We start from the raw sequence: 142,852 nt of genomic DNA on the forward strand, positions 1-142,852 counted from the left end.
GGGAAGAAGGGGAGAAGAAGCTCAAGGACATAAGGGTGATTATCAACTACAACTTCCTTACTGGAGTAGAGGATTATGTGTTAGAACTTTACAATTAGCAAGGACCCTAAATCATAATCCACATACATGTATCTGAACAAGAGTTTGGTTATCATTTCAACTTAAATGCATTTGATAGAAATAAATAAATAACTTCTCACCTTTGGCTGTTGTATGTCTGATAAAGCCGTGGTGAAAAAGGAAGAATCTTCTACTCAATGGGGACCTTATGTTCTATAGAATAGGGCTAGTTTCTATATAGAACCTTTTCCTCTTGAGCAGGGATCGTTCCATATATAGATGCTGAGACTGCAGTTGGTAACTGAAAGCACTACTCAATCCTTATAGACGTAGGGCTTTCCCTCACTTCAACACGTTTTCCTTAAGGTCATACTTTAAAGGAAGGAAGTTAACATAATAATTAACTCTAACTGATTATAATTATAATGTGACAATTAATCCTTATCATGATTCGTAGAGTCCAAATAAGATTCCAACATTCTCCCACTTTGGACTTTACTAATCATGTTTATTCATCAACATTACAACAAGAATCAGTTCCTTAGTGATCACTTAAGTTAATTAACCATTCCTCAAACATCTGTCATGGCTAATTTAAAATGGCCATACTTCTTCTACAAAAATGATATTAACAATCCGCGAAATGCTCCAGAAAATAGACATCCGTAGCTTTCTAGGCATATAAGGCTCATTCTCTAATTCATTCTGAGCTGTTCGCAACTTGCTTCCAAAGTCAGCTGACCTGCACAGGCAGTTTTGACGAATTTGTTACTTAATATCCAACTTGTGCTATTTTTCTTTCATTTGCTTGACAAATCCTAGAAAACACAAAAACAAAGTAAATAACTCAAAAATATAAGGAACTAACTGAGAAAAGACAAGTGAATTTGATGTAAAGTATATATAAATATGAGCTTATCAATAACAACTCATACTTATAAGCCTATACTCATCAAAATGACGAGTACAACATTGAAAGGAAATCTGGGAACTAGTGTTGGTTGGAATGTCCTAAGGTTGGGAAAGGGATTTGCTAACAACCTACTTTAGAATGAACTTTAACGTAAGTTGATCTTCTTCCTGAAGATCCGGAATGATCACTAGTGCGTTTGAAAAGATTAATGCTATCGGGGACCAAAAATGGTTGTCCCCCAGATGTTCTTCCGTCGAATGCTAACATTTTACCACCAAGTTGTCACTCAAGACATTTTTGGAATCTCGACGCAAGTAAAACTTTGTAGGAATTCTAATAGGTGATATTCTAATGAGTACTACCAAGGAATCGAAACTATTTATCTCAAAAGAGTTGGGTAATGATGGCGTAAGAATAATGATGGGATTGATTGGTAAATCTCTAGCGATGCACAACTATTGATACATTAGCCCTGTGTAAGGGTCATCAACTCATTCCAAAACAAAATTTTCCTTTTCATGGAGGTTCTTTGTTTACAGTCTAGAGGCGGTCGCCAAAATATTCTTGTAGAAGGTCAATAAGTCATTTAAGTAGCCCATCACTTAGGAAAAGCTAACACATTTTTCGTATTCGACGAGGTGGCAGGATTCAAAAATTAGGCTCAAGAACCGAGAATGCTTACATCACACCTGTGATGAATGCAATATTGCCCAAACTTATGCTCTGATACCAAACTTACACAGCCTGACCCGAAATGTCCACCTGGAATCTGAATCAAGCTATGCTGGCCGACGTTAGGAGGGTGACGAAGCTGCAAGTGTAGTGATGTGTAAAATGTCAGTAAATTTAAACCTAAAAGTGCCTAAATGTAAGAATGTGCTTGTGAATGGGAATGAACCCATTTCACATGTGATGTTAGAGCATAAGTAAAATAGGATGAGAATTATACCATCAAATTACCTATACCAAAACTTGCCAAGAATCCTCGTCGGTACGAAAGCTCAGCTACTAAAACCTGGAGGGGCGAAAAACAAGGGTCAGTAGGCCTGAAAATAAAGTTTTATAAATACCTTTTTGAAAACATTATAACCCCTTGCCGTAAAACAAGTATAGTTTCTAAAATATACGTACTACGTATAGTATGAAAATACTTGCCGTAACTTGGAATATCTTAAGAATTCATTACGTCACCAAATTCGTAAATAGGCATATAACTTCTAGTAATCACAATATGTCGCAGAAAAAGAACATATCAAGAGACGCGCCAAGGCAGAGACTGACATGGCCCCACCCACATGGACATGTCAACCACTTGCGCCAGAAAGCCAACGGCTAGATTTGCAACCGAAGGCTGAGATCAACTACATCTAACAATAAAAAAAAATCTAACGGCCCAAATTTAAATCCAAAGGTTAAAATAATTAAAAAAAATTATTTAACTCAAAATTCACCCAAAAACTCTATAAATACCTATGTATTTGTTCAAACATCCACAAAAAAAACTCATTTTTCTCCTACAACTCTTCCAATTTTTCTTTCTACCATTTCTTCCCATTTCCAAATTTTTCAAGATGGTAAAAGAGCATATTAGAGGTCGTAATTGGACCTTTGAGGAAGATGTTGCTTTATGCTTAGCATGGGTTTCTATTAGTGAAGATGGTGTCATTGGCATGAATAAAAAAAAAGGTTTTGTGGGATAAAATCATTGATAAGTTCAATGAAAACTCCAACGCTGGCCGAAAGGAAGGTGGTGGTGTTTACGATCGGTGGAAGGTTATCAACAAAGCGTGCACTTTATGGAAGGAAATCTTGGAGAGAGTCGTGGTTGACATGGCTATTGGAAGGAGCGCTGCAGAAGTTGTGAGTTTCTTTGTTGTTATTTTATTTGTCATATACATAATATTATTTTGCAACTAATTGTTTTTATGTATTTCTTGCATAGGGTGACAAAGCAATGACAATTTACAAGACAAGAACTACACAAAAAATCAAGCTCTTAAGTTGCATCATGCTTGGAACGTCTTCAAGGATTGTCCGAGGTGGGGAACTAATGTTGACCAACAATGGGGAAGATTATTTCATAGTGAAGCTGCACAGATAAATGATGTCAATGAAGGTGTGGATTCGTTGACCCCAACTTCTTTTTTTGCAAGGCCCTCGAGAAAAGATTAGCAAAAGGAAGCAATGAGAAAAGTGAAGTCCCAAGATCCGATTAGCGCACAAATTACTACCAGATTTGCAAGATTGACCGAAAGCCATTGTTCTCGAGAGGAAGAAGCGGCCCAAATACGTTTGGCCATTACGCACAAAGGGGATAGGGAGCAAGAATGGTTCGAATGTAATTTCATGAGGGAGAACCTCGACAAATACACTCCAGAAAGAAAGAAATTCTTACGTGATAAGGATAAGGAAATTTTGTGAAAGCATGCCGCAAGGAGTATATTTCAAGATGATGATTCATCTCAAGGCTATATCCCAAGTCCACCACCAAGTCAAGATGGTGGATATCATTATTAAGATTATGTAGTTTATGAATTATCGATTGTATTAAGTTTATGTGGTTTATTAATTATCGTTTGTATTAAGTTTCATGTATCAATTTAATGATTTTTCAATATTTATCGGAATTTAAATATTTTTAGGTTAAAATGTTCATAAAATTAATTTAGGACAGTCTACATAATATTTTTAAGTTTAATTAAAAAAAGCCTAAATTCATTCTTTAATAATCTTGGGCTAACATTTTAGGTCAAAAGGGTTGGAGTAGAAAAGTTGTTTCTAGGTTAAAACCTAAATTTTCTAGGCTCAAAATTTGAGGTTTTACGCCAAGGGTTTGAGATGATCTTACTCTGGGCAAAATACATTATAGGATGATACTCTATATATAAAGACAACACAAAAGGTTAATAGTGTTTTTGGTGTCACCAAGCTTCAACCCAAATATTTGGACTAAAATGCCCCCAAGACAAAAAAACTTCAAAGCATCCCAATTAATGCATCAAATAAGGTAGGGGCATTTTCATCATTTTAACAAAGTGTCACAGCCCGTCCCAAAGTTTTACACTCGTGATGGTGAATTGACGGAAATGTCCCTAATACGTGACTAAGGTATAATTTTCACGTTCGTTATATCTAAGCTCCTAAAATTTGGTAATTAGAGTGGAGACTTAGACTTAAATTTTATGATGGAATTTTGTGATTTGGGGTTGGGTAGGACCACACACCTCAAATCCCTCCCTCTTTCCCGTACCCTGTCTCTCTCTCTCCTCCCTCACAATCTCTCATTCTCTGTCTCTCTCCTTCGAACTCACACGGACAAGCTCCAAAACCACCCTAAACTTCTACCAACGACGGAGTTAAGACCACCATCGAACTCCTGGAACCTTCATGATCATGTAGGTATCAATTTGAGGTGAGTTTTATTTCGGAAAACATAGTTTTCAATGTCCCCGTGAATGTGCACTGTTCATGCACACGTAAATCCTTATGTTTTTGGGATTTTGAAGCTTTTAGGAAGCTTAGTGAGGTCCTAAGGAAGCTCGGAGTGCTTCGTTTGAAGGAATTGGACGTCAGGATCACCTAGTTCGAAGGTAGGCCGAATTTTCATATTTTTGAAAAGTTTGATCTCGTTGTTTTTTAAGCTTAAAATTAGTCCAACGTGATAGGAAATGATTAGGGCTTCATTTTGGTATAAAGTACGAGAAAAATGGATGAAAAACGAGTGAGAATAGTGAGTTGGAGAAATTTCCCAGTTTTCCGGTGACTGGAGTCCGGCGAGGGAAGACCGGAGAAGAAACAGGAATATTTCGTTAGTTTTAACGGAATATTCCTAACGGCAGAACGGTATAGGGTTAAGTTTAACGGAATATTCGGGGTTTTTCACGGAATATTCCTGACGGCGTTAACTGACGCCGTCAGCATGCAATGCACGTGGCCGCGCGTGGGGGCGCGTAGACCCGTGCCTATTTCGCCGCGTGGGGGCGCGTGAGGCCTCGAAAAATTATTTTAAAAATATGGTGATGATCCTGAGGTTGTGTAGGTCACCGTGGTATATTCATATACCCAAATTGAGCAATATATGAGGAGTTATTAGCTAAGAGTTGGGTTATGCGTTAAATAACGTTAATTTGGTTACTTCTCGTATAGGCGAGGATTATACGGACGTTGGGCATGGCTAAGGGAGGCTCAGGGACCTACGAGACATCGATGTATACTATGAGTGGGCAGTTTTGTTTTCCGTATATATATATACTTGACGTTTTCCCAGAAATTGAAATTGAATGAAAGTATGCTTTAAATGCTATGTATAAAATTATATGAAAAGTATGCTTTCAAATGCCATGCGTAGATTCATATGAAAAATGTGATTTGAAATGCCATGCATAGAAATGATATGAAAAGTATATAGAAATGTGAATCGAATTGCCATGCATGAAATGATATGAAAAGTATGAATTGAGATATGATGCATATGTATGAATTAGTGTTGTGGACGCACATGTGAGTATCAGGTGAGTATTATTACTGTTATGATGATGTTGAGATATATTGAGCTCATAACCTGCACCTTGGTATTAGTGCTTATTATTATTCACCGCATCGCACGCTCGCCTTGGATCCAAGTAGATGCTAGTCGTACAGGCCACTAGAGGTGGTTCCGACATGCCAGTCGTACAGACCATTAGAGGGGTTCCGACTGGTAGGTGACCTTAGATTATGTGCACAGATGATTGATGAGAGAAGCACTAGAGCGTAATATTAACCATTAAGTCGTACAGACTACATTAGGTAGTTCCGACTTATGTGCAGTGTAGTGCCGTACAGGTCATACTAGGTGACTCCGGTTTGATGAGATTTTGAGCTCTAGATTCAGCCGTACAGGACCATTGTAGGGTCTCCGGTTGATTATTTTCTTCCACTTGATCTATGTTGATGCATTCATACTATACTGTTGAATTTAGACATGGCATGGCATATTTGTAATGAAAAATGTTGAGATAGTGAATTGAAGTTTTGAGAATATATATATATATTGATATTTTACATTTCTGGGAAAGTATACAAGTTTTACGGAGAGGGGTTACAACGTTTTGAGAAATGTTTGGATTTGGAAAAGAATTGTTTTACTGACCCACTCAATTTGGTTTTGCGCCCTCCAGGTTCAAGATTGCTGAGGTGTGGTGACTACGAGGAATTCAACGGTGTTCTGACAGAATGGACAAAATTAGGACTCACCTTCGGGTGTATCATCTTAGGAGTTGTAAATTTAAAGCTTCCGTACTGTGTAAATGGTTACGTCACTCCCACGTGACGGCCAGCATGCCCTCCTTCGGGACGGGGTGTGTCACAAAGCTTCTTATTCATACTATTCAAAATAGATGCATTATTGAAGGCAATTATTGAAGATATTCGTTAGCTTTTTGTATTGTCCACATATTTCAGGGAATCATATTTATAGAGAAGACAAATATTCTAGCAGATGTTATTACTAGTAATTAATAATTAGGATCCTTTTTAAGAAGTCTTGTGTATTTGGTTGATGGAAGTTGTGAATAATGCTTTGAACTTATAAATTTGATAAAGTATTAAAGTTAATCTTTTGCATCTGCAAATCACGGTTAAATTTTTTGTTTATGTTGAGAAATTTTTAGTGTGAGGGTCACATTGTTACATGAATGCTATTGGTATTTTAACGTGTGTCTACTTCACTTAGTTTTGTGGTATGATGATATTCTTCTCCACTTGTACTTAAGAGACTTTAGCTAATGGGAGACATCCCGAACCACAACATGAATCGAAAAGCAAACTCTAACAGACTTCCCCTCTTTGGAAGACTTTTTTCCAAATAGCATAATTGTCCTATTTTTTCCTCAATCTTTTCTTCTTGTCTTTTAGTTTACATATCTTACGTATTCATCTTTTATTATTTTTTATTCATAATATTTCTATTTTTTGAAATTTTTTAAACCTCGTAAATGAAAAGGCGAGTTTGATTTCAATTTATTCCTGTCAATTCCTTAGTGTAAACATATCGGCATATAAAAAATGTGATAATAAATGGACTTAAATCTCAAAAATTTAAATCCATTGAACAAAACAGATACGGTAGTGAACAAAAATATCCCATGTTTAAAACTGGCACGAACACTTCCTTTTTATCCTCTTGCATTTGCCATTTTGTTTTTAAGTGCAGGATTGAACAAATCGATGAATGATGAACCACACCAAAAAGAAGTGCACCACACAAACACACATGAGCAATCCAAGTGAACAAGTCAACCTCCAATTGGACACTTCGTTGTGGAAAGCACCTTCTATCACCGTCCCTCAATAAGAATTAAAAACTCATCCTTTTCCTTTGGTGCCACTCTCTGTTTCTGCTTTTTGAAGGATGCCGCCATCGTCATTTCTCCTGCTACTTCCACTACTTTTCTTTCCGACCAGTTACAAAATAAACAGTTTAAGTCAACAGTCTGATAAGATAGTGTGTTTAATGATTAATTGGATAAGATGACGTAATCAAACAGCACGAACATAACGAACACGAGACAATCGTCATGTTTAATATCATTTGAAAGCGCACAGTACAGACACAAACGCACATGAGCAACCCAAGTCAACGAGTCAACCTCCAATTGGAACACTTCGTTGTGGAAAGCACTTTCTATCACCGTCTTTCGATAAGAATTAAAACCTCATCCTTTTCCTTTGGTGCCACTTTCTGTTTCTGCTTTTGGAAGGATGCCCCCATCGTCATTTCTCCTGCTACTTCCACTTGTAAGATATTTCTAAAGTCATAAGAATAACAACCGGATATTAGGATTACGGATTTGATAAACCAAAATTACAATAAATCAATTACAATTTACTTATTTTTGGAATACGGATGACATGGCTCTTGCGAATGACAAAGGAGTCTTCTACTTTCAACAAGGGAAAGTGTTCCAGCAATAATAGAGTTTGCTCAGAATGGAACGTGTGTTTTGTGAAAGATGAGACACCCTTAATATAGTGATTAGGGTTCCCCTAATTCCACCTATTATAGTGATTTGAGGAATACACCAAATCACCATTTATTCTTAATGTTGTCCCACCAAGGCATGTACAATATGTCTTACTTAATTAGGGTTTCAATTAGTCAACTAAATATATCTTGGTTCCATTATTCTTGCTAACCAATATTGAATCACGTTAAAGGCCAAATATCTTGAAGATCAAGTTATTTGTCTTTCAAGTAATTCGATTCATAATAATTGACAACTCAACATGAGTCTTACATTCTCCCACTTTGAGTATCAATACCAACAGTTTGATTGCAACAAGAATCACAGTGATCACTTGATGCGAAATATATAAGCACACAAATTAAACCCTCTTTTTATCAATTGTAGCAAAGTATGTAAGTAGGGATTGTTCTAGGCCGGAGATTAGGAGGGATTGCCAAATCACTTGAAAACTGACTCAAAACGTAAAAACAAAGTTTAAAACACTAATCTAGACTCAAAGAAGGCAAAACTAAACTATAAAACACCAAAACAAACCAAAAGACTCAAAACAGCAAATAAACACTCAAAACTGCCTTAAAAACACTTTCTGTGTAGTTTTGAACACCTAACACTAAATTGGACGAAATTGGGTTATAACTTGACTCAAGACCCTTAAAAACACAAACTAAATTAATTTCTACTTAATCTAACACTTTAAAATAAATGGGGAATTGGTTTTGACGAAAATTGAAAACAAAAACAAAACTTATAAATTGAACAGATTCTAAAACGAATTTGATAAAAGTGAATGGATGGAAAGCTAGATAAGGGGTTCTTCTCCACACATGTCACACTTGCATACAAAACGATTTCCAATTGCTTCTCAATAAACCATGAACTCCCAACACCCCAAGTTAATTAGATACGCTTAAATTAACTTTCAGATTTCCCTTAAGTCAATGAATTGGATGGAAAAAGTGCATCGCAACCAAATTATTCCTCAAAAGTTCCCTACATGAAAGCGCATAATAGAGATACAATTAAAGATCATTATGTTCAATGGAAATCATAAGTATTGACAAGGCATTCGTAACTATGAAAGCGCATGATACTTATGCCAAGAATTTACTTAACATGATTGTGATCAACAACCTTTACTACTTGTGAATATAAGTTCATAACGATTAGGTGAAAATCCCTTATATCCTAGCATTAGATTTATGCATGAAAATTAAGCGTGCACTCTCAACCAACACACACAAATCAGTTTAATTCGAATAGATAAGCAAATTGAATCCACAACTTATGAAACGCAATTAGAAGTAATCAAATCATATAGTAAGCATAAACATGGTTTCGAATCCCCCCTAGCCAAGGGGGGTTTAGTTCCTCATACTCGCAAAGCAAAGATACATAAATTTAGACATTAAAATCCAAAGAAAGAGAACACCTAAAACGCTCCAACTTCGCAGCAGGTGCATCCACGATTCCTCCTTCCTCCTTGCTGCGGCACAAAGACTTTGGACAGGTTCTTTGGGTTATTAAATGGTGTAGAAGGGATGGGGATGTATGGTGGTGTTTAGGATGGATGGATGGTGCGGCAAGGGTTGATTTTTGGCAGAAATTTGGGAGAATGGTGGTGGAAGGCTGCGGCAAAGGTAAGGGATGAGTTTCTGACGTGAATAGTTGTGTATGAAAGGTGGTCACGAATTTAGGCTTTAAAACATCTATTTATAGGCTAGGGTTTCCACAAAATCTGATGGGAAGAGGTTAGGGTTTTGGAGATAAAAGGCTTGGCCCATCCAAGGGAGAAAAGAATTAGGGTTTTATGCAGATTTTTAGGCTTCTAGAACACTAGGTGCGGCACAACCCTAGGGTGGATGGATTAGGGTTTAAACTTAGCAGAAAATAAAGGATTAGGGCCCTAGGGTGCGGCATGGGCTTAGAACAAAGCTGAAAAAGGATTAGGAAACTTCCAATTCAAGAGTAGAAACTTTCAAGAATGGAAACCTCCAAGAATAGCAACTTCCAACTTTAGAAACTTTGGTTTCCAATTCTGAACTCTTTGTTCTTCATGTTCATTTCTTCATTTCTTGCCTCCTTTGATCTTCAATTTCGTCCATCCATTTGACTCCAAGCGTGTGGTATCCATTTTATGCTCAAAACTGCTTCAAAAGGCTCCAATTTGCATCATTTTGTATAATATGCCCTTAAAACCTGAAAACACATAAAACTAGCTTAAAAGACTACTAACGAAAATGCATAAGAACTAGCTAACTAAGGCGCATAAATATGCTCCTATCATCACTGAACCAAAGATACAACAGTTATCCCTCAAAAGACAACTATTACTTAAACTGAATCTAGAACTATAGAAATCAAAATGCATATCCTTCGGCATTTGTGCTCTGTAATCACATGCACATTCAATCCAAGCATACAATTGTAGACTATGCCATGGTGTCTGGAACTGATGAACCAAATATCAATTTCACTAAACAAAATGAACTCTAGAATGAGTTCTTTGCACGAATTTCTGTCAATTTAAACAATCTGATATAATAACGAGATTAGGATTTCTCATTAAAATTTATGAACAAAATTTAAACAGAATTTACTCTTAAAGTATCAGGTACTAACACTTCAAATTTTTAACACAAAAGGTAATCTCCTACTCCCACCGATTAGATAAACAAATTATTACTCCCATTGATTAAGAGAGTAAAAAAAAACTTTATAAATGCCTATAAAATAAAATAGATACCTTTCAAATACTACCACTAGCAAAACATTAGTCAGGGAATATAAAACATAAAATTTGTGAGCTCAACAACTTTATTCTAGATTATTCTAGATATATGTAGGGAAGTGATTCTTGTGACTGAAAAACTATACAAAATTATTTGGTCAGTTTTGTTCATCTAACAATTGACAGAAATAGAAAACTTTAACTGAATGTTTTCTTATTGCATCAAAAGCATATAATTCCAGAATCATCTTTGGATAGAAACTAATTATATTAGGTTTGCATAGCTAAAGCATAAAATACAAGGGCAAATGTATACAGCTTCAACACTTTTGAGCAAATGAAGTATATGCAATCTTGTCAATTTCTGTGTTCACTATACATTGATTTATAGTTGTACTGAATAAGAAAACACTTTTGAGCAGATTAATTATTCATCAATAACATATAAAATCACAAGTCCAATTTCTTGACAGCACAACAGAATTAATAAGTAAAACACCTTTTGAGTAGAATGTACCCATTAATCCTTCATGAATATGAATCTGGTCGTATTGTATTTATCAATTCAATATTGATAAATAACAATAGTGATTCAAAGTAAAATTTCCTGCAAGGTTAGTTACATTTAACAAATAAAATAAAACCAAATATCATGATTTACATCTTATCTTCGGATGCAAAAATCGATGAGTGTGAAGCCCATAATATATTATTGCTCCCACTTGGGCAAACACTCCTCAAAATGCAAGGTTCATAATAAAACTTAAATAATAATCACGATTTTTCTATGTGAATATTGAAAAAATTAGGTCACAAATTAACATGAAACCCTATAAGAGAATCCAAACTCAAATTTATGTTTTAATTCTAAAACAAAGTCGATTAAAATAAACATTTAGATATCTTAGTAACATCAATTTTTCAACAATAATTTTAATCCAATTTAGAACTCTGGAAAAATTAAGGCAAAAGATTGGTAAATTTACCTACTCATTCTCAATTCTGCAAGATTCATCATGGAAGTAGTCAAGTTGTGGAGGATCGAACCAACTGCAAATTGCATGATTGTTACACCTTTGGGCATAAACTAATCATTCAAAGAAAATACATGCCTAGCTAGCCAAAACATAAAATACAAAAAATACGTATAACTTCAACAGCTTTGGCCAGATGAAAATATGTTGGAAGTACTTTATGATTTGCTATAATACTAGTTTATAATTTGTGAGTGATTTCTTGAAATTACCTTTGGGACAAAAGTATTCACCATAATAAATTGATCTATTTTCAAAATAATCCTTTAGAACAGTAGAATAGATAGCTGTTTTTTTGGATATTCAATGATTCTCAAAATATTCAATTAGACACAAAAGTACGTCATTGTTGACATTGAACAATAGAGTTCTCGAAAGAGGATACATGGTTATTCAGTTATTCGATAGGGACCAAAATGATCAATTAGTAAACTAATGCCACTTTTCCAATTTTCTCTCAAAAGACAATTATCATCATAATCAGAATTGATGCCCAAACCAAACGAATAATCTTTAAATCAAAATTTAATCAGTGTTGTCTATAAAAGTCGTTGGTATTGAGAATTTGCATAAAATGAGGACATATTGGAACCATAAACTTGTACAATAATCGGTAACAATAGATGTGACACATCAGTGAAACATTAATATCACAAACAAAACTAGTTTTGAAGTACCAAAATCAGCAGTACTACTTTAGTTTGCAAATTCACTAAAAACTTAATTCTATTAGATGTCATGAAAATTTTTAGGTATGAACTAGACATATATGCTCACGATTTCGTAAAATTTCATAATTTTTAAATTTTTACAAGTGAGTAATAACTTAATTCCAAAAGAAATGTGCTGCAGAAACGGCAGAAATTCTGTAGTACATACCCGAAACTAAAGAATTTACCAAATATTCGTTTTTACTCCAAAGTGCATGAAAATTTCCATAAATGAAGTAGACATATAAATTTATTCTTACCTAAAATTTCATAATTTTTGAGAATTTGAAAATGGGCCAAAAAGAAAAGCGAAATGGAATATCCTGCAGAAACGGCAAAAATTCTGCAATACATTCTCGAGAATAAATAATTCACCAATAACACATTTTTCATCCAATTCTGGTGAAAATGTACAGATTTAAAATAAACATATCATGTGTATCATACTTAAATTTCATGAATTTAGGAGTTGCGTAGGTATATCAAAATAATATCACAAACAGATTATGCTGCAAAAAATCCAGCAGCATATCACACTTAAAAATTTACCATAAATGCATTTCTTGTACAAAATGGATGGAAAATTTTCTGTGTAAACAATCCATTATAACATGGCAACTTTTCACAAAGATTGGAATTAGGAAATTGTCACACCCCAGACCCGGAGTCGGTAATAAACTCGAACCCGAATCTGAAACGTGAGTTAAAAGCTCAATAAATAAATAAAATTTGACACGGGTTGGAAATAACTCCTCTTATTAAAAATAATTCATGATTATCAAACAAATCAAGAATTCTTTACAACCTACAATAAAGAGATGAATAAAATTTTTATTCTTCCAATCTAATCCGATCTCATCTTGCCTATTCACTTGAACGTCTAGCTCATAAACCTGCATAATAATAAAGGGATGAGCTTTAACAGCTCAGTAGAGACATAACCTTATCACAGTAAATTGACAATATTAAATCAAGTATCATGAAATCATATAGCCAAATCTCAAAACAGCAATTATAACGATGCATGAATGCCATGCAACCTCTTCAGTTACCCCCGTTAATTTATAACATAAAACACGCGAACCTGCACGTCCCATACCATGCATTTTACCCCTGCAGAGGTGGTTCGAATGTTTTATTATAGAAACTAATCCCCATATGATATCCCAAGTTCATAAACCCCTTTTGCTAGTCATCTTATCTAATTCATTGATCTCCAGCCCAAATCACCCACATCGACAATTCTCGTCGATATCCTATTCTACTGTGCACATCGGGCTCGTCTGGAACTGGTTTCACAATGAATAGATTCAACTACACAAAAGATCCTTTCCAACTACCCTCATTTCCATACTTCCAATATGAATACTGAAATTCCCACCACATCAACATGAAGGACACAAATAATATCAATTCATCTTCCATATGTATCATAGTATATTCTTAACGAATAACATTTCAACAATAATTCCATAACCAATCACAAGTAAACACTTAACGAAAGCAATTAGTCAATAACTATTCAACCACATTAATCAACCAAAAAGATTAAGAATATTATCACTTCACGAAATTTAATAAAATCAATTTCCGTAAAGGTTTGCCTTATTTCCCCTACCTGGATTCCAAAGCTAAAATGAAGATCCACATCACTACCAAAAATAACTAACAGTCCACGTACTTATCCACGTCACCACGAAATAGTTAAGCTCCACGTACTTGAATAAAGTCCTTGATCACTCCGAACGCCATATATTTCTTCCTCTCTCTCTCTCTCTCTCTCTCTCTCTCTCTCTCTCTCTCTCTATATATATATATATATATATATATATATATATATATATATATATATATATATGCTCTCTCTCTCTCTCTCTCTCTCTCTCTCTATCTATATATATATATATATATATATATATATATATATATATGCGCGTAGGTATGCATACAAGTATATGCAAACATATATGTCATATAATATGCGTACGACCATATCGATATAAATATATAGACATAATACACGCACACATGAGCTACGGAGCCTGCATTGCGTGCTAGCTCTCCTTCGAAAACATATGGAGATGATCTCCTATTTATAGCAATAGGAGGCGGCTACAAACTCAATGCCAATTAGATAAAGGCTTGGGCATTAAGCAAGTCACCTGCTGGATATTTTTATCTCCACTTTGGATAATAGTTTCTCTGATACAAACACGTCCTACTAATAAAACCATGAGTCGCTTGCATCTCCTTTGTATGCATGTAAACTTACTTCCACCTGTAGTTTGTAGAAAGTTTGATTAACTTTTAGACTTCCACGTGTAAAGAAAGGCCACCTCCTGCTTAATATTGGTGTAGTAATTTGACTACCTCATCTAATCACTTTCCACCTAGCATGCTATTAACATGACAAATGTCTGTGCTGGCATGTTGGTTGATCCCATGTGGCAAACTTAGCCACTCAATTGCTGCCATGTGTCATCAATTCATTGGTCCAGCTGTAAATTCTATATTCATATGAACTTCGAAATGTATTTCAAAAATTCCACGAGCTCATAATAATTCCTACTATCTTCATATAGTGACCTTTTCGATAAATAGTTTCCAAATAATTTTCTTCTTTGGTAATAAATTCTTGGGATCTCACAATCCACCCTCCTTGAAATAAATCTCGTCCTCGAGATTTACTTTAAACCCTCAATTACTTGACAAGTCCAAAGTTTTCACCTGTGATCGAACTTTGATTTCCAAGTGAATCCATAGTTGCATGTACCGCAACGATTCATCTAATTCTCCAAGTCAAATTCGAAATCTTAAGCAACTGGTTACTCATGTTCATATCTAGTACTTAGTCGAACACACATAAACCTCCAGAAAATTGAGGGTACCTTTGCACAATTTTCTTAGCATGCTATATGTTATATTTCTTATTCCATAAATCAACGGACATTCCACTATAGAGTATCAAAGATCCGGTGGCCAATCGGTCCCTTAACTCGAGCGAATGACAATGATTACATGAATAAGAAAAGAAACAACTAGCTAATACTTTCCAGTCTTTATACTGCATGTGCATTCCACTGAATAGTGAACTACTCAACAAATGTAGATGGGTATCTAAATGTCGGATTCTCATCCCCAAATTGTTTCCTCGGCTTCATAGCTTATTGAACTCGTACACTAACCTTGATGCGAATGGTCAACTTCATATTTCTCATGTCGTTTTCTAGTAGTACCTTACCTTTAAGGTAATAAGAAGATCCAATCTTCCATCATTTTGTAAAGATTCTTAATCTCTAATTTTGTCCTCAAATTTTACCCAACACATTAAACTTGTGCAAATATTTCCTTCTCATGTCGGAGTCTAGTTCCCATGTGGTTTCTTCAGTTCCATGGTATTGCCATATAACCTTCACAAGAGGTACTTACCAATTCCTAAGCATTTTCCGTTCAACTATTCAAATCAATACTTCTTCATAGGTACATTATGTATATAGGATCATTCTGACTGCACCTCCAATCTCAAAAGCTTAATTTGCCACAACTCCAGTTGCCTCTAATTACAATCTCATAAAAGTACTTGTAACTAACAAGGGCATTTAACCAAACCCTAACTATAGTTTCCAAATGGAATCATAGCTACATGTGGTATTTCTGATGCCTCAATGGTTTACATCATTCGGTACCCATCACTTAGTTCACTACATTGATTCTCTTATTCTTACCACATGTTATTCATGATTTCATCTTATTCATCTTACAATCCAATGTTGTGTAGTAACAAAGTTCAAATATCCATTGCACAACAAATCTCCGATCTTATTTTCACAATCAAAATATGTGTACCTAACAAACTAAACTTCAACACTACACTTGTGTGTTTGATCTCCACACTTTGGTCATGGATTGAAACCCCAAAACATATGTATACTCCAAGTACTTCTCTTAAAGTAAAATATCATCTGCTCATACTACTTAATGGCCAAATGTTGCTGTACGAATTCATCTTATAACAATCAAGTCTAACATCAAAGTATTTCTCTCCAGTAAGTCGAATTTGATATTTCAGTTTCCCAGTCCTTAATCGCTCACTCTTCCGCCCTTAAGATTTAGAAACCTTTCAATGTCATCCACTTTAGAAAATTCACCCCTTTCACTTCCCCAACATCACGATTTTCCTTGTATATCTTGTAATAATCCTGAAATTAATTTTCAATAATATTGCAATCCTTATATTTATATCCCTTCAGTAACATAACACTAGTAGAAAAACATGTTTGCGCGACGGAAACTTGCGCGACGTAGCAAATTTCGTCGCGCAAAGTATGTTTGCGCGACGCCAAACACAAAACGTCGCGCAAAGATATTTTGCGCGACGACACTTTGCGCGACGAAGGAATGTGTCGCGCAAAGCTGTTTTGCGCGACGAAGGTACATCTACGTTGCGCAAAATAGCTTTGCGCGACGTTGGCTGCGTCGCACAAGATTTTGAAGCAAAACCAAGCTTTTTTCCCTACTTTGCGCGACGTAGGTGGCGTCGCGCAAAGTCGACGACTTTTTCCTCTAAAATAACCACACACAGGGGCCTTTTTCTTCACACTCAACCTCTCTCTTTCACTCTCTTTCAGACTCTCTATCTCTCTCAACCCTCACCATCTTCACCTTCAGGTTTGTATTTATTTGATTAATTAATTAACTATTTATTGATTACATTTATGTTTGGATTTTTTTATTTTTTGTGTATTTATGTTTTTCTTTAATTATCTTTGTCAATGCTTATTTTTAACAAGTTGAGTTTTGGTTTTGAACAATTGAATTAGTAGAATGAATAACTAGAAGTATGAAGGATTTTGATAGGTTTAGGGAAACAAAAGCTAAGAAACTGAAAACTGCTCAGTTAACTTGATCTAATTTAGGGATAGATTGATGTGTGCTAAAAAATGGATAGATTTCATTTCTCACCAAATTGGGAGGAGGAAACTAGAATGTTAGAGATTTAGAGCAGAAGCCAGTTTACAGCTCTAAATATTAGATTTTGTGATATCCACTTGTGTAAATATTTTAAATTGACGATCAAATCATTTCGTTGTATTCATATAGGGTCAAATCATCAAAATCGGAGTTAAAACTACCGTTAAATCGTGCTTTTTCGTTTATAACCGTCGAAAAGTTTTGTCCCGTTACTTGATCTCTGAATGTTTGTTTTTTTGATATTTTTGGCATATGTGATCTCAAAGTATGTACAAACAAGTTTGACGATTTGATCGTTGAAACTAATTTCGTACAATACATTTCCCATCAAGTTCAATGGTATATATATTTAGTAAGTAGATTTTTATTTATTTATTTTGTAGTTATAAGCAAAAGGACAACAACAACAAAAAAAAGCACTTTGCGCGACGTAGGTGCAACGACGTCGCGCAAAGCTGTTTTGCGCGACGCAGGTGCACCTACGTCACGCAAAGTTCTTTTTTTTTTTTTCTTCCTCCCTTTGCTTTTTCTTGTGGTATCTACTTGTGTAAATGTTTTAAATTGACGATCAAATTGGTTCATTGTATTCATATAGGGTTAAAGAGTGTAGCTCTAAAAAATCAACAAAATCGAAGTTAAAACTATCGTTAAATTGTGCTTTTTCGTTTATAACCGTCGAAAAGTTTTGTCTCGTTACTTGATCTCTGAATGTTTGTTTTTTGCCATTTTTGGCGTACGCGATCTCGTAGCATATACAAACAAGTTTGACGGTTGGATCGTTGAAACTAGTTTCGTACAATGCGTTTCCCGTCAAAATGATACATTCACTAACACTTAGAGTTTATTTAATACTTTCATCAAGTATACCATAATATTTTGTGGTATCCACTAGTGTAAATATTTAAATTGAAGATTGAATTAGTTCATTGTATTCATATAGGGTCAAGGAGTGTAGCTCTAAAAAATCATCAAAATCAGAGTTAAAACTACCGTTAAATCGTGACTTTTCGTTTATAATCGTCGAAAAGTTTTGTCTCGTTACTTGATTTCTGAATGTTTGTTTTTTGCCATTTTTGGCGTACGCGATCTCGTAGCATATACAAACAAGTTTGACGGTTGGATCGTTGAAACTAGTTTCGTACAATGCGTTTCCCATCAAAATGATACATTCACTAACACTTAGAGTTTATTTAATACTTTCATCAAGTATACCATAAGATTTTGTGGTATCCACTAGTGTAAATATTTTAAATTGAAGATCGAATTAGTTCATTGTATTTATATAGGGTCAAGGAGTGTAGCTCTAAAAAATCATCAAAATCGGAGTTAAAACTACCGTTAAATCGTGATTTTTCGTTTATAACCATCGAAAAGTTTTGTCTCGTTACTTAGTCTTTGAATGTTTGTGTTTTGCCATTTTTGGCGTACGCGATCTCGAAGCATATACAAACAAGTTTGACGGTTGGATCGTTGAAACTAGTTTCGTACAATGCGTTTCCCATCAAAATGATACATTCACTAACACTTAGAGTTTATTTAATACTTTCATCAAGTATACCATAAGATTTTGTGGTATCCACTAGTGTAAATATTTAAATTGAAGATCGAATTGGTTCATTGTATTCATATAGGGTCAAGGAGTGTAGCTCTAAAAAATCATCAAAATCAGAGTTAAAACTACCGTTAAATCGTGATTTTTCGTTTATAATCGTCGAAAAGTTTTGTCTCGTTACTTGATCTCTGAATGTTTGTTTTTTGATATTTTTGGCGTATGTGATCTCGTAGCATATACAAACAAGTTTGACGGTTGGATTGTTGAAACTAGTTTCGTACAATGCGTTTCCCATCAAAATGATACATTCACTAACACTTAGAGTTTATTTAATACTTTCATCAAGTATACCATAAGATTTTGTGGTATCCACTAGTGTAAATATTTAAATTGAAGATCGAATTAGTTCATTGTATTTATATAGGGTCAAGGAGTGTAGCTCTAAAAAATCATCAAAATCGGAGTTAAAACTACCGTTAAATCGTGATTTTTCGTTTATAACCGTCAAAAAGTTTTGTCTCGTTACTTGGTCTCTGAATGTTTGTTTTTTGATATTTTTGGCGTATGTGATCTCACAGTATATACAAACAAGTTTGATGGTTTGATCGTTGAAACTAATTTCGTACAATACATTTCCCATCAAGTTCAATGGTATATATATTTAGTAAGTAGATTTTAATTTATTTATTTTGTACTTATAAGCAAAAGGGCAAAAAAAAAGCAAAAGGAAAAAAAAAAAAAAAAAAAAACACTTTGCGTGACGTAGGTGCACCTGCGTCGCGCAAAGCTGTTTTGCGCGACGTCATAATCGAAACCTCCGTCGCGCAAAGTGTTAAAATTTTGGCGGTACAATTGTTAATAATAGGCGCTATTTTTAAATTTTCCCAAATAATTTTTTTTCCTCCTAACAAATTTCCCTCTCGAGTCTCGCCCATCTGCAAACAAATTTCCCTTTTGCTCTTATTCCACTCAGTCTCTTGCTCTTCCCTCTCGCCCATCTGCAAACAAATTTCCCTTTCCCCCTTTTTTCCTCCTAGAAATTGATCCGAATAATCGCAATTAGGGTTTTGGATTTGGAATCTGTGTGTTTGTAGAGATTTGATACTAGGTTTGCTGGAGAAGTCAGCTTCTTCGCAGGCGCAGAGAGAGTCCAGACTCCAATCGGACCGTTTGGGACACGTAACAAATCTCTCAAAGCTTTATTTGCTTAATCTCAGTTTGGTTGGTAATTATTTGCTACATTTCGCTTATTGCATCTCCTTCTCTTTAATTTATGTTGCTCTGCTCTGTTTCTTGTTTTCATATGAATGCTTGTTCTAGATCTTTGATTTTTGGAGTTTATATGGTGATTTTATGGATTTAGGTTTTTGTTAACTGATTAGCTTTTTTTTTTTTTTCACGATTTGGAATAATTTTATTTATATTTATGTATTTTGGTTGACTTTGTAGCTGCATTTGTTGTTCCCTGCTTGTTTGGTTGGCTTTGTATCAAGTTCTAAATCTTCCTTGTTACGAGCTTCAAAATTTATAATTACCTTGACCTGCTTAATGATTTTGTGATTGATTATAACTTTGCACTTGGAAGCACATGAAGACTAAAGGAATAGCTAATGGTATGGATAATAACTTAATGGTTTTAGTTATATATATTGATTGTGCGTAGAAGAAAATGGCTAAAAGTAATTGAATAGCCATTGAGCATTTGGGTTTCGTTATGTATTAAAAACATATTGATTTTTATTTTAACATAGGGGACCTGAAGCTCCAGGGCAGCTGCATTCACCTCATTTGGCATTTGAAAGAGCTCGTCCTGCTGCAAGTCATTCTTACCCATCTGCAGGAGTCCATAGGTACGACAACCCTTGTAATTGTACATTCAGTATTTTGTGTTTAAGATGATTTGAGAAAACCAATTACATTTATGGCTGTGTTTGCTACACCGCATTGCTTTGCTGGATTGAGCTAGTATGAGTTAGTCTAAGTTGTATCAAACAGGGTGCTATTTAGCAATCTCACTAAGTGGGACTACTGCCTCACTAGTCTCCTTATTTTAACCTTGTTAAATGAGGGCTTGAACTAGAACTAACCCAAGCGAACACGCCCTGTAGGTTTTTTAAATAAAATAGAGCTTACTGTTTAATTCAATAACTTGAAATGTAAGGTAAGTTATGATTCATTGGCTGCCAATGTAAAAGTAATGTTGTTACCATTTTTATTCATTGGTCAAAGAGAAGAAGATTTGGGTTAGGTCTTCATGTCTTAGTGGCTTTAATTTGGTTTATTGCCATCGCTCAGGGTATTGGGCTTCAAATGCAAAACTTTGGTCAAAGCTATCTCCAACTCCGAATAAACTCTCAGCAAAACTTTGGTCAAAGCTATCTCCATCTCCAACTCCGTCCAACTCCGTCTATCTCTGCATCTAGATAATAGATATCAAAGTTTGAATTTCCATTTCTTATTCTGTTTTAATTTTTATAATAGTTTGATTAGTTTAACTATATCAGTAATTTAAGTTATGCTTTTTAAATGGATTAATGGGCTTCCTACTTTGCTTGATATCAAAGTTCTTAACTACATAACTAGATCACCGAAAATAAGACTTGAATTTGATTACTTATAATAGTTTGATTAGACTTAACTATATCAAAGTTCTTATTATTGCAACCATACTATAGAAGATTCACTAAAGCAATTGATTACTTAGATTTTTTCTCTTCAATTAACTGATACCTACCACATATTGTTTCCGTCAGATCATTGAATCAATTGATTACTTAGATGTTTCCGTCAGATCACTGCAGAGGTCGATTCATTGAATGAGGAAGTGACAACCCTAAAGGGTCATCATGAGGTCCAGGGCGAGTAGATGAGGGAACAGATAAGGGCCCAGGGCGAGCAACTGCAGGCCTATGCCGGGCATATGAGAGGTCTAGTACGAGCCATATAGATGACCGGCCTCCAAATCTCGCTACCAGTACCTGATCTTGCTACTACACCTTCGACCTCCGAGCTACTTCATCATGCCGATACCCAGTAGCCACTTCACCTAGAAGACTATTTGTAGTTTTTTGTTTTTTTATTCGGACATCTTGTATGTACATTTTCATATATTTTATAATTAAATATTTTTCTTTGGTTAATTAATTATTGTTTAGAATTTAATTACAATATTATTAAAAAAATAATATTTTTGACCAAAACCAAAAAAAGTGATCTAATTCACTTTGCGCGACGAAGAGGTTACATGCGTCGCGCAAAGTGGCTTTGCGCGACGTAGGTTGCGTCGCTCAAAGTCCCTTTGCGAGATGTAAGATGCGTCGCGCAAAGCCACTTTGCGCGACGCAGGGGTTACATGCGTCGCGCAAAGCCACTTTGCGCGACGTAGGCTGCGTCGCGCAAAGTGGCTTTGCGCGACGCATGTAACCCCTTCGTCGTGCAAAGCCTTCTGTCACTGCCTTGCCGCGACGGTTTTTGCGCGACGAAGGTTCGTTGGGCAAAGTTTTACGCGACGTTTTTTGACTTTGCGCGACGAATGACCTGCGTCGCGCAAAGTGTTTTTTGTACTAGTGTAATCAACTCTATATAAGTCTAATATTCAATGGCTGGCCCATATTAAACTTTCCGATGCTAGTTACCAGCTATGAGACACTCTAACAATAATTTGAAATATCACTTGTAATATAAGTCCACAATTTGTTATTGTTATTTCCTTTTTGTTAAACAATAAGCCTAAGCTTCACTTTACCTTGAACCCATTTCTTTTTCTTCTATTCCAATTCTAACCACAAGACAACTTCAACACAATTCTCATTCCAGTAACTCGATTCCAATCAAGTGGTAGTCCACGTCCAAATTTAATAGTCCAAACTCCTATTAAATCCTAAATTCCAAGTCACCAATTTATGGCACTCCCACTTTCCCTTTCTCTACTGTCTTTCACTTTTTCTTTATACTTATATCACCAAGAGTGTATGCTTGTGGTTTTCATTCCCTCTAGGTCCTTTGCTCTTATTTTCACCACCATGCATCTTCAAAAAGAAGCTTTTATTTCTTCCAGTGATACACCACCCTTCATAATACACATCCAATGTATCCAATCCAATGTATCCAATTCAATCCTATGTATACAAATGCGCAATAAAAAACGAAACTTTTCTATCAAATTGATATACAGAATAAGCAAGCTGGAGGAGAGGCAGTACCAAAAACACAACCAAAAGAATCTCTGGTGCTTCTCTAAGCCAGAATGCTGAATTTCATCACCTGGGTTCAGTCGAGCATCATCGATTCATCATTCCTCATAGCTTTTATCTTCACAGCCCTCCTTCTCAACCCGTATAATGATTCGGAAAACGAAGCATCTGCAGAAGAAAACAAACAGAACCCAGAAAACAAAATCAAATTCCTGAACAAAGTACCGACAGAACAGAAGAGAACAACCACTGATCGATAGAAGAGTCGGAATTCCGAAAACGTGCCTGTAGTTCGTAAGCTATGAGTTTCGAGAACGAGCACGAGCAAGGAGAAGAACTGGTCCTCGTAGTCGAGAACCCTGTAGTTCGTAAGCTGTGGAGGAAGGGGATACAAAAAGGGAGGGTTCAAGATCTGGATCTACGGGGAAAATTGAAAAAAGAGCTTGAAGGTTCTTGGGAAATTGAAAAACAAAGCGCCCATTTTTCACTATTGGACCGCCAATTTTATCGCAACTCGCGCGACGTAGTTATACAATTTGACGTCGCGCAAAATGGTTTTGCGCGACGTACATATAAAGGGGTCACGCAAAGTATTTTTTCAAAAAACAAAAATATTATAAAAATTACTGAAAATGTGATTTTCCTCCTTTCAAAACTTTTTTTTTTTAAATAAACCCCACAAAAATATATTTTGCTAACAAAAACCCACAATAATTTTTTCTATATATATCATTCAATATCTTAAGTGTTATAAGTACAAAATAAATAAATTAAAATATACTTTATATATACCATTGAACTTGATGGGATACGCATTGTACGAAACTAGTTTCAACGATCAAACCGTCAAACTTGTTTGTATATGCTTCGAGATCGTATACGCCAAAAATCGTAAAAAAAAAACATTCAGAGATCAAGTAACGGGACAAAATATTTCGACGGCTATAAACGAAAAATCATGATTTAACGGTTAATTTAACTCCGATTTTGATGATTTTTTACAAATACGCTTTTTAACCCTATATGAATACAATCAACCATTCTGATCGTCAATTTAAAACATTGACACAAGTGGATACCACAAATCTTATGTTATACTTGATGAAAGTATAAATAAACTTCAAGTGTTAGTGAATCTAATGTTTTGATGGGATACGCATTGTACGAAACTAATTTCAACGATCCAGCCGTCAAACTTGTTTGTATATGCTTGGAGATCGCATACACCAAAAATCGTAAAAAAAAAACATTCAGAGATCAAGTAATGGGACAAAACATTTCAACGGATATAAACGAAAAATCACGATTTAACGGTTATTTTAACTCCGATCTTGATGATTTTTTACAGCTACGCTCTTTACCCCTATATGAATACAATCAACCAATCCGATCATCAATTTGAAACATTGACACAAGTGGATACCACAAAATCTTATGTTATACTTAATGAAAGTATAAATAAACTTCAAGTGTCAGTGAATCTAATGTTTTGATGGGATATGCATTGTACGAAACTAGTTTCAACGATCAAACCGTCAAACTTGTTTGTATATGCTTCGAGATCGCATACGCCAAAAATCGTAAAAAAAAAACATTCAGAGATCAAGTAACGGGAAAAAATATTTCGACGGCTATAAACGAAAAATCATGATTTAACGGTTAATTTAACTCCGATTTTGATGATTTTTTACAAATACGCTTTTTAACCCTATATGAATACAATCAACCATTCTGATCGTCAATTTAAAACATTGACACAAGTGGATACCACAAATCTTATGTTATACTTGATGAAAGTATAAATAAACTTCAAGTGTTAGTGAATCTAATGTTTTGATGGGATACGCATTGTACGAAACTAGTTTCAACGATCCAACCGTCAAACTTGTTTGTATATGCTTGGAGATCGTATACACCAAAAATTGTAAAAAAAAAAGCATTCAGAGATCAAGTAATGGGACAAAACATTTCAACGGATATAAACGAAAAATCACGATTTAACGGTTATTTTAACTCCGATCTTGATGATTTTTTATAGTTACGCTCTTTAACCCTATATGAATACAATCAACCAATCCGATCGTCAATTTCAAATATTTACATAAGTGGATACCACAAAAGAAAAAGGCAATGCAAGAACCCCAAAAGAAAAGCAAAAGAGAACAAAAAAAATTAAAAAACAAAAAGAAGACTTTGCGCGACGTAGGTATTTGTCGCGCAAAACAACTTTGCGCGACGTACGTACGCGTGCGTCGCGCAAAGTTGGTAAAAAAAGGGGGAAACTTTCTTTTTTTTGGCGCCAAGATCTTGCGCGACGCACCAAACGGCGCGCAAAGGTAGTTTGCGCGACAGACAAATTTATGAGTCGCGCAAAACAATTTGCGCAACGTTATGGTTCGTCGCGCAAAGTACAGTCGTGCAAACATCCTTTGCGCGACGTTTAGTGTTTAGGGTCGTGCAAACATACTTTGCGCGACGAAATTTGTTGCGTCGCGCAAGATTCCGTCACGCAAACATGTTTTTCTACTAGCTGTCATTTGCTAATTTTTTTGGTCAATCTTTTTTCTAGGGATTCTGTGATCGTGACCTTTTATCGTACATCATAAAGTTAAAAATTATTTTAAAATTAAAAATTAAAAATTAAATATAAATAGTACCTAACAAAAACTGACCGTACAATGTACGATGAACGGTCACGATCACAAGATCTCTAGGATCCTAGAAAAAGGATCCGGCGTGGATCCTTTCCCAGCTAGTACATGCAGTTGTCTGCAGTTGAGATCTAGGAGTTGGAAACCAATAGAAATTAAGAAGAGAAGAAGAAAAGTGAGTCATAATTTATTGCTAGTTGTAAGTAAAAGACTGTTAGAAAGGCCGTAGAAAAATCACACATAAAATGAGCGTAGAAAAATCACACATAAAATGTCGTGCATAAAGAGTAGAATTAGTTGTGACCATTTGTTTCTTTGAATACCACACAATTACACAAGACTTATCTGTATATATATATATATATATATATATGAAGTATTTGTGCATCATATGTTTAATTCAGTTGTATATGGTGATTGAGTGGCATATCGATGGATTACAAGTTTACAACAAACACCATGTACAACTGAAGAATGTAAATTTATCTGCTCAAATAAATTGATCCAGACACTTTTAAAGCGTCACAGTGATAGTTTCACAGTGTTAGTACATGTCTATTAAGTAGTTGGCAATGCTCAACAGTTGTTTTTTTTTTTGTAATGAGGAGTTGGTCATCTCAGGCTTCCATTATAGCTAAAAAAAGTCTACGTGAAAATGATGTCAAGGTGAATTTTTAGGCATGCATGTTGTATGACTTTGTTTTGGCAGTATTAGGCGCACATACCAGCTGATCGCAGTTATTTGTTGACAAATATGTTAGCAAGTCAGATTTTCAAAGAACAGAAAATATCACCATTAGATCTTAAGATTTAATACGTAAATTATGTTAATAGAAAATTTACAATACAAACGTTGCAAATTACAATATGAAAAATAAACGAGTAAAATATAAAACCCACCCACTAAATTAAATTTGATTAATAAAACGTTCCAATGAAGAGTAAGAAGAGCCACCTTCCACCAAGGTTTTCTTGCTCTTTTCACTCATCTCCTTCACTCTTTTCCGTACATCACCGTCGCGCTCCATCACTTGCCTTATCCCTCTTTCTATATCTTCTGCACTCACCAACACGTCACTGTCTTTCCTATAATCCAACTTAATCTCCACTGCCAATCCCAATTCCTTAACCAGTTGAAAGGCATTCAGGTTTTGCTCCGCGTACATTGGCCACGTGGCAATCGGCACCCCGTTCCATAAACTTTCCAACGTGGAATTCCACCCGCAATGTGATACAAACCCTCCGATCGCCGGATGGGCCAGGATGGCCGCTTGCGGGGCCCAACCTATCACCTTCCCAATCGGAGCTGTCCGATTAAGAAACCCTTCGGGCAAGACTGCGTTTAGATCCGCATAGTCGCTTGGCATAGCTATCTTGCCTTTAGGTGGGGGCCGGCGTAGGGACCACAAAAACCGCTGCCCGCTATGCTCCAGCGCACAAGCTATCTCTTTCACCTGGGCCTCACTGAAACTTCCCATGCTCCCAAAACATAGGAACACCACCGACAAAGAGGGCTGATCATCGAGCCACCTGAGGATATCCGAGCCCTTATTTTCATCACATCTTTTGAGGTTCAATAAGGGCCCCACTGGATACACGGGTGGGATTTTATCATCAAAATCAAGATAATGCAGAGCATGCAAATCCAGCTCCAAGAATGTATTTACCAAAATACCCTTGATTTGTCTATACCTGCTGGTATAGTTGAGGATTGATTCGGTGATCTCTTTGTCCGCAAACGTACCGGGCAAGACTGCGGCAGGGCAAGGGTTGATGAAACTCGGGACGGCCAACTCAGCGCTCGAGCGCGTAAACTCAGTTATATCTATGCCGCCCTCGTCGCGAAGCAATTGAAAATGGAACAAAAGTGCGAGCAGCGAAGCGTTGGAGGTGAAGAACGCGTAGGAGGGAACCATGAATTCGTCAGCCACGTCAACTAGGGTTGCGCATAAAAAGTCGATCACGAAGCCGGCAAGCCGAGGCTTCGACATCGACTCAGACTGATCTGACTCAGAGAGTAGGTTGACAACGGCGTCTCTGATGTGAGTTTTGTGATTTTCGACGAGGATTTTGATCAAGGACCCGTGTTTGGGGATGGCTTCTTGTTTGTCCGGTTGGGCTTCGGGGAGGTTGACGAAGTTGATGCGGTGAGAGATTGAAGAGTCAGCGATGGTGAATGGTTGGTCGTAGGGAAGCTTCATGACGAGGACTGTGATAAACAATTGGTCGTCCCGAGCAACGAGTTGCTCTGCAATCTCGATCGCTGATACGATGTGGCCAATAACCGGGCCGGGAACGAAAACTAGTTGTGCTGGTCTCTTCATCTTTTCGGAAATGGCAATGAAAAGCTCAGCTGTTTTATTTAGAAAAAATGTTTCATATTATAGTAGAGTGGTGTGATGTCATGCCTTCGCTCACAGTTTCTGAATTACTGGCCAAGTCAAGATCTTAATTAGTTTTAATATTGGAAAGACGGAAATCAAGCCAGAGGATTACTTTAGTCTAAAGAAGGCTTTTCAATTGCACTGTACAAATGAACAGTGTTTGGAGCCGAATTTCACTTTATTTACAAAATTGCCACCGCCCCTTTACTGATGTTCAGATTGAAATTTCTATTTATTTACGAAATTGCCACCGCACAGTGTGCAATACTTTTCCGTCTGTTCCATCCTCTCTTTCATGCCCTCTTTCTCTCCCGACTCTCTCTGTAAACATCCATCAAATCCCCCCATCCCTCCCTTTTCTCACTCTGTAACTTCCCTCAGATCCCTCACCGATTCTCTCTCTCGCCATTCTCAGTCTCGCCAGCCTCGAACTCCTTGACAGCTCGCCATTCTCACTCTGTATGTTCGGCTGAGAGCAGTGGCGAAGCCAGGATTTCTCGAGGGGAGGGGCGAACTTAAAAGAGTGCAAGGTTAAAGAAAAATGGCAACAACTAAATCTTTTTATATAGTAATGTCTTCCATAATTAATCAATACAAACAAATTACAATTGTTGCCGGCGAGGTTTCATGTCATGAAAACGTCGCATAATAGGCTCATTATCAATAAAAGCAAATACATCTTTCTCAATGTAAACAAGCATGCTATCACTCAACCATTGATCTCCCATTTTGTTACGCAATGGTGTTTTCACAATCTTCATAGCAGAAAAAGCTCTCTCCACCGAAGCGGTTGCAACCGGTAACACCAAAGCCAATGTAAGAAGTTTATACACTAACATATAACTTTCAGACCTCCCGGTCTTCACTAACTCTTGTGCAAGATCATTAATTCCTCTCAATGATGAAAACTCACTATGCATCTTCATATCATGAATGTAATTGTCAAGTTGAATTGGAAGATTCATGAGGTCCATACGATCAAAATCTTGAGAATAAAGTTTGGCTAAACGAACAATTTTTGCTTTGTCAAAAGATGCAAAATTATTCACCGGACTCAAACAAGCCATACAAAGAAGTAACTCGGTGTTTACCTCATTGAAGCGATCATTCAACTCCTTTAGTTGCATATCAAGGACTTGAAAATAGAGGTTCACACGATAGTAATGGAAGTTTGTGATTTTTGGAGCTTTACGCCTTGATTTTCCAGGTACGAAATGCAAATCCTCCATGTTAGGAACGATAATATCATGCTCCTCACAAAACTTTTCTACATCATGAAGCAAGTCCCCAAAGTCATCATCTCTCAAGGATTGTAGTCTTTGCTTGCATACTTCCACTAACGCCATTGCATTCACAATATCTTGATCTTTCTTTTTCAATGCTTGTGATAACTCATTTGTAATTCCCAATATAAGTCTCATCAAGAAAAGGTGAAATGCAAAATCAAAAGTTTGTATGTCTTTGAATAACCTAGTTGCTTCACCGAGATTATCTTGGTTGCGATCACTTTTAATCCATTCAACCACCTCCACCACGGCTTCAAACATAACAATAATACTAACTATAGTATCATAATGCGAGTTCCACCGTGTATCACATGGACGCATGAGACTCATTTCTTGATTTAACCCTTTACCCGTTTCAAGATTACCAAGATCAAGAGCTTTCTGAATTTGTTCTTGTTGTTTCTCTCTAAATGCATCACGACGCTTACACAATGATCCAATAAGATTCACCAAACTACTAGCATTAATGAAGAAATTGGCAACATCCTCATTTTCCTTTGCCACGAATACAAGAGCTAGTTGAAGTTGGTGTGCAAAACAATGAATATAAAATGCTTGAGGGTATTTGTTCAAAATCTTTGTTTTAAGACCATTCAACTCACCTTTCATATTGCTAGCTCCATCATAGCCTTGTCCTCGTAACTTAGACATACTCAAATTTGTTGTAGCAAACAATCTCTCAATGGCATCTTCAAGCGAGCTACTAGTTGTAGAGGAGACATGTTGAACACCCAAAAACTTTTCAATTGCTTCTCCTTTTTTATTCACATAACGCAATACCACCGCCATTTGCTCTTTAGTTGAAGAATCACGTGCTCCATCAACCAAAAGAGAAAAAAATGCACCTTCCATATCTTTAGTGATTGCACCTACAGTTTCAATGGCACAAGCACGGACAAGATCTTTTTGAATATCGGAAGAAGTATACTTAAGATTCTTGGGAGCATTCTCAAACACAACCTTCCTAACTTGTTCATTATGCGTGGAAAGAAATTGCATAAGCTCTAAATAATTGCCCCTATTGCTTGATTTCAACGATTCATCATGGCCACGAAAAGGTAAACCTTGTCCCAACAACCATCTTGTGCACTCAAGTGAGGCACTCAATAAAGTACGATAATTAATGTGAGCTTCATCGGTTTGCTTAATCACAAATGTTTCAATGTGTTGTTTTTGTGTCATCAAATCTCTAGCTTGTTGTATAGCTTTATTATGAAGACTTCCAACACCTCCCTCATGGACTCGAAGATTTTTGGGTCCTTTCTTCCAATTTGTAAACCCTATCTCAGTGAAGACATCACTTCCAGTGCTACCCATTTGATCAAAATCACATTTGAAAAGATAACAATAACGGCAAAATGCAGCATTTTTTGATATACTATACTCCAACCACTTAAACTTATCAAACCAACCAATGATAAAACATCGATTGTCACTAACCTTTCTTGGCATGATGTGGTCTCTAGGTTGACAAGGATCATTTTGGAGATAGTGTCTACGAATTGCTTCACGATAATTAGGTGGATAATCAAGCATTCGACGTCTATGTGCAGGGTCTGCAGGAAGATTAGCCAATATTTCATCCAACTCAGTGGCCTCACTTTGTTGTGACCTACTTGGAATATTTGAAGGAGGACTTCTTGGAATATTTGAAGGAGGAGGAGGACTACTTGGAATATTTGAAGGAGGAGGACTACCCAAAATGTTTGAAGGAGGATTTAAACATTGTTTCTTATAGTATCGTTCCATTACGTAACTGTAAAATGAAAAGAAATAAAAATTCTTAGACTCTATGAATACAACTAAGCAATTCAACTAATCATATTCATATGAATACAACTAAGTAATTTAACTAATCATATTCATATGAATACAACTAAGCAATTCAACTAATCATCCATCAAGATTCAAAGAATTCAAATTTTAATTTTCATCCTAAAAAATAATTTTATAATTTCATTCAAAATGTGGCTTATTACCAACAATTCGTATCAATAATTTATCTATATGTACAATTTATACATACACATGATTCTTCTAATTCCCAACAATTTATCTATATGTACAATTACATGTACAATTATACATACACATGATTCTTCTAATTCCCAACAATTCGTATCAATAATTTCACCCTAAAAAATAATTTCACCCTAAAAAATAATTTCATAATTTGTATTAAATAACCATGACATGAATAATCAATAACTTATAACCATATCATTTTATTCACATAATTAAGGTAGGGATTATGCATTTAAGAATTAAAAAATTTACCTTTAAATAGTGATTGGAGCCGGCTCAATCTCAGAGGAGATGAGAGTGGCTCACTGGCTTGTGGAACAGAAATTAAAGAGGACTTTGTGGCTTTGGCTTGGCTGCTGGAGTTTGAGGAGCAAATTTGGCTGAGATGGATATGGTGGCCCGCTGTGTGTGTTGATAATTGATGAAGAAGAAGACAGAAGAAAAGGATAGAAAAGAGTAAAGGCAGTGTGGATGGGGTGTGTGTGTGGGGCGGGGGGGGGGGGTACAGACAGAAAAATTAAATCTAGGGTTTCATTGGGGTGACACGCGGAAGCGGTCCCCCACCCCATTATAATATATTTTTTTTAAATTCAACATCAAAACGGTGCCGTTTTGATTTAGTTTTTTAAATTTTTTTATACCAGGTCCAAAACAGCATCGTTTTGGCCTGGTTTTAAAAAAAAATAAATTATAATGCAATCTGCAGTGCAGATTGCCCAGAAAACCCAGAAAAACAGAGGACTCTGCCTCTGCTGCGTGAACCATTCTTTTCCGGCGAGGCGCGCGAGGGGAGTGGCGAAGACCCGGGGTCCAGTGGTATTTCCCGACGAGGGGAGTGGCGGCCGCCACTCCTCGCTCCCACGTGGCTTCGCCACTGGCTGAGAGAACTCATTCAACCGTAGAAACGAGGTGTGAAGGTGCGGACTTTACCAATTCTGAGCTTTCTTTTCCAATTAATGTCTGAAAATTGACAATTTAAAAATTTTTGTTTTATCAGAAACGATCGGAGGAAGTGGGAAATGGCGAGCGCAGTGGACCCAATTTCATGGCAGGTTGGTTTAAAGCAGTTCCAAAATTTGGGATCGTTTTAGATATTTTTAGGTTTTTCTGATTTTTGAAAAAACCATGGTTAAGAGTAAATTCATTATAATTTAATTTTTATTGAATTCAGGTAACCATCTTCAGTTTTTCGGTTTGATTTAAAGGGATTTTTTAGGTAGAAAAGCTAGGGTTTTCCGGTGAGTTCTTCGGGTTGTACATCCGGGTGGCTTTAATTTGTTTAAATTTGGGGCTTTTGTGATTTGGGACTTATAAATGATTTGAAATTTACGTTTTTCTAATTTCAGTTCCCACTCAGAAGTTTGTACTGCCTCATCATTAGAACTGTTTCCTTTTGCTCTTCTTCTCGTCACAGATCCACAGGCCATCAAGGTATGTCATTTAATTATATATTTTATATGTATGTATTGTATTATGCATGTGTGTGAATGCGTTTTTCTCTGTTAATCTGTATTGGTTTTCTTCTGATTTAGTTAATGGACTTTGTTTTTATTTCAGATAATTTGGTTCATGCTAAAGTTATTGAAAGTACGATGGAACCAGTGATCTTTCAATAAGGTTGGTTCTTCTATATTTGTATCCTTTTGGTCGTTTTGAATGGACTTCCTATATTCTTAATGAAGCTAAATTGAATAGCTGTTTTTCGTATACTGTATTTGCTTTGTTAAATTAGTTCTTTTTTTGTTGAAAAATGTTATTTGGTTTTGCAGATCAAAGTTTTTCAGCAAGAAAATTATCTGTCAAATTATATTTATTGTTATAATTCTATATGTTCTTGGTTTGCATTTATTTTACTTGATTGTATTAGTGGTTGCTTTTGTTTTCATCCAGCTACCAAAACTTTGCCTACACTGTCCATCTCTGTTCTCCGCCGTCCATCACTGTAAGTCCTTTTTCTTTTTTCCAGATTTTTCAATCATTTTATGTTTCATTTTTTGAAATCTTCATGTTTGTGCATATATATATATATATATATATATATATATATATATATATATATGTGTGTGTGTGTGTGTATATTGTTAGATATGGGACTGTAAGCAGTAGTGGATTAGTGTCAAATTGCACTTATTTAGTGGTTGGGGCGTAAGTAATGTGCTTATGCGTATGTGTTTGTTAGTTTTAATTTAAGTTTTCTGCATTTAAAGAGTGGTTAAAGAAAAGTTGTATGTAATTGATTTTCTGCTATAATGTTTTGAATTCCTTATTTATATAGTTCTACATGTTCTTGGTTTGCATTTATTTTACTTGATTGTATTAGTGGTTGCTTTTGTTTTCACCCAGCTACGAAAACTTTGCCTACACTGTCCTACACTGTCCATCTCTGTTCTCCGTTGTCCGTCACTGTAAGTCCTTTTTCTTTTTCGAGAATTTTCAATCCTTTTATGTTTCATTTTCTGAAATCTTCATTTTCAATGCATATGCAAATCTGTGCTGAAATTCCTCTCTAGGGATTTTCGTTTGTAGTAGGATTGAATCGTTTAAATTCATCATCATCATTGTATGAGAGTGGCCATTTTTATGTTGTTGTCATCTTTCTTGATATCCTAATTGATTTGACTGGATTAATATGCTCTTAGTAATGCATTCTGGCAGCAGTATGCATGTTAATTCAACCGAAGAGTTAAGGTTCTATCACACAACAGGAAACTGGATTGATACCTACTACCTGGCTATCAGTAAATGCTTAATAACAAATTTATACAGATTATAAAGGTTCATGCATTCACAATCTCATTTTAAACTTGAAGGTAGTTGAGCTGAATATACTGAAAGATAGAGATGCGCGCACCGCTTTCATCATTTCAGTTATGAGAAAAATGTTTGAAAATAAAATATATTAATTTTTGGTTCGGATTATTTAATCCACATGAGAGCTATTGCCTTAAGGTCATGAGTTTTTTGTTGTAATTGGCTTTTCTTACGGGTCAACACAACACAAGCTTTACTACAGCACTAGCTAATACTTTACTAGACTAAAGTAGAATGATTGTGTTTTCCAATTTGTCTGATTGTAATCAATCAATAATTTATTAAGCCAGTAGACTAAAGTAGAATGATTGTGTCTTCCAATTTACTAGAGCACTAGCAAACAATCAACTTTCTGAATCCCAATTTGTTTGCAGCGTGTCAGCAATGAATTAAAATGGGAAGTTGGGCTGAGTTGGCACTTGATTGGGCTTTAGACTGAGAGAGTAATCTGGTACAATAGAGCCGATACTAACATCTGGTTCTGTCTAGACTCTAAATCACATCTTTAGTCGTCACATTTGAAACTTTGAATTCTTGAGTTTATACAAATTTTAATTCTCATTAGTTAATGCTTAACATTTGGCATTTTGTTTAGAATAAAATCATTCCAATTTTTTGGTGTGTTTTTAGGCGGGATTTGGGATATGGTTTACGTTTGGCCTATGTGAGTTATCCCTGCTACAGGAATGACCTCTGTTAAATTTGTTTTTCCTAAGCATTTTCTTTTGTTTAATGTCAAAACTATTTATAAAACATATTTATAAGCAAGTGTTTATATTAGGAGGTGGTATGTTGACTAAGCTTTTAAATTAGAAGGTGGAGGTGTCTTTAAGGTTTAATGCAATAGATAAGTGGGTTAGATTTCTCAACTTTTAAATTGAATGTACCACTGATGTGGGTTTTCGACCTTCTATTGGATTTATCACTGGGTTAAAAATTCTAAAGAAATGCATGAACTTGGTGGTTATAATGATGTGTTCTGCTGTTAGGGTTGGGTATTGGCAATGTGGGTGAGATCCCATTTTCTGTGACACTGCAGGTTTCCGCCTTTGGGATTTGTGAAACAGGAAAAACGAATTTTGGGTGTCTGAGTCCAAGGCCATAAAAACCAAATCTTTCAACAGATTTATAGACCTTTGCAGAGTTATGATTAACAGAGATTTCGTGGAACGCAGTATTTGAGTCTGTTTTTGGCTAAATGTGAACATTGTAATACATTGTTAAGGAGATACCTTGAATTTTCCCTTATCTGGACAGTACTGAAATCAGTAATGTGAAACCTCCTTAGTTTACGTTCCATTGTTGGAGGAAACTCTATACAACTTTTGATTTGCCAAATAATCTGCATGCTGTGTATGTGCTTTATAGTGCATGTAATCATATCAATATTTCTTGGGGATGGATGGAGGGTTGTGTGGGTATGCTAGGCTGATAGCATACTTTTTTGCTTCAAAACTGAGTTGCTATGGTGCTTCTTGGATTTCAGAACATTGACTATGTTCTATGGTACACCAGCCTATACAATGTTATACAGAATAGGACCAAAATATTTGCTTTTTGAAAGCGCTAATGAGCAAGAAAATGGAAATCTGTATTGAAATGGAAGCATGTTCAATTTAATGTTTGTTAAATGACCTTTTTTTTATTATGGTTTCTTTGGAGTTTCTTTTTCATTCAGTGATGTAAAATTTTCATCTTAATTTGTTTGTTTAATATAGGTAAGGGTGCTCTGCGAGAAGGCCAAGGAAATATTAATGGAAGAAAGCAATGTCCAGGTGGGCCTTTTTAGTTGCAAGTTTCTGTTTCATGTCTTTCTTTGTATTGTTTCATACAGGTTTTGGACCTATAAAGATTTGGGCATGTCATGAGGTAAATGAATAACCATTTTGGGTTTTACGTGTTGCAGCCTGTAAAAAGCCCTGTAACTATATGTGGTGATATTTATGGACAATTCCATGATCTGGCGGAGCTTTTCCGCATTGGAGGAAAGGTATTGTTCTGATTTGGGCTATTTAATTTATCGTATGTGTTCTTCAAGGTTGTTAATTGGTTGCTACTTATTGGTGATGTTTTCTCTTTCTTATTTTGTAGTTTTCTGGTTTGTTCTGCTGGATGCTTCACTTTCCAAAAATAACATTAATTTCCTGTTGCAATTTTTTTGCAGTGCCCAGATACAAACTATTTGTTTATGGGAGATTATGTGGACCATGGCTATTATTCAGTTGAAACAGTGACTGTAAGTATTGAATATTTTTATTTCTACTTCTTATCTTTCAATTAGTTAAGCTATAATTTTAGGGTTCTCCTTCTGGCACTAAGATAAATGTATTTTGGAAACTCTGTGCAATGATTTGGTTTGATTATTTAGGGTTTTGATCAATGGCAAGCCCAAAAGGCCTTACTATCTACCTCTGGAGGTATGCCAGTTTCTTTTGATTTTCATATCATTCTTTCTTAGACTCTTAGTCTTATCTTTTTGGAACTCCTCTGTCTGATATCTAGATTTGTGCTTTCCCATGGGGTTTCTCTTGGTGTTTTAGCTTTGTTCATTTGTTTCGCTTCAACAGTATACAAAAGCATTATCTTCAAAGCAGAGGGCATCCTGAGTTGAAAAATTAAGGCAGAAGCCTCAGGAAAGAATAAGAACTATGACTGATATAGGTTTGCAGGTCATGAAAGGTTTAGTTTCTTTACCACATATTGAAATAATTCTTCTTGCTCATTTGATTTACTATTGCAGGCTATGAAAAAATACCAGTATGATGATGATCCTGTGCTTGCTACATGTGGTATTTCTATAAATAAGGACTTGACTCAGGTCAAGGGCGGTGTTCTTGAGACTCCGAAGGTAAACTGTCACTTTATATATGGGCTCTGCGGGGTTTTGGGGGGGGGGGGGATTTGCGACTTGGATATTTCAAATGAGCTCAATGTGGCTCATAGGTTGCATCGAATGCACAAATGAGCTCAATATGGCTCATCTGTTATAGAGAATTAGAATTTGCGACTTGGATATTTCAAATGACTAACAATTTAACTTTTCTTCCCTGTCAATTTTAGTGCTTTTTCTTTTCTTATTACTTTTAGGAGTTCATTTTTGAGATATATTATGACTAACAAACTTGAATTTTTTGCTATTTAGTAGTGAATTTGTAGCACAGTGGAAATATGTGGAATGAGGGCGATGTCTTCTACTTGCTCACCCAAAGGTTCCAATTTTTTGCATTCTTTTGGGGTTTTTTTTTTAAATTTTATTTATGAAATTTGATGACTAATTTTTAAATAATGAGAAATTAGTTCTTCGATGTGAAATGTTCATTTTTCGGTGTTTCTATTAAAACAATGAAATCTTAATCTTCTATCAAATGGGTTGTAATTTGAAATGTTTTAATGTAAACTGTTCACTGATTATGGTTGTAGTGGGTTGGTCTGAATTGCAGGATTATTAAGGTCTGGAAAAGTTGTAGCCTGAGATGGACCAACTATCAGAGGCCAAACTTGAAGAGAGGTCTTTTATCATAATATGAGGAGAAGATATGTGGGATGAAGAGGTGAGTGAGAGAAACGGTGAGGTTTTATTTTCTGATTTGGATTTTGAAATTGAGTAATTTTCTGCTTTGTGTCTTTTGAGTAGGTGTGGGATTTACTTTCATGCCAGGGGTTGTAATGGGTGGATTGGATGTAAAACTTTCTTTTCGAATTTCAATCCCCCCTAAGTCTCTTCATTCCAACCAAACATTTGAGGATTTGGTTTTAATTGTTTGTTTGGACTTTTGAGCTTTTGACCAATTATTTGGATGCTAGGAAAATTTACATGCTATTTGGATACTAGGAATATTCATGGAACTCAAACAAGATTGTTTTCATAATTTTTTGAGAAATGTGGAATTTCGTTTCAGATGGTATTGACTATTTTTCAAAATCCTATAATCTGATCGAAGTTCTGAATTTCTATTAAGAACAATATTAGTTGTTTTTGGTTCAAGAAATTCCAACATTCTTTGTTGGTCCTTGAAATTTTCATTAGCATTGAATATAGTGGTTGTTGGGGCAGGTGTGCATGGAAGATGAGAGGACGATCTTTGTGTCCCTCGAAACTTCGGGAAGCTCGATGATTCGTCTATGTTTCGCGAACAGGTTTGTTCATGTTCTAAATGTTAATATTTAGTGTATTTACACTCAGGTGTTAAGCCATACGTATATAGATGTATGCATGTTGTTTGTTTTCCCCATAATTTTCATATAATTTATGAAGAATGTATACGAACGACAACGATTGAGTGGATTATGCAAGTCTCCACATGATTGTTCTCCTTCCCCCTCTCAAAACATAGTTTGGGTGGATTAATTAAGATATGTGTAGTTAATCTTTTTGTTTGTCTACAAGTCATGGTTTAGAACTTTTGATGCTTGGTGACTAACAATGTAACATATAATTAATGGGGCATGCAGTGACACATTTGGGCAGGGCTTGGAGAGGCAGACCCCATATGGTGTATGCCTACATCAACATGACCAAGGTGGTTAACCCGGCCGGCTGAAGCGACGATAACCACCCTGAATGTAACAAGTAAGCAGATTATGTCATTTAAAACATGATTAAGCATTTTCATATAATTAGTTTTGAGAGTTAATAATATAATTTGAAATTGCAGCAATGTGGCCTGCGAAGAGTACAAGCGCATGGGTCCAGGTTCAAGTACATATAATGAGAGAAATTTGAGCAAAGAACTGACTGACAAACAAGTCAAGTTTTTCATTAGCCTTGGATATATTCAAGGTATAGTTGCTTCCTCCTCCAAATCCAAAAGTGTAGTTATATATATATATATATATATATATATATATATATATATATATATACTACTAATTTTGTTAGTACTAGGGAAATAGTTGATTTTTCTACGTGCACATATACATACATATATATATATATATGGGTTCGATTAAAAAATTTTGTCGATTGAAAATGATACTTTATGTTATCATTTACTTAGTACATGAAGATGTTTCATTTTGAAAATAAAAGATAGACTATACTTGGAACAAAATTCTTGAGACTGTTGAGGTGCCTTTGGATGCTAACTTGGTTCTTAGAGACTGTTTTGCATTGCTTCTTTCCTTACTACGTTATATGATATGGACATAATTTCTTATTTATCGTTTTGAAGTTTTTCTGGACCCTTGATTTTTTAACGTGCAAGTCATCAAGAGAAAATCAAGAATGTAAGCCATAATTACTGTAAAAAATTCCCCCCTCTATCTAACTCTAACTCTCTCCCCCCTCCTGCAGTTTTGATATGCTTATAACTGAGTAAAATTAGTTAAATTCACCCCTTCATTATTGTTGCTTCAAGTAGTTTGAGTTGTTGCTATTCCAGAAAGGCTGCTGCAAATCTTCCTATTTATGTGCCTGTTGGCATTACCGCCTCAGTATGTTGGTTTATTAAACTTGGTCAAGCAGGCCTTTTGTCTTAATTGGGATTTAGTTTGGTACTGTCATACTAATTTCCATTGTTTATAATAGTTAACCAACCAAAAGTGCTTTCTTTTGATTATTTTCCAATATGTTTTAGCCAGTTGACAATCCAAAAAGACTTACTTAGGCACGCATCAAATTGTGTATTATTATACATGTACCTAAGATATAATGCTAGATATATTATTATAGTTGTCTCATATTATATAAAAAAAAAAAATTAAAGTACTCTCTCTCTGTGCATGAAAACTATCCATTTCATCATGCATTTTTTAGTTAAGCTACTATGTTTTTGTAATTGTTTTGACAGAGGAGGAGGAACTGAGGCTAAAGTACCTCCAATTTGTTCAATAGGACGTTCATGCCGCAGTTTGCTTCACAAACCTTTACTGTTAGCTTCTATACAGTATGTTGTATGTTTCGGGATATCTTTACATCTTAATTTCTGCTCTCAGGTTTTTGAAAGTTTGTAATTTTACTTGCTATTGCTACTTGATTATAAAAATGTAAAACAAAATCTGTACGTGATTTACAAATTTGTATTTGATTTTAGACATTTTTCCAGTGTAAGGCATATGTTGCACATGCATGTAAATGGTACAAATTGTTTTGGTTTTGGACAATAAGCTTTTGAGTTTTACAACCCTTGCAAGGGGATTGTGACTCCAACAAATTTAGTGTTGGGGGATACAGTTTGGTTCTTAATACATAATATAACAAAGGCCTAGAAACCTTCAAGGAATATGCAAATGTTTTTTGCGCATCTTGGCCTGCAGTTTGTGTGAAGGGGCATTAGCGTGTTATCTACATTGGTGCATTTGAGGGTGTGATTCCGTTTTTACCTCCTTTTTAGGTTTGAACATTTGTGCTTGACAACTTAGCTGCTCAAACAAGAACGGAACACTTTTTCAGTTTTTGGTAAGTGCTAAAATAGGTGCCTAGCCTGTAGGACATATATTTTTGCCGTCTTAATTGCAGGGGCAAAATATGTGTGAACTGCATGTTGCTTTTGTTTCTTCTGTTTCATATGGAAACAGGGCTTCTGTATATTATTGGCTTTGAACATTTGTGCTTGGAAAATTAGCTACTTGAACAAGTACTGAACACTTTCTATGTTTTTTATTAATTGCTGAAGCAAAATATGTGTGAACTGCATGTTGCTTTTGTTTCTTATGGAAACAGAACTTTTTTGGCAACGATGTCTTTGTAATCAAGAATATTCAGTTTCTTCCTACTAATTGTGCAATGTCTTTACATGTTAGCTCAATTGAATGTATATAAAAGCCAAGCTGCTTATCTTATCAACCTCATTCACTCATGTGTCTCTCTGTTCATTTATGATTGTGTTAAATTTATTCAGGTTAAATGTGTCTTAGTCATGCACTTACACTTGAAACAGTGGTTCCCGCTGCAACGCGCGGGCTTATTTTCTAATAAAACAGAAGGTTATCAGATTTGATTTTGAGTCGTAGGCCAGTGCAACTGTTTTGCCATTGTTACAAGTCGGTCAAAGAGTAGGAATTGAAAACATATATTATGGATTAGCACAACCAATTAAGTTTCACTTTTTGGATGTGATATTCACACACCTCATTTTACTTTTCTCATATCCTTTTAATTTTCTGCAGTCGGATCGGATGAATTGAAGAATATCAAGTGACATTAATTAACAAGAGATGTAGGAGAAGTAAAAAGGGATGTGTTGATAGCACACCCCTCACTTTTTTACTTGGTCTATGTTTTATATTGTCTTCAGTAGAAAGTTGTGTTGCGAGTTATATATTAGTTAGAGTGTAAATAGTAGTTTATTGTTTCACATTGGTGAAGTACATATGTAATACCAATTGTAACTCCTATATGTACTCCACTTTGGAGATTAATGAATATATAAGAAATTCTCAAATATTGTCATATATATTTTTGGTATTTACCATGTTTAGTTTAATATTAGTATTTACCATGTTTAGTTCAATATGGCATCAAAGCAATTCGCTCTTAGTGACCTATGTGCTTTAATTTTGTGCCCACATTTTTCGTAATTTCCTTCGTAAAAAAAAAAAAAAGAAAGTGAATAGTGGCGCTACAGTACAGTGCGTGAACAGTGCTCTGCTACAGTATCTGGTAAATTGTTTTCATTCCGTTGTGTATCTTTTGTGCCTTTATTGTTCATGATTTTTGTTCAATGGCTCAATATAAACATAGTGTTATTATGCATCTTGGTGGAATAAATAAATGGATAATAGATACTAGGGCCACTGATCATGTGACTAGTGACCCTAGAGTATTTGATGAGTTATGTGATTATGTTCGTGATCCGTATGTTACTAGTGCAAATGGAGCACATTTCCCTGTGAAGGGTGAAGGCACTATCTTTCTAACTCCTACCTTATCATTGGTCCGTGCTTTACTTGTTCCTAATCTTAAGTGCAATCTTTTGTCGGTAGGAAAACTTCTTGATACCTTATATTGTTCTACTCACTTCTACCCTACGTATTGTTATTTTCAAGATATTCAAACTCAGAAGATAATTGATCATGGTAAAAGAATAAAAGGTTTGTACATCTTGACTATGGAGGATACTGTTGTTTCTGGTTTAAATAATCATCAAGTTTTAAGTGCTAAAGTGGATGACAGACATCAAATTTGGTTGTGGCATCGACGATTGGGACATCCATCATTCAGTTATATGAAACATCTATTTCTTTCTTTGTTTCGCACTTGTAGTGATTCAGAGTTCAAGTGTGAAACATGTGTCATGGCTAAGAGTCATCGTGCTTCATTTCCTGTAAGTGATTCTAAAGCTACTTTGCCATTTGATTTGATACATTCTGATGTATGGGGTCCAGCGAAAGTTACTTCTAATGGATTCCGTTAGTTTGTTACTTTTATTGATGATTGTACTCGGTTAACTTGGGTGTTCTTGATGAAGAATAAGAATGATGTTCCGTTACTTCTTCAAGAATTTTGTACAATGATGTCTACTTAGTTTCAGACCAAAGTTAAGGTCTTCAGGTCTGATAACGAGGGAGAATATATGAATCATACTTTGGCATGTTTTTTTCGTGATCATGGCATTATTCACCAAACGACTACTCCATTTACACCTCAACAAAATGGTGTGTCCGAACGAAAGAATCGTCAAATAATGGAAGTTGCTCGCTCCTTGATGTTGGATAAATGTGTTCCTAATCATTTGTGGGGTCATGTTGTTTTGGCTGCTGTGTATTTGATCAATCGTGTTCCAAGTAGGGTTCTTGATTTTCAGACACCGTTCGATGTGCTACAGCAACATGTTTCTCTTGTTTCTATATCAAAGCTTCATCCGAAAGTGTTTGGGTGTATTGCGTATGTGCATGTCTACTCTCATCAGCGAAGTAAACTTGATGCATGTGCTCTCCAGTGTGTATTTATTGGGTATGCTAACAATCAGAAAGGCTATAAGTGTTATCATCATCCGACTCAAAAAACTTATATTACTATGGATGTCACATTCCATGAGGAAGTTTCGTATTTTATGAAGCTCTCTTTCGACTCTCCATTTCAAGAGGAGATGGGGAGTGAAGTGCAGATTTGAAAAGATGGTATGGATGATGTGTTACAGGCAGAGTTGGGAACAGAAGCTATTATGTTGCGTGATACTGATCAGTCGACTACAAATAGTGCTCGGTCACCTGTTATTCCCTGAACTATTTCTACTGACGATAGATCAGATGTGCCCAGCGAGTTGCTTGTTAGTATGTCTGACGAATTACCTTCTAATGATTGGTTGCCTGCTGCTGATATGTCTAACGAGTTGCCTAATAATGGTTCGTCCAGTGATGATTCTTCTAACAGTTTGGTACAAGATGGTGTCATACATGAGGTAAATTCTGACGATTCTTCTCCTTATCAGTTGCCTCCACGAGCTAATCGTGGAAAACCTAAAGTACAATATAAGCCTGATATGCATGCCAAAGCCAAATATCCTATCAACAATTATGTGTCTACTCATCGTTTATCCAAACCATATGCATCTTACATATGTCAGCTATCTAGTGTATCAATTCCAACAAAATTGCAAGATGCCTTGTCTGACCCTAAGTGAGTTAATGCCATGCAAGTTGAGATGGAAGCTTTGGAAAAGAATTCTATCTGGGATTTGGTTCCTTTACCAAACGAAAAAAAAAAACCGTTAGATGTAGATGGGTGTTTACTATTAAGCACAAAGCATATGGTTTTATTGACCGGTATAAAGCTAGATTAGTTGCTAAGGGTTATACTCAAACCTATGGGGTGGACTATCAGGAGACATTTGCTCCTGTTGCCAAACTTAATATTGTGCGTGTTCTTCTGTCCTTAGCAACAAACCAGGATTGGCCTCTGGTGCAGTTTGATGTTAAGAATGCTTTCCTTCATGGTGATCTTAATGAGGAAGTGTATATGGATCTCCCACCTGGTATTGGAACATCTCCTGGAAAAGGTGTTGTATGTAGGTTACGAAAGGCTTTGTATGGTTTGAAACAATCTTCTAGAGCGTGGTTTGGGAAGTTTACAAGTTCAATGAAGAAGTTTGGGTATATCCAGAGTCATTCAGATCATACTTTGTTTCTAAAGCGACAAAATGGTAAGCTAACTGCATTGATTATTTATGTTGATGACATGATAGTGACTGGTGATAATCAGAAGGAGATACAACGTCTTCAAAAGTACCTAGCTACTGAGTTTGAGATGAAAGAATTGGGTGAATTGAAGTATTTTCTTAGAATCGAGGTTGCACGATCCAAGCATGGTATTTTTCTGTCTCAACGGAAATATGTTCTTGATTTGTTAGCTGAAACAGGTATGTTAGATTGCAAACGTGTTGATACTCCGATTGAGCAGAATCATCGTCTGGGCTTATTTCCAGATCAAGTTCCTACTCATAAGGAACGGTATCAGAGGCTTGTGGGGAGATTAATTTATTTGTCTCACACTCGCCCTGACATTGCTTATGCAGTTAGTGTGGTAAGTCAGTTTATGCACTCACCTAGTGAAGCTTATTTGGATGCAGTAACCCGTATTTTGAGGTACTTGAAGATGGCTCATAGCAGAGGCCTGTTTTTCTCCAAGAATGGTCATTTAAATGTCGAAGGGTATACAAATGCAGAATGGGCAGGTACTATCATTGATCGGCGATCTACATCCGGATACTTTACGTTTGTGGGTGGAAATTTAGTTACTTGGAGAAGCAAGAAACAAAAAGTGGTGGCTAGGTCAAGTGCAGAAGCTGAGTTTCGTGGTATGTCGCATGGTGTATGTGAGTTGTTGTGGTTAAAAAAATTGTTGAGAGATCTTGGGTTTAACCCCAAGGGTGCTATGAAACTTCATTGTAATAACAAGGCTGCTATTGAGATTGCTCATAATCCAGTGCAACATGATCGAACAAAACATGTGGAGATTGATCGACATTTCATTAAGGAAAAATTGGATGATGAAATTATTATGTTTCTGTTTGTGAGATCTGAAGATCAACTTACTGATGCTCTTACTAAGGCTGTGTCTAATAGTGTGTTTTCCAACTTGCTTGACAAGTTGGGCATGCGTGACATCTTTGCACCAACTTGAGGGGAAGTGTTGCGAGTTATATATTAGTTAGAGTGTAAATAGTAGTTCATTGTCCCACATTGGTGAAGTACATATGTAATATCAATTGTAACTCCTATATATACTCCACTTTGGAGATTAATAAATATATAAGAAATTCCCAAATATTGTCATATATATTTTTGGTATTTACCATGTTTAGTTTAATATTAGTATTTACCATGTTAAGTTCAATAAGTTGAAGAACTGAAAATCGACATGATGCACACTAAGTCAAGATTTCAGTTACTAAGCACGTCTATGTTGTGCTAGTTTAAATCGATACAGAATCCGACGTGTATTGTTCATTTGAAGATATTCAATAATATTTGAACGATAAGAGGGGAAGAGGAGGATAATTTCACAAGTCCAAACTTCTGTACCCAAAACTATATGTAGCGTCTTTGTGCTCTATCTATTTGAGTGACAAGTGTTTTTTTACTTAAATTCATCCAACACCATTTAAAAAACAAAAACAAAAAACTAAATAGTAAAGAAGAATAAACACAAGATCCCCCTAATCCCACCCACCCCAACCCTACCTTGCCAACAGACTCCCTCTCCTCCTCACCTGTCATTGCCAGCGAGCATGTCTGATAAGTTTCCCAAACCTTTATGATGACATTGATGACACTTCTTACATAGAACCCAGAACTATTTCCGCCCCAATTGCAAAAACGCACAACCCAAAATTAGAAAAATTGACATAGTATTGAATTTTGAGAGGATTTTTAATGAATAAACCATGCCCTCTCTCTTTCTTGTCGCTCTCTAACCCACAACTATTTCCACTTGTTAACGTTCAAAATTGTAAGGTTAACAAATTTAAATAAATGATATTAGATGGACTGATGAGATGGGTTGAGATTAAATGGACTCAATGAAGTAAGTGGTTTGTCCCTAAAAAATAGGCTATATCTACTGTGTTGCTCTCAATATAATGATTTCAAGGCCATATAGTGCACAATTAATACATTCATTCTATTCTCTCTTATTCGTCTAACCCCCATTATAGAGGTATTCACCCCTTTATATAGGCTTTGTCCCTTTGAGGCCTCTCAAACCGACATTTAATGTACCAACCACTTATACTAGCATACTAACAGTTTTTCACATAATCGGACTGGAATTTGTCGACGAAGTGATGTATTGGCAATCAGATAACACACTTTTTGAAGCCCAAATGGCCCACGCTTCTCGCTCGAACTTCGGTTGCTCTGGCTTGCCTTTGTGTCCCATCGTAGACCTCTGATGTTTTCTGCACTTTGTTGAAAAGTCCAAGTAGCACTTAATTAAGTAATCTTATTCTTGGAAACTTGTGCTATAAGATGTCAGCATGCCCATGTGTTCTTTTCGGTCAGCAGCCTCTCTCTCGTCTTGGTCAGACTAAGCATGTGGGCTAGTTCTTTGAGGATTCCTTGGGCCTCGGGTTTCCTAGCATTTCCTTGTGCCTATGTGTTGCCCCTAAAAACTACCAAGCCTACGTGGTGCGCAGGCCAAGTAATTAAAAAGCTAACTACGTCATTCGGTTGTGCGAGGTGTGCCAACTCAACGGCCGAGCTTGGTCGGTGAGTAAAATAAGCTGATGTTGCATTAGGCGCACTTCTGACTTCTGAATCTCGCGACTGCAGCCGAGAAAGGAACACGTCTAGGCCTTCGGGTTTTAGAGCTTGAAGACAAGGCTACTAATTCTGCGAAGTTCAATATCAAATTCAACTCTCAGGGTGCCGAATGTAGTAACCTGGTAACACCTCACTTTGTAGAGAAGGCTGATGAGATGACCTCTGCCAATAAGGACTCAAAAATTCTTCTTGACCAAGACTTGGATAGGTAACCAGTTGGTCTCGGAGCAGTGCTATTTATCCAAACTGAAGATGTTCACCGGTTGCCTTCACAATGATGTTTATCCAAACTGAAGATGTGTTGACGAAAAAGGAAAATAAAAATCTCAAGGTTGTTGAGAGGTTTCGCATAGAGCAAAAGTTTGTGCAGGGCAGTTTATGTGTTGAATTGGAGAGGCCTTTTTAGTCGTCTGCCGCTTGGTATTAATAGAATCAAAACTCTTAGACGTGTTGTAGAATCCAACCGGTGAACATCCAATCATTTTTTATGATAAATCACAACCATCCTTTATCCCAATCTCAATTGCCGCACCATCAAGTGAAATCACAACTGGACAAAATGGCATATGCCATCTTTTATCCCATATTTCCACGTGCATGGGTTCATAAAATCAATAGCACCTTTATTGGCTAATTATCCAAGCAAGTTACCCTGTGCTGGATGAGTAACCCAATCTCCTCCACCTCGTTAACCAACCAACGATGGTCATCAGATCATCTTTATCTAAACCAACTAACTTTGATCAAATTCCAATGATAATACGATCCCATATTTATCTCCATTGTATTTGTATAAATGCATGGAAGATAGTCTGCCATACTCTAACTCCATTCATGATAGTCATGCTATCTATCCATGAGATTGCAGCAGTATTAATTCACACGACATCATATCAAATCACCACGACTTTATCACCTAGTTGTGCTCTAGATAATTCAATATATTATTACGAGATAATTATCATGATAAAATTCACAAAATTATTCCTTAACAATAACTAAAATTATTCTGACTCGGTCACCTAACGGCTTAGAACTTCATTCACTCAATAACCTCGATCGTTCAGGCCGATTGTGTAATTTTGGGTCCAAACACTATGTCCATGGGTGGGCCCAAAATTCCCCTAACTCCTTCGGCAAGGGGTTACTTGTTCACAAATACGTACCCTCTAGCAAATCTAATTTTCAACCAAAATAATATGACACGCCCCAAACCCGATATCCCCACATACTAGGGTAAGCACGTGTTGGCCGACACCTGAAGGTGATGAAGCCATTTTTAACATGCATACCAATAAAATATGTAATTAAAACAAATTAAACCAAAGCATAATCGTGTTCAAAGCATACAACTACTTAAGAACAATGTGAAAGAATTATAATAGAAGGTACGAATAAAAGAATGAGTCAAACACTGAGAAAACTTGAAGATGCCTAAGCGAAAGTGCCCTGATGCCGAGATCATGTGCCTCGATCCTAACTCCTGAAGGGCGCAAAAACAGAAAAGATAAGTGGACCATAATTTATATTAATACTAATAGTAAGAAAATCGTTTTATTTATGAACGTAATAACCTCCTATTTTGAAAACACATATATAATACTACATATATGTTTTATGGAAAAACCCTAGCATGCCATGTAGAACATTCGTAAAACATGTATGTAAAACCAGTGCTAAAAAATGGTAATAACGCCCGAAGGCAAATCCGTAAATCATCTGTAAATCTCGTTAGTGAAGTACTCAACTAGGGGTATCATAGTCACCCCAAGGCAGTACATATCCATCACTCGAAGGTGAAGCTGAATAACATGTCCATCACCTGAAAGTGAAGCTATATAACATGTCCATCACCTGAAGGTAAAGCTGTATAAAATAGCATACATCCACACTGACACTAGCCGTGGCTAGTGAAGTTGTCCAACACTGTTTATGGCAATGAAAATGGAGGTATATAATATATCATATCTCACTCCTCCATTATCTGTGTCCTATGGCCAAAGACATCTATACATGTGGTGTGCAAATGTACCGTATGATAACCCACTAGGTAAGTACCAAAAACATATCTTAAAATCTCATATCAAAACCAGAGCTCATCAAAACTCAAAGCGTCATCTCATGAATCCATAATATAAATCATGATCAAAAGCCACATAATTTGTATATGTAAATCCATAATTCATCACCTTTAGTGAAATGTAGGTTTGATAAATAATAACCTTCGTAAAAATAATTTAAATAATTCTTAATTTCTCTTAAACCATAAATATAGAAATCTATAGAGGCATAATATAAATCCATAATATAAATCACATTCAAATCGTGAAATAGATCGTGCATGCTAGGCTAATATTTATAAAACATATAGTTTAAGAAGGGGTCCACTCACAAATTTTATTGCCCGAGAACCGCTCGAATTAGTGAGGATGACGTCGGTTCCCGCCAACGCGCATAAACACAATTAGGGACCTTTTAGTAAAACTATACCTAAACGATAGAATTTGGGAAAATGGACGGTGGATTTGGATTCAGCACGTCGGAAAACCTAAGGAGGGACCTCTAGTTTTTCCCCCACGTGCTGCCGCACGTGGCAACCAGCCACCCCGACTCGCCGAAAAATCGAACAACTCCAAAAATTTCCAAAGTTTACAAGAATGAAGATCTCAATGAGAAGAATAACTTTTATACCTGGGCCGAGTCCAATTCGGCCGAGAAACACCCCAATCACCCTCGAATCGTCGGAAACCCTAAAATGGGTGAACCTCGATTCGTCGAATTCGTAGCTCCACCGCCCCCAAACTTGTTTGGGCTTTGATCCAGACCTCGAAGGGAATTGAACAAGGGTGGTGGTCGATGGCGGTGCTTGCAAAAACGGTAGATTTTTGCCGATCTTCCCATGGTGCCGCCGGTGGTACCCTCACGAAACCAAGGTTAAAAATAATTAGATTTAGGGTGGAACTTGAAGAAGAAGGTCGTGGAGTTGGTTCTAGGTGGTTAAGTGAAGTGATTTGCTGAAAAAACAAACGAAAAATCGTCGGATTCCATAGTTACCGTCCGGGTCGAGTTGAAAAATGAGAAACGGGTCGTGGATCTTGTGCTTCTCATCTCCCTCATTTCCCCTTCTTTCTTTCTTCTCCCATTGGTCATCATCCATCCTCTCTACCCTGGATTGGTCCTCATCCCCTTCTTTCACTCATATTTCTTTCCATCTCAACCGTATTTCTCCCTCATTTCTCTTCTTTCTTTTCCATCCCAGCCACACATATGGCATTAGATTGGTGTTCCAACAAAATTTGGAGCCTTCCAGATATATGGTCAAATGACCATTTTGCCCTCAACTTTGTTCGTTCATAACTTATTCGTTATAACTCCAAAATACGTTCGTGTTCGTAGCGACAAGTACTACGAGTATACACCAAGAAAACGGATCTTAAGTGACATGATAAGGCGGTCAACAAAAGTTAACGTATTAGCCTCAAATGGCATTTTCATAAATTTCGTAAATTTTGGTAAATTTACATTTTAAAATGAAGGTTTCCACTTTCCAAGGGGTCAAAGGCAGTAATAGGACCGGACTCCACCTTGGATTATGTGAGAAACGTGGGGTGGTGGGTTACATAGAGTAATTGATTGGTTTTCAACCACCCACCACTGAGTTGTCTATTTTTTATTTACCTATCTACTTAAAATAATGTTTTATGAGGATATATAAATAATGTTTTGTTGTCTTCTATTTTAAATTACCATATTATCTACTTAAAATACTCACATATATATGTATGTTCTTCTTTTAAAAAAACATAATACTCAATAATTATATATTAAATTTAATTAACCTACTTTAAAAGAATGATAAATTACCATATTATCTACTTATCCCCTTAATTAACCTCTAATAATTATATATTAAATTTAATTATCCTATCTACATTACTATATTTCCTTATTTTCCTCCTATTTTGCATTTTATGTGGTTTTAAATTGTCAACTTATTGTACATGTGTCAACCGACAATACTCCCCACTATGGTTATATGACAGACATGCTTAATTTGTTTATAAAATTTGGACTTGTTGGATACTCTTTTTGCATTTTATCATTTTTTTATTATCTTATCCATGGATTTCACACTAGTATAATTTTTTGTAAGTATCAATATGCACTTATTTACAAGATATACAAGAAATTTACCTAAATCCTCCTAGGCCGCCTAGGCGCTAGGCGCCAACCCGCCGTCCGACTAGCGCCTAGCGTTTTTTAGAACCTTGGTAGAAGAGTAACAGAGACCAAAAAAAAACCACACATAAAATGAATGCAGAGGATTTAATCACATACGTAGACAAAGAGTGGGGCTAGCTGTGACTATTTGTTTTGGTAGTGTATAGTGTGTATAGCAGCTGATGAAATAGACAGCTCATATCAGTGAACTTAAGTCCCTCATGATTCCTTGAATATCACGCAACTGCGAACACAAGACTTATCTGCATATATTGAGGTCAGAAATGGGGAAGTGTATATATATTCTCGCGCATAGGATCGATGGATTACAAGTTTACAACAAACACCATGTAAAGCACAAGAATGTAAATTTATCTGCCCAAAATAAATTGATTGAGTGTTAAAACATGTCTATTAAGTTATTAGTTGGCAATGCTCATAGTTTGTAATGAAGAGTTGGTCATCTGGAGCTTCCATTATCAGTTAAAAAAAACTCTATGTTGAAAATGATGATCCAAATTAATTTTTAGGCATGCATTAGGCACACATGCCAGCTGAATTGATCAGTACAGGGCCATTTTCTGAAAATCTCGACATCAAGGTTACTTGTTCACACATACGTAAGGAAGTTAGATTTTTAGAGAAGAGAAAATGTTACCACAAGATTTTGAGATTTGATATGTTGAACTATGTATTACAACGAAAAACTTACAATACAAACATTGCAAATTACATAACGTAAAAATAAGCGAGGAGAATATAAAAGCCCCCCCCCCCCCCAACCCAATTAAATTTGATCAATAAAACGCCCTAATGAAGAGTAAGAAGAACCACCATCCACCAAGGCTTTCTTGCTCTTTTCACTCATCTCCTTCACTCTTTTCCTTAGATCACTGTCAAGCTCCATCACTCGCCTTATCCCTCTTTCTATGTCTTCTGCGCTCACCACCACGTCGCTGTCCCTCCGATAATCCATCTTAATCTCCACTGCCAATCCCAACTCCACCACCAATTGAAAGGCATTCACGTTTTGCTCCGCGTACATTGGCCATGCGGCAATTGGCACGCCATTCCATAAACTTTCCAACGTAGAATTCCACCCGCAATGTGATACAAACCCTCCGATTGCCGGATGGCCTAGGATGGCCGCTTGCGGGGCCCAACCAATCACCTTCCCAACCGTAGCAGTCCGATCAAGAAACCCTTCGGGCAAGACTGTCTTTAGATCCTCGTAGTCGCTTGGCATAGCTCTCTTGCCTTTAGGTGGGGGCCGGCGAAGGGACCACAAAAACCGATGTCCGCTGTGCTCTAGCGCGCACGCTATCTCTTTCACCTGGGCCTCACCGAAACTTCCCATGCTTCCAAAACACAGGAACACCACCGAGAAAGGAGGCTGATCATCAAGCCACCTCAAGACATCCGAGACCTTATCTTCATCACTACTTTTGAGGTTCAATAAGGGTCCCACCGGATACACGGGTGGGATTTTATCACCAGAATCAAGATAATGAAGAGCATGCGATTCTAGCTCCATGAATGTATTAACCAAAATACCCTTGGTTTGTTTAAACCTGTTGACGGAGTTGAGGATTGTTTTGGTGCTCTCCTTGTCCAGAAACGAACCAGGCAAGACAGAGGCAGGGTAAGGGTTGGTGAAACTCGGGACGGCCAATTCAGCGGTTGAGCTCGTCAACTCAGTTATATCTATTCCCCCCTCGTCACAAAGCGATTGAAAATGGAACTTAAGTGCGAGAGTCGAAGCGTTGGAGGTGAAGAACAGGTAGGAGGGAACCTTAAATTCGTTGGCCACGTCCATTAGGCTTGCGCAAAACATGTCGAGCACGAACCCGGCAAGCCGAGGGTTCGACGTCGACTCAGACTGATCTGACTCGAGGAGTAAGTTGATAACGGCGTCTCTGACGTGAGATGTGTGATTTTCGACGAGCATTCTTAAGAAGGACCCGGGATTGGGGACAGTGTCTTGTTTGTCCGGTTGGGCTTCGGGGAGGTTGACGAAGTTGATGCGGTGAGAGATTGAAGAATCAGTGTTGGTGAATGGTTGGGCGTGGGGAAGCTTCATGACGAGGACTGTGATAAACAGTTGGTCGTCCCGAGCAACGAGTTGCTTTGCCATCTCGACCGTTGATACGATGTGGCCAATGATTGGGGCGGGAACGAACACTAGTTGTGCTGGTCTCTTCATCTTTTGAGAAATGGCAATGAAAAGCTGAGCTGTTTTATTTAGAAAAACTCTTTCATTTTATAGTAGAATGGTATGATGTCATGCCTTCGCTCATAGTTTCTGGATTCCCTACACGTCAAGATCTTAATTAATTTTCATACTGGAAAGACTTGGACATCAATAGCAAGAAGATAAAACAAAAGGTTGTCAAATTTTATTTTGGTTCCTCCACTAGCCGTAGTCTATGGGATAAGTACCACCAATTAAGTTTCACTTTTTATTTTGGTACTTACGTTTCATATTGCCTTGAGTAGAATGTTGAAGAATTGAAAACCGACATGGTTCACACGCGGTCAAGATTTCAGTTACTAAGCACACCATGTTCTATACAGTGGTAATCTTTTCTTCTTCTTTTCTCAAAAGCAACGAAAGATTCATCATCGAATTAGAATCTTGTTCACAATTAGAATGCTGGGGTTGGGTTTGTTAACAATTGGAGCAGTAGTATAGTCCGATATCAAGACGTCAGAGCGGGGTAAGCAGCCATTATACTAATCACAAAACGAAATTTTCTCAACTTAGTTACATGCACAATCAGTCATATGTTAAATTTCATCACAAAATATTTTGTTGTAAGAAATGAAGTCATTCAATACACGTAATTTAATATGTAGAGTTTCTGATGCGGAATTACATTCTTCAACAAGATTTCATTCATGGGAAGCCAATCAAATCAGCCCAATTGTGAGTGTAAAATAATAGGCACGAGTAAACCATGTCTAGTGTTGAAACTCACAATTGTAACCCAAAAAGCAAATAATAGTTCATTAATGAAAGAAGTAAACTGTGAAATCGGCAAATCATTTTCATTAGTTGTTAAGTAACGGTTCACGTAAAAGAATTCGTTAACTAAATCTGCAAAGCAGACTAATTACGTGGAAGAGTTGACGAAGTCATTAACTAAACAAGAAGTCATTTTGCAATCCATCTTTCACGCTTGTACCATCTCAATTAGAAAAGTGGTTGGGATTTGTCAAACTACTGGTGTAAGATGCAGCGTGACATAATTGTTTCAGAATTATATGAACCGACCAAATGTATATGACAACACAGTATTTTAATGCTAGTAGACTAATAGTGACATGTAAACAACACAAATAAAAAATAACAAATTTTCCTAGAAAATTTTCTTAAACTTTTTGAATTTTCAAAGTTCTCCTTAAGAATGATCAATAATCTTTACAAATCAAAGGGGAAATTTGATCAACAAAACGTCCGAAAGAATTGTAAGGGGAACAATCAACCATCAAGGGTTTCTTGCTCCTCACCATGTCCTTCAACCTCTTCCTCACGTCACTATCCTTCTCCATCATCTCCTTTATCCTACGCTCCTGTTCATGTGCCTTAACATTCGGACTCTCACCGTAAAAGTCCTTCCTGTACTAGATATTAATTTCCTCGGCCAATCCCAATTCCCTGTCCAACTCAAATGCATTGTTAGAGCATCTCCAAAAGAGATATCAAAATGTCCACTTAAGTTATAATAGTAAAAAAAGACCAAGTGGTCTCCAACCGAAATGTCAAATCCTACGTGACGATGACATAGATTGGCAGCAAGAGAGTTGTTGTCAAATTTAACAGCAGCTTCAAAATTAATTATTAATGCTTTTTATTAATTTTTTATTGATTTAATCATCATTCCAATTAATGTTGTTGTTGACCCCTCTGTTCTTTTTAACCCCGCCTGATTAATATATAAGGGAAACGGTACCATTTTGCAATTAATGTCGCAATTAAGTTTTTACTAATTTAATCGTTTATTTTATAATATAATAAAATAATAATTTAATTTGACTTATTGGGTGGACAATAAAAACTTTAAAAGTTGTCAAAATGCCACATAGGCTGTCAAATTTTAATTTTATGTTCAAAATTTGACATCTCCTTTGAAAATGCTCTTAGCCTCGTACAATGGCCACATCACGACCGGCACGCCAAACCATAGGCTTTCCAACTTGGAGTGTGAAATCTGATTCCCAGATGTCACTAATTAATCTTAGGTATACACAAAATTACTTTATTTTCGTTAATTTTAGAGTTTTAGTTACTTAGCTATAAATTTTGAATTTTCGTAAATAGTTATTTAAAATAGAAAAAATTAGTGTCCAGTCCTTAGTTTTTAATATTCATTGATTAAGACTTTATTAGTTTTTAGATTTTGATCAAAGTCTTTATCATTAATATATTAATGAATTACATGTAAGTTACATAATTTTTATAATAAAAATTAGTAATTGATTTAGAGTTTTAATACTCACACTGTCACAGCCCGTCCCGGAGGTACTTTTGACGGGAATGTGAAATGACGGAAATGCCCTTGTTGTTACTAAGGTACGTGTGTGTGAAATTTTATTGGTTCAAAATTATGCAAGGGTAAAAGAAAATATTATGTGAGTTGGTTCATTAATTTAAATTTTTGTTAAGTTGATTTGGGCATTAGAAATGGGTGGTGTGGATTGTTTTGGACCACACATGACCCTCTCCCTCTCTCTCTCTTCCCCGTGACTCCTCTCTCTCTCTCCTCCCTCACGATCTCTCACTCTCAGTCTCTCTCTTCCTCTCGAAATAGTACGGACGAACCCCAAAACCCTCCAAACTTGGTGGATCGACGATATTAAGGACACCACTGGACTCCTGAGGACACCACGAGCACATTGATACCAATCTCAGGTAACCTTTCCTTCGGAAACCCTAGTTTTTAAACTCCCCGTGAAGGTGCACTGTTCATGCACACGTAAATCCTTATGTTTTTGGGAATTTGAAGCTTGTAGGAAGCTTGGTGAAGTCCTAAGGAAGCTCGGAGTGCTTCGTTTGGAAGAATTGGATGTCGGGATCACCTAGTTCGAGTTTGGCCGATTTTCTTGGATTTTTGGAAGGTACGATCCCGTGATTTTTGGTGTTTAAAACTAGTTCAACGTGATAGTACTCACTTAGGGCTTCAATTTGGTGTAAAATGCGAGAAAAATGGATGAAAATCGAGTGAGATTAGTGAATTGGAAAATTTTCCAGTTTTCCGGTGACCGGAGTCCGGCGAGGGTAGGTCGGAGAAGAAGGAGGAATATTCCGTTAGTTTTAACAGAATATTCCTGACGGCAGTAACGGTAACCGTTAGTCCTGACGGAATATTCCGGGAATATTCCTGACGGCGTCAACTGACGCCGTCCGCATGACTCGCACGTGGCCGCGCGTGTGGGGCGCGTAGACCCGTGCCTAATTCGGCGCGTGGGGGCGCATGAGACCTCAAAAAATTATTTTAAAAATATTGCGATGCTCGTGAGGTTGTGTAGATCGCGTTGGTGTATTCATTTGTCAAAATTGAGCATCGTATGAGAAATTATTACGAAACGTTGGTGATGTGCTTTAAATAATGTCATTTTAGTTGTTTCGCATATAGGTGAGACGTATCCCGAGGACAACCGCATCCAGGGACGCCACGGGGGTTACGACCCGTCAACTTATCAGTGAGTGGGCAGTTTTGTTTTTGTATTACCTTTATACTATCGATTTTTCCCAGAAAATGAATTTATATGAAAATATGTTTTAAAAATGCCATGCATAGAATTATTTGAAAAATGTGAATTTCATATGAATTATATGATGGATATATGATGCATACATGTTGCATGGCGCTGTGAATGCACAGGTAAGTCAGGTGAGTTCATTTATTCATTGAATTGTTTGTTGTTGAGATGTTTTGAGCTCATAACCTGCACCCTAGGTGTTAGTGCTTGTATTATTCACCACACCGCACGCTCGCCTTGGATCCAAGTAGGTGGATGTCGTACATACCATGTGAGGGTTCCGACATGCTAGTCGTATAGATCACTAGGCGTGATTCCGACTAGTGGGTGACCTTAGTTATGTGCGCTGATGATATGATAAGAGAAGCACTAGAGCGTATTTTTACACCTTTCATCGTATAGACTACCTTACGTAGTTCCGAGTAATGTGCAGAGTAGGGCCGTATAGGTCACTGTGGTGACTCCGGCTTAGTGGGATATTGAGCTATTGAATTAATCATATAGGACCAACTGCAGGGTCTCCGATTGATTCCTTATTTCACCTGATTTATATTTTGAATTATGGCATGGCATGTTTTTCTTGAAAAATGTTAAAGATTTGGGATTTAAGTTTTGAGATTTCATATGGTTTTATATATATATATATATTTCTGGGAAAGTATACAGGTTTTACGGTGAGGGGTTAGAAATGTTTTAAATGAAATGTTTTCGAAAATCTTTGGTTTTACTGACCCACTCATTTTGTTTTGCGCCCCTCCAGGTTCTAGTTAGCAGTTGGTGACTCTCGAGGTCCTTTTCGGCATTCTGACAGACGTACTGCATGTAGGACTCACCTGCGGGTGTTGTACTTTAAATTATGGTCCTACTTGACTGCACTTAAACCTATGCTCTGAATTTATGTATTTGTATTAACTCGTCTTGTGTATGTTATTATTTCGCTTTCGTGTCGCACTTATGGTTACGTCACGCTCACGTGACGGCCAGCACGCCTTAATTCTCTGGGTCAGGGTGTGTCACACACCCTTATTAAAATCCTAATTAACTTTCAATTCAAACATTTTCAAAATATAAAAAATAAAATTAGAATAAGTTTGTACCCATTACATTTTTACAAAAAAAAAATTGATATGTACCAATTTGTTATATGAAAAATGTACCCTTTTTTTTAATACACAATATGTACTAATTTGTTATATGAAAAATGTACCCTTTTTTTAATACACAATGTACCCATTTTTTTTATATAAAATTCATTCAATATTTTCTCTAATCCATTTTAAAACTTATATGGGTACATTCTATTTCGTTGATTTGAAAATGTATTATGTCAAGTTTAATAGAAGAAATTTAATAATGTTATTAAGCCTAATATATTCTTCTTTTTTTGTCTTTTTGAAAAATGTACCCATGTTTTGGTACAATAATTTTTTGGTTAGTATTTTTTATGAACGTACTCATGTATAATATATATATATATATATATATATATATGGATACACACAATATATTGGAGAGTATAATTTATTTTTAATATTTTTAATCCCATAGATTATGGGTTTTATTTTAAATCTCATTAATATAAATAACTACAAATTTTATTTTTAAGTTAAAAATATAATAACTTATATAGAAACTAGCCTCTTGCCACACGCATACGCGTGTGGCAATTGACCTTTTTATATATTTTTATTTAAATAATTAATTTACATATTTTTTTTAAAATTATTTTAAAAAAAATGAATTAATGACTTGAAACCACCCACTAATGTGGGAGGTTTTGTTTTTGTTTTTTTTCTATAATTTTAAATATTAAATTCATTCAAAATAAAAATATGGTTAAATACTTTAGCTTCTTTTGGTTCAATTGTAATTTATGAAATTCTTAAAGGGCAATTTATGGTATTTTGAATGTTTCACCATTTTAGGGTGCTCACTTTATATATAGAAATACATTATTACATTACTGTCAGGGACTTCGATCAAAAAATAAAAATCACAAAGGTTTCAATAAAAGAACATTGATAATTAGGGACCGCATCCAAAGTGTCTATTTAAAATATGTAGACCTTTTAGGGTCATCCTTAATGTTTTTTAATAGAGTTCGATTCCACGGGTGCATAGGCAAAAATTGTTTGTGAAGTGGACCATAACTAAGAAATTACAAGCAACATAAGTCGGGTTCAAATAGTAATTTTAGACTTGCTATAAATAGCAAGTCAAAATATGTGGAAAAGGAAGTGGACAGCTGACCCGGATGTGACCCGTTTACCCTAGCGCGAACCAACTTCAAACCCGTTTCCTGCAGCCTTTTTCGACGCCTACTCGAGAGTTTTTCCGGCGAATCGAAGCCACCCACCACTAGAAAACAACTCAGCGTCACCCCAACTTTCATTTCCACCCAAATGAACATCGTCGTCTTCCCTGAGCTCAAGACGGCGATCTCGCCGTTCCTGCACTTTCTGACACCATCCACCACCACCACCTGACTCACCTCGACCCTAGAAACAAAACCCTAACTTTCATTTGGGCATTGGTGCAGCGAGCTTCCCACCAAATGAGGCTTTTCACGGCAATTTCATTGTTCTCAATCCAATTTCAGGCCCCGACACGGGTATAATATTGGGAAATACTTGGAAATCAAGCCAGATAATTAAAAAGGTATCAAATTTGATTTTGGTTCCACTAGTATTCGTAGTCCACTATGCAATTGCTTTGCCATTATGTATAAGTAGGTCAAAGAGTAGGAATTGAAAACATATATCTATGGATTAGCACTACCAATTAAGTTTCACTTTTTTTATTTTGGTACTCAGCACTTACCATATGTTTCATATTGTCTTGAGTAGAAAGTTGAACAATTGAAAATCGACCCGATGCACGCACATTCAATCAAGATTTCAATTACTTAGCACACCAATGTTGTTCTAGTTTAATCAACATAAAATCTGACATGTACTGTTCATTTGAGGATATCCGATCATGTTTGGACGATAGGATGGGGAGGGGAGGAGGAGTCTGGCATGTGTTGTTCTTACCATAGGAGGCCTCTGTGTATTAAGAGTGAATTTACTTAATATAAGTTGTAAATTATGATCTATCAAGTTTACTCTAAGATTACATCCTTTAAAACCATCTTTAGTGGACCATAAGTGCAACCAATTCGACATTGATAACCTTTTCGTTTTGTAAAGCAATGAAAGATTTATCATCGAATCGGAATCTTGTTCACAACGAAATGTTGGGGTCAGGGTTTGTTCACAATTGAAACGGTAATAAGGTCATGTCGGGTCAAGGGAAACCCGCAGTGATACCAACACAGCATAGTCAAGTAAGCGGCCAACTACTAATTACAAATAAAACTTTCTCAACTTAATTACATGCACAGTCCAACATATGTTGAATTCTATCCAAAAAAATTATGATGCAAAAAGTGAAGTCATTCAATACACGTAATTTAACTGCTTTGATTGGCTAGCAATAATATGATTCAATCAGTTGTTCATTAAATATTATTTTCTTTATTCTAAATGTAAATTCAACTGCTTTGATTGGTTTGTGAGGGGTTTTTTCTAGCAAGATCTAAGATTATTTATTTACTTCAAATATTTGACTTTCCGTTTGTCAATTCACGCATATAAATACGTTTACAATATGTAAATCACTCGAAATACGCCGTGATTCAAAAAATATCTTCTGCACGCTCGTGAGCGTGTGCATGAAGGCTAGTAAAAATAAAAGACAACATATTTTCCAAGAAAAATTTAACCCTTTGAATTTCCAAATTTCTCCTTGAGAATGATCATAATCTTTGACAAATCATAGGGAAATTTGATCAAGAAAACGTCCCAATGAATTGTAAGAGGAGCCACCAACCATCAGGGCTTTCTTGCTCTTCTCACTCATGTCCTTCACCCTCTTCCTCACATCACTATCCTTCTCCATCAACTCCTTTATCCCTCGCTCTAGTTCATGTGCCTTCACAACATTTGGGTACTCACCGTACAAGTCCCTCCTATACTCCATATTAACTTCCACCGCCAATCCTAATTCCCTCACCAACTCAAATGCATTTAGTTGTTGCTCCGCGTACACCGGCCAAGCGGCGACCGGCACGCCAAACCATAGGCTCTCCAACGTGGAATTCCACCCGCAATGGGACACGAACCCTCCAACGGCCGAGTGGGCTAGGATCGCCACTTGCGGAGCCCAACCTATGACCTTCCCAATCCCAGCTGTCCGATCGAGGAATCCTTCAGGTAGGACTGCCTTAGGATCCGAATAGTCACTAGGGGAAGCGATAATCCCCTTTGGTGGGGGCTGGCGCAGCGACCACAAGAAGCGATGCCCGCTCTGCTCCAACCCCGATGCTATCTCCCTCACCTGGTCCTCACCAAAGCTTCCCATGCTCCCAAAGCACAGGAACACCACAGATGAATCGGGCTGGTCATCTAGCCACTCCAATATATCCGACTTCTGCTGAGCCTGCTTCGAACCCACTTCGGTTTCACTGATCTTTAGGTTCAGAATAGGTCCCACAGGGTACACAGGTGGGGTCTTACCATCAGAAAGTGAATCAAGGGCGTGTGATTCCAACTCAACGAACGTATTTATCAGAATACCCTTGAGTTCTCTAAACCTGTTGGCATAGCCAAGGAAAGCTTTCGCACCATCCTTGTCCAAAAGGACGCTTGGCAAAACTCCAGCCGGAACCGAGTCGACAAAAGTTGGCAGTGTCAACTCAGCATCCGAGCCCTTGAACTCGCTTACGTGCTTGCCATACACGTCGCGAATCGTTTGGATATTAAGTACCAGCCCGAGAAACCCGGCCGGCGAAGTGAAGAACATGTACGTAGGAACTCCGAAATCATTGGCCACGTCGATCATTGTCGTGCAAACCATGTCGATGACAAACCCGGCAACCCGAGTCGACTCGGACTCTGACTCGGCGAGTTTGGAGACAGCATCTTTGACGTAGGGTTTGTGGCTCTCGACGAATTGGCTGCGGAAGGCGTTGGGACTTTTGCGCGTGTCGACGTCGGAGGCGGCCTGTGGGAGGGTGATGAAGTTGACACGTGACAACACGGGAGAGGATTCGAGGGAGGATATGTAGGCCTCTGTACCCTTGGATTCGAAGGGGAGCTTCATGATGAGGACTGTGATGAAGAGTTTCTCGTCTCGAGAGACAAGGAGCTTTGCCATCTCCACGGCGGAGATGAGGTGGCCGGTGCCGGCATAGGGGATGAAGACGAGTTTCATTGGTTGCTTCATTTGGAAATTTATTAGGAGTTTGATAGCTTTGGAGGAAATGAAAATTTAATTAGCTGATTGATGTACAAGCTTCTTTTCTTTAGATGTGTGTCTGTGTATGTATATACTATATATATACACAGATAAATATATACTCACTCTCACACACACACACACACACATTATGGATGTAAATGATGGAGGTGATGATCTCATGCCTTTGCTGGCATTGGTTAAATTGTTTAGTTAATTCGCAGGATATTTATAACAAAGACTTGGAAACCAAGAAAAGGACCTTTGGGGGTCAGAGAAAGTTTCATGCATGCCTCTTGGCCACAAATTACGGAAGAGAAATTGGAGTAGTGATCACGGGAATAGATAAGTTGTGTGAATATTCGAGAAAAATTATTAATAAAATAATACGATAAATTCTGTAAATGTTGGATAGAACCAAGGCAAAATGCCGCCGATATTATCGGTTTTTCACAATACCAATATTTTAATAGGTATCCAACGGGTTTTCGTCAAAATATCGCGATATTATTGATAATATCGATAATATCGCGATATTTCCGAAACTATCGCGATATTTTGGAACTGTACTACTCGGAGAAGAACTGGAGAAGAACGCCGGAGCTTCTACAGCTTCGGCCGACTGTAAAAGAGCACCCTAGACACCGATCTAGGTATCAAAATGAAATAGAAGACGAGATGAATGTTTTTATAAATTTCGTTTGCCGTGAAACAGTCGGAGGTGTTTAGAAAGTTCGTCGACACCCACGACCTCGCTGGAGATGGGTGTGCCTATTCCCGAGCCGATTTCGTCCCAAAAACCTTGCAAAAACACAATTTTGAACTTAAATTTCACATATAAGCTTCAACTAGAACAGAAAGAGGCAAACCCGAAGCTTACCTAACCGGAGAAATTCAAGAACCTCGCCGGAGTTCCTACGTTCGCCGAGTTGCAGAGACGAGAAGGAGAGGGAGAAAGACGAGGTTGCTAATGATGATGGGTGTCTTCCTGAAGCAGGTGCGATGGTGTGCGTGTGTGTATGTGGGTCTCAGACCCTCGGCGCAGAGAGAAAGGAGAGAGACAGTGCTGACGAGGGAGGAGCAGAAGGCGATGTGGGAGAATGATCGAGAGACCTTGGGTCTTTGTGCATGTGTGTGGGAGAAGGATCGAGAGACCTTGGGTCTCTGTGCATGTGTGTAGGAGATCTATGTGTGTGTGTGGGAGAATGGAGAAGGGAGATCAGAGAAGAGAGAAGGATGGAGAGAGAGAGACTGTGTGCGTGTGTTGTGTTGTGTTGTGTGCGTGTGTTGTGTTATGTGCGTGTGTGGTGGCGTGTCGGTGTGTGTGTGTGGTTGGGTCATCTGACTCACACTCACCTGACAACTTTTACAATCACTTTTTACAATTTCAGACCATGGACAAAAATAATAGTGCTTTCATAATGAAACCGTGTGCCATTGTGAGTCTGTGATATTCTTTCACATTCAAAACCGTGTGCCACTGTGAGTCTGTGATATTCTTTCACATTCTCAGAGGTGGAGTATCAGAGTCATTCAGAGCATTTTCGTTTCTTCTTCTTCCCTTACCCCTTTCAAAGTCATTCCAGATCCATTCCAGAGCTTGAACACAAAGGTTCCATATTTAAAGTAAGTTTACAAACTTATATTTATATTATTGTAATTTATACAACAACAAAAAAAATTTGTATGGACTCGTATGTTAATTTTTTTAAGTAATTAATACTTGCATGTTAATTTTTGTAAGTAATTAAGTAATGTTAACAATTACATGTTAATTTTTTTAAGTAATTAAGTAATGTTGTATAATTATTCCCTAGGATAATTTTAATATGTTTAATGTTATTTATTATTTTATTAATATTAGGTTTGATTATCAAATTGGATTATTATTCATTAATATTAGGTTTTTTAGTTATCAAATTGGATTATTATTCATTAAATTGGATTATTATCAATCTTCAAATGATTTTGCTTATGGACAAGGTCAACCAATCTCGGATCCATATGGGTGGCATGTTAACAATTACATGCAAAACTATTTTGAGGATTTATCATTTGATAACTACTATTCACAATACACTCACTCTACACATAGAGATGATGAAGATAGTGAAAAATTTGAACCTCATAGGAACTCTATGTGGTACTAAGTCACTCATGTATCTTACCATGCAATGTATAAAGTGTAAAATATTGTACTAATTCATTATATATAAATGATTATGGTGTGTTTAAACTTCTTTCATTAATTACTACATATTTTCTACACTCACAATGTTTGCCAGCTCGCTATATAATCAACTTGATAATGTTAAATTCATCATGCAATGCATTTCCTTCCAATTTTTTTTGATAAACTAATAGATAATTGACTAAATAAACATCCTGCAAAGTTTCAATAAAAATTTACAAGTTTTTCTTACAATTTCCGTGGTTTCCATATTATTTTTATCGATATCGATATTATCCCGATATTTCCATCGATATTTCCGTGTTTTCGAACTACCGATATTTCCGATTTCATCGATATTTAATACCTTGGATAGAACGGGAGAGTTCTTTGTTTTGAAATCCAACTACATAATATATATTTTAAGACTATCCAAATTAAAAATAAAAACTCAAAAATAAATCGGATAGAACGGGAGAGTTCTTTGTTTTGAAATCCAACTACATAATATATATTTTAAGACTATCCAAATTAAAAATAAAAACTCAAAAATAAATCGACGACTTGTAGTAGGACTTATATAATAGAGGTGTACCCTAATAATTACTTTTATTTATTTTTTTATGAACCAACGTTATTATCTACATTAAAGGGGAGAGAGAGTGGGCTTAAAGTTCACAATAGACTATCAATATTATAGTTCAAATTTATCTTTAGCAAGAATCGAATCTAAAAGTTATCACTTATAAATAAAAAAGAATATCACTAAACCGTAGTACGAAGTAACTAATAATCATTTTTTAATAGTTACAGAAAACATAATATTTCTAACATTACTCGTCAATCAAACGGACTTAAGTTGAATTCATTTTTAGGCAACTTTTTTCTTTTTAATATGCTTTATTTCTCCATCCTCACTTCCACGAGCTTATTCTTCTTCGTTCAATATTTTTCTTATATACATTTCCAATATTTTAAATGGAATTAATAAAGAAAGACGCAATGACCTGAGCTGTAAAAGAACAAATTTGCTTTTTGACCTGGGGGAGTCGTAGCCGACAAGAATACTGCAGTCTGAAGAAAAAGACAGATTCCGAAAGCTGACCCGGCATGCACCTTCCACCTCGTAATCTATGTCTTTTTCTTCTTTCTTTATTTAAATTATTACGATTTAATCACGTTAATATTTAATATTAATTTTTTTATAAATATAATAAGATAAAAAATAATATAACGTCAATATTTAATATTAATTTTTTTATAAATATAATAAAACAAAAAATAATATATATGAGAAGAAGAGGAAAAAAGATAAGAATAGAAGGAAAAAGAATCCTACTCTGTAGTAATTATATAGATATATTAAGGAAACAACGGAGCATGCATATTTATGACTCCCTTACCACGTGGTATCTTACTATGTTAGTGATTTCCGCACTACCTGTTTTTTAAATTTACACTCTTTCGTTTGGATTTTTCTTTTATTTCCTACAGAAGGAGGTCTGAAAGAGGTGTGGAAATTGCTCCCGATACTGTGCACGTCGATTAAAATGGAAATTAAAAACTGCTCATTGGACTTTGCATACTAAGAAATCATTGGACAAAGAAATCATTGGACTTTTGATTTGTTATTCTGCTAACAAGATAATTAAGCTGCACTAATTAATCACAGGAAGATCTGATCAATGAAACGGCCCAATGATGAGTGTGAGGAACCTCCAGTCCCAACTCCCTCACCTTCACCTTCTTCCTCTGCTCACTCTCAACCTCCATCACCTCCCTTATCCCTCTCTCTATCTCCTCCGCCCTCACCACCACCTCCACTTCCCTCCTGTAATCCATCTTAATCTCCACCGCCAGTCCCAACTCCCTCACCAGCTCAAACGCATTCAACTGCTGCTCCGCGTACATTGGCCAAGCCGCAACTGGCACCCCGTACCAGAGACTCTCTAGGGTTGAATTCCACCCGCAATGGGACACGAACCCACCCACCGATGGATGGCCCAAGACCGCAACTTGCGGGGCCCATCCTATGACCTTCCCTGTCCCGGCCGTGCGGTCGAGGAACCCTTGGGGCAGGACTCCGCTGGGATCAGCATAATCACTGGCGAATGGAAGTTCCCCTTTGGCGGGGGCTGGCGTAGGGACCACAAGAATCGGAGGCCGCTGTGCTCAAGCGCGGCGGCTATCTCCTTCACTTGGTCCCCACCAAAGCATCCCATGCTCCCAAAGCACAGGAACACCACCGACAAAGGAGGTTGATCATCAAGCCACTCCAAAATTTCCTTCTTTTTGGCCAGCTCCGAGCCTTCAGGGTCACTCTTCAAGTTCAGTATGGGCCCTACAGGGTACAGCGACGGGGTTTTGCAGTCGGTAAGTGCTCCGCGGCCGTGGGATTCTAGCTCCATGAAGGTGTTTACCAAAATCCCCTTGGTTTCTCTGAACCTTCTGGCATGGTTGATGAACTCTGTGGCGCTATCCTTGTCCAGATACATGCCAGGCAAGACTCTAGCAGGCATTGGGTTGACAAGACACGGCAAAACCAAATCAGGATCCGACTCCTTCAGCTCAGTGCAGTCCTTGTTCTGCTCGTCATGAAGGGTTTGGAGGTGGAGCACAAGCCCGAGAAAGCCTGCCCCGGACGTGAAGAAGACGTAGGTAGGAACCCCAAACTCATTGGCCACGTCTATCATGGTGGTGCAGAACATGTCGATGACAAACCCGACTAGCCTGGGCTTGCAATCAGACTGAAGGGCCTCACTAGTGAGCTTCGCGACTGCATCTCTGACGTGTTGTTTGTGATTTTCAACGAATAGCTTCAGGAAGAGGCTGGTCTTAATACCCTTCGTCTCTACGGCTTCCTCCGGGAGGTTGATGAATCTGATACGTTCGGCGTCGTCAGCACCCTTGAGCTTCAAGTTGGACTCCAAGGGCAGCTTCATGGTGAGCACTGTGATGAAAAGCCGGTCGTCTCGAGCAACTAAGAGCTTTGCGATCTCGAACGAGGACGCAAGATGGCCAATACCTATGGCAGGAATGAACACTAGCTCTGCAGCTTGCTTCATTTTGGAGACGAAAAATAAGTGAGATGGAGATAACTACAGATTATCGGTGCTAAGTTTAAGTGTTCACTGGTGAATGGTGAGATAGGATCAAAACTCTCTCTCTCTCTCTCTCTATATATATATATGTATATATATATATATATATATATATATATATATATATTACACGTAAGTATGTATGTGTGTATACATATCGAAGCATGCACATCGATTGTGGTGTTTTATATAACAAATATAAACCACTCACAATTCTTGGAGCTTTCCCTTGGCCCAACCACGAAAGGACGTACAAAGCTTTCATGTTATCTTTTTAGTAACGACAGTGCTGGTGACCTTTTGAGGTGATAAATCCTGCATTGCCACACACATAACGATGTTTATATGTATATGGTGTACGTAAGGAAATCGGTTTCTTCCGTAAGGGAAAAAGGAGAAGCACCAAAGTATATTTAAGTAGAAAGTTGGAAAAGAAAATCTCCATACGGCTCAACAAAGTTAAAATAAGCAAAAGCATTTTTTTAAGTCTTGGCAGCAACGAAAACTTAGTAGAAGATACTACGATCCGATTATTGTATATAAATGAACCTTTTGTCTGACAAGAATATGGATCGTAATAAAAAGTTAAAAAGAAAGATAGGATCATAAAATAATCATGAAAATTAGAGCTTTTACGTGTTGTAACAGGAACCCAACGAGATTCGGAAAAGAAAGTGGAACAGAATAAACAGAGAAGAATACCTAGTGAAAGGACTTCCTCCCATTTCTGCACAGAGGAAAATGTCCGTCTGCAGCTACAGCACTAGAACTTCCCTTCAATGGGCAGGGCACAACGGAGTTGTCTGTTTTAGTTTTTGATAAAGATTTCCGCGGCCAGATGCGGTTTCCTCATGTGCCCTGTAACATGACCAAATTACAGATTTTCTTTCACAGAATTATAACCAATTTAACCTTCAAAAGAACGAAAAGTTTAATATTTTCCTCATTCATGACTGTGTGTGACTCAGTAACGTGAGAGCGTATATACGTAGTTCACTTTAACAATATACATATCAGGAAAGTATAAGACTGCAAGGTAACATATGATATACTGGCCTTATGACTCTCTATCTTATCCACTGCAGAGAACACATTACTGAACTACATAGCAAACATTTATGATGGCCTTGATGGGAAATATATCCCATGCTGCAATATATCCCATCCTGCACCAAAAGCTAAATTTGCAAGAAAGTAGATTCCAGCTGCAGATACAAACATCACGATACATCACATAAACCTAAGATGAAGCTAAACTCAAAGACATGCCCACTGACTTGCCAGAAACCAGCCAGTCTAGTTTTAGGAAAATTCCCCCTTTTAATCCAGTCCTTAACTATGTATTTTTAGGAATCTTGAGAAAATGCATATCATAGACGATTAAAGTTGGATCGACAATCACAAACGAGAAACTTACATGAAGGGCAGTTTTCCATGGATAGATAGTTCTTGTTACGATCCTGCAAAGGAGTTGCGGATGCTGCAATGCGAGCATCGAATGGTGGATAATTTGCATGCAGACTTGTCAAAATAGTTTACCACATTGAATGACACCACAAGCTGGGAAAAGATCTTTTTTCAAGAATTCTTCATCAGTCATAAGGTTCCAAGATTGCATCTAAGGAAGAATTGAGAGAAGGCCTATAACTAGGGATGGGCAAAATACCCATGGGTATGGGTAACTGGTTACCCGCCCATTTAAAGTTGACGGTTATGGTTATGGGTAACCATTTAGACAAATAAACGGTTATGGGTATAACCGTTTATCCATGAAATTTAAATGGCCGGTTATGGGTATTATCCGCGGTTATAACGGGTATCCATCGATTATGGGTAATATTCATGGTTATAACGGGTATCCATTTACCCATTTAATTTAATATATGTAAAATTTAAAAAAAAATTAAAAACCCTCAGAGAATAAATTACAACTCTGTCACTCTCTCTCTCCGTCCCTCTCTCTCTCCGCCTCTCGACTTCGTAACTCTCTCTCTCCGTCGCTCTCTCTCTGTGCCTCTCTCTCCGTCGCTCTCTCTCTGCGCCTCTCTCTCCGTCGCTCTCTCTCTACGCCTCTCTCTCTCTCCGCCTCTCGACTTCGTCACTCTCTCTCTCTCCTTCGCTCTCTCTCTCCGCCGCTCGCTCTCTCTCCATCGCTCTCGCTCTGAGGCAGTTGCTGAAGAGCCTCTGCAGCAATTCGCCTTGGAATTATTCAGTGTTTTGGAAGCTCAAGCACCAGAGTGATTTGTAAGCTTCTTTCCTTTTCCTCGGTTTTTGCTATGAATTATACTCTTGTTGAAAATTTTAATCTGTTTATCCGTCCTTAGAATTCGGAAAGTAATTAATTAGTTAGTAATTTAGGGTTTGAGATTTAGGGTTTGTGAAATTTAAATGACTAAGAACTTTTTGCTGTAATGTGAGATTTAGGGTTTGTGGATTTGTGAGTTGTAATTCGAAATTAGGATTTGGGTCTTTGCAATTTCGGGATTTCTGATGTGGGTTTTCGTATTTAAGTGGAGTGGTTCAGTTACGTATCATTTTGGTTTCTTTTTGCTGTTTCATCTTATACAACAATGTTTTGCATAGCATACTATCGAAGAATCTAAGGTGTTACTGAAATCTCAGTTTTACAAGACTTCAGACTTTTATTAGAAATGAATTAACTAAGTTTACTTTTAGAGGAATTTCGGATTTTTGATGTGGGTTTTTCGTATTAAGTTGCACATATAATTTCTCAGTCAATTTGGTTTCTTTTTGATGTATTCATCTTATGCAACAATTTTGCATAGTGTAATATCGAAGAATCTAAGGCGTTGCTGAAAACTCAGTTTTATAAGACTCCAGACTCGTATTAAATGAATGAACTAGTTTTACTTTTAGCCGAATTTGGGATTTCTAATGTGTTTTAGTTGACATCCATCTCCAAAGGCATATTTGATTCAAATTCAAAGGGAGAGGAGGTGGGTTTCTAGAGAGAATTCAAGAATTGTTAGTTTTAATATTTATCATTTATTATTTATTTGACTCTTGTTTTGTTTGTGCTAGTTCTGAACTCTCTGGGCAGGATTAAGTATGCTAATCGAAACAGTAAATGATAATGCTTTCTCAGTTATGTTTTCCTATTTCGGTGTCTGTTGTCGTTTCATCTGTATGATGTTCATAATTTTTGGCTGAGAAAACCAGAGAACTCCGCCACTAGCCGAGAGCTGTGGGGTTTATTCTCTCTATCATCTCCTGTTACTGACATTGTTTACTCTTTTGCCTTTATGCTTTTAACCTTTTTCATGTCGATTTTATGTGTGTGAGTTTTTAAATCGCTACTTTAGAAGACCACGACATAGCGGTAGACCCCATTTTTCGTACTGTGGATCATGTTCTTGGCATGATTTTATTTAATATTCCAGTAAGCCTGCTGTCACTTTTGTTTGTGTGCCAAGATTACCATGTACTGTTGTAGAGATGTCCTTATTATTATGTTCAGACCGAGTGTGTTATGATTTTTTGCTCTTGGCATCCAAAATGTCGAAGATTTTTGTTTGGCTTGTGGCGATGTTTTGACGACTTTGTTTGCTTTAAACGGAATGTAGGACACAGTTGTCCGAGGATAACTTGTGTTAATAAAGTTAGAAGGGAGGGTTCACTTATGAGACTGAAAGTTGTCATAAGGACACCTAAGAAATCCAATTATCCAGCAGTCCTAAAAATAAATAAATTCATGAACCAGAACCCCCAATTATGACAGTATAGTGTTCTTTTGTTCAATTGATATCCTGTTTTTCTTTTATATTCTGAACTTGTATCCAACTGTTTCAACTAGTTCAAAGATGGAGACTCAAAGCGAGAATCAAGATATTGAACCAATTAATCTTGATCAAGAATTGGACCTAAGTGAATCAAGCTTTGATGACACTGGTAGGAAGAGAAAAAGAACCTCAGTTGTCTGGCAGCATTTTGAGGAAAAAAGTTTTTGTGGGGAGGTGAAGGCTGTCTGTAACCATTGTAAAGCTAGGCTAGCATCGGGCTCCACTGTTGGTACTTCATCTTTACTTTCACATGTTAGAACATGTCCTGTATTGAGGACAAAGAAAAAGCGTCCAGTTATAACCGGTGATGGGTCTGTTAAACATGGTGTATATAGTTTTGGTTGGTTTCGTATGGTTGTTTTTTGTTATCAGAAACACAGATTTATGAGCTGTTGCTATAGGGTCTGTTGCTTTAAAAATCATTCGGGAATTCAGAAATAAAAAAGCTCTACTTTTACTCTTCCTTTAGGCTCAATTTTCTCAAGTTCTTGAACTTCCATAATTTATTGGTTGCTATTCAGAATAAAAAAAACTGATTGGTTGCTATACAGAAAAATATCGTTTGTAAACTATTATTTCAATTAGTGGAATTATATGAGGACTTAAATGATTAAAATAGGGAAATGTATGCTAAAATGTACTTATAACGGTGTTTAATTGTCAGAAAATAAAAATTATGACAAATTTTTCTTTTGTAATTTTCAAATTGTTAAAAAAAATAATGTAGACGGGCGAAAAAAAGGTAAATGGGTAAAAAGAGGATAAACGGGCGAAAAAATAGGTAAACAGGTAAATGGTTATGGTTATGGTTAAATGGGTAAATGGTTATGGGTAAATGGGTACATGGTTATGGGTATGGATAACCGTTTATAAACGGTTATGGTTATGGGTATAACCATTTATGTAATTACCCAACGGGTAAACGGTTATGCGGGTATGAACATAAACAGTTATGGGTAAAATAACCGTGGTTACCCGCTCGCATAACTATTACCCATCCCTACCTATAACCAGTATCTTTCATCTTCACAGTCAATTCCTCCAATATATCATATATCTCATCACCCTGAGGATGGTTTTGGTTCCTAGATACGAAACAGTTCAAAAAACCGCTAATATCAATCCAACTACATCCAGTCTCCTTCCTCAAAATTTGAAATGTTTATGAATTCTACACGCCCCAAGAAGTGAGCCCCAAATTTCCATCGCATCACCCTCTTCGCCCAACCCTTTGACAAACTCGTAGGCTTCGACCATTCTCCCAACCCTCCCTAACATGTCTGCTATACAGCAATAGTGTGCCGTTAGTGGTTTAATATTGTATTCCCTTTTCATTGAATCATATATCGAAAGACCTTCGTTAACCAAACCAGCATAACTGCAGGCAGACAAGACTGCAACAAAGGTTATGGCATCAGGTGCAATGCCAGATTTCTGCATTGAGTGAAACAAAGAGAGAGCTCTCTCACCCATTCCATGCTGACCGTAGCCCAGTATCATTGTGGTATATGTGACAGAGTTCTTCTCATGGGATCCAGCGAAAACATTTTCAGCATAAGTGACTGCACCACATTTGGAATACATGTCAATTAGAGCAGATCCCACGAAGACGTTTTGGTCAAGGTAGTGGCGGATAGAGAACCCATGGAGTTGCTTACCCATATCTATGTTTCCCACTATATTACAAGCTGGGAGAACCGATGCTAAGGTCACAGCATTTGGGATTAGATTTTGCTCAAGCATCTGCCTAAAGACAAAGAAAGCTTCTTCAGATAGCCCATTCTGTGTGTACCCAGCAATCATAGAATTCCAAGTAGCCTGATCTCTATCACGGCCGTAGTCTTTTTTGAAAACCCGTTCTGCGATCCTTACTGAGCCAGATTTAGCATACATATCGATGAGATAACTGTCCATCCCCTCAAATTGTATGTCATGCCTAATAAGATAAGCATGAGTCTGCTTTCCAATATCTGGATTTCTAAGATTTGATGAAGCCGAAAGTAGAGCAGTTACAGTTACCGAATCAATCATGAACCTTTGCTTTTGCATCTCATAAACAAGCATCAAAGCTTCATCATCTAAACCATTTTGCACGAATGCAGAAATAATAGTATTCCATGAAACAACATCCCTCTCAGGCATCTTATGAAAAATTTTGAATGACATGTCAACAGAATTGCACCTTGAATACATTACGATGGTCGCATTGAGTAAAATAACGGGCATCAATCTCAAATGCTTGATGATAAAAGCATGCAGCTGTCCAGCTAATTCCAACTGTTGCATCTGTGAACATGCAGTTAAAACTGATAGGAAAGTCACCTCATCGAGAATAGCCAGTTCTGAGTTTACAGCTTGAAAGAAGAGGTCGATCGCTTCAATAGGACGGTTGTTTTGAACATATGCACCGATCATAGTGTTCCAAATCTCTGTATTTCTCTCCGAACAAAGGTCAAAAATCTTCCTAGCATATTCAAGGCAACCAAGCTCGGCATACATAAATATTGCCGAGCTCACAACAAACAAGTCAGTCACGTATTCCCCACCCAACCTAAGAAGCATACTGTATAGTCTCCCATAGCGGAAAGTGCAGGGAAAACATTGACAAAACTGACAGCACTCGGTGTTATTCTCATTCCCATCATCATCCTAAACTGCTTCACTGCTTCTGCATATCTTTCCGTTTTAACATACCAAGAAACCAGCGTATTCCAAGCAACCACATTCCTCTTGCGCATTGTATCAAACACTCTACGCACTAAATCATACTGTGAATAATCAAAGTCATAATAACAAGCAGAGTACATATTCAAAAGCGAATTGCACACAATCCTACTGGGGTTCGGAAGACACCGTAGAACATGGCAATGCAGGGCTTTACCCATCTTGAAATTACGCGTGTCGGTGCAGGCTTTGAGGGTAGAAGAGTAAGTGTAAGGGTCGGCCTTGGTGCCGGGAGAGGCGGATTTCATCTGGGAGTAGAACAAGAGGGCTTCATTGGCCATGTTGTTGCAGATGAATCCAATGATGATGGTGTTCCAGAGCACGGTGGAGGGGCCAGGCAAAGTGTCGAACAGTTGGCGGGAAAAGTCACCATAATTTATTACAAGACGTAAGTAGAAGACTATATAGAGACCACAAAAAAACCACACATAAGATGAACGCAGAGGATTTAATCACATGCGTAGAGAAAGAGTGGGGCTAGCTGTGACTATTTGTTTTGGTAGTGTATAGTGTATAATGGCTGATGAAATAGACAGCTCGTATCGGTGAACTTAGGTCTCTCGTGATTCCTTGGATACCACACAACCACGAACACAAGACTTATCTACATATATATGAGGTCCAGAAATGGGGAAGTGTATATATATTCTCGCGCATAGGATCGATGGATTACAAGTTTACAACAAACACCATATAGAGCAGAAGAATGTAGATTTATCTGCCCAAAATAAATTGATTGAGTGTTAGTACATGTCTATGAATAAGTTAGTGGTTGGCAATGCTCACAGCATGTAATGAAGAGTTGGTCATCTGGAGCTTTCATTATTATTAGTAAAAACTCTATATTGAAAATGATGTCAATATAAATTTTTAGGCATGCATTAGGTGCACATACCAGCTGAGTTGATCAGTACAGGGCCATTTTCTGAAAATCTCGACATCAGGATTACTTGTTCACACATTCGTAAGCAAGTTAGATTTTCAAAGAAGAGAAAATGTCACCACAAGATTTTAAGATTTGATACGTTGAACTATGTATTAATGGAAAGTGCCTTCGCCCATGAGCGGTAGGTCTCGGGTTCGAGACTTGGGAGCAGCCTCTCCATAAATGGGGGTAAGGCTAGCCGACATTCACCTCTCCCAGACCCTGCGTAAAGCGGGAGCCTTGTGCACTGGGTACGACCTTTTATACGTTGAACTATGTATTAATGGAAAACTTACAATACAAACGTTGCAAATTACATAACGTAAAAATAAGCGAGGAGAATATAAAAGCCCCCCAACCCAATTAAATTTGATCAATAAAACGCCCTAATGAAGAGTAAGAAGAACCACCATCCACCAAGGCTTTCTTGCTCTTTTCACTCATCTCCTTCACTCTTTTCCTTACATCACTGTCAAGCTCCATCACTTGCCTTATCCCTCTTTCTATGTCTTCTGAACTCACCACCACGTCGCTGTCCTTCCTATAATCCATCTTAATCTCCACTGCCAATCCCAACTCCACCACCAACTGAAAGGCATTCAGGTTTTGCTCCGCGTACATTGGCCATGCGGCAATCGGCACGCCATTCCATAAGCTTTCCAACGTAGAATTCCACCCGCAATGTGATACAAACGCTCCGGTTGCCGGATGGCCTAGAATGGCCGCTTGCGGGGCCCAACCAATCACCTTCCCAACCGTAGCCGTCCGATCAAGAAACCCTTCGGGCAAGACTGCCTTTAGATCCTCGTAGTCACTTGGCATATCTCTCTTGCCTTTAGGTGGGGGCCGGCGTAGGGACCACAAAAACCGATGTCCGCTGTGCTCTAGCGCGCACGCTATCTCATTCACCTGGGCCTCACCGAAACTTCCCATGCTTCCAAAACACAGGAACACCACCGAGAAAGGAGGCTGATCATCAAGCCACCTCAAGATATCCGAGACCTTATCTTCATCACTACTTTTGAGGTTCAATAAGGGTCCCATCGGATACACCGGTGGGATTTTATCACCAGAATCAAGATAATGAAGAGCATGCGATTCTAGCTCCATGAATGTATTAACCAAAATACCCTTGGTTTGTTTAAACCTGTTGACGGAGTCGAGGATTGTTTTGGTGCTCTCCTTGTCCAGAAACGAACCAGGCAAGACAGAGGCAGGGTAAGGGTTGATGAAACTCGGGACGGCCAACTCAGCGGTTGAGCTCGTCAACTCAGTTATATCTATTCCCCCCTCGTCACGAAGCGATTGAAAATGGAACATAAGTGCGAGAGTCGAAGCGTTGGAGGTGAAGAACAGGTAGGAGGGAACCTTAAATTCGTTGGCCACGTCCATTAGGCTTGCGCAAAACATGTCGAGCACGAACCCGGCAAGCCGAGGCTTCGACGTCGACTCAGACTGATCTGACTCGGGGAGTAAGTTGATAACGGCGTCTCTGACGTGAGATGTGTGATTTTCGACGAGCATTCTTAAGAAGGACCCGGGATTGGGGACAGTGTCTTGTTTGTCCGGTTGGGCTTCTGGGAGGTTGACGAAGTCGATGCGGTGAGAGATTGAAGAATCAGTGTTGGTGAATGGTTGGGCGTAGGGAAGCTTCATGACGAGGACTGTGATAAACAGTTGGTCGTCCCGAGCAACGAGTTGCTTTGCCATCTCGACCGTTGGTACCATGTGGCCGATGATGCCTGGGGCGGGAACGAACACTAGTTGTGATGGTCTCTTCATCTTTTGAGAAATGGCAATGAATAGCTGAGCTGTTTTATTTAGAAAAACTCTTTCATTTTATAGTAGAATGGTATGATGTCATGCCTTCGCTCATAGTTCTGAATTTCCTACAAGTCAAGATCTTAATTACTTTTCAGACTGGAAAGACTTGGACATCAATAGCAAGAAGATAAAACAAAAGGTTGTCAAATTTTATTTTGGTTCCACCACTAGTGTAGGGCTGGTTTGATATTGTTGTGCTTTGAAAAAAAATTATTTATGTTGTTCTGTGAGAATAAGCAGCCATGAAATAAAGCAGCAGAGTGTTTGGTAAACTTTTTTGTAAAATTTTAGTGCTTGGTAAAATTTTATATAAAACAGATGTGAAAAAAAATCGGTTTTTCAAAGCTGGGTTTTGCAGCTTTGTGTTTTTGGCTTTTTTTACCAAAAACTATGAAAAAAAACTGAAGTTGAATGTTTATCAAACACAAAAAAGCTCTTAGCTTTTTTTTATACCTATTTTTTTCAGAATCACCTCAGTACCAAATCAGGTCGTAGTCTATGGATAAGTACCACCAATTAAGTTTCACTTTTTATTTTGGTACTTACGTTTCATATTGCCTTGAGTAGAATGTTGAAGAATTGAAAACCGACATGGTTCACACGCGGTCAAGATTTCAGTTACTAAGCACACCATGTTCTATACAGTGGTAATCTTTTCTTCTTCTTTTCTCAAAAGCAACGAAAGATTCATCATCGAATTAGAATCTTGTTCACAATTAGAATGCTGGGGTTGGGTTTGTTAACAATTGGAGCAGTAGTATAGTCCGATATCAAGACGTCAGAGCGGGGTAAGCAGCCATTATACTAATCACAAAACGAAATTTTCTCAACTTAGTTACATGCACAATCAGTCATATGTTAAATTTCATCACAAAATATTTTGTTGTAAGAAATGAAGTCATTCAATACACGTAATTTAATATGTAGAGTTTCTGATGCGGAATTACATTCTTCAACAAGATTTCATTCATGGGAAGCCAATCAAATCAGCCCAATTGTGAGTGTAAAATAATAGGCACGAGTAAACCATGTCTAGTGTTGAAACTCACAATTGTAACCCAAAAAGCAAATAATAGTTCATTAATGAAAGAAGTAAACTGTGAAATCGGCAAATCATTTTCATTAGTTGTTAAGTAACGGTTCACGTAAAAGAATTCGTTAACTAAATCTGCAAAGCAGACTAATTACGTGGAAGAGTTGACGAAGTCATTAACTAAACAAGAAGTCATTTTGCAATCCATCTTTCACGCTTGTACCATCTCAATTAGAAAAGTGGTTGGGATTTGTCAAACTACTGGTGTAAGATGCAGCGTGACATAATTGTTTCAGAATTATATGAACCGACCAAATGTATATGACAACACAGTATTTTAATGCTAGTAGACTAATAGTGACATGTAAACAACACAAATAAAAAATAACAAATTTTCCTAGAAAATTTTCTTAAACTTTTTGAATTTTCAAAGTTCTCCTTAAGAATGATCAATAATCTTTACAAATCAAAGGGGAAATTTGATCAACAAAACGTCCGAAAGAATTGTAAGGGGAACAATCAACCATCAAGGGTTTCTTGCTCCTCACCATGTCCTTCAACCTCTTCCTCACGTCACTATCCTTCTCCATCATCTCCTTTATCCTACGCTCCTGTTCATGTGCCTTAACATTCGGACTCTCACCGTAAAAGTCCTTCCTGTACTAGATATTAATTTCCTCGGCCAATCCCAATTCCCTGTCCAACTCAAATGCATTGTTAGAGCATCTCCAAAAGAGATATCAAAATGTCCACTTAAGTTATAATAGTAAAAAAAGACCAAGTGGTCTCCAACCGAAATGTCAAATCCTACGTGACGATAACATAGATTGGCAGCAAGAGAGTTGTTGTCAAATTTAACAGCAGCTTCAAAATTAATTATTAATGCTTTTTATTAATTTTTTATTGATTTAATCATCATTCATGTTGTTGTTGACCCCTCTTTTCTTTTTAACACCGCCTGATTAATATATAAGGGAAACGGTACCATTTTGCAATTAATGTCGCAATTAAGTTTTTATTAATTTAATCGTTTATTTTATAATATAATAAAATAATAATTTAATTTGACTTATTGGGTGGACAATAAAAACTTTAAAAGATGTCAAAATGCCACATAGGCTGTCAAATTTTAATTTTATGTTCAAAATTTGACATCTCTTTTGAAGATGCTCTTAGCCTCGTACAATGGCCACATCGCGACCGGCACGCCAAACCATAGGCTTTCCAACTTGGAGTGTGAAATCTGATTCCCAGATGTCACTAATTAATCTTAGGTATACACAAAATTACTTTATTTTCGTTAATTTTAGAGTTTTAGTTACTTAGCTATAAATTTTGAATTTTCGTAAATAGTTATTTAAAATAGAAAAAATTAGTGTCCAGTCCCTAGTTTCTAATATTCATTGATTAAGACTTTTTTAGTTTTTAGATTTTGATCAAAGTCTTTATCATTAATATATTAATGAATTACATGTAAGTTACATAATTTTTATAATAAAAATTAGTAATTGATTTAGAGTTTTAATACTCACACCCTTATTAAAATCCTAATTAATTTTCAATTCAAACATTTTCAAAATATAAAAAATAAAATTAGAATAAGTTTGTACCCATTACATTTTTACAAAAAAAAAAAAATTGATATGTACCAATTTGTTATATGAAAAATGTACCCTTTTTTTTAATACACAATATGTACTAATTTGTTATATGAAAAATGTACCCTTTTTTTAATACACAATGTACCCATTTTTTTTATATAAAATTCATTCAATATTTTCTCTAATCCATTTTAAAACTTATATGGGTATATTCTATTTCGTTGATTTGAAAATGTATTATATCAAGTTTAATAGAAGAAATTTAATAATGTTATTAAGCCTAATATATTCTTCTTTTTTTGTCTTTTTGAAAAATGTACCCATGTTTTGGTACAATAATTTTTTGTTAGTATTTTTTATGAACGTACTCATGTATAATATATATATATATATATATATATATATATATATATATATATATATGGATACACACAATATATTGGAGAGTATAATTTATTTTTAATATTTTTAATCCCATAGATTATGGGTTTTATTTTAAATCTCATTAATATAAATAACTACAAATTTTATTTTTAAGTTAAAAATATAATAACTTATATAGAAATACATTATTACATTACTGTCAGGGACTTCGATCAAAAACTAAAAATCACAAAGGTTTCAATCAAAGAACATTGATAGTTAGGGACCGCATCCAAAGTACCTATTTAAAATATGTAGACCTTTTAGGGTCATCCTTAATGTTTTTTAATAGAGTTCGATTCCACGGGTGCATAGGCAAAAATTGTTTGTGAAGTGGACCATAACTAAGAAATTACAAGCAACATAAGTCGGGTTCAAATAGTAATTTTAGACTTGCTATAAATAGCAAGTCAAAATATGTGGAAACTGAAGTGGACAGCTGACCCGGACGTGACCCGTTTACCCTAGAGCGAACCGACTTCAAACCCGTTTCCTGCAGCCTTTTTCGACGCCTACTCGAGAGTTTTTCCAGCGAATCGAAGCCACCCACCACTAGAAAACAACTCAGCGTCACCCCAACTTTCATTTCCACCCGAATGAACGTCGTCTTCTTCCCTGAGCTCAAGACGGCGATCTCGCCGTTCCTGCACTTTCTGACACCATCCACCACCACCACCACCTGACTCACCTCGACCCCAGAAACAAAACCCTAACTTTCATTTGGGCGTTGGTGCAGCGAGCTTCCTACCAAACGAGGCTTTTCACGGCAATTTCACTGTTCTCAATCCAGTTTCAGGCCCCGACACGAGTATAATATTGGGAAATACTTGGAAATCAAGCCACATAATTAAAAAGGTATCAAATTTGATTTTGGTTCCACTAGTATTTGTAGTCCACTATGCAATTGCTTTGCCATTATGTATAAGTAGGTCAAAGAGTAGGAATTGAAAACATATATCTATGGATTAGCACTACCAATTAAGTTTTACTTTTTTTATTTTGGTACTCAGCACTTACCATATGTTTCATATTGTCTTGAGTAGAAAGTTGAACAATTGAAAACCGACCCGATGCACGCACATTCAGTCAAGATTTCAATTACTTAGCACACCAATGTTGTTCTAGTTTAATCAACATAAAATCTGACATGTATTGTTCATTTGAGGATATCCGATCATGTTTGGACGATAGGATGGGGAGGGGAGGAGGAGTCTGGCATGTGTTGTTCTTACCATAGGAGGCCTCTGTGTATTAAGAGTGAATTTATTTAATATAAGTTGTAAATTATGATCTATCAAGTTTTTACTCTAAGATTACATCCTTTAAAACCATATTTAGTGGACCATAAGTGCAACCAATTCGACATTGATAACCTTTTCGTTTTGTAAAGCAATGAAAGATTCATCATCGAATCAGAATCTTGTTCACAATGAAATGTTGGGGTCAGGGTTTGTTCACAATTGAAACGGCAATAAGGTCATGTCGGGTCAAGGGAAACCCGCAGTGATACCAATACATCAGAGTCAGGCAAGCGGCCAACTACTAATTACAAATAAAACTTTCTCAACTTAATTACATGCATAGTCCAACATATGTTGAATTCTATCCAAAAAAATTATGATGCAAAAAGTGAAGTCATTCAATACACGTAATTTAATACATAGAGTTTCCAATATGGAATGATTCTTCAACAAGATTTCATTCACAGAAAACCAATAAAATTGGGAGTTTTAACGACACTCCTGGTATTATTCATTTTTAACGAAAAACGACATTAACTAGGTCTAGCGTTGAAACCTCGGCAAATCAATTTAATTAATTGGAAGAATTTGAAGAAGTCATTAACTACACAAGAAGTAATTTTGCAATCTTTTCAGGCTTGTACCATTTCAATTAGAAAAGTCGTTATGATTTGTCAACAGCTGGTGTAACATGTGTGACACGATTGTTTAGAAAATATACGAACCGACCGAATGAATATGACAATATGTTCAAAGGCGTCAGAGATATTGAAGCAATAAAAAGGGACAATGATTGTCTGCCCTTCCACTTCTGGTGCCCTCCCATGCATTCCTGTTTTGTGTAATCACGGTTAAGTCACGTCAATATTTTATATTTTTTTTATAGAGATAATAAGACAAAATTGAATAGTAATATAAAATGTTAACGTAGCTTAACTGTAACCACACAAACAGGAGGGCACGGGAGGGCACCGAAAGTGGAAGGGCAGACAATCCTTGTCCAATAAAAAATACATGTAACAATACAAAAAAATATCTTAATACGCGTAATACAATAGCAAAATATAAAAAATCTTTATACATCTTTATATATAAAGCCAATAACTTTTTTTGGGATCACAAGTTTCACAAAAAAAAATTTAGCCAAAAATGCTACGAAAAAAAAAAAAAATTTCAAAAGCAACCCAAAATAATGCAGGGGTATTTTCATCATTTTAATAGTATTTTTTTTAAATAATTAATTCTTTTTGTACAACTTTTTTTTTTTTTAAATTAGTACCTCATAATAAGTTAGCAATAATGATTCAATCAATTATTCATTAAATATTATTTTCTCTATTTTTAAATACGTTCAAAACATCTTAAGATGTGTGTAATGCCTGTTATAAAAAAAGTCTTTCGCACGCGCATAATAATGTGATGAAATTAGTTGTCAAATGATTTTTTTTATTGAACAAACGATATTATCTTCACTAAAGGAGAATGGGTGAGCTTAGCCTCACAATGGGTTAGCAATAATGTGATTCAATCAGTTGTTCATTAAATATTATTTTTTTCTATTCTAAATGTAAATTCAACTGCTTTGATTGGTTTGTGAGGGGTTTTTTCTAGCAAGATCTAAGATTATTTATTTATTTCAAATATTTGACTTTCCGTTTGTCAATTCACGCATATAATTACGTTTACAATGTGTAAATCACGCGCAATACGCCGTGATTCAAAAAATGTCTTCTGCACAAGTGTGTGCATGAAGGCTAGTAAAAATAAAAGACAACATATTTTCCAAGAAAAATTTAACCCTTTGAATTTCCAAATTTCTCCTTGAGAATGATCATAATCTTTGACAAATCATAGGGAAATTTGATCAAGAAAACGTCCCAATGAATTGTAAGAGGAGCCACCAACCATCAGGGCTTTCTTGCTCTTCTCACTCATGTCCTTCACCCTCTTCCTCACATCACTATCCTTCTCCATCAACTCCTTTATCCCTCGCTCTAGTTCATGTGCCTTCACAACATTTGGGTACTCACCGTACAAGTCCCTCCTATACTCCATATTAACTTCCACGGCCAATCCTAATTCCCTCACCAACTCAAATGCATTTAGTTGTTGCTCCGCGTACACCGGCCAAGCGGCGACCGGCACGCCAAACCATAGGCTCTCCAACGTGGAATTCCACCCGCAATGGGACACGAACCCTCCGACGGCCGGGTGGGCTAGGATCGCCACTTGCGGAGCCCAACCTATGACCTTCCCAATCCCAGCTGTCCGATCGAGGAATCCTTCAGGTAGGACTGCCTTAGGATCCGAATAGTCACTAGGGGAAGCGATAATCCCCTTTGGTGGGGGCTGGCGCAGCGACCACAAGAAGCGATGCCCGCTCTGCTCCAGCCCCGATGCTATCTCCCTCACCTGGTCCTCACCAAAGCTTCCCATGCTCCCAAAGCACAGGAACACCACAGATGAATCGGGCTGGTCATCTAGCCACTCCAATATATCCGACTTCTGCTGAGCCTGCTTCGAACCCACTTCGGTTTCACTGCTCTTTAGGTTCAGAATAGGTCCCACAGGGTACACAGGTGGGGTCTTACCATCAGAAAGTGAATCAAGGGCGTGTGATTCCAACTCAACGAACGTATTTATCAGAATACCCTTGAGTTCTCTAAACCTGTTGGCATAGCCAAGGAAAGCTTTCGCACCATCCTTGTCCAAAAGGACGCTTGGCAAAACTCCAGCCGGAACCGAGTCGACAAAAGTTGGCAGTGTCAACTCAGCATCCGAGCCCTTGAACTCGCTTACGTGCTTGCCATACACGTCGCGAATCGTTTGGATATTAAGTACCAGCCCGAGAAACCCGGCCGGCGAAGTGAAGAACATGTACGTAGGAACTCCGAAATCATTGGCCACGTCGATCATTGTCGTGCAAAACATGTCGATGACAAACCCGGCAACCCGAGTCGACTCGGACTCTGACTCGGCGAGTTTGGAGACAGCATCTTTGACGTAGGGTTTGTGGCTCTCGATGAATTGGCTGCGGAAGGCGTTGGGACTTTTGCGCGTGTCGATGTCGGAGGCGGCCTGTGGGAGGGTGATGAAGTTGACACGTGACAACACGGGAGAGGATTGGAGGGAGGATATGTAGGCCTCTGTACCCTTGGATTCGAAGGGGAGCTTCATGATGAGGACTGTGATGAAGAGTTTCTCGTCTCGAGAGACAAGGAGCTTTGCCATCTCCACGGCCGAGATGAGGTGGCCGGTGCCGGCAGAGGGGATGAAGACGAGTTTCGTTGGTTGCTTCATTTGGAAATTTATTAGGAGTTTGATAGCTTTGGAGGAAATGAAAATTTAATTAGCTGATTGATGTACAAGCTTCTTTTCTTTAGATGTGTGTCTGTGTATGTATATACTATATATATATACACACAGATAAATATATACTCACACACACACATTATAGATGTAAATGATGGAGGTGATGATCTCATGCCTTTGCTGGCATTGGTTAAATTGTTTAGTTAATTCGCAGGATATTTATAACAAAGACTTGAAAACCAAGAAAAGGACCTTTGGGGGTCAGAGAAAGTTTCATCATGCATGCCTCTTGGCCACAAATTTAGGCAGTCATAATACGAAGAGAAATTGGAGTAGTGATCACGGGAATAGATAAGTTGTGTGAATATTCGAGAAAAATTATTAATAAAATAATACGATAAATTCTGTAAATGTTGGATAGAACGGGAGAGTTCTTTCGTTTTGAAATCCAACTACATAATATATATTTTAAGACTATCCAAATTATAAATAAAAACTCGAAAATAAATCGACGACCTGTAGTAGGACTTATATAATAGAGGTGTACCCTAATAATTACTTTTTTATTATTTTTTTTATGAACCAACGTTATTATCTACATTAAAGGGGAGAAAGAGTGGGCTTAAAGTTCACAATAGACTATCAATATTATAGTTCAAATTTATCTTTAGCGATAATCGAATATAAAAGCTATCACTTATAAATAAAGAAGAATATCACTAAACCGTAGTACGAATTGACTAATAATCATTTTTTTAATAGTTACATAAAACATAATATTTCTAACATTACTCGTCAATCAAACGGACTTAAGTTGAATTCATTTTTAGGCAACTTTTTTCTTTTTAATATGCTTTATTTCTCCATCCTCACTTCCACGAGCTTATTCTTCTTCGTTCAATATTTTTCTTATATACATTTCCAATATTTTAAATGGAATTAATAAAGAAAGACACAATGACCTGAGCTGTGAAAGAACAAATTTGCTTTTTGACCTGGGGGAGTCGTAGCCGACAAGAATACTGCAGGCTGCGGCTGAAGAAAAAGACAGATTCCGAAAGCTGACCTCGCTTGCACCTTTCACCTCATAATCTATATTCCTTTTCCTCTTCTTCTACAGGAGGATTACGATTTAATTATGTTAACATTTAATATTAATTTTTTTAGAAATATAATAAAATAAAAAATAATATGTAAGAGGAGAAAACGAAAAAAATGAGAATAGAAGAAGAGAAAATTCAATATTGATTTTTTTATAATTGTAATAAGAGAAAAAATAATATATAAAAGGAGAAGAGGAAAAAGATGACTCTTTTGTAGTTATAACTTATATACACATCAGCAGGTTTGAGTCAACAACGGAGCATGCATATTTATGACTCCCTTGCCACGTGGTATCTAACTATGTTAGTGATTTCCGCACTCTGATTTTTAAACTTACACCCTTGCCACGTGGAAATTGCTCCCGATAATGTGCACGTCGATTGACATGGAAATTAAAAACTGCTCATCATGTATGCGTGACTAAAACAATAGAAGTACATATAAGTTGAGAGTTCCGATGTTTGATTAGCTTCGTTTTAGTTCTTTGTATTAGCCACATGGAAAAATATCAAGAGAATTATCTTAAACATAAGACTTTGTAACCTCTTTGACATCTCGTATTTTTTACATAATACCTTATAATGTTATGAAAATTAACTTAAATTGTGAGGTACGTAACAAGTTCTTAAAAGATCCTATTTTTTAAAGAGTTCCCTTGACATTTCTCTTGATCATATGTGTAACATGAAAGTATAAAGATGAAAGATGATGAATTAGAGATTAGCAAAAGCCAATCGCTATCAAATTAATAAAAAAGGGGAACTTTTTTAGAAGTGTGACTGGTGAGCCTTTTTTTACACCTTCAAGCAACAAAAGATCCATAGAGACTCATACGTACATTGCATACTAAGAAATCATTGGACTTTTGATTTGTTATTATGCTAACAAGATAATTAAGCTGCACTAATTAATCACATGAAGATCTGATCAATGAGACGGCCCAATGATGAGTGTGAGGAACCACCATCCATCAACGCTCTCCTGCTCTTCTCACTCATCTCCTGCACCTTCTTCCTCTGCTCACTCTCAACCTCCATCACCTCCCTTATCCCTCTCTCTATCTCCTCCGCCCTCACCACCACCTCCCCTTCCCTCCTGTAATCCATCTTAATCTCCACCGCCAGTCCCAACTCCCTCACCAGCTCAAAAGCATTCAAATGCTGCTCCGCGTACATTGGCCAAGCCGCAACTGGCACCCCGTACCAGAGACTCTCTAGGGTTGAATTCCACCCGCAATGGGACACGAACCCACCCACCGATGGATGGCCCAAGACCGCAACTTGCGGGGCCCATCCTATGACCTTCCCTGTCCCGGCCGTGCGGTCGAGGAACCCTTGGGGCAGGACTCCGCTGGGATCAGCATAATCACTGGCGAATGGAAGCTCCCCCTTTGGCGGGGGCTGGCGTAGGGACCACAAGAATCGGAGGCCGCTGTGCTCAAGCGCGGCGGCTATCTCCTTCACTTGGTCCCCACCAAAGCATCCCATGCTCCCAAAGCACAGGAACACCACCGACAAAGGAGGTTGATCATCAAGCCACTCCAAAATTTCCTTCTTTTTGGCCAGCTCCGAGCCTTCAGGGTCACTCTTCAAGTTCAGTATGGGCCCTACAGGGTACAGCGGCGGGGTTTTGCAGTCGGTAAGAGCTCCGAGGCCGTGGGATTCTAGCTCCATGAAGGTGTTTACCAAAATCCCCTTGGTTTCTCTGAACCTTCTGGCATGGTTGATGAACTCTGTGGCGCTATCCTTGTCCAGATACATGCCAGGCAAGACTCTAGCAGGCATTGGGTTGACAAGACACGGCAAAACCAAATCAGGATCCGATTCCTTCAGCTCAGTGCAGTCCTTGTTCTGCTCGTCATGAAGGGTTTGGAGGTGGAGCACAAGCCCGAGAAAGCCTGCGCCGGACGTGAAGAAGACGTAGGTAGGAACCCCAAACTCATTGGCCACGTCTATCATGGTGGTGCAGAACATGTCGATGACAAACCCGACTAGCCTGGGCTTGCAATCAGACTGAAGGGCCTCACTAGTGAGCTTCGCGACTGCATCTCTGACGTGTTGTTTGTGATTTTCAACGAATAGCTTCAGGAAGAGGCTGGTCTTAATACCCTTCGTCTCTACGGCTTCCTCCGGGAGGTTGATGAATCTGATACGTTCGGCGTCGTCAGCACCCTTGAGCTTCAAGTTGGACTCCAAGGGCAGCTTCATGGTGAGCACTGTGATGAAAAGCCGGTCGTCTCGAGCAACTAAGAGCTTTGCGATCTCGAACGAGGACGCAAGATGGCCAATACCTATGGCAGGAATGAACACTAGCTCTGCAGCTTCCTTCATTTTGGAGAGGAAAAATAAGTGAGATGGAGATAACTACAGATTATCGGTGCTAAGTTTAAGTGTTCACTAGTGAATGGTGAGATAGGATCAAAACTCTCTCTCTCTCTCTCTCTCTCTCTCTCTCTCTCTCTATATATATATATATATATATATATATATATATATATTACACGTAAGTATGTATGTGTATACATATCGAAGCATGCACATGGATTGTGGTGTTTTATATAACAAATATAAACCACTCACAATTCTTGGAGCTTTCCCTTGGCCCAACCACGAAGGGACGTACAAAGCTTTCATGTTATCTTTTTAGTAACGACAGTGCTGGTGACCTTTTGAGGTGATAAATCCTGCATTGCCACACACATAACGATGTTTATGTGTATATGGTGCACGTAAGGAAATCGGTTTCTTCCGTAAGGGAAAAAGGAGAAGCACCAAAGTATATTTAAGTAGAAAGTTGGAAAAGAAAATCTCCATACGGCTCAACAAAGTTAAAATAAGCAAAAGCATTTTTTCAAGTCTTGGCAGCAACGAAAACTTAGTAGAAGATACTACAATCCGATTATTGTATATAAATGAACCTTTTGTTTGACAAGAATATGGATCGTAATAAAAAATTAAAAAGAACGATAGGATCATAAAATAATCATGAAAATTAGAGCTTTTACGTGTTGTATCAGAGAACCCAACGAGATTCGGAAAAGAAAGTGGAACAGAATAAACAGAGAAGAATACCTAGTGAAAGGACTTCCTCCCATTTCTGCACAGAGGAAAATGTCCGTCTGCAGCTACAGCACTAGAACTTCCCTTCAATGGGCAGGGCACAACGGAGCTGTCTGTTTTAGTTTTTGATGGAGATTTCCGCGGCCAGATGCGGTTTCCTCATGTGCCCTGTAACATGACCAAATTACAGATTTTCTTTCACAGAATTATAACCAATTTAACCTTCAAAAGAACGAAAAGTTTAATATTTTCCTCATTCATGACTGTATGTGACTCAGTAACGTGAGAGCGTATATACGTAGTTCACTTTAACAATATACATATCAGGAAAGTATAAGACTGCAAGGTAACATATGATATACTGGCCTTATGACTCTCTATCTTATCCACTGCAGAGAACACATTACTGAACTCCATAGCAAACATTTACGATGGCCTTGATGGGAAATATATCCCATGCTGCAAATTCACATTTATATACTTACTACCAGTTTAGCAAGCATCCTTCCTAAATTATTATTGCCCAACCAATTCTAAAAATTATTATTGCCTGCTTCACAACTTCCATATAGAATCCAGATGGCATATTCCATATTTGGGTTGTTGTATGAAAGCGACAGATATGAGATCAATACATAAGCAAGGCAAAGTTTGATAAATACTGAAATCCAAATAACCCAAGGATTTATACTGTAGTTGAGAATAAACCTACGTTTAGTTTGGAGACGGCAAGGAAATTCCAGTAATAAGAAAGGGGATTACAAAAGTGTTTTACATCTCACAAACCCAAATCCCACATGCACCCAAGCTTACATAATGTGGAACCAAAAGTAAAGGAACTATGTCCTACATCATTACATATTCATCAGTGTTTTGCCTCTGCCAATACAAAGCTTCCATACACTGATGAACAACACAAGTTACTTTGGGTGTAGTACCAAGAAATAGACTCTTATTCAACCACTTCTTAGCGGCTCTCGGTGCACAATTAAATGCATATAAACAAGTGTGTTAGAGAAGTCAAATAAAAGAAAATCAGTGTACCTTAGGAAGTCATATTGAATGGGCAGATAGTAGATACCAGCCTTACAAACATAGGTGACGTGAGTGATCTAAAGCTAAGTAACAAATTCAACCATAGCCAATTAGTCAGCAAAGCCACATAAATATTGCTTATAATAGCCTTCATGGGGAGACAGAGCACAAAACATTAAGATTTTCAAGAGTTCTAAGTGGATCAACCATTATAATACGACAATACGAGTCACCCACGAGTAAGCCAAATGGAAGAAAATAAACTACTCGTGCAGGGTATTCCATGAAGATCAAAGTATCATTAACTAAGCATGGCCATGCGCAACACTATATACAGAAATCATGCTTTTTTAACTGACCTGAATATATGTACGAGGCGTCTTTGAGATGGCAGCTTATTAACTTGCTATGGCTCAACCGCTAGTGTCCAAAGTTCACTCTCAAAGACCATGGGGACAGATTTAAGCGCCATCTAAAAAGAATATAACTTAGACAACTGCTGACCCGCACCAAAAGCTAAATTAGCAAGAAAGTAGATTCCAGCTGCAGATACAAACATCACGATACATCACATAAACCTAAGATGAAGCTAAACTCAATAAAAAGACATGCCCACTGACTTGCCAGAAACCAGCCAGTCTAGTTTTAGGAAAATTCACCCTTTTAATCCAGTCCTTAACTATGTATTTTTAGGAATCTTGAGAAAATGCATATCATAGACGATTAAAGTTGGATCGACAATCACAAACGATAAACTTACATGAAGGGCAGTTTTCCATGGATGGATAGTTCTTGTTATGATCCTGCAAAGGAGTTGCGGATGCTGCAATGCGAGCATCGAATGGTGGATAATTTGCATGCAGACTTGTCAAAATAGTTTACCACATTGAATGACACCACAAGCTGGGAAAAGATCTTTTTTCAAGAATTCTTCATCAGTCATAAGGTTCCAAGATTGCATCTAAGGAAGAATTGAGAGATGGCCTATAACCAGTATCTTTCATCTTCACAGTCAATTCCTCCAATATATCATATATCTCATCACCCTGAGGATGGTTTTGGTCCCTAGATGTGAAACAGTTCAAAAAACCGCTAATATCAATCCAACTACATCCAGTCTCCTTCCTCAAACCTTTTTCCCTCATTTGTTTCCTCACATTATCCACGTTTTCCCACTTGCCTTCCTCGGCATACATATTTGAGAGTAAAACATGGTAGCCCGTTTTGCCATTTGCTGCCTCTAGTTCAAGCAATTTCCCAGCAACAGTCTTTCCCAATTCAAAATGTTTATGAATTCTGCACGCCCCAAGAAGTGAGCCCCAAATTTCCATCGCATCACCCTCTTCGCCCAACCCTTTGACAAACTCGTAGGCTTCAACCATTCTCCCAACCCTCCCTAACATGTCTGCTATACAGCAATAGTGTGCCGTTAGTGGTTTAATATTGTATTCCCTTTTCATTGAATCATATATCGAAAGACCTTCGTTAACCAAACCAGCATAACTGCAGGCAGACAAGACTGCAACAAAGGTTATGGCATCAGGTGCAATGCCAGATTTCTGCATTGAGTGAAACAAAGAGAGAGCTCTCTCACCCATTCCATGCTGACCGTAGCCCAGTATCATTGTGGTATATGTGACAGAGTTCTTCTCATGGGATCCAGCGAAAACATTTTCAGCATAAGTGACTGCACCACATTTGGAATACATGTCAATTAGAGCAGATCCCACGAAGACGTTTTGGTCAAGGTAGTGGCGGATAGAGAACCCATGGAGTTGCTTACCCATATCTATGTTTCCCACTATATTACAAGCTGGGAGAACCGATGCTAAGGTCACAGCATTTGGGATTAGATTTTGCTCAAGCATCTGCCTAAAGACAAAGAAAGCTTCTTCAGATAGCCCATTCTGTGTGTACCCAGCAATCATAGAATTCCAAGTAGCCTGATCTCTATCACGGCTGTAGTCTTTTTTGAAAACCCGTTCTGCGATCCTTACTGAGCCAGATTTAGCATACATATCGATGAGATAACTCTCCATCCCCTCAAATTGTATGTCATGCCTAATAAGATAAGCATGAGTCTGCTTTCCAATATCTGGATTTCTAAGATTTGATGAAGCCGAAAGTAGAGCAGTTACAGTTACCGAATCAATCATGAACCTTTGCTTTTGCATCTCATAAACAAGCATCAAAGCTTCATCATCTAAACCATTTTGCACGAATGCAGAAATCATCGTATTCCATGAAACAACATCCCTCTCAGGCATCTTATGAAAAATTTTGAATGACATGTCAACAGAATTGCACCTTGAATACATTACGATAGTCGCATTGAGTAAAATAACGGGCATCAATCTCAAATGCTTGATGATAAAAGCATGCAGCTGTCCAGCTAATTCCAACTGTTGCATCTGTGAACATGCAGTTAAAACTGATAGGAAAGTCACCTCATCAAGAATAGCCAGTTCTGAGTTTACAGCTTGAAAGAAGAGGTCGATCGCTTCAATAGGACGGTTGTTTTGAACATATGCACCGATCATAGTGTTCCAAATCTCTGTATTTCTCTCCGAACAATGGTCAAAAATCTTCCTAGCATATTCAAGGCAACCAAGCTCGGCATACATAAATATTGCCGAGCTCACAACAAACAAGTCAGTCACATATTCCCCACCCAACCTAAGAAGCATACCGTGTAGAACATTCGCGTTCTTATAGTCTCCCATAGCGGAAAGCGCAGGGAAAACATTGACAAAACTGACAGCACTCGGTGTTATTCTCATTCCCATCATCATCCTAAACTGCTTCACTGCTTCTGCATATCTTTCCGTTTTAACATACCAAGAAACCAGCGTATTCCAAGCAACCACATTCCTCTTGCGCATCGTATCAAACACCCTACGCACTAAATCGTACTGTGAATAATGAAAGTCATTATAACAAGCAGAGTACATATTCAAAAGCGAATTGCACACAATCCTACTGGGATTCGGAAGACACCGAATAACATGGCAATGCAGGGCTTTACCCATCTTGAAATTGCGCGTGTCCGCGCAGGCTTTGAGGGTAGAAGAGTAAGTGTAAGGGTCGGCCTTGGTGCCGGGAGAGGCGGATTTCATCTGGGAGTAGAACAAGAGGCTTTCATTGGGCATGTTGTTGCAGATGAATCCAATGATGATGGTGTTCCAGAGCACGGTGGAGGGGCGAGGCAAAGTGTCGAACAGTTGGCGGGCAAGGTGGGGTTGGCCTTCCTGGCAGAGTTTGCTGAGGCGGGAGCGGATGGTGGGGGTTTTGAGCTTTGGGAGGAGGAGGATTGGGGAGGAGAGGTGGTCCGGGGCGGTGGGTGTGGTGGTTTGAGCGGTGGGGGAGGGTGTGGAGAGAGGAAGAGGAAGAGCAGAGGAGGCCATGGCTATGGTGTGTGTGAGTTGCTCTGTTATTTTCCCTCCTAAATTGTGGATTGGGATTATCCTTTTTTTGGTTGGTTGGTAGTCTGCTAGGCTTCCGTTTCCATGAACTTTTTACTTTCATTTTCCAACCTCTTTTGCCCGCCCTCTTCACCAAAGTAAAAAAAGTGCACGACATGTACTGGATGAATAAATGTGCGTTTAAAAATTAAATATCTATATAGTATAAATGAGTATCAAAATTATAGGTATCACATCAGAATTATTCTAACATGAGACGATTAAATATGAACAATTTATCTTCTTCAACTAAAGTCAATCAAATATAATTTTCCTCTTCAACTAAAATCAATTCACTTGCCAAAGGTTACCAAAGGCAAAAGGTATTGATTTACTTAATCATAATATTAAAAAAACGTTTTAACGTCAAATAGAATACCCCTAATCAAGTTTAGTACATGTTTGAACTTTTTTTTTTTAACCAAATAGGGACTGATTAGATGAGATTAACTCTTTGATCGTCTACAATAAAGAAATGAATGTTGCACCTGAACCCCTCCCCATGTCCCCCTCTACTAGTTTTTATTAATAAAAATGAAGAAAAAGAGAACAAACAAGGACTAGGCAAATACCCGCAAAAGAAATATATGTGTAGAATAAAACCCACTTGACGAAGAGGCCATAAGCAATTATTCCAATCAACCAACAATTTACCAACAATAGTTAGAGCCTTAGATAAGAAGTGAAGAACCATAGTGGGATCTGTTTCTATCCAAAGGTGCTTCTATTCACGAACCCAAAAACTACTCGAACCACCTCAATAAGCTAACATTTCTGCAACAATTGGACTCACAAAACTTGTAGTAAAAGAACCAAGAACCTAACCTTCACTTGTACGGAAGACCCTCCAAAACCAGCTCGTCCATTGTTACAAGAACCATCAATATTTACTTCAACGCAGCCTGTCTGCGGAAGCTGCTAGTAAACTGAAACAAAGAAGGTGTCATAGCCAAAAGTGGAGAAACGCCTTGCAAAGACATAATAGTTAAGGAAGTAGAGATCGATCGCTGACTAGAAAAAGCATACCAAACTAATTCGCGAAAACGATTAGTGAACAAACGTTTCGTAAACACCAAGGTTACCTCAAGCTCTTCAAACTAGAATTCTAGACTGATTTTGAAAGCTAAACAAGCTTATGGCAGTATTTGGCAAGAAAAGGAAAGAGATCATCTTTCGATCTCTTCCATCAAGATCACCGAATCAAGTGATCCAGTCCTTGAAATTTGATTCAACAACTAAACCTAAAAACAGGGGCTTTTAAGAGTTATAATACTTTAGCCGTTGAATCAAATTTTAAGGGTCTGGATCACTTGATCCGATGGTTTTGATGGAAGAGATCCGAAGATGATCTCTTTCCGCAAGAAAAAACCTAAAAGTGTATGCTTTATAATAGTATTTGTTGATGCACAAAATCAGTGAGGACTTTGGTACAACAGAAAGTGTTAAATTTGTTACCTTCGCTAGATTGCTCCGGTCACTAGTGTGGATAAGTATGCAAATGGATAGGGACAAGGAAGCAAACACAAGATATACGTGGTTCACCCAGATTGGCTACATCCACGGAGTAGAGGAGTTCTCATTAATTGTGAAGGGTTTACACAAGTACATAGGTTCAAGCTCTCCTTTAGTGAGTACTAGTGAATGATTTAGTACAAATGACATTAGGAAATATTGTGAGAGAATGATCTCTATTTATAGAAGAGAGTTTCTAGTTTCATTCTGACATTGACACGTGTCGTGTTGTGATTGGCTTTTGATGTTGACACGTGTCGCGCTATGATTGGCTTCTGATGTCGACACGTGTCGCGCTGCGATTAGCCTCCTGGTTGGAGGGAAACTCTTCTGGATCCTTGACGGTATAATGTTGACCGATGCTCAGTAGTTTCGGGATTGGTCAAGTATGGTACAAACAGTATTTGTTTTTGTTATTTTATGGAAAATTTGTTGAAATATCTCACATTGACCGTATCTCTGTAAAAGAAGAGTTTAAATATCCCAACCCCACTTTATCTAACACTGAGGCATTTTGTGATAAAACTCCACACCTAACGGATTGTGTAGGTAGTAATTACCAAGTTGAGAACAATATTGATGTTATTAGAAGTAGACATTTGGCCTGTCTCTCTAATAATTCTATATGGTATCAGAACCAAAGAGCGGACCCATAATGTACTGCAACATGATGGGTGGGTCCCCTTGGCCTTGCGCAATGATGGTGGGTACCTTGGCCTCATGTGTAGGGTGAGTCCATGTAGTTGTCGATATGTCGATCTCCCACATGTGACCCGCTAAATATGAAGCACTTGGATTATTATTATTATTATTATTATTTTGCTTCTAGTTCTTTCTTGTCCTCTTTGATCACTTTGTGAAAGTCCTAGGATGGGTACCAATTTAATCTAGACTATAAATAAATTTCAACTTAATACTAATTTAAATTATGACTTAAAATAATTAGTTATGCAAATTTAATCCCACACAAATATTCAGCACGAATATAAAGAGCACACACAAGATGTAGGATTTTACGAGGCAAAACCCACCACTGGGAAAATCCTCGAGCTACCAAGCCAGGAAGCACTAAGAAAGAAAGAATACATAAAGACTCACAAAACTCATCAACTATACACTCATACCAGTTGGCAGCTTTGTCTCCGCGCTTTGCTACTCGATCTTTCTTCAGTCTTCGAGTTAAAGTGGCACGACACTAACGCAGCCGTCAATCACCTTTCCCTCGAACTTTGCAGGATGCTAACTCGATCATGCAGAATGTTTATATGATGAAGTGTTTGTTCGAAAAACAATCAATTACGAAAATCACAAGGCACATTTCCATAATTGATATTCAACTTAAAATCCAAATGAAATCAACATGAAAACAATATTTTCTCTTTCAAAAACCCATGTTGTTGGAACCACAAGCTAACAGTAGTAATCAAATTGTTTTTCCATGCACACAAAAACCCAAGCTAGTGCTTCTGAAAATGCTTTTGAATAAAATCAGTTTTAATGCATGTATGGCTCACTTTTTCACGTCCCTGACTTTCCATATATATGCAAAAGCATTGGTCCCTTTTTTTCTTGATAAGTACTACAATGCAATCCATGTAGTTTAATAATTCTACCAACATGCAATCAGATAACTCCTCATGCAAACAGATAAGTCCTACCGACATGCAAACAGATAAGTTTTGAAAACATGTTTTGAAAAACCAGTTTTATCACACGGTTTGAAAGACAGGATAATTTGATTCTAGAAAAGTAAAACACACAAGAATAAAAGTCCTAATCCAAATACAATAGTATATGGATATAGATGAATGTAGTTGGATGCATGCATGCAAACGTACCTGAATGAGTATCGCGTTTTGGTAACATCTTCGCATTGAAAGTGTGAGAAACCTCCCTAGACTAAAACTATTACAATTGTAAATATGTAACAAGTCTAAGCTATTACAGACTCAGGCATTTTGTCAGGGATTGCCAATTTTACCCTAACACTTTGAACTTGTTGGAAAAAATACATTTCACAATTGCATCACATGGTTTTTTCATTGTTCTCATATATTTCAAGAAGAGAATGCGGTTGCTGACAAGTTAGCAATTTAGGCCTCCTCTTGCCTATACTTGTTTAGCATGTGACTCCACCTCTAGAGACTTTTCCTTTTCTGCATTGGAATTTTTTGAGTATGCCGGCCTACAAATTTGTCTCCCCTTCTTAGTGGATGATTTTCTTTTCTTTTTTCCTAATCATTTTGGTTTTTTTTTTGCAAGCTCTTACCTTGTAGTTTTTATTTAAAAGAGTTTAGGCCTTTTGTTCCCCCTTTTTGTATTTTTTTTTTCCTCCAAAGCGTAAAGTTATATCCCTCTAATTAGGTGATTTTTTTTTTGTATCAATAAAATTCTCTTGTACTTGAGGTTTTCTTTAAAAAGAAAAAAAAAAAAGTTTTAATGAAAAGTCTGCGGTACTGTTTACTTTAACGAAAAAACTACATTTTTACACTAAAAAGTCAAACCTAGTACTATTCATTTTACCCTTTATTTTATTCATATCGTTAAAACTCAAAATTTTCAGATCATTTCCATTAGTTTTCCTAAAAAAAAAAAAAAAAGAGAGAGAGAACATGAGAAGAAGGCGAATTTCAATGAGAATCATCTTCCTTACAAGAACAAGGGGAAAAGCAAATCACATCATCCTTTTGTGGTGGCCTGCGTACGGACCACAGCCTGGCCAATTCCTCCTGTAGTCCAATTGGTTTCATGATAATGTGGTCCAACCGAAGGATAAGGATTGTCTGCGCTCCTAGTTGTGATGCCCTTCCATGCCCTCCTATTTTGTGCGGTCACGGTTAAGTCACGTCAATATTTTATATTAATTTTTTAATGAGATAATAAGACAAAAAATAATAAAAATATAAAATATTAACGTGACTTAACCGTGACCGCGCAAAATAGAAGGGCATGGAAGGGCACCACAACTAAGAGGGAAGACAATCCTTATCCCCAACCGAAAATGAAGTGAAACAACTTGTAGTACATGATGCATGAAGTGACGTAAGCAAATGGAGACACTCATTTATGATATGCCATCTATCAAGAATAATTTACATGTTATTAGTACTGACATGTAATATCTTGAGTTAATAAAATAAAAATATGTAGACAAAAAACTTCAACATATATATTTTTTATTGACACGAGATACTAGCATAGCAATATAATTATGCTACGTAACTCCTTCTCCGTCTATACCATCCAAGTCCTTGAAGTCTGTAGTAGCTAAAAAAAAAAATAGAAGTTGATCCCGGTCTTCACTGCATGCCTCATATCTATCATTGGGTATATTTGTCTCGCTTCAAGGGAAAAAAAAAAAATCTTGCTTATACTTATAAGTAATTGAGTTACTCTTTATTATTGACAATTGATTTTATGATGAAATCTCAACTTTCTTCGTAGTATGACAGCAAGTTGTCCCATGTTAAAGCCCAGTGACCACACATCCATATCTCTCAACTTGTGTTGTCTACGAGTTAGACTTGAAAATTCTCCACACGTGAGAGATGTGTTGAGAGTTAACCCTCTCAATCCCATATTAGGGAAAGAATGGACTTTGCATATGCTTATAAATAATTAACCTACTTCTTATATTGCTAATTGATTTTATGGTAAAATCCCAACTCTCTTCAATTTGTCATTCTCTTTCTAAATATTTACATTTTTTTTCTCTTCATATGTAAATTGTCTATACCATAAAATAGACGTTCCTTCGTCCTTCGTCCACACACCACCCCTTCCAAAATTTATATTTAGAAGCGATTAAATTTTTTTGTATCACCTCAGTTGATCATACGCACAATGAACAGATCAGAGCTGGTGTTTGTTCCGACACCGACGGTTGGTCATCTTGTATCAACCATAGAGTTTTCGAAACGATTACTCGACTGTTGTGACAAATTCTCTGTCACAATCCTTGTCATGGAATCAGCATTTGAATCCTCCACTACTTTGATCTCAAACCCTAGCACTACTCAATCACTTGCAGCCTCCCATGCCCACATAAAAATCGTAGACCTTCCCAGTGTGCACCGCCCACTCGAGATTCTTCAACAATCTGTGGAGAAATACCTCACCGTTTTCATAGAGAACTACAAGTGTCACGTAAGAGACGCAATAGCCAACCATGTTCTGCCCAACTCCTCCGTTTCTGGTTTGGTTGTTGATATGTTCTGCACCTCCATGATTGACGTAGCCTATGAGCTCAAGGTTCCATCTTATCTGTTTTTCACTTCCGGGGCTGGTTTTCTAGGGCTTCTTCTCCACCTTCCCGGACGCTATGACCGACTTGGCATGGTGTTCAAACCATCGGACCCTGAGTCGGTCGTGCCGAGTTATGCCAATCCAGTTCCTGCAAATGTGCTTCCTTCGTTTGCTTACGAGGACACCGGGTACAGTTGCTTTGCAAACCACGCGAGGAGGTTCAAGGAAACCAAGGGTATAATCGTCAACACGTTTTTTGAGCTGGAGTCCCATGCGGTTAGCTCACTTTTGGATTGTGAGACTGAGATCCCTCCTGTTTACACGGTGGGACCCCTTATTGGTGAGCATCATGTGAAACCGTCGGATCGGGCCAAATTTGGAAAGATCATGACGTGGCTTGATGATCAGCCTCCGAAATCAGTGGTGTTCCTCTGCTTTGGGAGCTCTGGAAGTTTTGATGAGGCCCAACTGAGAGAGATTGCAGTTGGATTAGAAAAGAGTGGTAAGAAATTCTTGTGGTCCGTAAGGAAAGCCCCACCTAAGGGCCAGCTTGTAACGCCAGGTTAGTTTACAATTTATTATCGAAAAATAATTTTCGCTTTTGACCGTTTATGTATCTTTATTTATTTTTTGAATTAATACTTGAATCAAAATAAAATCAAGAAATATATGTAGGAATGTACAAAAAGTAACAAGAATTTGTCGAACATTACTTCTCTTACTCACGCAACTAATTTAGTCATTATTTTTCACTTTGTTAGTCAATTTGGTCTCTCCCCTCCATGTTTAAATTTTTATGAATATTCTAGGCTTAAAAAATGTAATGACAGGTGAGTACTCAAATTATGAGAAGTTTTTGCCTCAAGGATTCTTGGAGAGGACCAAAGATGTTGGTATTTTGTGTGGTTGGGCCCCACAAGTGGAGGTCCTGGCCCACAAAGCGACCGGAGGGTTCGTGTCGCACTGTGGATGGAACTCCATATCAGAGAGCTTGTGGCATGGTGTGCCTATTGTGACATGGCCTCTGTATGCAGAGCAGCAGATTAATGCCTTTCAGATGGTGAAGGATTTGGGGTTGGCCGTGGAGCTGAGATTGGACTACAGAACAGACGGTGGTAATCATTTTGTGGTGGCAGATGAGATTGAGAAGGCTGTGAGGTGTGTGATGGACGGTGATGGTGCGGTGAGGAAGAGGGTTGAGGAGATGAGTGAAGTGTGTAGGAAGGCTGTTGGCGATGGTGGATCTTCCTCTACTTCGTTTCAACATTTGATTAAGGTTATGTTGGCACGCCTTGACAATAAGGAGGAATGATCCTAGCATACGTAAAAGCAATGGATTTTGTGTGCTCAATAACAAGTCTAGTGCAAGTGTTTATTAATGTATGGTTGGCTTACAGTCTTATCGATAAGTGATTTTCGCATTTTGTTTTCTTTATGCACTTCTTTATTTCTTTTTTCTAGCATTTGGAATAAATCAAGAGGTAGAAACAAGACAAATGTCGTTGTCTCACGTGTGAAACTCAATGACTACACGTGCTCGACATCTCCTGATTTGTATTTTTCATGTGCTAAGCTTAAAAACACACCACACGTAAAGGGGCGTGTTAAACATTAATCCTACATCAGGAAAAAAAGAAACCTTGTATATGCTTATAAATAATTGAGCTACTCTCTCATATTGCCAATTGATTTTGTAGTGAAATCTCAATATTTTTCAATTTGTCATTCTGTTTCAAAATACTTACTTATTTTTTTCATCTTCATAAATTGTCTATACCACATAAAATTTATATCTAGACTCAATTAAAATTATTTGTACAATCTCAACTGACTATATGCACAATGAACCGATCAGAGCTGGTGCTTGTTCCGACACCGGCGGTTGGTCATCTTGTATCAACCATAGAGTTTTCGAAACGATCACTCGACTGTTGTTTTATCACTTTTATCTCCCTACATTAATTTTCTCCATTTTTTTTTCAGTATTTATGCATTATGTACATTTTAGTTTTAGTTTAAGATCTACACTTTGGTCTTGATATGAGCCTTTTTATCTTTTGATTTATATTTATATGCACACTTTCTATCCTCCGGTCACAAATCTTGTAGATCTAGTAGTGGAAACTCGAATTTACTTGCATTTGTGGTTGAAATATGTGTTTGGTATTAGAAGTAGAAAATTAGAAAAAATATATATATAATTTTGGTTAGAACCGTGAACCGGCATGAACCAAACCGAAACCGTTATGGACCGAACCGTATGATTTTAGTAATAAATTTAAGCGGAACCAAATCAAACCGTTGAAATTTGTCGATTTCGGTTTCATTTTGAGGGTGGAACTGGGCCTAACCGGACCGTGCCCACCCCTAATAATAGGGAAACAGTGCTTATGTGAGGTTTCTTGTTTTTTAGTTTTAATTTTTTTTAAAGCAAAATTGTGAATTAAAAAATGGTACAACTTTTTTTCGATATTTTGTCCGTTATTGCACTAAACACTTTATTCTGCTTAGGGCCAGTTTGTAATTGTTGTGCTTTTTTAATAAACTGCTTTTGCTGTACTTTAAGAATAATCAGCTACAAAATAAGGCAGCTGAGCGCTTGATAAATTATATTTTACAAAGTGTTGTGAGCATGAGAAACAGCGTTTAGAAAGATAAATAATGTCATTTTTAAGAATATATGACGTATTACATGAATTAAAAATCTTTTAAAAGATCAACTCTGCTTTTTATTAAGGTAATTCTAGGAAAACAAATTTTGTAAACTAAATAATGTATCACCAATAGGAATGAGCATGTTTATCAACGACTAAGTAATAAACCAATCATTTACTTCATGTCCTTTAGTTTCCAAAATTTTGGTTATAAATTTAGTCTACCTAACATTATCCTTTTATTAAAGGAGCTTTTAAAAGCAATCTACTGGCGACTTTTAAAGGAATACTAAATTTACAAACTAAATGATGTGTTACTAATAGGAATAAGCACGTTTGTCAACGTTTAAGTAATAAATCAATCATCAACTTCCATATCTTTTAGTTTCTAAAATTTTGTCTACAAATTTAGTCTCCCTAGTATTATTCATTTTTTATTGCTTAACTTTAAAGTAAAACAGTTTTTGTGAAGAAAAAAAAAAGAAAATACTAAACAGGCTTTAGTCCAAGTCAAGATCAAGACAGTCTGAATCTCTTAAAGCTAGTATATTCTGAGATAGTCAAGCGAAGGAATTGGGGGAACGGAGCTGACTATCAGAGGTATAGATTCACATTCCTAATTTGTATTTATTTATTAATTTCAACTGGATCTGAGAAATTCTAAGCCATGGATCTATGAATGGTGTGTGTTGAGTCTCTGATCATCTCTATTTTTTGTTCATCAAATGATCTCTGTAGCGTCTCTGTGTATTTGAGCATCCATGTATGAATATGATCTTTGCAAGCTCATTATTGTCCAGGAAAACTACCTAAATTATCGATTCCTTGCTTTCTACGTACAATGTTGTCAGATTCTATTTTCTAATTTTCTGATTTTAGGGTGGAGGGAGTGCTAATATAGTAATTTTCAGGTATTTTGGGTCTTTGAGGGATTTTTTTTGGTAACTTTGTGATTTGCAGTTGATTTTAGGAATTGATTTATGGGTTTGGTTTGAATGCACTGACATAAGTTATTGTTTCTGTTAATGCAGATGACGGAAATCGACCCGAGTTCAAACTGAATCGATATGATTATTTTGGTCATGGTGAGAACTCAGAATCCTTTCTTAATCTTTCCTGTTTTTGGAATTGAGAAATTGGGTTAATTTTATGATGGTTCACCGAGAATTTGTTAATCGCTTTAATGCATATGAGATAGGGTTTCTGCTTTCTAAGATCTATTTCTGGTCTTTAGAAATTGCTTGATTTGGTATTGTCAAATGGAATATGAATTTCCGTGTTGACTTTGTCAGTATGTTGTTGTAGTGGTCTAATTGGATACGATATAAGTTGAGGTGTTGACATGAAATCGGACACAGGTGGTTTTCCTCGATTTTGTGGGATAAAGTTATAGTTTGATTTAGGCTATAAATGATAACCAAATTAAGTTCAATGAGTTGTTACAATCGGAGGCTGATGGCATTTTGAACTATTTAGATACAACTGAAGTGGAGAAAGATAGCTCAGTGGCTTCCTATGGTGCAATGTACTTCAGAATCCTTTAGTTCAGAAGCCAGCAGAATCAAATGACGATCTTGGGCTAAGAAAGAAATCATTATCTGATATTGGGAACCTACTGGTATGCTTCATTATCCTTTTTGAACCCCGCTTTATTTTTCTTAAAGAACTAAAATGTTTTATAGTGAGTACTTTGTTCTCCGCTCTAATAATTTTCTTACCCTTATATGGGACTGTTTGCGTTTCAGAAATGTGTTTTAAAGGTACTTATGACTCCTAATTGCCATTTTGCATTCAAAATATACTCTATTGTTTGCTGCGGTTTACCCCTTGGAGCATGTCATTACTTTTCTCCTTACTCTCTCACTGAAATTTTTTAAACCCTATATAGGTGAATGCAGACGCTGCAAAACCCGGCTCAAAGAACTGTAGATGCTGAAGGCAAAAAAGAAGCAGAGGATGCATTGCAAGCAGAAGGTTAAGATAAATTTTTCGTTATGAAAGAGAACATTGTTCTTCATTTGCCTATGCTTATTACTACAAATTTAATTTATATGCTTGAAACTTACGTTGTCATATCATAGTTCAATACGAATATATTTGTGCTATTGGATAAGCATCGGCCAACTGGAAGGCTATTGACGTTTCTTATAAAGAAATCAGAGTCATCTTCTCATTTTCGATGTTGAAGATTTGGTTGCATTTTAATATTTATAGTCCAAGACGAAAGAAAAAGATTAGGCTAATTGTTTATGAGCCCCTAAAATCTATAGTGACCTTTTGGAAATTATATGATATTTCAGATGTCCTAAAGGTTAACGTGCCAAGTCATTATGTTGGCACGATTCTGTTTTAGTATTTGTTGGATTAGAATATACTCATTGTTTTAAGTGAGTATTATTTTTGACTCCTGATAAATATTTAGATTGATAAATCAAAGGGCAGGGAGGGAGAGGCGGAGAAGCTCTTGGTTTTGGGTGTTTTAACATGTTGATGTTGTGTGTTTTACTGTTTTATTAGATTTGGTGCTTCATATACAGATAATGTATTAATGATTCAGATTTCCGATTTGAAATTTTCATCATTATTCCATTGATTTAGTAATAAATTTATGCCTTAATTTAGCATTTTCATCATGATGAGTATTGGGGACAGAGTAGGAGAGGTGGTTGATTTTATAGGGAAAGAGACCAGATCCCTTCCACCAAGTCTAACAATCCAGACCCTTGAAATTTGACTAACGTAACTGAAATGCCACCATGACATCACAACCTAGGGGCTAGACTAGGCAATTTCGGCCTGGGGACTAACTGGGCTCTCCCATAGCCCAATGACTTGGAAGAGATGGAGGAGATTTTGGTGTGGAGAAGGTATTTAATCCACTATCGTCAGGAGATAGTATCATGTTGGAATTGCTCAAATGAAAGGTACAAAATATGGTTAGGTCAGGCAATTTCTCATATGACGCATTAACGCAACACAAAATAACATAAAATTAACAGATTTCATGTTATTCCGTTAACGAGTTGTATTGTTACTGGTCATCTGTTAAGAACTAGTTAACTAATCGTGCCTCTATCAGGTCACCCATTAAAATAAACGAGTATGATACGGAAACAACCTAGTTGTCAGGTCTAGATGTTAGGCATGACAATTTTTGTATGACTTGTTAACCTGACATGAAATGACAAAAAAATACTAGATTCCAAGTAAACCCGTTAACAAGTCGGGTTGTTATCATGTCGCCTGTTAAATTCATATAATGAATTTGACGTGACACAATTTGTTGCAATAGTGGATATGACACAAAAAAGACGACACGAGAAGGCAAATTTAATTAGACTTTCTAGTCAAAATGGTTTCTGAGATTGACGTAACTTTCATTTTAGTCTTAAGATTTGAAATCGATAGAAGTTGTCTATGAATAAGAATTAAATGACAAAAATACCTTCAATTTTAGTCAAATTGTTTTGGCCCATTATTATTAAATTGAAAATATTTTCGTCACTTTAATCCTTATTTAATAGAATTACGAAATGATCAAAATAGTTGATCGTGGATAAAGTTTGGGACCTCTTCTATTGATTGGGCCAAACAAATGAATTGATGCATGTTAATTTATAATTCCAAGTTCATTTCCTCGTCAAGCTGCAACTTGCTACCTGCAGGAGGTGTTCACTTACTTATTTGTAGTGGACGTGGATTGTCTGCCCTCCTCATTCCATACCCTTCTTATCTCCTTTTATTTCTGTGATCACGGTTAAATCACGTTAATATTTTATATTCTCATTATTTTATATTTTATTATTTTTATAAAAAAATCAATATAAAATAACGTTATTTAATCGTGATAAAAAATAAAAAGGAATGAGAAGGGGATGAGATGAGGAGTGTAGGCAATCTTTAGAGTTGCTTCATTTCATCGGGGATTGGATATAATTTAATTTTGGTGTTTCGAGGCAGCGGGGGCGGTGGATTGGTAATCGTAGTAAGTTGGAAAATAGTGCTATTGGGGGATAGAGAAACAAGGATGGGAGCGAGTAGAAATAGCGACCCGAATCAGGACGGGTCAGATGAGCAGCAGAAACGATCGGAGATCTACACCTACGATGCGCCGTGGCACATCTACGCCATGAACTGGAGCGTCCGTCGGGACAAGAAGTACCGGCTGGCCATCGCCAGCCTCCTCGAGCAGTACCCAAACCGAGTGGAGATCGTGCAGCTTGACGACTCAAACGGGGAGATCCGGTCGGACCCCAACCTGTCCTTCGAGCACCCGTACGCGCCAACCAAGACCGTCTTCATCCCGGACAAGGAGTGCCAGAAGCCAGACCTGCTGGCCACCTCCAGCGATTTCCTCCGCGTGTGGCGCATCTCGGGGGATGAGGACGACTCGGACTCATCCTCGCCTGTGGAGCTCAAGTCCCTCCTCAACGGCAACAAGAACTCCGAGTTCTGCGGGCCCATCACCTCCTTCGATTGGAACGAGGCGGAACCCAAGCGCATCGGCACCTCCTCCATCGACACCACGTGCACCATCTGGGACATCGAGCGCGAGGCCGTGGACACCCAGCTCATCGCCCACGACAAGGAGGTGTACGACATCGCTTGGGGCGGCGTCGGTGTATTCGCCTCCGTCTCGGCGGACGGTTCCGTGAGAGTGTTTGACCTGCGCGACAAGGAGCACTCCACCATCATTTACGAGAGCTCGGAGCCGGACACCCCCTTGGTCCGCCTGGGATGGAACAGGCAGGACCCCAGGTACATGGCCACCATTATCATGGACAGCGCCAAGGTGGTGATCCTCGACATCCGCTTCCCGACCCTCCCCGTGGTCGAGTTGCAGAGGCACCAGTCCAGCGTCAACGCCGTTGCCTGGGCCCCACACAGCTCTTGCCACATCTGCACCGCCGGTGATGACTCCCAGGCCCTCATCTGGGACCTCTCCTCCATGGGCCAGCCAGTGGAGGGCGGCCTTGATCCCATTCTGGCCTACACGGCTGGGGCCGAAATCGAGCAGCTGCAGTGGTCCTCTTCCCAGCCTGATTGGGTTGCAATTGCCTTCTCTACCAAGCTTCAGATACTGAGGGTATGATCAAGTATGGCCACTGACCAGGCATTTCACCAAGTCCTCCAGACTCCAGTTTGTGGCCAAATGCCATCGCTCAGCTGCTCTTTAGTCAGTCCTCCTTCCTAGTTCGCAGTTCCTAGTCGTAGTCGTAATTAAGATAATACTACCTCACTCTGTTACTTTATTGACAATTGATGTCAACATTAGCTGATATGCTCCTTGCCTCGGATATTTCTTACGAAAATGCGTCTTTGTCGATGATGGTCCTAGATTTCTGCCGATGAAATTGTATCTGATTTCTCTCTGTTTCTCCTTGCGATTTTCATACGAGAGGAGATTGTCACCTACCTGACCATCCCAGTCTGCTCCTTAGCTTAAAATTCTGTCGCATGCACCTCTGCCGTTTAGCTGATTTGACCAAACAGTATGATTTAGTGAGTTATGCAAGCATGACATGACAATTTGTTAGTGACTTTGTTTCCTCATTACTAGTCAAGGTATTGGAGTCTCATCCTGTATTTGCTAATGAAACAATACAAGCATTTTATGCTAGAAAGCCGGAAAACCTCCAACACTAACAGTTTGTGATTGCTGATGCATTCTCATCTTGCACTTTTCAAGCGTTTGCGCTTCTGTTAGAGGAGGTGTTGGCGACTTGTGTATTTTTAGGAATTACAAGGGCAGTGATTTCAACACTCTTTTACTTTCCGCACACCCTTGTTTATCTAATGGCTACAAAATAAAGAGAAGACAATAGCAACAAAGGCAATGGATCGAAATAGAGAGGATCTGGCGTGAGTAGAGAGACAAGAGAGAAGAGATGAGGACAAGGAAATCTGCCAAACAATTCGTGAGGCAACCTTAAGCCACCACCAGATGGCGAGTCATGACAATAGCAACAAAGATGAGAAAGATGAGAAAAGATGAGAAAGAGAGGAGGAGAGAGGGAAGAGTCTTAATCACTGAAGCTAGTCCATTACGAGAAAGTTCGGTGCAACAAGCACACCGTTAAGTTTCTATTTTGGCTGCGCTGTATGCCTCTGTCACGAAAGAAAAGACAACTGGTCAATTAATTTTTGCGTAACCTGCAAGTCTTAAAGGAGCACGCATTCAATTTGACTTACAGTTGTGTATACTTTTAAGAACAGCACTACTCTGTATATATTATATATATTTGTGTTGAGTGCAAGCACGAACGCATAAGCACAATCTAAGATGGATTCCAAGGCAGCAGCTAACAATAAACTTCATGCTGTTTGTATTCCAGCTCCAGCTCAAGGCCATATAAAGGCAATGCTTAAATTTTCAAAGCTACTCCACCATAGAGGTTTTCATATAACCTTTGTCAACACAGAGTTCAACCACAACCGCTTTCTTAAATTTCTTGGACCCAATTCCCTCGATGGCTTGCCTGATTTTCGATTTGAAACCATTCCAGACGGCCTTCCACCAGACTCCAACCAAGATGCCACCCAAGACACCTCTTTAGCATCCGATGCCATCAGCAAAAACCTTTTGCCTCCGTTTCGAGACCTCCTCATAAAACTCAATGACGCGGCGATTTCGATCAATAATGTTAGTCCTCCAGTGACTTGCATTTTCTCAGATGGTTTCATGCCATTTACAATTGATAATTATGGCAGATTAAGCCATAAAATCTCCATCGAAGAGCAAGAACGAAGAACAATGAATATCAGAGTAGAGAGAGAAAGCGATGTCTTGCAAATGTTGTTGTATTTACTGAATGAATCCAATTGCTTACATTTTCAGTAATATATATACCTATTTAAAGAAGCTAACAAAACAAACTTACAGCTGTCAAAACTTAATAACTAAGACAGCTACAGCTGTCAAAACTTAATAACTAAGACAGCTAAACACCTTAACCGCCTAGCTAACTTATACAAAATATGACTAAAATACCCATGCACATATATCCTTGGTTAATACTCCCCCTTAATCTTAACTGGGATATCCCAGTCTGAGATTGGTACAATGATGAACAAACAAAGGACTGTGTAAACCTTTGGTCAAGACATCTGCAACCTGAGCTTCTGTAGGAATATATTGAACCTCTAGATCTCCCTTTTGGACCCTTTCACGAACAAAATGAAAATCAGTATCCAAGTGTTTAATCCGAGTATGAAAAACTGGATTAGAACATAAGGCTAACGTTGAAAGATTATCACAATGTAACAACGGTGCAGATGGAAGAAAAACATGAAGATCTTTGAGAACTGATCTAACCCAAGCTACATCTGCAGCAGCATTAGCTAATGCCTTATACTCTGCCTCAGTAGAGCTGCGAGACACACTTCCTTGTTTCTTGGACTGCCATGATACATGATTGGAACCAATAAAGACAATGTATCCTGTGGTGGACCTTCTGGTATTTATATCAGCAGCCCAGTCGGCATCACTATAAGCAAGCAATTCCATTTTTCCCTGAGCAGAATAAGTCAATCCACACTGCAATGTACCTTTAAGATATCGAAGAATTCTTTTAATCAAACAAAAATGTTCTTCAGTTGGAGTTGTCATAAATTGGCATGCATAATTGACTGCATAGGCAATATCAGGCCTAGTGAAGGTCAGATACTGTAATGCACCAACCATACTTCGGTACACTGTTGGATCAGCCATTGGTTGTCCTTCATCCTTCAATAACTGAGTGTGTGGCTTGCTCGGAGTTGAACAGGGTCTACAATGCATCATTCCAGCCTTATTGAGAAGATCAGTAACATATTTAGACTGATTAATGAAAATGTCGCCATTGTCTCGGTAGGCAATCTGCAAACCCAAAAAATAGGTTAATCTCCCTATGTCTTTCATATCAAATACACTGGCTAAATCATCAATGACTTGCTGTATTAACTTGGAAGAAGACCCTGTGATGATAATACCATCAACATACAATAGCAAGATCACTACATTAGAACCACTGATCTTCACAAACAAACTAGGATCAGAATGAGAAGATTGAAACCCCAAAGTAGGTAAATAGCTTGTAAACTTGGCATTCCATGCTCTGGGAGCCTGTTTAAGTCCATATAGAGACTTAAGTAACTTGCAGACATGAGTAGGATATAGAGAATCTTGAAAACCTTGAGGTTGTTTCATAAACACCTATTCTTGTAATTCTCCATGAAGAAAGACATTCTTCACATCTAATTGCCTTAAATCCCATTTGTTCATTGCTGCAAGTGACAAGACTAGCCTTACTGTTGTGTGTCTGACCACTGGACTAAATGTTTCGTCATAGTCCATACCATGTTCTTGGCTAAAACCTTGAGCTACAAGCCTTGCCTTGTATCGGGACACCTTTCCATCTTGATCCTTCTTAAGCTTGTACACCCACTTGCTGCCTATAACATTTCTATTTTGTGGAACTGGTACTAATTCCCAAGTACCTTGTTTCTGCAAAGCTTCAAATTCTTCCTGCATTGCATTTCTCCAGTGCACAGAGGTAACAGCTTGCTTGTAATGAGTTGGTTCTGAAGACTCATGAATATCCAATATAGCAGTAAAACCACTAAACACAATATCATCATCAGATGATAAAGAAGAACCTGGAGGCATGGATACAGAAGCACAATAACCAGAATAATCTTTTCTTTGTAAAACTCCACTTTTTAACCTTGTAATCATATTATGCTCAGAAGGCACATTAATTACATCAGTATGAATCACAGGATCATTTACATCATGAAGAGAAACTGAAGATGTACCAGCCACAACATCAGGAGAAACAGATGAAATATCAACCATATTGTCAGATGTAGAACAATCATTTGGAGATAGATCTTCAGAGTTAGAAGTTACCTGAATTTGGGAAGGGATATGGACAGGCAACCTTGGAGAGGAAGGAGTTGGATGTAGAGTAGTAGCTTGTAATGGTAACAATCCTGAACCTGATGCTGTACCAGAAGACTGAGAAGAAACAGAATGCAGCTCCATGTCTGGATTATTGACCACATCATTCACCCCATGTTGCTCAGATTCATGTGACAATGCAACAGAAACAACTCTAGGTAACTCTCTTTGTGTAGTGGAAGTAGACACAGATTGAGGAACATGTATGGATTGAGATGTCTTAAAAGGAAATACATGTTCATCATGAATGACATGCCGAGACAACAATAACCTTTTTGTAGGTATATGAAAACACAATACTCCTTTGTACCCTACTGAATATCCCAAAAATACACATTCATCACTTCGTGCTTGTAGCTTATTGACATTATAAGGTCTCAAATAAGGAAAGACTGCAGAACCAAAGACCTTTAATGACCCTAAAGAAGGTGATTGTCCAAACAACTTCATATAGGGTGATATCATTTCTAAATTCTGACTAGGCATTCTATTTATCAAGAATACTGCATGACTACACGCATGAAACCAGAACTGTTGAGGTAAATAAGCTGCACTCAGTAATGTCACAGTAGTTTCAACAATATGTCTATTTTTCCTCTCAGCAAGACCATTCTGTTGAGGTGTATATGGACAAGAAACAAGATGCAAAATGCCATTGGTATCCAAGAAGGTCTTAAACACTTTACTCATGTACTCTCCTCCTCCGTCAGATTGTAAAGCCTTAATATTTGTATTGAAATGATTCACAATAAAGGCATGAAATTTCACAAATACAGTGTACACATCAGACTTATTAACAAGTGGGAAGATCCAAGTAAACCTTGTGCATTCATCAACAAAAATTACATAATATCGGTAACCTTCCACTGAAACAGTAGGTGAAGGTCCCCAGACATCAGTATGCACTTTTTCAAAAGGAATACTTGACTTATTACACTTTGAAGGAAATGGTTGTCTAGACATCTTACCCCTAATACAAGCTGAGCACAACTGAGGACATTTATCTAAAGAAACAGAAATCTGAGAGTCTTGAAGCATTTTTAGTTGAACCTCATTGGTGGGATGCCCAAGTCTATGATGCCAGATAGATGTCTTAACAAGTTGCCCCAACAAAGCTTGAGGTGTATTATTTATTAGCTGAGAATATTTGTAGAAATGCTGCGGAGGAATGTAATACAAGCCACTACTACTACTCCTTCCTTTCATGAGGATTTTCTTGGTTGCCTTGTCCTGCACCCAAAAACCAAATTCATCAAGTATAACATAGCAATGATTATCCTTGCATAGTCTATAAACTGATAATAAACTAGCTGCTAACTGTGGAACATGTAACACCATTTGAAGAGTTAAAGATTTAGAAGAGGTTAAAAGAGAACCCAAACCAGTGTTAGCAATGGGAAGTCCCTCTCCATTGCCAACTGTAATCCTGTCAGTGCCCTCAAAAGGTGTCACAAGTGTCAAATTATCAAGGTCAGCAGTCATATGGTGAGTAGCTCCTGTATCTAACACCCAATTTGGCTGTGAAGAAGACACGAAATTCTGCTGAGCTTGGGCAGTAAGTGCAGCCAAAGAAGGAGATGGTTGATCACCTTGGTATGCATAATTGCCTCTGTGATAGCAGTTGAGAGCAGTATGGCCTTTCTTTCCACAAATTTGACATGCCATAACTGGAGGAGCGGAACTGGAACTTGCATCATACCTTGAGTAACAATTAGGAGCAGTATGGCCTCGTTTATTACAAATCTGACATTCAGGAATCAATGTTGTTTTGGAACCAGTATTGCCATTCCAATTCTGCCAAGTTGAACCACCTTTAGATCCAAAATTAGCGCTTCCATTATTATTTGTGCTCCCAGGAAAGAAATTTGAATTCCCTGAGAACCTGCCATTATTGTTCCCATTATACCTAGGCCTGTTGTTAAACCTTCCATTGGTACCTCCATAATTCTGATAGCTCCTGTTATTCTGAGAATTTGCATTATTTTGTTGATGAAACTGAGGAAGATAAGCCTGAGACACAAGTGCCCCAGTTGACCTTTGAGTATTATTCTGAGAATTAGCATTAGCACCACTGACAAAACCATAACCACCAGAAAATTGTTGAGCCGATCTTTGACTCTGTGATGAATTAGCATTTGAAGATTCACCATGGCAATACATGCCTGACATAGGAAAATTCAGTGTAGATTGTGAATCTTTAGCAGTCCTCTCGGCGGCCAATAATTGAGCTCGAAACTCTTTAAGAGAAATAGGAGTTTCACGAGCCACAATCACAGTACGGATCATGTTAAATTCTGCTGGCAATCCAGCCAAAGCAGCAACAATAAGATCATTTTCAGAAACAACTTCTCCAGCAGCAAGAAGTTGATCCTTAAGAACCTTGATTCGCAACATGTATTTCTCAACACTATCCGAACCTTTCTTAATTGTCAGTAACTCAATCTTGAGATGATTCACTCTTGCTCTCGAAACAGTAGCATACCGATCTTGTAAATTCATCCAAGCTTCATGTGCAGTTCTACAACCAACAACATATTCAACTGCTTCATCTCCCAAAGTAGCAAGCAATAGACTCACAAGAGCCCTATCTCTTTTAATCCACTCTTTATAAGCTGCTGTAACTTCAGTAGTGATACCACCGTCTTCAGTAAAGACAAACTTTGGTGGACAGACAGAGGTACCATCAAAATGATCAAACAAATCATTTCCTTCAAGAACAGATCTAAACTGAAAGGACCACTTCACAAAATTATCCTCCTGAAGTCTAATGGTTAACATTCCAAGTAGACTTTCAACCTTCACCATATTCATCGCCATTACTCCAAAACTGGAAGAACACAGTAATTTCAACTACAAAATCAACCGCAACAATCAAGAAGCAACAAAGAGCTTCGTGCTCAAATCTCGTGCTCAAATCAGTAATCAAGGAGCTGCGTGCTCAAGAAACAACCAATGCTGTGCAAATTGATAAAATCAAACAATTATAGGCTTCGTGCCCTAGAAATCAGCAACAATCAAGAAACAACAAGGAGCTTCGTGCTCAAATCAATCACCAGTAATCAAGGAGCTTCGTGCTCAAGAAACAATCAATACTTTGCAAATTGATAAACTCAAACAATTATAGGCTTCGTGCCCTAGAACTTAGCTTCGTGCCCTGATATCGCAACAACGATCAAAGATCCCAATCTGAACAGATCAAGATACGCCTCTGAAAAACCGTAAGCCTGATGAGCTAACCAGGATCCTCTTCACCGGTTTACTGAACCTCGGCTCTTGATACCATGATAATTATGGCAGATTAAGCCATAAAATCTCCATCGAAGAGCAAGAACGAAGAACAATGAATATCAGAGTAGAGAGAGAAAGCGATGTCTTGCAAATGTTGTTGTATTTACTGAATGAATCCAATTGCTTACATTTTCAGTAATATATATACCTATTTAAAGAAGCTAACAAAACAAACTTACAGCTGTCAAAACTTAATAACTAAGACAGCTACAACTGTCAAAACTTAATAACTAAGACAGCTAAACACCTTAACCGCCTAGCTAACTTATACAAAATATGACTAAAATACCCATGCACATATATCCTTGGTTAATAACAATCACAGCTGCTGACGAAACTGGACTCCCTTTGGTACTCTTCTTTCCTATTTCTGCAGGCAGCTTCATGGGCTATAAACAATACCCTACTTTGGTGGAAAAGGGTATTGCACCACTCAAAGGTAGTGAGACAAATCATTTGAATAAGCTAATCGCATAATTTTATTGATTATTTATTTTTTTAACAAAAAATTAAAATAGTGTATTGCACCATATTAGCTCCTCGGAGTAGGTGTAGAACGCAAAACATACGGTCCTACACACTCGGGGAGAGTCCATGCCCATCACTCGTCCTATTGTTTAATCTCTTGTTTCTAAACGTATGATATTTAATTTCATTTAATTACTCTTACTTGAGTGTTAATTATATATGTAGATGAGAGCTGTTTGACAAATGGCTTCTTGGACAAGGTAATAGATTGGATTCCAGGAATGAAGGATATTCGTTTAAGGGATCTATCGACAAATTTTCGAACTACAAATCCAAACGACAGCGTGTTCAACCTCAGTTTGGAATCAGTGGAAAGAGTTGATCAAGCTTCAGCAGTAGTTGTTCATACTTTTGAAGCATTGGAGCCAGATGTTTTGAATGCTCTTTCCTCAATGCTTCCACTTGTTTATGCCATTGGCCCTCTCCAGTTGCTTCTCAATCACTTACCAAAAGATCCCTTGAACGATATGGGATATAGCCTGTGGAGAGAAGAAACAGAGTGCCTTGAATGGCTAAACTCAAAGCCACCAAATTCAGTTGTTTATGTGAATTTTGGCAGCATAGCAGTCATGACACTAGAACATCTTGTAGAGTTTGCATGGGGACTTGCAAATAGCAAGCTTCCATTCTTTTGGGTAATCAGGCCTGATTTGGTTGTCGGTGAATCGGCGATTTTGTCACCTGAATTTGTAGCTGAAACCAAGGAGAGGGGTTTGATAGCAAGTTGGTGCCCACAAGAGCAAGTCCTTAGCCACCCTTCAGTTGGAGGCTTTTTAACACACAGCGGTTGGAATTCGGTTGTTGAAAGTTTGTGTGCAGGAGTTCCTATGCTTTGTTGGCCTTTCTTTGCTGACCAACAAACTAACACTTGGTGTGCTTGCAATGAATGGGATATTGGGATGGATATTAGTAATGATGTCAAAAGAGTAGAAGTAGAGAAGCTTGTTAGAGAGTTAATGGAGGGAGAAAAGGGTAAGAAAATGAAAATTAAGGTCACGCAGTGGAAGAAACTTGCAGAAGAATCCACCAGTCCAAATGGTTCCTCATCCACAAACCTAGACAATTTAATCAATAATGTGCTATTAAGAAACTCTTTTTAGTAGAGTGATAGTGCTAGTGAGTTAAATAGTAACTTTTGTTGGTTGTCTACTTGTCTTAATTACTAGAAAGATGAACTTGCACGCCTACTGTGTCATAAATTAGCATATGAGAATCTATTCCTGTGTTTGGATAAGAAAATTTAAGGTTACTAAGAAATTTCAAAATGATGGAAATAGAAACTGTGAACACGGAAAATTCCTGAAACGAAAAAGACAAGAACGACGTGCACAAACAAATATTTGTGTTTGATGATTTTGGGTTACAATCTCTCTCAAATTTGATCCTCTGATTCGATCTCCGTAAGGTGTTGATTTGTGGATGTTTCGTTGATCTAAGAGCCGTCGAAGCTTGATCTTGGATGAACTGTTGGAAGTTTCTTCAAGGGGCCGTGGGCTTGATCTTTGAAGGTGGATTTGAGCGGATCTTCAAGGAGCCGTTGGGGCTTGATCTTGAGGATGAGTGTTTCTTCAAGGGCCGTTAAGGTTTGATCTTGAATAACGGTGATGAGCGGATCTTCAAGGGCTTTTGGGCTTGATCTTGAAGAACGGTTGGATGTGTGGATTTGTTGATGTTGTAATCTTGATATGAATTCTCTCTGCAACAATATTAGGGACTTTAGTTTAAATTATCACTAATTTGTTCTTGATTTGGCATTGAATCTTGGTTAATTTGGACTGCCAGTGGTTCTGATATAAAGGAGAAGCTGCAAGAGCTTATGATCTTGTTGCACTTAAGTACGACTGTTCTTTAACTCATATAAACTTACAGGTAGGGTTCAAACTGTTAAGAGTTTTATGATGTTGTAAAAGCTTTTAGTAGCAGAAGCTTAGTCTATTTGCAGTTGCATTATTACACTATACAAAGCTAGCAACAGCTTAGGGCTGGTTTGGTATTGCTGTGCTTTGAAAAAAAGCTGCTGTGAGAATAAGCGGCTGTGCTGTGAGAATAAGCGGCTGTGAAATAAATCAGCAGAGCGTTTGGTAAACTTTTTTGTAAAAGTGCTTTTGGAAAAAAAAGCAGTCTGATAGTGGGTCTTTTCATTAAAGGAGCACTGTAGCTCCGTGTGCTTTGAAAAAAAGCCAGTTTTCCAAAGCTGCAAATAGCAGCTTCAGCTTTTTCCTTTGATTTCAGCTTATTCTCACAGCAGCTTCCAAAATAAGCCTTTTTTTTTCAGTTTACCAAACACCTAAAACCCTCACAGCTTTTTTTCACAGGTGCTTTTTTTTTAAGCACCTCACTCCCAAACTAGGTCTTAGCCCCATTCACAAATACATATTTACTTCGTCCTTGGCATCTACGCTTATTGCTGTCACTTCTCCTTTGTACTCTTTCTCCTTCTTGACGAAATTACGGTCTGCCCTCAGTCTCCAACTTTCTTTTGCAATTACACCCATGTGCTCTCGCAGAGGGAAGCTCATGGCTCACACTGTCGCTTGGGCCAATCTCGGCCTCACTTACCCTTCTGACATCGACGGCCCAAAGGTAGATTTCTCTCATCACTTTCGGAATCCAGTATATATGTGTGTGCATATTCGCCAATGGAAATTTGTAATTTTGATTGATGTCTGGTGTTGGTTTTGTGAAAAATGATTTGTGGTGTGTGGGTTTGTGATTGCGTAGAGGTATTGATTGTTGTATTTGTTAGTTTTGTGGTGTAGTTTGATGGATCTGTATCTGTAAAGATCCGATCTTTATATGTAGGGTGATTATATTTTTTTATTGTTTGATTGACTTTATGAGATAAGACCAATAAGTGATTAATTTTTGTTAATGAGGTTTTTATTTTTATTATTTATATAAATATATGTGTGTATCTATGTGTGTGTATATAGATTTATACATAGAGGGAAGATTGATGGACATGTGTATGCTTAGTCCGTAATAGAAGATGAGAAAATTAAAACCACATTAAACAACTTAGCATTTAAAGCTCTTTTTTTTTCTCTTTTGACAAATCTCTCTTTGTTAGACTGCTAGGGGGTGCACCGTGTGAGGACCATTTATGTTTTATTACAGGCGTATCTATAGTTTTGGGAACTGGAGAAAAGATGTGGAACAAATCATTTGCACAGCAGAGGCCGACTTGATTATTTCTCGAATTTATAGTGCACAAAAATGGATGTATTGTCCATTTTGAAGAATTGTATCTAATTTTAAATAAATGTGGTGGATGAGTTTTTGTAAATTACATGGAATGTTAGATGTAAAACATTTGTATATTATGGCACTATTTTTCTTTTGAATTATTTTTATTATTGTTTGTTGTGGCCTATAATTGAAATTTATTATTTCGATTATATAATTTTTTTGAGTTATAATTATTTGAGAACGAATACAGAAACAATTTTCGATTTATTATTATTATCAAAGGTGGTGTCACTTTACACCGTCACTAGTTTGCATATTTTATTTATTTAATTGTTATCTAACGTCGCTTTAAGCCGACATAACATCAATGTCGTTTTAAACCAACGTTGCTTAGTGGCGGATTAAGCGAACAAACCGACATTGAAGCCCTTTAGTGACGGTAGCAATGGTGTCACTATTCCAATCCGACATTACAGTGTTTTATGTCGGAATTTTGCCAAATTTCAAACAGAAATCGGGTTTCTTGTCGGTTTTTGGTCCGTCGATGATAGGCTATATTGTAGTAGTGTGCGGTTGCTGACAAGTTAGCAATTTAAGCCTCATCTCGCCTATACTTGTTTAGCATGTGACTCCACCTCTAGAGACTTTTCCTTTTCCGCATTAGAATTTTTTGAGTATGCTGGCCTACAAATTTGTCCCCCCTTCTTAGTGGATGATTTTCTTTTCTTTTGTCCTAATCTTTTTGGTATTTTTGTTTGCAAGCTCTTACCTTGTAGTTTTTATCTAAAAGGGTTTAGGCCTTTTGTCCCCCCTATTTGTATTTTTTTTCCTCCAAAGTGTAAAGTTATATCCCTCTAATTAGATGAAACTTCTTTTTTCGTATCAATAAAATTCTCTTGTACTTGAGGTTTTCTTTAAAAAGAAAAAAAAAAAAGAGAACATGAGAAGAATGCGAATTTCAACTAGAATCTTCTTCCTTACAGGAACAAGGGGAAAAGCAAATCACATCATCCTTTTGTGGTGGCCTGCGTACGGACCACAGCCTGGCCAATTCCTCCTATAGTCCAATTGGTATTTCATGATAATATGGTCCAACCAAAAATAATGTGAAACAACTTGTAGTACATGATGCATGAAGTGAGGTAAGCAAATGGAGACACTCATTTATGATATGCCATCTATACAAGAATAATTTACATGTTATTAGTACACTCACATGTAATATCTTGGGTTAATAACATAAAAATATGTAGACAAAAAGTTAAACATATATATTTTTTATTAGCACGAAATACCATCATAGCAATATAATCGTGCCATGTAACTTCTTCTCCGTCTATACATCCAAGTCCCTGAAGTTTGTAGTAGCTCAAAAAAAAAAAAAAAAAAAAGGTGATCCCGGTCTTCACTACATGCCTCATATCTATCATTGGGTATATTTGTGTAGAATCTCGCTTTGAGATAAAAAAAAAAGAAAAAAAAAGATCTTGCACGTACTTATAGTAATTGAGTTACTCCCTATTATTAACAATTGGTTTTATGATCGAATCTCAACTTTCTTTATAGTATCAGAGCAAGTTGTCCCATGTTAAAGCCCAATGACCACACATCCATATCTCTCGACTTGTATTGTCTACGAGTTAGGCTTAAAAATTCTCCACACGTGAAAGGATGTGTTGAGAGTTAATCCCTCTCAATTCCATATTAAGGAAAGAATAGACCTTGCATATGCTTATAAATAATTAACCTACTTCTCATATGTTAGAAACCAATCAAATGTCACTGATACAATATATATATATATATATATATATATATATATATATATATATAATTTGCACATTTTATTTCGAATAAGAAATTCAATAACAGATACAATAAATAGTACCATAATTTGCACAGTGAATTCTTCAACAACAGATACAATAATTCAAAAGAAAAATAGTGCCATAATATACAAATTCTTGTGGGTGTTTTGTAACATTGAAGGATTCCCTGTTCCAAGAATTGTTATTCCATTCGATTTTGTTAGTCGAATCGTGAAATATGACGATGAACTCTCTTTTTTTCTTGGTCAAAATATAAGTTTATATTGTCCTAATCAATTGTTTCGAGTGTATATCTAAATGTGGCTGGTGAACTCGAACTGAGTCTGATATGTCAATCGCTTAAAGTGAAACGCTTTGTAGGTTTGATTGGATTTCCAAGAGATTCAATCATTGTCTTAGGCATCCTAATTCCTAAGAAATCTATTGTGCTAAGTTCTTTTTAGTAGGAAATTATGGTTGCTGATTTTAGCAATGGATTGAGTCTTTCTATTTGCTATGATTATACCTCTAAACAAGCATGACTTTAAATTAGGTGCAAATGAAAGCATGACTTTAAATTAGGTGCAAATGAAAAATTTTGTTTACAAGAGAAAATGGATAGGTGTATGGTAATTAATCTTTGTTTTTCTTCCACTACATTATTTGATTTTTTGGTTGTTAAATCAAATCCGTTCGATGCACTGCGCTACCAACAGAAACGCTACGTTCATGAACTATTTTCTTTCAATTGCTCCTTAAACATAAGAGGCCATACTAGCACAAGTTGTTTGGCACGAGATTATTTAAAACTTATGTAATCGACTCATTTTTTGTGTCATTTCATGTTAGTTAGGTGAAGTTTATTTGGACTGTTATGAACCTATAATTCTGTTATTTGAACTGCAGTATATAAACTTGGTTATTTACTGCTCACGCCATTGAAGCACAAAAGTTGTTCCTGCACTAAGTTCTTTATATCGAAATTGAACAAATTTAATTTTCCTTTATATCCAAATGCATTGAAGTAGTTTTGAGTTGTATGACATGATTGTTCAATTATGGCCTTGGCCGAGGCCCCTTGCAGTTTACTGACCATTTCACCTAGGCCTTAAGCTTTCATATTCTTCGTTAGACCAAATTAGTAGTGTTGGATTCAAAATATTTCTAAAATCTCTATTTATTTTATTTTTTTGGTGTGGCTTTGGTCATTTAACTAAAATTTCATTAGATTTGGTCTTCGAATTTTAAAGTCTTTGAGTTGCTAATGGATTTAATTTGTTTCCAAATTTCAGAAATTTGGATCGTTGGAGCAAGAAGTTGGTTCCTTACCATTTTGAGGTATATAATTATAGACCCTCATTTTTATTCAAAGCCTAATTGGTTATTTACATTTTTTAATTTATCTTTGTGAAGCTTTCATGCTTGGATTTTAAATATATAATTCAGTTTTGTTCGTTTTAGCTTAGAATGGAACCATGTTTCTTTCTATTTTGTGCGCGTGTCTATATCTGTTCATTTATGTAAACCTTGAGATAACTAAGCATGTATTTGTACCAAACCCCATTCCAATTGAATGGTTGGTGTATTTGTTCCAAACGACATTCGAATTGGATGATTGGTTTATTTGTTCCAAACCCCATTAGAATTGTATTTGTATTTCTGCCTTTTATGGATGATTGGTGTAGCTGCTATGATTGTCAGATTGTGTATGTTGGTTATTGCTTAACTGAGCAAATAAAGTCAGCAAAAAAGTAGATGCTATGTCAGTGTATGCCAATGGGGAGTGTAGCTATGAAATTTATGATTACATTGATCAAGGATGATGAGTATAACAGAGTCCTAACTGAGCAATATATGTTAGTGACTCAATGTAGATGCTATGCTTTGAATTTAGTGAGTTTTTTTGTTGAATTTCTCTTGCTTCATTTTATTTTTTAGATGTACAAGAGTAGAAACCTTCCGTACAGAAGCTTCACATCCTCTCTTAACAATTTGTGTGTCTTTTTGTCAAAATTATTCATGTCCTCCTGTATTACGGTTTCAAAAAGGATTTCACTATTATTCATGTCTTCCTGTATTACGGTTTCAAAAAGGATTTTATTTAGCGTTGGTTTCGATATGATAGTATCTTGTTAACCATTATCCAGTCAACTATCCTATGGAACAAAGTTCACAATTTCTCCTATTTAGACTCAAATGCCAATAGATTATGAGTGGTTTTTAATCTTTTAAGATCTGGCATCTGGTTTGTAGATTTCTCTTATGCCGGGTTTTACCTTTCTTATGTTGTTTTTTTTAAAATTAAATTTTTTAGAATTTTCAGAATTTTGGGTCATTGGAAGCAGAAATTGGTTGCTTGCTTGACACGATGAGGTATATAATTATACACCCAATTGACTTTGATCTTTATGTTTTTAATAATTGCGAAAGAGAAGTGTTAATAATTGAGAAATCTGTGTTAAACATGTTTACATGACAAATTCATCTTAGAGATTTGTTTGGCTTTGAAATTCCATCAAAAGCTATGGTTTTTGTGCGATTGATTTTGTGAGGGAGATAAGGCACGACCTTCTAATTTGGTTTTTTCTCCCTCATTTTTGAAATTCCTTCAAAATCTTGCAATTTGCCTTTCTAAATTAGCTTAAGAGTTTTCATAAAATTGAATATATCGTTAATTTGATCATTGAGATTGGTTCTGAAATTCCAATTTGTTTGAGCAATGACAAATTGGGATTGGTTTTTAAATTTCCCCATTCAAAAATACATTGCAATTTCAGCTACCATTTGTTAAGCAAATACATGGCTAATAATTAACATCTGTTTACTCTAAAAAAACCTTTCCCAAATCCTCAAATACATAGCTAATTCAATTAAACGCACATTTGATTGTTGCAATCAATGCCAGATATTCCTTGAGAGTAAGCATTGTTCAATTTTAATTGCCAATTGCAGCTGAAATTATCTTATTTATTACCACTATTGATTTGGATCTATAATACACAATGTTTAGATCATTTGGTTTCTAGCTACTTTAGTATTTCAACATTGAATTGTAGGATTAAGGTTTTTGATTGAGTTCTTATTTAATTTCATATTGGAATGCAATCTGAGCACTCCTAAAACTGAAAAGTTCTCCAAAGATTGCAAGAATGGTTGTGTCAGATATGGTTTATCGTCCATGCAAGAATGACGTACCACAACAGAGTATGTTATAAGTGCATTAAACTTTTCTCTTCCTATTTGAAGTTGTTTTTAGAACATAAATTCTTTTATGTCCATTCTCAAAAGTTTCTACTGTTGTATCATTTTCCGTCTTTATTTCGCATGCTATAGTTAGGATTCAACTGAATATGATTTTACCTGACATGTTCAAATCCTCATAATCATGTTCTTGAATTTTACTATATGTATCGTGTTCTTTGTATTTCATTATCTGAACTCTGTTATTTGAATTTGGTTACCTGAATCGTGCCTAAAATTTGATATGGCCAGTGGCCTTGTGTGGTTGGCTGGTGTGATTTGGGAGGTTTTTAGTCAATGGGAGACAGAGGACAAAGGTGTGGGTCAAGTGGGATTAGGAATTTAGGATAGAACTAGAGCGTAATACCCGCACGTTGCCGCGGGAATTTGGAAAAGCGTTAACTGGAAAAGGAGGACAACATTCAGTTACAAAACATAGAAATTCCTGGTACAAAGATACAAAAAACATAAGAATAACTGAATTTCTTCTAATAACCCCATCTAATATACTTTGTGTTCCAGCTTTTGCATACAAAAAATGAGGAGATGCTGTTGTATGGGGATGCAAAAAATATTGTTGAGTTTTGGGCAAAAAAAGATATGTACAGGTTTTTAAACATGTCAAACATGATTTAATATACATAAACAAAACACGGTAAACATTCTTGATCGGAGTAGTGAAAGGTGTCTTCAGCCCTTGTTGTCATTGATAAAGCAACCTGAACAAAGAGGAATAGAACAGAACATATTTAGATAGGAATGCAGAAATGGATAATTATTTGAGATGTTTTATTTTAAATAAATGAAAAACCAATTAAAACTGAATTAACATGTGGTTTTCATACGGAATAAATGATGGCCTTTGTGTGATGCTTGCAAAGAATCTCTTTTTCATCCTGCATATACAAAAAGAAGATAGTGACTATGTTTAGCACTAATCAGAAAATTATAGATAAATAGCATTGTGTTATAAATAGGCAAAATTTATAGAGAGATAACCTTTACTCGGTGAAGGAACGAAGCAGTTGCAGAGTAATATACCGACACAAGCTGTTGCAGAGGAAGTAATGTATATTATTGCTATTAGATATATTTCTCTTTTTCTTTCTTCTTCTCATTCACTAATCTTTGCACAATTGAAGTGCTCTATTTATAGAGCTACTTCAATGGAAAATTACAAAACATTACTATTTAGCTTATGAGTATATAGTATACACATGTGATACTTTACTATACACATTACTATACACATGTGGGCAAACATACCCATTATTTACAACACTCCCCCTTGGATGCCCACATATCAACATCAGTTGCCTCATTAAAACCTTGCTTGGAAAAACCCTGTGGGAAAAAAACCATAGCGAAGGAAAAAGAGTACAACTTTACCTGGATGGTGTTGAGCATGCTTAGGTTGCCTCGTTAAAACCTTGATAGGAAAAACCCAGTGGGAAAAATCCTAAGCGAAGGAAAAAGAGTACAACATGCATGTATCATGGATGCTCCCCCTGATTCCGCATTCTTCAAATCTGTAAGCCGACGTAATCCGATTCCCTGTACCAACTTCTGAAATGTGCACTTTGGTAGAGATTTGGTGAACAAGTCTGCTAAATTTTCATTGGAACGGATTTGTCTGACTTCAATAACTTTAGCCTTCTGAAGCTCATGTGCGCTGAAAAATCTTGGAGATATGTGTTTAGTCTTATCACCTTTGATAAATCCTTCCTTCATCTGGGCGACACATGCTGCATTATCTTCATGGATGACAGTTGGAGTGTCTGTCTTTGAAAGTAGACCACATGAATTCCGAATGTGATGGATCATTGATCTTAACCAAGAACATTCACGACTTGCTTCATGTAAAGCAATTATTTCCGAATGATTGGAAGATGTTGCAACTAGCGTTTGCTTTGTTGATCGCCATGAAATTGCAGTATCTCCATTAGTGAACACATATCCATTTTGTGAGCGGGCTTTATGCGGATCGGAGAGAAAACCAGCATCTGCGTATCCAACAAGGATTTGTTCATTTGTGGGCTTGTCTGAGTAGAAGAAACCCATATCTGTTGTCCCACGAAGGTATCGTAGAACATCTTTGACTCCCTTCCAATGACGAATTTTTGGAGCAGAGCTGTACCTGGCTAACAAGTTAACTGAAAAAGCTATATCTGGTCTAGTACATTGTGCTAAATACAATAAAGCACCTATTGCGCTCAAATATGGTACTTCTGGACCAAGGACCATTTCATCATCTTCTTTTGGACGAAATGGATCTTTCTTAATGTCCAAAGAACGAACGACCATTGGGGTGCTAAGTGGATAAGCCTTGTCCATGCCAAATCGCTTCAGTATTTTTTCAATGTAAGCTGATTGATAGACCAAAATTCCATTAACACAATGCTCGATCTGTAGGCCTAGACAATATTTGGTTTTCCCAAGGTCTTTCATTTCAAATTCGCTTTTCAGATATTCAGCAGTTTTGTTGAGCTCTTCAGGGGTTCCAACTAGGTTCATATCATCAACATATACTGCTACTATAGCAAATCCAGTGTTTGATTTCTTAATGAACACACAAGGGCAAATGATATTGTTGGCATATCCTTCTTTAATCAAATACTCACCAAGACGATTATACCACATTCGCCCAGATTGTTTCAGCCCATATAGTGATCGCCTTAATTTGATTGAGAACATACCCCGTGGTTTGTTAGTTGTTTCAGGCAACTTAAGTCCTTCTGGGACTTTCATATATATGTCAGTATCTAATTCTCCATATAGATACGCGGTGATGACATCCATAAGTCGCATGTCAAGTTTTTCTGAAATCACCAAACTTATTAAGTAACGAAACGTAATTGCGTCCATTACAGGAGAGTATGTCTCTTCATAATCAACTCCAGGTCATTGTGAAAAACCTTGTGCAACGAGTCGTGCTTTATATCTTGCAATCTCGTTTTTCTCGTTGCGTTTCCTTGTGAATACCCATTTATAACCTACGGGGTTCACACCAGGCGGGGTTTGGACTACTGGTCCAAAAACACTTCGTTTTTCCAAGGATTTTAATTCTGCCTGGATTGCATCTTTCCACTTAGGCCAATCTTGTCTCTGTTTGCATTCATCAACAGAGCAGGGCTCAATATCATCACTTAATATGATTTCAGTGGCTATTGCAAATGCAAACATGTCATCGATGATTATTTCATTTCGATCCCACAATTCATTAGTACATGCATAATTTATGGATATTTCTTTGCTTTCATGTACTTCTGTCTCTTCAGGGACATGTGTCTCATCAAGGACATTTTCTTTTTCTGGAAGTACAGAGTCACGAATTGTGGATTTATCATTCAATTCCTTTTCTTGAATGATATCATTTGGGTTCAATTGGGCCCTCATCTTTCTCTTTCGAGGAGCTGAATCTTTTGAACCTGGGGGTCTACCACGCTTCAGGCGTGCACTGGATGAATCATTCGCTGCCACTTTATTTTGTCCAACAGGGACATCAATTCTTGCAGGTGCGTTTGCAGCCGGTATATATGACTATGTCACTTTCGAAGCATCATTAAATGCATCTGGCATTTGATTAGCAATACCTTGAAGATGAACGATTCTTTTCACTTCGTTTTCACATTGAGTGCTTCTTGGATCAAAATGAGATAAGGTGGGAACAACCCATGTTAGCTCTTGTCGTTCTTCTGGAACGGTCTTTTCTCCCCCTAACGACGGGAAAATTGTCTCATCAAAATGACAATCAGCAAAACGAGCTGTAAACACATCACCAGTCAAAGGTTCCAAATATCTAATGATAGATGGTGAATCAAAACCCACATAAATTCCCAATCTGCGCTGAGGTCCCATTTTAGTTCGTTGTGGTGGTGCAATAGGCACATAAGCAGCACAACCAAAAACTCGTAAATGTGAAATATTTGGCTGATGTCCAAACACGAGTTGTATTGATGAGTATTGGTGGTTGGCTATGGGTCTCAATCTAACCAATGATGCATCATGTAATATGGCATGTCCCCATGTCGAAACTGGCAATTTCGTTCTCATGAGCAGAGTGCGGGCTATTAATTGAAGCCGCTTGATAAATGCCTCTGCTAAACCATTTTGAGTATGGACATGAGGAACAGGGTGTTCAACATTAATGCCCAGTGCCATACAGTAATCATCAAAGGTTTGAGACGTAAATTCACCAGCGTTATCAAGTCGAATGGACTTAATGGGATGATCTGGGAACTGTGCTCGCAACTTAATTATCTGAGCAAGAAGTCTCGCAAAAGCTACATTTCGAGTAGACAATAGGCAAACATGTGACCATCGGGTAGATGCATCAACCAAAACCATAAAATATCGAAATGGTCCACAAGGTGGTTGAATAGGTCCACAAATATCCCCTTGAATTTTTTGCAAAAATGATGGGGATTCATCATCAACCTTTAGTTGTGATGGTCTAATTACCAACTTCCCTTGGGAACAAGCCTTGCAAGGATTATCATTCGAGACATTAATGTGTGTGCTCAGTAATGGATGTCCATTAGAGTTGGTAATGATTCTACGCATCATGGTAGATCCTGGATGACCTAGACGGTCATGCCAAAACATGTAAACCTTTGAATCAATGAACTTCTGGTTCATGACAGTATATGCCTCAACTGTCTTTATGTATGTACAATACAATCCACTCGATAAACCATGCAACTTCTCCAATATACGCTTCTGGGTATCATTGGAGGTAATGCATAAATATTCCACATTTTCTACACTTTTCGTTTCAAGGTGGTATCCATTTAGACGTATGTCTTTAAAACTCAACAAATTTCGAATGGACCGAGTAGCATATAATGCATTCTTTATAGATAATATTGTTCCATTTGGTAACATAATCTGGGCTTTTCCTGAGCCTTCAATTACATCTGATGGTCCTGATATTGTTGTTACCTTTACTTTTGCAAGTACCAAATTCGAGAAATACTTTCGATCTCGAAGTATTGAATGCGTGGTTGCGCTATCTGCAAGACAAAAGTCTCCGCCATTGATCTTGTTTTGAGAATAACCATAATTTTTATCCATGATCTCTGAGTAAAGAAAAAGCAGTTTATTCATACTGGAATACTACTTTTATTGAATTGAAAATGCGAGCATTAAACCACAGGTACAAATAACATGAGTACATTAAACATAAATAATTCAATCGGACCCATAAACTTCATTCCCTCTTTCATTAATAAAGTCTGTAGCATCCAGGTGGGTTGTGTTTAACTGTCCTGATAAATTGGTCACTGGATCAGGGGTTTCCATTGGTTTAGCCTGGTCAAGGAAATTGATCTCGACACCATTCTTCTTGAAGGAGGCTTGATATAGTTCCATCAGATGCTTTGGGGTGCGACAAGTACGCGCCCAATGTCCGTTGCCACCACACCTATGGCAACCTCCTTCATGATTTCTAGGAGTGTTCACATGAGCTTTTCCTTTCTGGCGATTGGTAGTTTTAAAGCTCGGGCCTGGATTATACCTTGGAACCTGGTTGTGAAACTGGACACCATGGTTCTTGCTTTTTCCTTTCCACCGACCTTGCTTGTGGCCACGTCCTCGTTTGTAATTATTGCCACGGGAGGATATGGTATTCCTTTCAAGGGAAGCAACATTCACTTCTGGGAACAGTGCTGATCCAGTAGGTCGGGAATTATGGTTTTTCATGAGAAGCTCATTGTTCTGTTCAGCTACCAGGAGCACATATATCAACTGGTTGTATTCAGTGAAGCCTCGCGCTCTATACTGTTGTTGCAGTACCATGTTAGAGGCGTGGAATGTGCTGAAAGTCTTTTCCAATAACATCTCATCAGTGATAGTATCCCCACAGAGTTTCATCTGAGAGGTAATTCTGAACAACGCCGAATTGTACTCATCCACTGATTTGAAATCCTGGATCCTTAGGTGAGTCCAGTCATAGCGAGCTTTTGGAAGAATCACCGTTGTCTGGTGATTGTATCTGCTTCTCAAGGCATTCCAAAGGGCTAACAGATCTTCAACCGTTAAGTACTCGCTCTTTAGTGCCTCATCAAGATGGCGACGAATAAAAATCATGGCCTTTGCCCGATCTTGAGAGGGTGAGCTGCTTTCTTCCTTGATGGTATCTCCAAGATTTGCTGCTTCCAGATGGATCTTGGTATCCAGTACCCATGTAAGGTAATTCTTTCCAGTAATGTCCAGGGCAGCAAAATCAAGCTTTGCCAAGTTTGCCATTTTCTTTTCTGAAAGAAAAATGAGGTGTGTAAGAACTTGCAGTAATATGTGTACTGGAGAAATATATTGTTAGAACTTCTGGTTCTTACAAATTTTTTTGATCTTCAGGCCAAAATGATAAGTACTCGAAACTTTAGGCTCGATATTTACACAATTAATGAGAAGGGCAATTGTACCGCACCATTCTCATCGAAATAAGTATAGGATGGGTGATTATTCCGCACTACTTTAAACAGCAGGAAAATTTAAATATGTAGAGCAAGGTGGACGATTATACCGCACCACCTAAAATTGCGATAAAATTTAAATATGCAAAGCAGGGTGGACGATTATACCGCACCACCTAAAATTGCGATAAAATTAAATATGCAAAGCAGGGTGGACGATTATACCGCACCACCTAAAATTGCGATAAAATTAAATATGCAAAGCAGGGTGGACGATTATACCGCACCACCTAAAATTGCAATCAAATTTAAATTGCGATAAAATTTAAATATGTAAAGCAGGGTGGGTGATTATTTCACACCACCTAAAATTGCAATAAAATTTAAATTGCGATAAAATTTAAATATGTAAAGCAGGGTGGGTGATTATTTCACACCACCTAAAATTGCGATAAAATTAAATAACGGGAAAATTTAAATATGCAGGATAGAGCGGGCGATTATACCGCTCCACTTAAAATTTGCAGTAAAATTAGATCTGCAGTCCAAGATAGGCGATAGAACCGCACAATCTTGGATTGCATAAATAATCAGTGGGTTAGTAGTCAATATCTACACCAAACAAGAAATCAAAGATATAAGTGACTGTTAGTTGGAGAACTAGAAGTAAACATGGTGCAAACAGTTCTTCGCGAGGGTATACCCAGCAATTGAGGGAGAGGAAGAAGAAGAACAGAAAAAACCTTATAGGAAACTTTTTTTTTTCTTTCGGTGAAAGGAAATGAGAAAAAGATTAGAGAGTCGTGCTGATAATGTGTTATAAATAGGCAAAATTTATAGAGAGATAACCTTTACTCGGTGAAGGAACGAAGCAGTTGCAGAGTAATATACCGACACAAGCTGTTGCAGAGGAAGTAATGTATATTATTGCTATTAGATATATTTCTCTTTTTCTTTCTTCTTCTCATTCACTAATCTTTGCACAATTGAAGTGCTCTATTTATAGAGCTACTTCAATGGAAAATTACAAAACATTACTATTTAGCTTATGAGTATATAGTATACACATGTGATACTTTACTATACACATTACTATACACATGTGGGCAAACATACCCATTATTTACAACACATTGTACATGTTTTTCAATCATAGCTTGAGATCAATGTCATTCGATTATTCTATTGCTGACGAAACAAATTAGAACACCACAGAGAATAAGCATGTGTCCTCACGTACAAAACACCACTGCTATCGATAAAAGAAAACGTCGATTCACCAACAAAACTCAACAATAAACAAAGCTATTAAAACATTAGGAATAATGGAATTAAAACATGCATTAATCAATTAGTTCCCTGCTTTATTTAAATAGGAAATCCATATACAATTAGGAAGGAATGAAAGCAGGGAATACATACCCAAACCAACAGTAACCTTCGAACTCCTGTTAAATCTCAGATTTATCAGTGGAGTAAACCAAACGCAAAATCCACTCTTAGCCGACAAAGCCTCGACAAACTGCCACAACTCAGCATAAAATCAAACTGTTAGGGTTTCGTTCAAATCAATACAACAACAACAACAAAGCATTTTCCCACTAAGTGGGGTCGGCTATATGAATCCTAGAACGTCATTGCGCTCGGTTTTGTGTCATGTCCTCCGTTAGATCCAAGTACTCAAGTCTTTTCTTAGGGTCTCTTCCAAAGTTTTCCTAGGTCTTCCTCTACCCCTTCGGCCCTGAACCTCTGTCCCGTAGTCACATTTTCGAACCGGAGCGTCAGTAGGCCTTCTTTGCACATGTCCAAACCACCGGAACCGATTTTCTCTCATATTTCCTTCAATTTTGGCTACTCCTACTTTACCTCGGATATCCTCATTCCCAATCTTATCCTTTCTCGTGTGCCCATACATCCCACGAAGCATCCTCATCTCCGCTACACCCATTTTGTGTACGTGTTGATGCTTCACCGCCCAACATTCTGTGCCATACAACATCGCTGACCTTATTGCCGTCCTATAAAATTTTCCCTTGAGCTTCAGTGGCCTACGACGGTCACACAACACGCCGGATGCACTCTTACACTTCATCCATCCAGCTTGTATTCTATGGTTGAGATCTCCATCTAATTCTCCATTCTCTTGCAAGATAGATCCTAGGTAGCGAAAATGGTCACTTTTTGTGATCTTCGCTAGATTGCTCCGGTCATTAGTGTGGATAAGTATATAAATGGATAGAGATAGGAAAGCAAACACAAGATGTACGTGGTTCACCCAGATTGGCTACGTCCACGGAATAGAGGAGTTCTCATTAATTGTGAAGGGTTTACACAAGTACATAGGTTCAAGCTCTCCTTTAGTGAGTACAAGTGAATGATTTAGTACAAATGACATTAGGTAATATTGTGGGAGAATGATCTCGTAACCACGAAACTTCTAAGTACTGGAGTGTGGTATCGTCTTGACTTTCCTTATCTGTCTCATAAGTAGATGTGGCATCTTCTCTGAAAGTACTCTTCCTCCATCCAGGGGTGGTATCTGTAACTGGTGGAGATGCACAAGGTAATGTATCAATGTCACTTGAAGCTTACTTGTAGTTTCAGGCTTGGTCAAGCGCGATACAAACCATGTAGTAGGAGTCCCCCAAGTCGCCGAGCTAAGGGATATGCTAAAAGAGGTGACAGACAAGGTAAGCAATCAGAGCTCCGGCTGATTGTTCACATTCTCCTTATCTTGCAGGCAGCATGAAGGATAAAGAGAAGAAAAATGAGAAGAGATGATATGGGATACTTTTGCTTTTGAAGAAGTAACTTTCCACAGGCTTATTCTTGAACTGGGCTGGAAGGTTTTCTGGTTTCCTCCAGAGATAAGGCCGACTGAAGAATTTGAGGGTCAAAACAAGTCCATCAAATCTAGAGTACGTTCGACCCTGTTGATATGGGATACTTTTGCTTTTGACAGAGTAATGGATGTATCAGCATGTGTGCTGTTACGCTTGTCTCCACATGCTTCCTTGTATCCTTCTCACTTGCCCTATCTGTTCCTCAGGCAGATGCGAGATCTTCCCTAGAAGCATAAGATGTTGAATATGAGTACTCGAGAGCAATGCCAGGTAAGTAATCAGGTAAGGGGTTCCGGGCAGTCAGTTCCTGGCTGGAAGCTTGATTCCAAGTGCTGACTGATTGCTCTCTTTCTCCTTGTCTTGCAGGTAAGAACAAGGCCAAAGGAAAAGACAGGGAAAAAGCATGATATGGGATACTCTTGCTTTTAACCCTGATGATATGAGATATTCTTGCTCTAGTATAGCTTGTTTACAGAGGTATTATTGGGCGGAAAGAAAGCTGAATATTTCGAAAGGCTTTGTTGGGAGTGCACTCTCAGATAAGAGGAAGGGTTGAGCATTTTTGCAGGTTTGCCTGTCCGTTGGGGATGGAGGTCGACATATATAGGAGTCTCCCTAACATCAAGTAATAATGCTATTCCTTTACCCTGCTTGGTCATAGCACGGTAGTGGAAGCTGCCAGCTTCACAAGTTTTAACTCTGTCAGAGCACTTTGAAAAAGTGGTCTGTGGTATCTGGAAAGCTGATGTTGCGTGTGAAGATTACAGACAAGCTTTATCCAAGGAGATCCAGCTCTTGAAGTTGGGAAAGTGGTGCCTCTTCGGTTTTCGAACAAGCAATCCTGTCGGGGATCTGGCTCTCGAGATTCGGAGAACGATGCCTCTTCGATTTTTGAGAAAGCAATCCTACTGGGGGTCTGGCTCTCGAGATTCGGAGAGCGGTGTCTTCGATTTTTGAGAAAGTAATCATGTTGGGAGTCTGGCTCTCGAGATTCGGAGGGCGGTGCCTCTTCGATTTTGGAGCAAGCAATCTTGTTGGGAGTGTTTTCTCGAATGTGAGTAAAGGTTGGGCATGTTTGCTAGTCTACCTTGCCACGAAGCATAGAGGTTGACACACAGGGACTTTCCAATTATCCAGCAGTGGTACTGTTCCTTTACCCTCTCTTCGATTTTTGAGAAAGTAATCATGTTAGGAGTCTGGCTCTCGAGATTCGGAGGGCGGTGCCTCTTTGATTTTGGAGCAAGCAATCTTGTTGGGAGTGTTTTCTCGAATGTGAGTAAAGGTTGGGCATGTTTGCTAGTCTACCTTGCCACGAAGCACAGAGGTTGACACACAGGGACTTTCCAATTATCCAGCCGTGGTACTGTTCCTTTACCCTCTCTTCGATTTTTGAGAAAGTAATCATGGTGGGAGTCTGGCTCTCGAGATTCGGAGGGCGGTGCCTCTTCTATTTTGGAGCAAGCAATATTGTTGGGAGTGTTTTCTCGAATGTGAGTAAAGGTTGGGCATGTTTGCTAGTCTACCTTGCCACGAAGCACAGAGGTTGACACACCGGGACTTTCCAATTATCCAGCAGTGGTATCGTTCCTTTACCCTTGTGGGTAATAATATGGTAGCTAGACCTTCAAAATTTATGTGTCTAAACTTTGTTAGTGTTGTTTCTTTGCTAATCTTTTACCCTTCTTGGTCAGAGCGATGTAGTGGGAGCTGCAAGCTTCACGTATCTCAACTTTGTCAGAGAACTTTGGCAAAGTTATATGTGGTACCCATGAGCTACTGTTGCGTGTGGGAAGTCGGTGATTGAACAGTACGATTCATGTGCTTTCTACTTCGCCAGAAATCTTCGACAGAATGCCCATAATTTCCGCAAAGCTGAGTGTGCGTGTGACAGGTGCTGACAAGGCTGGAAAAGTAGGTGCCTCTTCGATTTCTGAGATCGACCCTCGTGGTCTCTGAGCAGCCCAGCTTTTGAGAAAGTAAGCCTCTTCGATTTCTGAGATCGGCCTTCGTGGTCTTTGAGCAGCCCAACTTTTGAGAAAGCACATGCCTCTTCGATTTCTGAGATCGACCCTCGTGGTCTTTGAGCAGCCCAGCTTTTGAGAAAGCAAACGCCTCTTCGATTTCTGAGCAGGCGCCTCTTCGATTTCTGAAGCTTCATCGAGTGCAGATTTTTATAGGGGCTGACATTAAGTTCCAAAGCACACTTGAATATCCACCAGTAGAAGCTCCATTCTTGCACTTCTAAGATCTTGATTTGTCCGACCTCTTCTTTCTTCAACACCTTTGAAAATGTCTGGCCCCTCCGACCGTCGTTTTGACTTGAACCTTGTTGAATAGGCAGCCCCGCCTTCTCCAGACGACATATGGCGCCCATCCTTCGTCTCCCCTACTGGTCCTCTTACCGTTGGGGATTCCGTGATGAAGAATGATATGACCGCTGCGGTAGTGGCCAGGAACCTTCTCACTCCCAAAGATAACAGACTACTTTCCAAACGGTCTGATGAGTTGGCTGTTAAGGATTCTCTGGCTCTTAGTGTTCAGTGTGCAGGTTCTGTGTCTAATATGGCCCAACGCCTATTTGCTCGAACCCGCCAAGTTGAATCATTGGCGGCTGAAGTGATGAGTCTCAAACAGGAGATTAGAGGGCTCAAGCATGAGAATAAACAGTTGCACCGGCTCGCACATGACTATGCTACAAACATGAAGAGGAAGCTTGACCAGATGAAGGAATCTGATGGTCAGGTTTTACTTGATCATCAGAGATTTGTGGGTTTGTTCCAAAGGCATTTATTGCCTTCGTCTTCTGGGGCTGTACCACGTAATGAAGCTCCAAATGATCAACCTCTGATGCCTCCTCCTTCTAGGGTTCTGTCCAGTACTGAGGCTCCGAATGATTCCCCACCGGTGCCTTCTCTTTCTGGGGCTTTACCGACTGCTGAGACTTCTCCTAAGCAACCTTTGTGAAGGCTCCCTCTTGTTTGTTTATTTTGACTCAAGTATATGTACATATTTGTAACTTATCGAGGATATCAATAAATAAGCTTTCCTTCATTTCAACGTATTGTGTTAAATACACCAAAGCCTTCTTCGCTAAGTTCTTGAATTTTCTTTTGTTGAAGCTTGTATGTTGAAGCTTTGTGAGTGGAGCATGTAGGTTGAGGTAGTGTTCCCTTAATTTCTCGAGTGAGGAAAACTTCTCGGTTGGAGACTTGGAAAATCAAAGTCAAAGGCGGAAGACAGCAGGGCTTCTTACAACTTTTAAGCTTTGTTTTTCATGTATTCAAAAAATTTTATAATTTTTTATTGTGTTACGTGCCATAAACTTGGATTAACTAATTTTTTAAAATATTTGCTGTCAGTTTTGTTATCATCATTTTATCTTTCTTTGTGCCCACACTCTGCGAGAGACTTTGCATGCAGATTTTTTTAGAATATTTTATTGTGTTGTGTGCCATAAACAGTATTCCATGCCACCTACTGAGATGTGCCGATTAACTCTTCTTTTTTTTTAAATATTTGTTGTCATCATCATTTTATCTTTCTTTGTGTCTACATTCTGCAGGAGACTTTGCATTCAAATTTTTTTTATAATATTTTATTGTCTTGTGTGCCACAAACAGTGTTCCATGCGAGCTACTGCAGGAGACTCGGCGTGGAATGGGGACAGGTGGGTTTCTCACAATTTTTAATAATTATTTTTTCCATGCATTCAATGTTTTTAGAATTTTTTATTGTGTTGGACGCCACAAACCATGTGACCTGGATTAAGTCATATTTTTAAAATAATTTCTTGTTAGTTTTATAATTAATTATTTTATGTTTCTTTGTGCCATAACTCGAGGATCATAGACGTGTAACCTGGGAAGGGAAAGGATGATCAACATGTGGCAATCATGGGCAAAAATGAGATTGGAGTAAACCTGGGAGGGCAGATTCGGAACGACACTGTTACTTTCACTGTTCATGAACAGTGTTTCACCTGTTTGGGTTTTAGTATATATAGAATTTTTGCTAATTTATGGGATTAGAAGTCTTTTTTATTTTTGTCTTGTGTGATCAATTGTAACAAAGAATTTTCATTAAATTGAGGCAGTGGACCTACTAATTTTCAACCGTTGTTCATCTACAGTCTTCTCCATTCTCTTGGACCAAGCATGAAATCCCAAGCACTCTATCACCACAAAGCAAGCAAGCTGAAAAGCAATCCAACAAACTCTTTTTCCAGATGCACTTAACAAAACCTTTATATGGGTTAATTGTTGTTTCAATTATACCATATTGAAAACGAGTATGGAACCATTGGTCAAGCATACGGGCTGTTGCTTCTTTTTCTCAGGAAACAGAGCATTTTTTGCAACCACATGTTTTGTAATCAGCTTGGTTGACTGTACATAAAAGTTAAGTTGCTTATTTTACCTACATCATTCACTCATCTATCCCTTTTATTCATTCATGAATATATTGATTTTTTTTTCTTTAGGTTAAATGTGTCTTATTCATGTAGTTAATGGTCGTGCATTCAAGTCTCGCAGCAACACGCTGACATATTACTAGTAATACACCTATTTTATGGGTACCGTATGTATTTTGATAATTCAAGAGAGAGCAATCAAATTATTACATGTTACCCTGAAGGTGCAAAATGGGATCGATCCAGTAAATGTTATGCATAGATGTTTAGCCAGCCACCATCTTCAATTTTTGCCTAGATATTAGGTTTTTTTTATTTTATTTTTTATTTATTTTTCTAAATTTTTTTTAAAGGTTGAACTTAATGTTACATTATTTTACGATCTATAATTACAAAGAAATAAGGTCATGATGTCACCGTTGTCAAATTATTATATGATTTTATGATATAGATGATTTCTCCTGCCATGATTTTACGATCTATAATTAATTAGTCAAAGATACAAGGCAGCATCCAATTTTTATAGAAATTTAGATAACAACTTCCAGCACTAACGACAGGAATAGAAGAACTAGTGCATATAACCAAAGAAAATTGAGATGGTAAAGTGACGGGCCGCCTTTGATTTTAATGGTAAATGACCAACAAGATTATTGTACGGCATCTTCCCTATAGATTTCTTTATCCTTACGTTACCGTAAAGCATTTCTCTTACTCTATTAAATAAGGGGGAAAGCCTTGAAGTCGTGATCAAATAGCCGTCTTTCTGTCTTACTCGATTGATTTTTTCGTTGAACGGGTATTTGTTGGCGGCCAAATCTACTATTAAGTCAATCCGTAAAATGACCTCGCCTATTTTCTTGGAAATCTTTCTAAATTTACTTAACCGGTCTGCACAGGAAGCCAGAACAGTAGATGTTGAAAAGTAGCTCAGTAGCTCTATAAATGTCTGCGTTTGAGCAAGCACTGCAATTGCAAACGTATAATCTAAATGGGTGCCACAGCAGTGGCTACTAAGCCTCATGCTGTTTTCATTCCACTTCCGGCTCAAGGCCATATCAAGGCAATGCTTAAATTTGCAAAGCTCCTCCACCATAGAGGCTTTCATGTTACCTTCGTCAACTCCAAGTACAACCACAGGCGCTTTCTAAAATCCTCGGGCCCCAGCTCCCTTGATGGCTTGCCTGATTTCCAATTCAAAGCCATCCCAGACGGCCTTCCAGATTCAGATGCAGATACCACCCAAGATGTCCCATTGCTTTGTGATTCTATCAGAAAACAAAATTTCTTGGCTCCCTTCCGTGAACTACTCATGAAACTCAACGGTGATGCCATATCAACATCCACTAATCCTCCAGTAACTTGCATAGTTTCAGATGGTTTCATGTCGCCGTTCACAATCACAGCCGCTGAAGAGATTGAAGTCCCTATGGTGCTGTTCTACACTATTGCTGCATGTAGCTTTATGGGCGTTATGCAATTTCGTGCTTTGGTTGAAAAGGGACTTGCACCACTCAAAGGTAACATAAATACAACTTTTCAAACAATTGCTTAATTTGTCTTTTAACTCTTATTTGCTTATTTCTAAGCATGTAAATGAATTTTTTCGTGTTGTAGATGATATCTGTTTGACAAATGGCTATTTGGAAAAGGTTATAGATTGGATCCCAGGAATGAAAGATATCCGTTTAAAGGAGCTCCCAACCTTTATTCGGACTTCAGATCCCGACGACATCATGTTTAACTTCATGATGGAATCAACCGAGAGAGCTCATAAAGCTTCTGCAGTTGTTCTTCATACTTTTGATGCCTTAGAGCCAGATGTTTTGGAGGCTCTCTCATCTATGCTTCCACTTGTTTATCCAATTGGCCCTCTTCAATTACATCTCAATCAAATACCAGAACACCCCTTGAATATTGGATATAGTCTATGGAAAGAAGAAACAGAATGCCTCGACTGGCTAAACACAAAGGCGCCAAATTCAGTTGTGTATGTGAATTTTGGCAGTATAACAGTTACGACACCTGAACATCTTGTCGAGTTTGGCTGGGGACTTGCAAACAGCAAGGTTCCCTTCTTTTGGGTAATTAGACCTGATTTGGTTATTGGCCAATCAGCGCTTTTGCCGCCCGAGTTTTTGGCTGAAACAAAAGAAAGAAGTCTCATTGCGAGTTGGTGCCCACAAGAGCAAGTCCTGAACCACCCATCAGTGGGAGGATTTTTAACACACAGCGGTTGGAATTCAACCATGGAGAGCCTCACTGCAGGAGTGCCTATGCTCTGTTGGCCATTCTTTGGCGACCAGCAGATGGACTGTCGCTATAGTTGCAATGAATGGGGCATTGGCATGGAGATTAGTAATGATGTGAAGAGGGATGAGGTGGAGAAGCTTGTCAAAGAGTTAATGGAGGGAGAGAAGGGTAAGAAAATGAAAAATAAGGTCATGATGTGGAAGGAGCTTGCAGAAGAAGCTACTGAACCACATGGTTCTTCATCCAAAAACTTAAACATGTTAGTGAATCAAGTGCTACAGAGAAAAATCTAGACGTCATCCGTAAGAATATTTCTAGTCATGTATTTCTTCCTTTAGCTCTAGCGATGTTTTGTTATTGTTATTTATCGCCTCAAATAATAATTGGCTATAGCTATATAAACGGTAGGGTGGTGCTATCCATGCAGCCATTTTTATTTCTCACACGTTCTTTGTTAAGTTTTATCTTTTGATTTTTTTAATTAATTCGATTCAATGACTAAATGCACAACATTAAAAAGAAGGAAAACACAAACAGGGTTAAAGGAAATTATAGAAAATAAATTCCTACTTTGAATATCTAAAGTGTGCAATAATGGAACATCTAAAATATGCTCTTTTGACATATTTGAGGGACCTATTACTCTTTTACATATCCTATTTCTTTATTCTTTTTCTTTTCTCACTCTTGATGAACATGGTGCTCATGGCAACTCATGGTTTGGCTCCTTCAATTTTGTAAGGTCATAATTATATATTGTAATGGTTAAAACCTCATGACGATTATGTGAAAAAAGTAATTTGATGGGGTTATTTCAAGAGGTTTGTAATTACCTCTAAAGGTAAAATTTTAATTTTAATTTTTTTTATATGATAAATTTTCGAGTGAAATTTTAACAGATGGAGTTTTGTGAAATCAATTTTAAACCCAAGGGGTGCAAATGTAATTTCAAAAGTCTCAAAGAATTTTTATCAAAATATAAAAAACCTAAATATGAGTGGTATAATTTGAGTGTAAGTGAGAGTATGAAACTGCCCTAACAAATTAGCTTATCTATATCTCAAATCTGTATGAACTAAAGCCCGCCTAACATGACTCGAAATGTATCATCATTTGACATAAAAGCTAAGAAATAGGTTATGACCTTATCTTATCAAATAAAAAACCTAATTGATGGGTACGGTACCATATGTATTTTGATAATTCAAGAGCGAGGAATCAAATTATGACATGTTACCCTGAAGGTGCAAAATGGGATCGATCTAAATGTTATGCATATATATAAGGATATTATTAATGATAATAAAAACTTTTGCGGGTGTTCTTATTGTTGGTCATAACAACTACCAAATACACATTCATGAGATATACAAGCACACTGAAAAAAATAAAACAGAAGAGAGAGAAGTAAGACAGGACATTGTCTCAATAAAACTAGCTACGGCCATTGCATTAGGGACTAAAATAACAACATTATAGAGAGGATTGGCTTGGGTATGATTATTCACTATATTGAAGGCATTTAAAACGAAGAAATGGATGACAAATTCCTTATTTTGTCCAAATTGAAGGCTACTCATGCAAAAAAGGTATGCCTACAAATCTCCAAAAAAAAAAGGATTAAAAGAGACAACTATTTTCATGAGTAACCTACAAATCCTGGAAAACTTTCCTTAATTTATATTAATTATAATGATCAATCAGATTTATCTTGACAAGCAAGAAATAACAGACAGGGAGGGAAAGGTCCGTATTTCAACTTTTGCTCCTTCATCTCCTAGGTTCAATGTGCCTAACAGCTACGCCTCTTTTTTTGACCTCCTATACTTCAGGAAATCACAAGACATGTAGAAAAGTAGCTCAGTAGAAAAGTAGTTCAGTAGCACTATAAACAGTCTGCATTTGTGCAAGCAATGCAAGGCAAACACAAGACCTCAAATGGATCCCACAGCAACAGCGACTAAGCCTCATGCTGTTTGCATTCCGGCTCCAGCTCAAGGCCATATCAAGGCAATGCTTAAATTTGCAAAGCTCCTCCACCATAGAGGTTTTCATATTACCTTTGTCAACACTGAGTACAACCACAAGCGCTTTCTAAAATCTCGGGGCCCCAATTCCCTTGATGGTTCACCTGATTTCCAGTTTGCAGCCATCCCAGACGGCCTTCCAGATTCAGATGAAGATGCCACCCAAGATGTCCCATTGCTTTGTGATTCAATCAGAAAACAAAAATTATTGGCTCCCTTTCGTGAACTACTAATGAATCTCAACAGTGATGCCATATCAACATCCATTAATCCTCCAGTAACTTGCATAGTTTCAGATGGTTTGATGTCCCCGTTCACAATCACAGCCGCTGAAAAGATTGAAGTCCCTATAGTGCTGTTCTACACTATTGCGGCATGCAGCTTCATGGGAGTTATACAATTTCGTGTTTTGATCGAAAAAGGCCTGGCCCCACTCAAACGTAAAATATATTATATATACAACTACAGAAGCTTTAATTAATTTATGGCTCGTTCTTAATTCCTTGTTACTAAACATGCAAATGAAATTCTCCTTTTTATTATTAATATTTTTTGGGTAGAGCAGAGCTCTTTGACAAATGGATATCTGGAAAAGGTTATAGATTTATTGAAACCGGTTTGTATGGATGGGTTGTATGTATGAGTTGTCATCGTCACTATAGCTTGTCATTCACCAGTCACTTTCCATAGCTTGTCATTCACCTTACATCAACCTTTCTCCATAGCTTGTCATTCACCAATTAATTTCCATAGCTTGTCATTCACCAATCACTTTCCATAGCTTGTCATTCATCTTACATCAACCTTTCTTAGTTGCTCGTAAAAGCTTCTTTACTTGTAATTTGGTTTTTGCTTTTCCACTTGTTAGAGCAGATTTTAGGGATTGTGTTTGTGTAGTTATCCTACAATCTATTGTAGTTTTCTTTTGGCTCTCTATAAGAGTTGCCTTCACTTTCTTGTAATCTTCATAATGAAATATACAACAAATATTGAAACCAAAACTCAACATGGTATCAGAGCAGGAACCATAGGGTCTTGACTATGTTCATTTTTTTTACTTCTTCATTTGCTCATCATCGATAGAGATGGCAAAAGAAAATGTGTCTAGTGCCGACAGTGCCTCATCCTCCTCCCCAAACTTAACCCAAGGGGTTGAGAACAATCCAAATCAACGACTCTGCTCGGTACTATTGAACAAGTTCAACTACCTTCCTTGGTCAAGAGCTGTGTCACTTGCTCTAGGAGGAAGATCGAAGCTAGGGTTTATCAATGGAAGCTTTGAGCCCCCAGAATCCACTTCACCAACTTACGATGCATGGCATGCTACTGATCAGTTGGTCATGTCCTGGTTACTTAACTCCATGGAGCCAAAACTGTTTGAGCTTTTCAGCTACTCAGAGTCTTCCCTTCTCCTATGGGAGTCTGTCAAAGACATGTATGGCAGCCAAAACAACTCAGTTCACATCTTTCAACTGAAGAAGAATGTGGCTAGTTTAAAGCAAGGTGATCACTCATTTGTTCAACACCTTGGAAGTATGAAATCCATGTGGAATGAACTCGATATGTATCGTCCACACACGACTAATTCCGCTGTGTTACTGAAGAGGGCTGATGAAGACAAGGTGTTTCAACTCTTAGCAAGCTTGGGAACGGAGTATGAAGACTTGCGTAGTCACTTGTTAATGACTCAAGAGCTGCCCTCTTTTACCAGTGTGTGTCATGCAGTCCAGAGAGAGGAAACTCGACGAAGAGTGATGAACGTTGAGCCCAAATCCAACTCTGAAGCTAGGGTTTTCACGACAAATCACGAAGCAACTGGTGATAGGGTGCTTGGCAAGAAAGCAGACTGGAAATGTTCTTATTGCAACATGAAGGGACATTTGAGAGAAAAATGTTGGATTCTTCTGTAAACACAAAATTTTCCTGAAATAAACGAGACAAGAACACGTGTACAAAATAATATTTTGTATTAATGATTTAGGGGTTACAATCTCTCTCAAATTTGATCATCTGATTTGATCTTCGTAAGGTGTTGATTTGTGGATTGTGATGCTGATCCAAGGGCCATCGAGGCTTGATCTCGGATGAATGGTTTGAAGTTTCTTCAAGGGGGCCTTTTGGGCTTGATCTTGAAGGTTGATGGATGAATGGATCTTTAAGGGCTTTTGGGCTTAATCTTGAAGAACTGTTGATGAACGGATCTTCAAGGGGCCTTTGAGGCTTGATCTTGATGAACAGTTGATGGATGGATCTTCAAAGGCTTTTGGGCTTGATCTTGAAGAACTATTAATGAACGGATCTTCAAGGGGCCTTTGAGGCTTGATCTTGATGAACAGTTGATGAACGCTTTCTTCAAGGGTCGTCGGGGCTTGATCTTGTATTGGTGAAAGTTCCTT

At 37.6% G+C, this 142,852-nt stretch overlaps 14 protein-coding genes, 7 long non-coding RNA genes and 2 pseudogenes across 33 annotated transcripts in view; 10 read left to right on the forward strand and 13 right to left on the reverse strand.

The window, feature by feature from the left end:
- Positions 1–13,193: 13,193 nt before the first annotated feature.
- Positions 13,194–23,336, reverse strand: LOC126582390 (uncharacterized). Its single transcript, XR_007609487.1, has 2 exons — positions 23,178–23,336; positions 13,194–13,345 (listed from the first exon to the last, which is right to left on the reverse strand). It is a non-coding gene; the product is annotated as an uncharacterized LOC126582390 (long non-coding RNA).
- Positions 23,337–26,615: 3,279 nt separating this feature from the next.
- Positions 26,616–28,289, reverse strand: LOC126582384 (UDP-glycosyltransferase 71A16-like). The gene has a single exon (XM_050246530.1). The coding sequence runs from the start codon at positions 28,141–28,143 to the stop codon at positions 26,728–26,730; it is 1,416 nt and encodes a 471-aa protein (XP_050102487.1). The 5' UTR covers positions 28,144–28,289; the 3' UTR covers positions 26,616–26,727.
- Positions 28,290–28,335: 46 nt separating this feature from the next.
- Positions 28,336–30,806, reverse strand: LOC126633784 (uncharacterized). Its single transcript, XM_050304339.1, has 2 exons — positions 28,956–30,806; positions 28,336–28,344 (listed from the first exon to the last, which is right to left on the reverse strand). The coding sequence occupies exons 1-2, from the start codon at positions 30,804–30,806 to the stop codon at positions 28,336–28,338; spliced, it is 1,860 nt and encodes a 619-aa protein (XP_050160296.1).
- Positions 30,807–32,417: 1,611 nt separating this feature from the next.
- LOC126582393 (uncharacterized) lies at positions 32,418–32,938 on the forward strand. The gene is made up of 4 exons (XR_007609490.1): positions 32,418–32,431; positions 32,512–32,566; positions 32,686–32,752; positions 32,861–32,938. It is a non-coding gene; the product is annotated as an uncharacterized LOC126582393 (long non-coding RNA).
- Positions 32,939–33,049: 111 nt separating this feature from the next.
- Positions 33,050–38,269, forward strand: LOC126633785 (serine/threonine-protein phosphatase PP2A-2 catalytic subunit-like). The gene is made up of 11 exons (XM_050304340.1): positions 33,050–33,115; positions 33,284–33,351; positions 33,405–33,456; positions 36,044–36,100; positions 36,232–36,315; positions 36,490–36,561; positions 36,694–36,742; positions 36,893–36,986; positions 37,066–37,173; positions 37,471–37,534; positions 37,766–38,269. Exons 1-8 carry the CDS (start codon positions 33,050–33,052, stop codon positions 36,934–36,936), a joined length of 492 nt encoding a protein of 163 aa, XP_050160297.1. The 3' UTR covers positions 36,937–36,986; positions 37,066–37,173; positions 37,471–37,534; positions 37,766–38,269.
- Positions 38,270–51,900: 13,631 nt separating this feature from the next.
- Positions 51,901–53,498, reverse strand: LOC126582383 (UDP-glycosyltransferase 71A15). The gene has a single exon (XM_050246529.1). It carries the CDS (start codon positions 53,449–53,451, stop codon positions 52,036–52,038), a length of 1,416 nt encoding a protein of 471 aa, XP_050102486.1. The 5' UTR covers positions 53,452–53,498; the 3' UTR covers positions 51,901–52,035.
- A 2,504-nt stretch (positions 53,499–56,002) lies between these two features.
- LOC126582392 (uncharacterized) lies at positions 56,003–57,030 on the forward strand. The gene is made up of 3 exons (XR_007609489.1): positions 56,003–56,160; positions 56,255–56,366; positions 56,870–57,030. It is a non-coding gene; the product is annotated as an uncharacterized LOC126582392 (long non-coding RNA).
- Positions 57,031–60,574: 3,544 nt separating this feature from the next.
- Positions 60,575–62,363, reverse strand: LOC126582378 (putative UDP-glucose flavonoid 3-O-glucosyltransferase 3). The gene has a single exon (XM_050246524.1). The coding sequence runs from the start codon at positions 62,277–62,279 to the stop codon at positions 60,828–60,830; it is 1,452 nt and encodes a 483-aa protein (XP_050102481.1). The 5' UTR covers positions 62,280–62,363; the 3' UTR covers positions 60,575–60,827.
- A 272-nt stretch (positions 62,364–62,635) lies between these two features.
- Positions 62,636–63,588, reverse strand: LOC126582394 (uncharacterized). The gene is made up of 2 exons (XR_007609491.1): positions 63,172–63,588; positions 62,636–63,092 (listed from the first exon to the last, which is right to left on the reverse strand). It is a non-coding gene; the product is annotated as an uncharacterized LOC126582394 (long non-coding RNA).
- Positions 63,589–66,006: 2,418 nt separating this feature from the next.
- On the reverse strand, positions 66,007–67,678 carry LOC126582385 (UDP-glycosyltransferase 71A16-like; annotated as a pseudogene).
- Positions 67,679–68,384: 706 nt separating this feature from the next.
- On the reverse strand, positions 68,385–96,104 carry LOC126582369 (pentatricopeptide repeat-containing protein At3g22150, chloroplastic-like). 10 transcript variants are annotated; one of them, XM_050246505.1, is made up of 5 exons: positions 95,741–96,104; positions 90,404–94,030; positions 90,003–90,115; positions 88,621–88,776; positions 87,880–88,232 (listed from the first exon to the last, which is right to left on the reverse strand). In XM_050246505.1, exon 2 carries the CDS (start codon positions 93,045–93,047, stop codon positions 90,579–90,581), a length of 2,469 nt encoding a protein of 822 aa, XP_050102462.1. In that variant the 5' UTR covers positions 93,048–94,030; positions 95,741–96,104; the 3' UTR covers positions 87,880–88,232; positions 88,621–88,776; positions 90,003–90,115; positions 90,404–90,578. The 10 variants fall into 10 exon arrangements, with proteins under 10 accessions (XP_050102470.1, XP_050102468.1, XP_050102466.1 ...); XM_050246506.1 differs by lacking the exon at positions 95,741–96,104 and adding an exon at positions 94,131–94,193; XM_050246512.1 differs by lacking the exon at positions 95,741–96,104 and having other exon boundaries at positions 90,404–90,466; positions 90,722–94,074.
- Positions 68,980–74,458, reverse strand: LOC126582371 (pentatricopeptide repeat-containing protein At3g22150, chloroplastic-like; annotated as a pseudogene).
- On the reverse strand, positions 75,271–76,812 carry LOC126582381 (UDP-glycosyltransferase 71A15-like). Its single transcript, XM_050246526.1, has one exon. The coding sequence runs from the start codon at positions 76,791–76,793 to the stop codon at positions 75,375–75,377; it is 1,419 nt and encodes a 472-aa protein (XP_050102483.1). The 5' UTR covers positions 76,794–76,812; the 3' UTR covers positions 75,271–75,374.
- LOC126582380 (putative UDP-glucose flavonoid 3-O-glucosyltransferase 3) lies at positions 82,735–84,541 on the reverse strand. Its single transcript, XM_050246525.1, has one exon. The coding sequence runs from the start codon at positions 84,431–84,433 to the stop codon at positions 82,982–82,984; it is 1,452 nt and encodes a 483-aa protein (XP_050102482.1). The 5' UTR covers positions 84,434–84,541; the 3' UTR covers positions 82,735–82,981.
- Positions 86,393–87,879, reverse strand: LOC126582382 (UDP-glycosyltransferase 71A16-like). The gene has a single exon (XM_050246527.1). It carries the CDS (start codon positions 87,877–87,879, stop codon positions 86,461–86,463), a length of 1,419 nt encoding a protein of 472 aa, XP_050102484.1. The 3' UTR covers positions 86,393–86,460.
- Positions 96,105–98,361: 2,257 nt separating the features above from the next.
- On the forward strand, positions 98,362–100,282 carry LOC126582375 (anthocyanidin 3-O-glucosyltransferase 2-like). 2 transcript variants are annotated; one of them, XM_050246517.1, is made up of 2 exons: positions 98,362–99,423; positions 99,671–100,282. In XM_050246517.1, exons 1-2 carry the CDS (start codon positions 98,460–98,462, stop codon positions 100,171–100,173), a joined length of 1,467 nt encoding a protein of 488 aa, XP_050102474.1. In that variant the 5' UTR covers positions 98,362–98,459; the 3' UTR covers positions 100,174–100,282. The 2 variants fall into 2 exon arrangements, with proteins under 2 accessions (XP_050102474.1, XP_050102475.1); XM_050246518.1 differs by having other exon boundaries at positions 98,364–99,423; positions 99,692–100,282.
- Positions 100,283–101,954: 1,672 nt separating this feature from the next.
- On the forward strand, positions 101,955–103,702 carry LOC126582388 (uncharacterized). Its single transcript, XR_007609486.1, has 4 exons — positions 101,955–102,115; positions 102,547–102,600; positions 102,992–103,133; positions 103,404–103,702. It is a non-coding gene; the product is annotated as an uncharacterized LOC126582388 (long non-coding RNA).
- Positions 103,703–105,383: 1,681 nt separating this feature from the next.
- On the forward strand, positions 105,384–107,139 carry LOC126582386 (WD repeat-containing protein LWD1-like). The gene has a single exon (XM_050246531.1). It carries the CDS (start codon positions 105,543–105,545, stop codon positions 106,605–106,607), a length of 1,065 nt encoding a protein of 354 aa, XP_050102488.1. The 5' UTR covers positions 105,384–105,542; the 3' UTR covers positions 106,608–107,139.
- A 431-nt stretch (positions 107,140–107,570) lies between these two features.
- On the forward strand, positions 107,571–115,419 carry LOC126582373 (7-deoxyloganetin glucosyltransferase-like). The gene is made up of 3 exons (XM_050246515.1): positions 107,571–108,206; positions 114,060–114,183; positions 114,438–115,419. Exons 1-3 carry the CDS (start codon positions 107,799–107,801, stop codon positions 115,370–115,372), a joined length of 1,467 nt encoding a protein of 488 aa, XP_050102472.1. The 5' UTR covers positions 107,571–107,798; the 3' UTR covers positions 115,373–115,419.
- A 1,211-nt stretch (positions 115,420–116,630) lies between these two features.
- LOC126582391 (uncharacterized) lies at positions 116,631–117,612 on the forward strand. The gene is made up of 2 exons (XR_007609488.1): positions 116,631–116,855; positions 117,390–117,612. It is a non-coding gene; the product is annotated as an uncharacterized LOC126582391 (long non-coding RNA).
- A 19,521-nt stretch (positions 117,613–137,133) lies between these two features.
- LOC126582376 (7-deoxyloganetin glucosyltransferase-like) overlaps positions 137,134–142,852 on the forward strand; it is a 30,952-nt gene continuing 25,233 nt past the window's right edge. The window contains exons 1-2 of one of the 3 annotated variants that reach the window (XM_050246522.1): positions 137,134–137,696; positions 137,794–138,597. In XM_050246522.1, coding sequence (XP_050102479.1) covers positions 137,168–137,696; positions 137,794–138,597 — 1,333 coding nt within the window. In that variant the 5' untranslated portion in view covers positions 137,134–137,167. Of the gene's footprint in view, positions 137,697–137,793; positions 138,873–142,852 lie in introns of those variants that run through there. The other 2 variants (XM_050246521.1, XM_050246520.1) reach the window with 2 other exon arrangements.
- LOC126582395 (uncharacterized) overlaps positions 138,185–142,852 on the reverse strand; it is a 29,419-nt gene continuing 24,751 nt past the window's right edge. Inside the window, exon 2 of the long non-coding RNA XR_007609492.1 lies at positions 138,185–138,270. This is a non-coding gene — a long non-coding RNA (uncharacterized LOC126582395). The remainder of the gene's footprint in view (positions 138,271–142,852) is intronic.
- On the forward strand, positions 140,273–141,045 carry LOC126582387 (7-deoxyloganetin glucosyltransferase-like). Its single transcript, XM_050246532.1, has one exon. It carries the CDS (start codon positions 140,368–140,370, stop codon positions 140,935–140,937), a length of 570 nt encoding a protein of 189 aa, XP_050102489.1. The 5' UTR covers positions 140,273–140,367; the 3' UTR covers positions 140,938–141,045.

Source organism: Malus sylvestris, chromosome 9 (assembly GCF_916048215.2).
Source record: "Malus sylvestris chromosome 9, drMalSylv7.2, whole genome shotgun sequence".
In the NCBI taxonomy this organism is placed as follows: Eukaryota; Viridiplantae; Streptophyta; class Magnoliopsida; order Rosales; family Rosaceae; genus Malus; species Malus sylvestris.

What these genes read in the sequence shown, in the direction of transcription:
- LOC126582384 (XM_050246530.1), bottom strand. Translation starts at nt 28,143, where the DNA reads ATGAAGAGACCAGCACAACTAGTTTTCGTTCCCGGCCCGGTTATTGGC.
- LOC126633784 (XM_050304339.1), bottom strand. Translation starts at nt 30,806, where the DNA reads ATGGGTAGCACTGGAAGTGATGTCTTCACTGAGATAGGGTTTACAAAT.
- LOC126633785 (XM_050304340.1), top strand. Translation starts at nt 33,050, where the DNA reads ATGGACTTTGTTTTTATTTCAGATAATTTGGTTCATGCTAAAGTTATT. An exon ending in TTTTCCGCATTGGAGGAAAG is followed by an intron (nt 36,316 to 36,489) that starts GTATTGTTCTGA and finishes ATTTTTTTGCAG; the next exon opens with TGCCCAGATACAAACTATTT. An exon ending in CTTACTATCTACCTCTGGAG is followed by an intron (nt 36,743 to 36,892) that starts GTATGCCAGTTT and finishes TCGCTTCAACAG; the next exon opens with TATACAAAAGCATTATCTTC.
- LOC126582383 (XM_050246529.1), bottom strand. Translation starts at nt 53,451, where the DNA reads ATGAAGAGACCAGCACAACTAGTGTTCGTTCCCGCCCCAATCATTGGC.
- LOC126582378 (XM_050246524.1), bottom strand. Translation starts at nt 62,279, where the DNA reads ATGAAGCAACCAATGAAACTCGTCTTCATCCCCTATGCCGGCACCGGC.
- LOC126582381 (XM_050246526.1), bottom strand. Translation starts at nt 76,793, where the DNA reads ATGAAGAGACCATCACAACTAGTGTTCGTTCCCGCCCCAGGCATCATC.
- LOC126582380 (XM_050246525.1), bottom strand. Translation starts at nt 84,433, where the DNA reads ATGAAGCAACCAACGAAACTCGTCTTCATCCCCTCTGCCGGCACCGGC.
- LOC126582382 (XM_050246527.1), bottom strand. Translation starts at nt 87,879, where the DNA reads ATGAAGGAAGCTGCAGAGCTAGTGTTCATTCCTGCCATAGGTATTGGC.
- LOC126582369 (XM_050246509.1), bottom strand. Translation starts at nt 93,047, where the DNA reads ATGGCCTCCTCTGCTCTTCCTCTTCCTCTCTCCACACCCTCCCCCACC.
- LOC126582375 (XM_050246517.1), top strand. Translation starts at nt 98,460, where the DNA reads ATGAACAGATCAGAGCTGGTGTTTGTTCCGACACCGACGGTTGGTCAT. An exon ending in GGGCCAGCTTGTAACGCCAG is followed by an intron (nt 99,424 to 99,670) that starts GTTAGTTTACAA and finishes TGAATATTCTAG; the next exon opens with GCTTAAAAAATGTAATGACA.
- LOC126582386 (XM_050246531.1), top strand. Translation starts at nt 105,543, where the DNA reads ATGGGAGCGAGTAGAAATAGCGACCCGAATCAGGACGGGTCAGATGAG.
- LOC126582373 (XM_050246515.1), top strand. Translation starts at nt 107,799, where the DNA reads ATGGATTCCAAGGCAGCAGCTAACAATAAACTTCATGCTGTTTGTATT. An exon ending in CAGATGGTTTCATGCCATTT is followed by an intron (nt 108,207 to 114,059) that starts ACAATTGATAAT and finishes CCTTGGTTAATA; the next exon opens with ACAATCACAGCTGCTGACGA. An exon ending in GGGTATTGCACCACTCAAAG is followed by an intron (nt 114,184 to 114,437) that starts GTAGTGAGACAA and finishes TTATATATGTAG; the next exon opens with ATGAGAGCTGTTTGACAAAT.
- LOC126582387 (XM_050246532.1), top strand. Translation starts at nt 140,368, where the DNA reads ATGGATCCCACAGCAACAGCGACTAAGCCTCATGCTGTTTGCATTCCG.